We start from the raw sequence: 111,993 nt of genomic DNA, 5'->3' as shown, positions 1-111,993 counted from the left end.
TGATGAGATAAAGTTCAGAAATGTCAGGAAATGTGCATCTCTAGTCTTACCGTTCTTGAATTTTGCAGGCTTTAGACCACCCTAGTCTCTGAAGGAACATCATGGTGGCATTCCTCATGTTTGAAAGTATATTCACCTCCTCTATAGATTGTGGTGCAGTTGTTAAAGCATTCTGTAAAGATGGACCATACCCACCATTCCATTCCTTCTTCCACGTAAGTCTCCTTTCATTTATACATGACCATAACCTCCTCACTCTTGCGTTATTTGCTTCTCGTGTCTGAAAGGGAAAAAAATTACCACAGTCAATCACTTACTGTAAAGAGTTTTCAGTGTCAAAAAGTTGATGTGGTTACTTCTCACTAGCCAAGATAGCAATATTGCTGCAGTTCGAAATGAACTCATTAATAAAAAGCACTTTTGGCAACATCATTCTGAAGGAGAGTGTCAATGACAAATGGGTTTTCCCTGATATAGAATATGAGTGTCATCTCATGATGTATACCGCATCTGCTATACAGGTGTGTTTAAATAAATTACAATGTCAAAAAGTTTATTTATTCTGTAGTTAAAAATAATATTACATTTTTATATATATTACTCATTGTACAGATTAATGCACAAATACAAATAATTTTGGAGAAGCCATATTCCTAATTTCCTACCTATTTCCTGCATTATTTTTTTTAAATCATTATGTAATATTTGATGGTGTTTTTTTTAATGTTTTCATTATATGGAAGCTATAATGATAAAAAAAAAAAAAGTATAGGCCTGTATTTTAAAAAAAAATGTTTCACTCTGTTTGTAATGATAACGTATCAATAATTTTCACATTTATGAAATAAATTAAAATGTTTTATTATTATTATTATTATTATTATTGACTATAGCTATGAACCTTTATATCAATTTTGTGAGACGTTTATTTCAGATTTACAAGTAAATATCAAAACTATAACATGCATATTTTATTTATATGGACCTTATATACAGTTCATATACTCGATCAACCATAATATAACAAATTGGTGGTGGTCATTATGATCCCAAAGGCGACCTAAAAGGTTCGACACTCAGTTTGCCCATTAGGTGTCACTGTTTAGCTTTAAGGGCTGCGGGGGGGGGAAGGATGGGGAAAAGAGCGTGTAAAACGCAAATTCTAAAGAACACAGAAAGCTCCCACCACCAAAAGAGAGGAATACGTCACTATTATCTGTCCATAGTTACCTTGGCCTACCTGTGAGCTGCAGCCGCACTGGTTTAAAAAAACAAAAAAAATGTAAACAGGGTTCATTGAAAATAAGCCAATCATATCACAGTTGGGCAGTGCAGATTTCATCCATTGGAAGCGAGTCTTGTCAATCACAGCAGAAGAGCCCAGTAAATCCGCGATGAGTCCTTTTGGATGGCTGCAACACAGACATGACCAAAAACATGCATCTTGCAAGTGAATCTGGTAAGTAAATAGCTTTTATTTATTTTGTTATAACGAGGTGTCCTGAGTTGACCTACTGCAGGTGCACTTGCACGATGCGCACTTTTTCTTCCAGTGTGACGCAAGACCGCAAACTGCACTGATGTAAATCTGATAGAACATCAAACAGTGTTCTGTGTGCATTTAACAGTAAATATAGCGCAATATTTCTGAAGTTAATCGGCAGCTGTGCGATCAAAAATGATTGTCAAATGATGCTAACGTTGTTAAGGGAACCGCATGTGCTCCTGTTTATTGCAAGGTGACATCAACCTCATGGGATTATGATGTAAACAGTAGAGAGGCATTTTCTCAGTGTTAAAAGTTGTCCATTGCTGATTAAAAAAATTAATAAATTGAACAAAAACGGGGAATGACAGGAAACACAGTCAAGTAAGTGTCATTTTGTTAATGTTGTACTTTCAATGTGGTGCTAACACAAAGAAGAGAAAGGACATATTGCAGGCTTTATGATTTTACCTCTTTAGCAAACAGGACTGACTTTGAGCTTATATATATTTTTCATTGTCTACAATTCAGAATTTTATATAATTCACAGCTAATGATATATAATAGTCTAAAAATGGCTGTCCGCAAAAGTCACCAGTCTCTATGTGTTTCACGTATTTAGTCAACTGTATTTCTTTGTACTATTTAACAGCATCAGAACGGGTCATAGGATGAGCAGCCAAATCCAGCTGCAAATGGGCCGTCCCCTGCAAAAACTGTGGTGATCAACACGTTGCCCACCATGGAGGGAAGACACACAGTTTTGCTTCTGTATGTCCCCATCCGTGAGCTCAGCAACATCAGCCTATATTTCCCTAAGCGGCCTGTCCCAAGCTTCAAGTATAAGACCCGCACCCCTCCTTCAGCCCGGACTAGTAATGACCATGACTGTGGAAAGGAGGATCTCGCTGTGTCCAAACAAAGAGGCCAGTCTTCCAACTCCTCGGGCAAAGCCTTCCAATACCAGCGGGCAACAAAGGCAGAGCTCTGCTTGCTGGCTGCGGAGCACCACCAATTGCTGGCAGATCTCTTATCACTCTGCAGGGATTGTGCCAATAAAGTCAAGATGGGTAACCAGGACGGGAAAATGCAGGATTACATCGAGGGGTCAGAGGTTGACCATGGTAGCAGCAACTTTAGTTCTCTTGAGCAAGCGGCAACAAAGAGCAGAAAGATGAAGATGAAGGGAGGCAAGAAGCTGGATAGTGCAAAGTATTCCCCGCGCAGTCAGATAAAGACAGACATTTCAAATGGAACTCCACCCTTTGATCTGCCTGCTAGGAATAGTTTAACCACAGTCTCTACAACGGAGGAGATTCCAGGTACGTCATCGTCCATCCACGAGTCTCACAGTTCTTTTGTGAATGCAGTAAAAACTTTTCTCCTGCCCTTGGAGGAACCCTTCCAGATCACCCGAGAGGGCTGGGACTTAATGGACGACAACCGGAGGTTTGATTCAGACGTCGATTTCTGCAATGACTTCTCAGAGAATGACAGCGAGCAGGGTTTCGAATCGGCTTCTTGCAGCCTGATGGGAGGCCTGACTCGAAGGGAAAGTGGGAGTAACCTTCGGCCTGTCAAGAAGTTCCTAGCAGAAACTAACCAGAGGGAAAATGGAGTGCGTTTGGTCGTTAAAGTGCAGGATTTAGAGGGGAAAGTGCAACGCGTCACTCATACAAGCCAAGATGGGTCAAGTTCTTCTGATTCTTGCCCAGCAAATACCAGCAAATACACAAAGGAGTATGGACAGTCAAGAGAATCAAGTAGAGACTCTCATGTTAGGGTCAATCAAGAAAAGACTTACAAGCTAGCTGAGGGGCTACGGTTGCCTCTTTCCCATCCCCATGAACTCCTACCCTCAACTAAACCTCACACTAAGACCCCAACTTCGCCTTCTCTCGCTGGCGTCTTCAACACATCCTTCCCTGCCTCCAACAGTCTCCAGAGCATGTCGCCAGCCCCGTCCCCAAGCCCGAAGCTCAACCATCGCTTGGTGCTGCTCTCAGATAAAGACGTCGACCACGATCGAGACAGCTCCAGCAACACGGACGAACCCAAGCTCTTCGCCGAGGTCACTGACAAGAATGGCAACAGGCGAACTGTCACGCATTTGGATTTGAACCTCAGCAGACGGCCGAGCAACTCGGGAAAGTGGAATTCTTCCGGCAACTCCACAACCACAGGTGAGCAATTAGGAATACCCGCTTGGAACGTACAAAATCTTATTCTTAAATCTTGATGTTGGCATTTGTTGTTTAATCATTGCTAGGACTTCATTCGTCGCTAATCTGTTTAGGTAGTTGATGTCAAACTTTGGTTCTCGAGTGCTGCATGTTTTAGATTTTTTTCTCCTCCAACACACCTGATTAAAATGATGAGGGAGGGGTCACCAACTTCGGTCTTCAAGGGCCTCTACCCTGCATATTTTAGATGTTTCTCTCCATCTACACAACTAATTCAAATGATCACTTTATTAGCGAGTTAAACAGAAGCCTGATAACATTTATAATCATTTGAATCAGGTGTGTTGGAAGATGTTTTTCCCTTCCAACACACCTAATCCAAATGATCACTTTATTAGCGAGTTTTACAGAAGCCTTATAACAATTGGTGTGTTGGAAGGGAGAAACATCTACAACATACAGAATAGGGGTTTTCAAGGATCGGAGTTGATGACCCCTGTTATAGATGTTGCCCTCCTGCAATACACCTGATTCAAATTATCAGCTCATCAGCAAGCTCTGGAAAAACTTGATAGTGATCCTGATCATTTGAATCAGGTGAGTTGGGGGAGGGAAACATCCAAAAAAAAATGCAGTTTGGGGACTTTTGTAGACAGGAATTGGTGAGCCCTGTTTTAAATGTTTCCCTCTTCCAACACACTTGATCTAAATGATCAGCTAATCATCAAGTTATGCAGGAGCCTGAAAACGATTCTGATTATTTGAATCAGGTATGTTGGAAAAGGGAAACATTTAAAACATGATCAGCAAGCTCTGCAAGAGACTGATATCCTGATCATTTGAATCAGGTGTGTTGGAGGGGGGGAAACATCTTAAGCATACAGAATAGGGCCCCTCAAAGATCAGAGTTGATTACCCCTCCTGCAATACACTTGATTCAAATGATCAGCTCATCAGCAAGTTCTAGATAAGCCCGATAGTGATCATGATCATTTGGATCAGGTGTGTTGGAGGAGTGAAACATTTAACACATGCAGGATAGGGGCCCTTGTGGACCGGAGATGGTGACCCCTGTTTTAAATGTTTCCCTCTTCCAACACAACTGATTCCTATGATCAACTCATCAGCAAGCTCTGCAGGAGCCCGATAAAGATCCTGATCATTTGAATAAGTTGTGTTGGAGGAGGGAAACATCTAAAAGATGGTAGGATAGGGACCCTCGTAGACGTGAGTTGGTGACCCCTGTTTTAGATGATTCCCTTTTCCAAAACAGCTAATTCAAATGATCAGCTCATCAGCAAGATTTACCGAAGCCTGATAATGATCCTGATAATTTGAATTAGGTGTGTTGGAGGAGGGAAACATAAAAAAAAAAATGCAGGACCTGATCGAGGACCTGACTTTTATACCTGTGTTATAACTGCTTCTCATTTGTAGTCAGAGATTTTTACTTTGTCACTTCAGTTTTTTATCCATAATTTGTTTTGGTCTCAGTTAGTCCAGGATGTGCCAGTGGTGTGTTTTCTTGTTTCAACAATGACGTGTGACATCCAATACAAATTAAAAATTACCCAGCAGAGTTGCACAAAGAGCAAGTTGGCTCTGAGAATAATTTGGTAGATGATCCCTTTTTAACTCTCTAAGCACTGCAGCCAAGTCGGAGATTAGTGTCTCTGATCAAAGGCTCGAACTTGACGCAAACCTCGACCCGGCCGCTGTTCTTATGAGCACTGTGTTAACTGAAGCGTTGCCAATTTGCTGCCGGAGGCTTCTACTCACAACCCCCACCCTGCCTCAACAACTAAGAGGAAACTGACAAAGGGTCACCAGCAGGTATGAAAAAAGGATTAGAATGCCCTTCATTTGTGAATCTTTTATTGGACAGACCCGTCAGTGTCAGTGTTTGGAATTGTATTCTAGCACTCACATACAGCACCTACCAGAACTTGCATTAAATAAGAAAATAAACTCTAAAAACCTTGTTTGCGTGGTATATTCCAATTGTGAGCAGCAAAAAAAAACATGTTGACACATTTTCACCTTAAAACGTAATGTAGATATTTGTTTTGTTTTTGTTTGTTTCAACCAATAAAAATGTGAACTGATAAACTTTAGAGCAGACAAAAGATGAACAAGCAAAATTGATTTTGCCGTACATTATATATCAAAACACTAGCTAGAGTACGATATGGGAGTTTATGACCTGTAGGTTTAGTCAAAGCTATCCTTTTTACTTTCACTTATCTTGCCAGACTAACCTGCAATCAGCGTCCCTTTCTCTTTTTAATACCAACTTAGTACCTTACATATTTATTGTCTGACAAGCATCTTTGTAATCAGATTACCCCGCCCGTACGTTCCAGCAAGGTCATATGAATCTGAGGAGTGCAAGAGCTCCTTGTATTTCCAAGCTGTCATTCAGCATAATGTGTGCTGCCTTGCTACATTGTTAGGCCACTGAGAACAAGGGTCACCTTTGCCAACACAAGATATGGTTGTTCCCTTTTTTTTTTGTATGTCTCTTGCTGTTGCAGAGAAATGCAGCTCAAAAATGATGTCTTTGTAAGCCATGCAGCATCTTGGTACAGTATATCTTCATTAAATTGTCTGTGCCTGAGTTGGTAGGCTGTCAATCCCAATAAAGGCACTCCTTAATATTCTTCCATTCTCTGCTTCCCATTTGCCACCATAATTGTATTCCAAATGAATAACGGTTTGTGTGAGCTGTAGGGTTATTCTGCTTTTCTTATTTGGTTCTCAGAGTAGCACAGCTCTTTTCTCTGACGTTCCAATACTCTTAAACAGAGCAATCAGTCAATCTTTCAAAGCAAATGCGCGGTGAAACTGCAGTGACGGTTGCAAGGCCAGCTCAATGATTTATAATAAGCCCTGCATTTCTCATGATTTATACAAAAGTTTATGATCCTCCATCCTGGCTAAAAGCGGCGGAGGAGAGCGGAAGCTGCCACATGCTCTTAACATGCCATATGGCCTACTTGCGTGACTATGAGTGATTATGTTATGGATTTTGTTGGACAAAATAGGGCAGCATTGGCGAAGCTGTTCAAGGGTCTTATTTAAAAATGAGAAAGGCCATTTACAATAATCTGCCAACAATATGCTTGGTATTGCTGCACCATCACACCGTTTCGTTTGTGATAGCGTTATTTTGAATTTTCTTTACCTAATTGCGCTATTACTATACAAGGGCCCAAATAATTGGAATACAGCTATAATAATAAACTTACTGTATTGTTAAATAATTAAAACCTTTCTGACAGTGTTTTTTTGTGGAAAACACTACTTCACCTTTATATTTTTATGCAGGATCGTGAGTGATCGGCGGTAACAATGAATACACAGAGACTAATATACTGTGCTAGAATAATTGTGCCTTTTATTCCCCGCAAACAGCAATCAACACCTGTACTGTGCTAGAATAATTGTACCTTTTATTCCCCGCAAACAGCAATAAACACACCTCACTTTGCTAGAATAATGGTGCCTTTTATTCCCCGCAAACAGCAATCAACACACTTCAACGCTAAGCAGCATAATATGATCATCATCAGCGCTTACTTTGACACTAGACCGGAGAGCCGACGGTCCGGGTAGAACGAGCTGCAAAACGGCTGGGCAATCGTACGTATTCCACAGCTGACTCTACCCACACCGTGTACCGCTCCGTCTTTTATTCGTTAGCAAAAAGTTGTGAGCGTGAGAAACCGGGCTGGCCAAGCCCTCTCCCAGGCACCCTCGAAAACATGTTTGCGAAGCAAGGAGGACTGTAGTATAAACAAGGCATTCACTCGCAGGCTGATTCCGCCCTTTATTTACAAATTGTTGGGCACCTGGATTCGTACAACAGTTCAGGACAACAACATATCCTTATATAAGAGGTTACATGAGGACATATCAAACCATGGTTTATTTTCCCTTCAAGTGTCAACAGTGTTTTTATGCAGATCTTATTTTGTATCATATTAAGTTACTTACTTATACATATAGGCATATGACGTAAATTTAAAGGATGGAGAATTCTCTATATTTGTATTATTGGGACCCGAATATTATTATTCTAATTATTAATAACATTATTATTGATGTGAATTATTCATACACTGTCATAGTTTTGGAATGGAATCAGGCACTCCAATTTCTCAGATTTTTCGGGGTGGCGTGGGGACGCTACATCCCAGATGCACTGAGCGAGCGATCACTGCCTTTTGAAGAGTCAATTCACCCTTAGCATTTGATTCAGTTTGCAGTATCCATAAAGTATCCCATGACCACTAAAGAAGAAGAATAATGACCCGTCAGAGTGACAAGTGGGTTAATCCATCATCCTTGACGATGCCACCCTGTCAAGATCTGACATTGGAAGCTTCCTGAGCCGTGCAAAACGTAGACAGACTTTATTGAGAGTATTACACGGCAACACCCCCACGGTGTGGCAGCTGCTCAGTTTTGTTACTTCATTGACATCTATCACCTACAGGTGTGCGCTGAAGAAACACCTGCGCGGCAAAATAAACTGACCTTGCCAAAGAGCATGGGGATTCAGTTTTAGTGTAAATGTGTCATCTGAGAACGCCCTCCCATCTGCACTGTGTTGCCACTTACTGACATTATGAGTCTGTCTCGGCAGGGAGGCAGATTAAATAACAATAATCTTACATCACCGCACCCCCTTCCCCCACGGGGTTGCTCAAAATACTGTATGCATGTGCTAAATGAAGTCTTATAAATAACCTATCACATACAAAAATAATTTAAATAATGATTTGAGGTGTGCATAATGAACCTACAGAGTTTCCAAAGCATACAGAAGCGGTCAATCACGTCAAAGCCAGACTGCAGTGTTTGGGTGAAGGAATTAAGATTACACCACAATGTGACCAGATGGAGGCAGTATAGGCACATTTATGCATATTTAAATAGGTTTTGCATTTTCTAGATATTTTATATGTTTAGCCATCTCTCTTTGATTTTTACTTATCTAAGTAGTCTGTGGTACTTTCAAATGATCAAGAGCTTTGTAGAGGACAGTTGGAGTCTGTATTTGGAACCGTCCCAGAACACATTCAGCAGTCTTCACTGCGGGACCATGCAGCATTTTTATAATGAAATGTTATTCATGTATTCTTACTTTTTCGTTCTCTGCTGTACAAGTGCTGCTGGTCAAAATGGCAGATTGCAGTGGGCAGTTTGAAGTGTTTTCCATTATCCAGCAAAGCTTGGCTGTGTTGTGCATGTGTGAGATTTTGGGGTAGCAGCAGGGGGAGCCATGACTGAATTTAAGGCATTTGGCCGAGGTTCAAATCCCAGGATTCTATTCAAAGGGGTTACCAATCTCTTAAAAGCAAGGGATGGGCGACTGCAGTCACACTGCAGTGCCCACAGTTAATTTCAATGAAACTTGATACAAAATGAGGTTGTAAGAAGGTTTCAAGAACAGGATGTGGTATTATTTTCCTATAGAAATATGAGGCTTTGCCTTTTTGTTCTATGTTTTGTCCCTTTTTGTCATCTCTCATTTCCTGCACATACCCACAACTAGTGCTCTTCTTTCTTTTTTTGCATGAATGACACCCAAGTGCCACTTTGTGTGTTCTGACACTATTCTTCTGTCGTTGATGTGGTTTGACACGAGTGTCCCTAACACACAAGGATGCCTCTGCAGGTGCCAGTTACCAGTTTGCCACTGAGCTGTTCATGCAAAAAGTACTACGTTTGGAATGGCATTGTAAAATCTCAAATCATGTAATCTTACGGACATTCATTGAGCCATAGCGCCATCTAGTGTTGACCTAATAATACATTAATTTTAAAAACCGACTGTTTATGTCAAAAGTATGCAAAAAAATATGTTGTATCGCATAAACATAGATATATATATATATATTAGAGATGTGAATTGCCTAGTACCTGGCGATTCGATTCATATCACGATTCATAGGTCACGATTCGATTCAATACAGATTAATCCAGATACAAATCTATAAATTGATTATTGCGATTTTTTTAAACTCAAATTTAGAAAATACGAATCAGTAAACTTGCACATGTATCCTGTAAGATTTGTATGAAAATGTATTTATTTATCTGAAACTTCAGACTTATAACTGAAGCCACTGCATTTAACAAACGGGTTGCAGTCTGTTTCATGTTTGAACAGCACTGAAATAAAACATTAAGGCTTTAATGTTCCATTAATATAACATTCTTCCATGCTTAATGTGTGAATCCTAACCCTAAGTAAGACGTTTTGTTGAATATTTCCATTAAAAAAATGATGTTTAAAAATCGATTCGGCCGCATATTGAATCGATTCGAGAATTGCGTGCTGTAATATCGCGATATATTGCTGAATTGATTTTTTCTAACACCCCTAATTTATACATCTCAGATCACTCTGTCTTTCGGCGTCGCTCGACAGATTTCACAACTCGCCAAGATGCTCGTTTGCTCACGCAAAATAAGAATTGGTGGTAGGCTTGTGAAATGTGGTCTCTGAGCCACCATAATGTGCGTGGTCCTGCATGCTTTTAATGGTACTCTTTGACCACTAGATGGCACTAAGGACTACACATTGGGTCTTTAAAACTAAATCCTCCTGCTTCATGTGTATTTTTTTCTCTCGACAGGAGAGGGCAGGCTAGGTGAATTTACACTAGGTTTGCAAGGCAGGCACACAAATAGTTGCAGTTTCATTACTTTTTTGCCCCCAGTTAAAATTATATTCGCTTAAGGCAGAGGTGGGCATCGAGGGCCGCAGTCCTGCAGGTTTTGCGTGTTGCCCTTCTCCAACACAGCGGATATATGATCAGCTCATCAGCAAGCTCTGCATAAGCCTGATAACGATCCTGTTGATTGGAATCAGCTTGTGTTGGAAGTGAGAAACCTCCAAAACCTGCAGGACTCCGGTCCTCGAGGACCGAGATTGCCCACGTCTGGCTTAAGGTGTTTTGTTGATTGTCCATATTTGAATCACTATAGCTTGCTGCTGGTGTGGCCTGTAGGAAGAGAGGTGACTGAGTGCAGATAAAAATAGCTTCATGCCCTGAGGCTTGCAGAAAAACAGGACTCACCATTGCTCCATGTTTGACGCTAAAAGATTCCGACGCCTACTTTCAAGCCAATTGTATTATCCACACAGGCTACACACCGCAAGCACAACTTCAGTTGAGTAGCTATTCAGCAACTCTGCATAACACACTGCTAATTATGCTGAGGTTGCGTCTGTGTTTGTGTATCCCCTCCACTAGAGGACTCCCTCCTGCGTCATGATGATATTTGGATGCTGGATGCTGATGACCCCCAGGAGCCCTTGTCCCGTGTTCCACGCCCCGATCACCTGGATTTCCTACGCATTACACCCCCTGAGGATGACATCATTGGGGATACACCTTATTATCCCAAGCTGGAGTGCACGGTGAGGGCCCCCTAAGCTTGAACAGCACAGACATTCGCTGCATTACCATGGCCTCTTTCCCAATCACATGATTAGAAATTCTTGAAATGGATTAAAGGGGTCATGGATTCTAATCTGCAGAAAGATCCTAAGACAAAACTGACTCAGATAATTCCTTGTTCTGAGACGTAACAATAAAATCACAGCTTCAGTTATTACTGGCTAAACCAGTGTGTCCAAACTACGGCCTGGGGGCCATTTGCCGCCCATCCACTTTCACTTTTTTAGTAGTCCGCGTCACATAGGAAAGATAATATTTTACATGACTCACAATGCTATTCAAAAAAAAGAAAAGTAGAGCAGTATTAGAAGTGTAGATGTCTCAAAAGTGGTTGGTGTGAGTGATGGGGACGACCACATTTGTTAATAATAAAGCTTTACAGCTAAAATAGTATTTGAATATCTGTAAAAAATAAAGATAATACCGTTTCAGAAACAAAAATGCTTTCCTCCCCTTTCTGCTTAGTGTCAAGGTCCAATTACATAAAAATTGTAAAAATGCTGTTCGAGCAGGCCTCTGAGGGGATTTAGTGTGTGTGTGTGTGTGGGGGGGGGGGGGGGCGGTTATAGAATACCACTGTGATTACGTAACAAAATCCATCAGAAGCCCATATTACATGTGAGGCTTTTTTCATATAAATGTCCTGAAAGGCAACAATAAATAATACAAATTCTTATATTATTATTATTGAAGTATATATTACTTATTTAATTTGATTTGTATATGAGGAAAATGTGAAAATGGCAATGGTGTGGAGAAATAGTGATAGCGTTATGCAGCTTAACTTTGTGGAAAAAAGAAAGACATGTTTTGACACAGCAACATTAGTGCGATAGCTTAATTTTCATTCACACAATTACACTGCACACGTGAAAACATTCTTGCGTTGCACATTCTTCCATGGGAACAGATTAGGGGTTTTAATCAAGCAGATTCAAAAGGCAATGACCTTTTGTTGCTTAGAGCAACAAGAGGAATGCAAGTTCTCCCTGAAACTAGGAAAACAACCAGCGCAATTTGGAGCTGGTCAGAATCATAAATAAGATGAAAATAATGTGTTTTAAAATGTTGTTACAACTGATTATAGTTCAGAATGAGTCATACTTTAATACTTAGTACTCAACTGTACTGTTAATCACACCACGTTTATCAGTGTTAGCATGCTAGCTATCATTGTCACTGTATCAGGGTTAGCATGCTAGCTAACACTGTCTATCCACTCAAGCTAAACCTCACAGGCTCTTCATTCAATTACTGGACTTGTTTGCTTCTCCAGTTGGCCACACACCGCCCTTCTATGTTTACAACTTTACCACGCTGCCATTTTCTGAACGTGAGGTAATCAGACACCTGTGGCTGGTGGTACCGGTTCCCTCCCAGAAAGGGAGGGACCTGGAGGAAGGCGTCCACAGACTGGGTAGACCAGTGAGACACTTTTTTTCCCCGCAACCTGTCACAACAGTCGAGTGGACTTTTCCTTCTCGCTAAGACAGATTGCTAAAGACAGACGAGAACCAAAAGGAAAAAAAGCTCAGTCATGGACCACAGACTTCATGGCAGCACTAAGAGAAGGATAATCCACATCATCAACATGGAAAATGCAGCTCGCCTTGTGGGAATAGTAGGAATTGCTTTGTGAAAGTTGAACTCTCCTCTGCTCTCCCATCAAGATTACAACAGGATATAAATCCAGATAGTGACTTAACACGGGAAACTTTCTCATAGAACTTTTTCTACTAGACACAACTAGTAGTAGTCTTTCTTTGACCCAATGAATGCCGTTTATATTGAAGCTGTTTCTGTGTTACACATACAGTAGCATTGTTATTGGTGCCCTCTTGGAGAAGGTAAGAGGAGATTTGTCCATACAAAGACCTTTTTGTTTCCTGCCAATGTTTCAGGTGGAATAGGAGCAGCTTTAAGACTCGCAGCTTGGACACGTTGCCAAAGCCGCCACATATTTTGTTTTTTCTTTCACCCCATGCCAGCGTGACGTTTGAATGAGAATGGACAATTCAAGTAATCTCTCTGATACACAAGGAACAAAGTCCAATACTACTTTGTTGAATGTCTTTAACAATCTTCTCACGAGGGAGAGGTCAGCGTCAGACGTGCAGCCCGCTGTGCTGACGTCTTTTAAGGAACTGTCAGATGTTGAAGAATGTCAAACTCTTCAAAGAGAAAATGTGCTCAGGGAGAGTGCAGATCTGTCTCTGGGGGATGTAACTGCTTTTTGTTACAGAGAACAAGATGTTGACAAATGGGAAACTCGCAAGGATTCTGGTAGTCCTCTTAAAGAAGAGTTGTCACACTCGGTGGAGCAAGATACAGTTACGGTAACCAGAGTGGAAACTTATAGTGACTCTGAAAATGAAGAGGAGGGGGCGGGGCCTAAAAGCAGGAGCCTGTCAAAGAAGCTGGTAATTGTCAGGAAGTCCACCCTACCCGAGGACAGCAAGGATTTAATGCACGGTAGTGATGGAGATGTACCTGGAGATGCTAATATGGAAGGGATCCATGTTCCACAGTTTCGAACACACGGGTTCAAGATCTCAGCTTCAGAGTCGTTTCTATCTGAGGACAGGTCCAGCGACTTTTGGACTGACCCTATCTTTCCAGGTTCCAGAGAGAACACATCTACTTTGCTTAACAGAGTAGAAGCATCAAGCACAGGAGACGATGGAAGCAAACAGACAAAAGAGAGTGACTACTATGAAGAAATTGATTGTTCTCTGCCCGTTCCCTCCATTAATCCAAGTCGTAGTACAGAGGTATCCCCAACTTTACAGAAAACTGAAACATGTGGGCAAAACTACAAAGAACCACTCTCTAGACAAGTGATCCCCTTTCCAAGTCTTGAGGAGCAATCAGACAGTGTGGAAAATAAACCAATATCGCTCTCATCTGGTCATCTCCAACCAAGCGGCAAACTCTCACCCCAGCATTCAATTTCTTCAAAGACTCCAGATGGGTCCTCGTCCATCTCACCCGAGTCCAAGGACACATCACTCTCTTCATCCCATTCTTTTCAGATGCCCGCTCTGTTTAGTGGTCTACGGGTGCTGAAGAAAGGAGCAGTAGGGGATGAGAGAGAAACTGTGTCAGAGATCAAGCAGAGTGAGAAAGATGCTGACCTGGCATTACTCAGTCTAAAGAAAACGGTGAATAAAACCAAACTCCTACCTGAGCAGAAGACATCCACTCCAACCAAAAAACATCTCGAACCTAAACCTCTCTCAGAAAGTCTCAGAAACCTTGATAAGTACAATGAGGCCAAAACTGAAGGGCAAGAAATTGATCCAGCGGCTAACAAAAGTAAGGAATCTGAGTCTGGAGATGAAATGGGAGGAGAGAAACCCCCAGAACCAGAAATCAGGAAAACCTCTGACATGGCGTATGATACTTTTCGGAGTATTTTCGGCCCTAAATCTGTCAAAAAGGACAAAAGTGAACCTGTGGATCTGGAAGCGGTGAGAAAGAAGATCAAGAGTGACAAAGAAAGTCTACGATCGATTTTCGAGAGAAGTTCCAAAATTCCCAGTAGGGAACTGAAAGTTCCTACGGAAGCTAACGTATGTCATCACCTCCCTCCATTGGTTTATTCACACAACACATATGTTGACTATAAAAAAAAAAAATACTGCAGCAATTTTTCCAGGAATATGTTAACATCATTGTATTTGTTCTGCCGTAACAGACGGAGGCCACGTCACCTGCGGACAGTGAGGACCGGACTCCGGGTCGTCTGCAGGCTGTTTGGCCACCACCCAAATCCAAAGATGAGGAAGAAAAGATCGGGCTCAAGTACACAGAAGCAGGTAAGAACCAGACACTGTCTTACCTGTATTTACCTCTCTACCTGTGATCTGAGAGAATCCCCAATACTGCATTTGATAACATTCCCATTCACACCATTTCATTTCATTTAGTCAGTTTAGACAGTGTCTGAATGACTATTACATGTGCAACCTTACACTCATTGTAAAGCTTTCGATGTAGATCATATATATTTTAAAAGAAAACTTGACGTAATGTTTTATTTAGGGCACCACATTGCCACCTGCGACTGGTTGTTTAAGTTGCAGAACTGGTTCTTCCAGACCCAACCCTCTAGAATTTTATCACTTGTTTTATCAAACAGCTGCAAGTCTTGTAGAGCCAGAAATTCAACTTTCTTCATGCTCAATTAGTCATTCTGCAACCATGCAAACACACGAAAAATCAGGATTAATATATTCGTTGCGTCATCAAAATATATAGTCCAGGTGAATTGTGCTGTGCTTGCTTTCAGAGCACCAAGCTGCCCTCCTGCAGCTCAAGAGGGAATGCAAGGAAGACTTGGAGCGAATGCATGTAAGTTATGTCACTGTGACAAAACACCTTCAACGCTTTGTGAATATACTATAAGCAGTGAGACACTATGGAGTGATACTGTTCAGAAACATTTATGTACTAAATCACTGGAAATATACTCACCTGCAGTTAACTATTATGGACACAAGATGGCGCCAAGTAAGCATGAAATGTTTGAGAAATGAGTACTGGTACCCACCCACTTTGGTGGTCACCTTGCTACTGTCAGGTTATGATTCTCTCTCTCTCTCTCTCACTCTCTCTCTCTCTCTCTTTCTCTCTCTCTCTCTCTCTCTCTCTCTCTGTATATAAATAAATAAAATAGCTAGGAATTGGTGAAAACCCATCACATTCTCATAAATTTGCACTCTTGCAAAGTAAAAAGCCCCAAGAACAGCAAGCAGATGTGAACTTTGAAAAAATATTTAGTTTAATAAACACTTCATAGATTTAAGTCAACAGCAGCTGTAAATAACTAAGAAATGCACATTTAAAATGTAATTTAAAACCGGATTCATAATGGAAGTAGGGGAGGTATATTGAAAAAGAGAACAGAAAGAAGAGATATAGAGTAAAAAAAAGTATGATCAGTTGTTTAATACAGGTTGTTGCGCTGTGAAGTTACTGGCATCATGAAATTTTGCTGGTGGGAACACTTAAACACCATTGATTTTTTATTTTATTTTTTTTAAATAAAAGATTGAAATATATTTTGGTATGTTAATGACATTAATAAAAATGAAGGATTTTATTTAAAACCTAAATAAAAGACACACAAAGAACCAACTGTCAATTACAAACAGTAGACTAACCAGAATTTTGTAATATTATTATCATCTAATTATGTTGCTCCTTTGCATAAAGTTAGACCGTTATGATTTGACTAATTGGCAATTTTCTTGTTCAAAATCTGACCTCGGTAAGGTTTTCTCAGTCTGACTGTTTAAAGCTTTTACCCTCCTTAATAGACTGATGCAGAGACTGAGAAATGTGTACCAAAGTCGGCCCACAACAAAGGGTGGGAACGTGCCTCATGCTGTTTCCAAGCGAAACAAGTTAATAAGGAACATGTGTAAGGTTCATTGCCCAACAATTTCCTTGTTGTTCCCAATCAATACTTTGCTTTGGCTGTTTCTTTTTTTATTGTTTGAAACATCAACCGTAAAGTGGGTTGCTCGATTTTCTCTGAGCAAGTTATTTATCACCCTATGATGCACACAAAAGATCAAAAATGATGATTAAAAAAATAACATGTTATAAGCAGTTTTATGAAACAATCAATTTACATCCTTAGAACATTCATTTCACACATAAAATGACTATAATATCAATTATTGTGCTTTCACAGTCAGATTTTGAGCTTGAGATCTTCCAAATTCGAGGCGAGCATGCTGTTTCAATATCAAACCTTGAAGGCGTCATTGCCAAGATGCAAAAAGACAAGGCCTATAATGTGGAGCGCGAGACCCGGGACGTGGCTGTGTCGACTGCAGATGACCCAACAACCAAAACCTGCCGAACTGTTGGGATCCAGACAGACAGAGAGACGTTCATCAAGAGCCCAGAGGGTGAGGCGGGCGTTGTCGTTCAAGCAGCGAGCCAGAACGTGCCAAAAAGACTTAACTTGGACTCTATCGGACTCAATCTGGGGCTTAAAACAGCTTCAGAGTCTTGTGGATCAGCCCCGCCGCCGCCACCCCTGCCAGGCCCCTCAGGACCACCACCACCACCACCACCACCTCCGCTGCCAGGCAATATGGGAGCCCCGCCGCCGCCACCACCTTTACCCGCCGGGGGTGGCCCTCCACCACCCCCACCTCCTCTCCCTCCTGGTTTACCTGGAGCTGGACCTCCACCTCCTCCCCCTCCTCCAGGCAGCAACCCCCCACCACCTCCAGCCATGGGGGGGTTTAGTTTCAGTAAGCTGTTTGAAAAGCCCCCTCGGAAGCAGGCGATTGAACCCGCCTGCCCCATGAAGCCTCTATACTGGACCAGGATTCAAATATATGACGATAAGTATGTGTAACCTATTAATGTATTTAGAGGGGGAGTCAAGTCAAAAGTTTTCTTTGCAGTAATATCTAGGGGTGTCAAAATTAGTGTGTTCATTTTGAGTTAATTTAAAGTTTCTTTAACACCACTAAGTTTTTTAATGGACGATTAATGACTGCCCCTTACTTGGAAAGCCTGTACTGGGGAAATTCCAATCGCAAGGCAGTTGACTCGTCCACGTCAAAATTTAGCAGTAATGCATTTTATAATAATGCATATATTTGTGCAGGCTGGGGTCAAGTATTTTACAATGTTAAAAATGTTAAAGACTAGATAGCTCTTAATAGGAAAAGAAAAATGCACTGAGCTGTCACCAACGTCTTACAAATGCAATTATGCCGTCTAGTGGCAGAAAAACGACCTCAACACAAATCAATATAACACTCGTTTTTTACAGTACAGGATATCTTTTTATTTTTATGAATTATTATGAAATTACCGTATCAATGACTAAAAGATGCAGCCATTATTTCTATTAATTAAACTTTTTTTCTACTTTTATGTTAACAAGAGAAACCTTTTTTTCTGCATTTGATTGTACAAGAACAGATATAAAATTGCCGTGAGTTAACTATTGAAGTCATGCGATTAATTACGATTAAAAATTATAATCACCGGACACCCCTAATAATATGTTCTATGCACCTCTACTAATCTAAACACAGTATTCTGATTAATGTTCCCTCCATCCATTATCTGAACCGTTCTGTTTTTGGAATATGAATTAAATAGCAAAATCCACACATCTCAAGGGGCAGCCATTTTGCCACTTGCTGTCGACCGGAAATGACATCACAGTTGCTCTTGGCTAAGGTAACGACCAATCACAGCTCAGCTTGGGAACATCACATGATCAAACTCAGTAAACAATTGAGCTGTGACTGGTTGTGTTACCTTACCTGAGCCCTGAGCAACTGTGATGTCATTTTCGGCGCACATAGAACATTTTATTGTAAACAACATTTTTGACTTGACTTCCCTGCATTGATTATTTTTATTTTTTTCACTGAGTCATAATCCAGCGCTTTGTTTTATTATTTAACTTTATTTGTACTAATGACGCCATGAAACATCACACGACTTTAAATTCCAATATAGTTGAATGAACTTATATTTAACTTGGTCAAGTGAGTCTGCCCAGCACTAAGAGTTGTTGGCCTCAGCACCATTCCCTTGCACTCCACAGACTGTATTTGTAAGTGGATTATCCAGCCCATTTACTGTGGTTGTGGTTGCTGCCTCATGAGTGCCAGGCGTTCAACTTTATGACCTTGTATTTCCATGGCTGGTTTAGTTGGGGGAAGCTGAGTTTTGGTCCGTGCATTCTTGCCGAACCAGGCACCACAGCAGCAGCTATAAATTTAGCCCTAAAGGCTCGAGTTAAGGGGTATTAAATGGCTTTAACTATAACTGGATCAGCTGTGTGATCTTTGTTAATGGTGTGATGCTCTGAAGAGTGTGGGGTTTGAAATGTTGCCAGGTCCCCAAATGTGAACCAAAGCTCAGATCTTAGCTGGCAGCTTACACAATCTACAACCGGTATTGGAGTTGCCTTTGGAATTTACGGATTTTATAGGACTCAGTCGCACTTTGGTTTGTTGTTTGGCTATTTTTTCTTTAGCACTATTATTTTCAAATGATAATTGACAAAAGAGAGTTAAGTGTTAGGATGAAATAGGTGTGGTGGGATAGGTGGTTCATCTTGTTACCTCTCTGCAAGTCAGAATATTTAACACGTTTGCTCGAAATAGGGATGTTCAATAACACTTTAATTTCATCTGTTTAGAGTAAAATTTACTGTGTAGTCACGATACCGACACCAAGTACCGATACCACTTTCGATACATAACCCCCCCCCCCTCAAAAAAAATAAAATAATGCCAGCTAATTTTAAAGAAAGAACTATATATTCCAATATAGCAATCTTCCTTACAATTGCATGAAATTAGCGGCAATTTTCTATTTTGCTCATTTATAGGTCCTGATTGTAAAATAGCCGCAAGAGATACTGGTATCATTACTAAATTGTCCGAAGTGTCGGAATTGTGTGGGATTAGCAAGGCAGCGAATTCTTTTGAATGTTATTCAGTTCCAGTGTTTTGTGAGAGCAGCCAAATGGGCCAATCTTCACTTCCCTAATTCTCCTTTTATTCTCTTGTTTGGGGTTCTCTCTTGGATTGGCTGACAAAATTCTTTTCAGTAACACATCCTGGAAAAATGAGGTATGCCTCACTGAAAGCAGTCTAAATGCTGAGAGATTTTGAGATGAGAGTCAGCAACCAGTGGCAATCTCATATCACCACAGTCTGCAAGTCAAATCCTTCAAGACGGCAACATTCGCCGCCGCAGAATAGTGTTTAGACTACTTCCAGCATTTAGGACTAGAGAATAAAATGTCAACAAACATGACCTCAACCCAACTTAGCACTTATTGGATCCGCTTGAGTGTCTTGTTTGTGTTATCGTGAACCACTTTTGCTGACTAGCGACTTTTTCTGGTTGAGGAGGGGAATGGTGTCCCACAGCATTGTTGTGACCAAGTTTCTGTCCAGCATGAGTAGGCAATTGTGTATGAGTTCTTCCACACATTTGTTAAAAGAATTTGGCACCATTATGAGCCGTGTCATGAAGATATACAGTATTTCAAACCAAAACTACAAACTTTAAGTTTTCCCCAGACCAGACGACCATCTTTGTAGGCCAGCATGTCTACAATGACATCCAACAGTGTTTGATTTGTTAAAGAGGTGCCGGATTGTATGTCAGAATCCAGGAGGATTACTTCTAGGTAGGAACATGTGTAGTTTGGATTTGAAACTTTTGTGACACCAGTTCTGACGCTTTTCTGACACATCCCATATACACATAAATGCATGCTCCTCACAACTGGGCGTTGTTTAAATGGGATTGGCGTTCCAGTGCTTTAAAATGTAATGGTAAGAAGAATTGTTACCCTGAAATATAATAATAATAATATTATTAATACTAATATTAATATTAATATTAATACTAATATTAATATTAATATTAATATTAATATTAATATTAATATTAATATTAATATTAATATTAATATTAATATTAATAATAATAATATTAATATTAATATTAATATTAATAATAATAATAATAATAATAGATGTTATTTGTAACACACTTTACATTTATAAAATAAATTGCACATCACAGGCAATAAAAGCAATGGAAATGTTAATAATAATAATAATAATAATAGATGTTATTTATAACACACTTTACATTTATAAAATAATTTGCACATCACAGGCAACAATAAAAGCAATGGAAGTGTTAATAATAATAATAATAATAATAATAAATGTTATTTGTAACACACTTTACATTTATAAAATAATTTGCACATCACAGGCAACAATAAAAGCAATGGAAGTGTTAATAATAATAATTTAAAAAATAATAATAATAATAATACATTTTATTTGTAACACACTTTAAATTTATAATATAATTTGCACATCACAGGCAACAATAAAAGCAATGGAAGTGTTAATAATAGTAATAATAATAATAATAATAACAACAACAATAATAACAACAACAACAATAATAATAATTAGCCAGGGGAAACTTTTGTAAAAAGGAAGGTTTTGAGTCCTTTTTTAAAAGCTTCTACCATCTGTGGCTCTCTGAGTTGGTCTGGTGGAGCATTTCATATAATATACTAAATAAAAAAACAATTCAAACGTCTTATTTTATGTTTAGTTAAACTTTAACCTGCTGGACCATATACACAGGCTGATAGATAAGAGCTGAACTACAATGCAATGTCTGTTAAGTCATTTTTGGACCCACACGTATTGTCTCTTGCTTTGATTACCATAATTTAGGAGGGCTAGCAGACGAGTGATGTGTTGGTAACAGCAGAGTGTTAAACATCCTCTTGACTTTAAACAGCTCATGTTCTTGTTTCTACATCTGTTTGTTTTTATTATCCATGTTACTCAGCAACTTCTCAGTACATTCGAGTTCATTTGTTGGAAATGTTCCATCAGGACACAAACAAGCTTGCATCAATGTTTGGTTGTATTTATCACCTAAGGCATAAGCGGCGCTTTTTAAGGGACAGAGAGCAATTTGGTTTAGAATGTTTTCATCCGTGTTTTTGTTCTGACAGTGGAAATGAAAATATTGAAAAGTGGATATGTTCAGTAAACATCTGTAATCTAATCTTCCCCAAATACAACGTACAATTCCTGCTTGGATCTGAGCCTTCATCTAATTGATGCAAATGTTCTGCGCTTTGTTTTGTTCTTTAGCAACAACACTTTGTGGGGCTCTCTAGAGGAGCCAGACATCATTGATCCGAAAGAGTTTGAAGATCTTTTCTCCAAGGCCACGCCTCAGCCACTGAAGAAACCACTTTCAGACACGTATGAGAAGAAAGTCAAAACAAAGAAGGTAGTATCTTCTTACTTTGTATTTTTCATTCCAGGAGAATTAATGTATCTTGCTCAGTGCAGCAGCATCGATGTGTTGTTGTAGTTTTTTTTTTTTTTTTTTGCTTGCTCTCTTATCTTGCTTTGCTTAAACAAGGCCCTTGTCCTCTGTCACCTTTGGTCATAAAAGAAAGATAGTAATAACACAACGTGAAACCGAGAAAAAAAATGGCCCTCTTCCAGACTGCTGTTTGCATGTGTTAGGTATAGCATTGGGCAAACACACAATTCATGTTTATGAGTTCACTCCTTTGTTTATTCATTGCGGAAGATTATAAAATACAATGTTACGTTTTCCCTATGGGACAAGGTTCTGAATGAAAACTAGAAAATTACATGTACCTCTTGCTCCATGTTTATGGCATAACCTCTGAAGCTGAATAAAATATGTTCCCAGGCACTTCCCATAGGTAATAATAGAAACAGAAAAAAATCCAGCTCAAACAGCCACCGTCATAAAAAACTTTTATTAACTATACAGGCAATGTCAGTGTCTCTCAAATGCATGTAGCATAGTCTTTTTATTTTAAAAAAAAAAAAAAAAGTCTGCTTAATGAATTGTTAGTCTCTGTATCATTATGCACAGTTAACATTAAATATAGTACTTAAATATAGGAAACAAAAACATGTACTTAAACAATGATTCAATTATAATCTATTGCAAATACATGCACAGTGTAAGCATTTTTTTAAAAGCCTACATAAATATTTAAAAGCAGTTTTTCAAGATTCTATCTAAATCTACATAGAAAATATACTGCAATGGATTAAAAAAAAAAACCATTAATTTAGTGATTCTTTCACATAGCACTAAAGGCACCCCTCGTTTCTCTAGTATACCACACTTTGAGAATCACTGCATTAAAGGCAAAGTCCAGTCCCAAAAAATTCTTTACAGTTCTATGTACCTCCACGAGTCTAAACGCAGTATTCTGATTAGTGTATGAATTAAGCTGCAAAGTCCACTTGTATTTATCCGTGTCAGGGGATGGACATTTTGCCACGAGCTGTCGACGGAAAATGACATCACAGTTGCGCACGGCTCAGGTATTAACCAATTTATGACTCACCTGTATTCTGGGTATTGGCATGTGATGTTTGCAAGCTGAGCCGTGATTGGTTGATACTGTAATGTTACTTGAACTGTGATGTCATTTTCAGCAAGTAGTCAAAATGGCCGCCCCCTGGGATGGCTAAAAACGGATGAATTTTGCTGCTGTACTTAAACTGCACTAGTGGGCTCATATAGGAGATATTATTATAAAAATAATTTTTAACTTAAATTTTCTACTTAGTTAACTGAGGTCTAAGCTGACAATTGATTTTGTGTAAGATGGATTGGTGGGTGACTGTTCTTTGAGTGCAATTAGAGATATCTCCACAAACATTTGATGGAATTTTAAATTGTACCATCAACTTAAGAGGTTCCACTGTATTCACCCTTCAACTAACCACATAATGCGTTCAACATCTTGTCAGATGTTGCACTTCTGAACATCTGCTGCAGCCATTGCCCTTGTCAGCATGTCGGCCCCCTCGTGGTCCTGACTGTGGCGTCCGAGCAGACTCTCCCCTCTAAATCTATACACATCCTTTATTCTGATCAATTTGTCAAGGCTCCACATGGGTCCACAGGGCCACAATGTGTGTGCGGCCGTTGCGTATGTGTGTGTGTGTGTGTCCTTGGTCTCCATCCTCAAATCAGCCCATTCAGTCTGGTCACTCTTAAAGTGGCAAAAGCATTTGATCCAACAAAGGCAGCCGCAAGCAGACACAAACGCTTCCAACTGTCTCCTGTCGGGGCTGACATCAGCTTGGATGAAGTCTGACCCGACTCATGGAAACTTTGCTGGCACACCAATCTAAAAGCTTTCTGTGAAAAAATAACACATTAACTTTAAGAGGACCCATGATTCTCATTTTCGACTTCATATTTTTTCTTGTCTTCCAACTTGAGCTTCGATGACTCGCATTTCACTTCATTTAATGGTACTGGCTTTAAACATTGCGCATCCTTTTCTGGCTGTGCTGAAAAATCCAGAAAAACCTGTCAAGATGTTACATTTTTAGGAAAAAAACAACATCCCAGTAGTTGACAGAAATGGCATACTATTTTATGATATGATATATATGATATCTTTTTGCTTGAATTTCTTTGCGGAATGTCAAAACAAGCTCCCAGAGCTGCTGTTTGGATGTGAACTGCCTCCCTCTTGCAAAGGATTAGCCAAGAATGTCTTGTAAAATGAAATATTACGATTCTGGATATGGACAAGTACCGATATCAGGTATCGGGCCGATACCAGGCCTTATTCCAAGGTATCGGCACTCACAAAGTTAGCTGATACTGGTATCAACCACCCTCATGTGGCTGTTTTACAATCAAGAAATAGACATTAAAAGTTAGCAGAATAGAAAATTGCCATTAATTTCCTGCAATTTTAAGGAAAAATGCTATATTGGGTAGGGATCTTCGATAACATTTTTTCAGACCGATACCAAGTACTGATACCACTAGTACTTATGATGTATATAATTTAAAAACAATTACGGATAATTCATACGAAAGACCTCTACATTCCAATATAGCATTTTCCCTTGTATGACATTAATGGCAATTTTCTCATTTCTAGTTCCTGATCATAAAACGGTCAGAAAAGCAGAGATATGTCTTTAAAATTAAGTGTAATTGTTTTTTGGGGGGAAATTGTATGTATCATAAAGTACTAGTGGTATCGGTACTTGGTAGCAGTAACTACTCAAGATTTGAATACCGTACTTGTACTGATTTCAGACTGAAAATGTTAATTGGGTTAATTGAAAATGAATTGGGCAAATTGTGGCGCATGTGTGATGATAGCATGTCTTTGGGCGTTTTTATGCACTTGCTCCAAAAGTGTTGCCAGATCACATTATCCCCACAGCCCAGGGCCTCGATACAGTCAAGGAGATGAGTGGGAGGGACTGGAATGTATTCGTACATTATGCATATCATCCACTTCCCTGATCTTCAACAACTCCACACACCAGAAGTTGGCCATTTGTGTGTAGCTGATGCCTCCATGAGTGATAATCTTTATCATGTGTGCCACAGGAAAAAAAAAAAATCAATGCTCTTGTTTATTCTGGAACCTTTTTCTGTGTGCTGATTAGCATATCAAAGCGGACGGGACTGTGTGTAATTGCAGGCATGTGGCTTCACTCCACTGGCAACGCACCTTTAGGATTTGGAAAGCGGGCGAGCAAACAGTTTGCATGTCAGTGCGGTCTTGATTGAATGATGACAAAAGAGGGCAGAGCTCGCCAAATCGGTCCCCCAAAAAAAGTCAAACAAAACGGCAGTTTTCTTCACCCTTGTAAATCAAACTTGTATCAACTTTATGGATGGCGGCTCTCCTTACACAAAAGAGCAGCTTTTAAGTGCTTCGTGGGAATGAGTTATGCGCAGTCATGGTGCGTTTATTGAAGACATATTTGCGAGTGGGTGTATGATGGACGCCAGCGTGTGAGGCTGGGGTTTGTTGAGTTGATCAAGGTGGTTATTGATGAGACGCGTGTTAGTGCTGCCTGGGCGATAACAGACAAATCATCATGCAGCGCTGCTCAGCCATGTAAATTGTAACTGCTTGATTCTTCCCACTGTCAGTAACGTCAGCCACCTGCTTCTTCTCTCACTTTCTTCCTCGAGCATTACCTCTGCCAAGGAAGGATTGTCTCTTTCACCTGATGATATCAAGCAGGGAACTTATCTGCAGATTGATGCCATAATGGATGCCATTTGTGTCAGTTCTAAGGGCTCTATTTACATTACAGCACCAGTCTAGTGCAAAGCTAGCATGGGTGGAGTTTTCTTTCTTTGGGTATTTTCCTAGACTTTGCGCTGGTAGAATTGGGCCTAATGGCATGTTTGCGTCATTAGGGATTGTCTCACGCTGTTGTCATATTTATGAATGAAATACAACGACATCAACCATACTTGTACATGTCCACGCAGTGCTGAATGTGTCTCCCTGCGCCACTAGTTAGACCTGGTTTTACCGAGTCTAAAATCTCATCTAGAGCCCTAAGTGTGTAGATCGACTCTATTGATTCTTGTTTTGTCTTTAATTGACATTCTTGAACTATAAAATGCTTATAAAGAGAAGAACATGGAATAAATTATCATTTACTTTTGCTTTTGCTTTTTTTTAAATATAATGTCTGATCGGATCAGGTTGTAATTATTTTGTTGTGCTCATTTAGGATCTCACTCAGCTAAAAGGAGGTAACAAAATAATAATAAGCACATTTAAATTAGCTCGCTTATTGATTTCACATGGTGACAAAATCCTTAGCCGGGGTCTTGTTTCATTTTAATAGCTCTTTTGCCTTCTCCAACTTATTTGGCTTTTCTGCACCATGCCACCAGACCCCCACCCCCTCCCTTCAAGATAAACAGTTCCACTTTGTTCCACAGGAGGGAGACATTTGCTATTGATGTCTACCTGTCTCAGCATCAGCATCGCGACTCTTATAGCATTATCCCCTGGCCTAGCGTCTATGAATGAGACCAAACATCCAGCATCACTTGTCTTTTCTCATTAACTTAACTGTTTGGGCTAATTGGCAAGTTTCTGCAGCCACAGTGAGAGGGAACGGCTCCTGGGCCGCTTTAAGTGTGGCCCGTCCAAAGTGGTTAATTAGAGGTGTTGAGGAAAGCCTGGTACTCAGCCGTCCCGTGTCCCCAGAGTGGGAGATCCCCAGTGATCCAGGTAATAGAGCTGGAAGCAGCATGGCACCCACTAACGCTCTGTAATGCAATACCCACTTCTAAGGCTTCTGCTCGCCAGCTCCCACTGGACGGCCCGGTAGCCGACAACACCATAATACCTAATGAAGAAGCCTGACACATTAACTTTTAGAGCATGGCCTTACCTTGCCAAAACTTTCTTTGGCTTTACGGCTAATTCACTCATAAGTAATTGTGACCATGTGTAGGCACAAATAAAAATCCTGTGAATTTATAGTTTGTTATAAAAATTTAAAAAAAAAGCCTGCTCGAGACTGTCCTTTTATGGTGCCACTTTGTACTTTCACTGTGGCTTGATTTTTATTTATTTTTTGACATCTCGCGTGTTCTCTGGTGATGGTGCTTTTCTTGTTTTGGGCCGATGTCATTTTAATGTCTTTCTATGCATGTGCATGTGCGTGCACTGGATTTCCCAGCTGGTCGTGTCACAATGATAAGTCGTGGCAAATGTCATTTTGTTGGGTCCATGCCGATGATTCGCAGACACTTAGACCAAGTTAGGCTCTCTGTCTTACTCATCATCCATCAAGTGGCGCACGCTCCGCAGACTTTTTAGTCATTGATTGCTCTTTGAAACATTGTTTTGCTTTATATTTGGAATATTCAATACCACTTTTTTCAGACTCAATAGTTTAGTTGTTTTTAATACTAAACAATACCACATAAAAAATTAAATGGTTATGTGGTACACTTTATGCAAAATAAAATTGTATTTAATTAATCGATACTATAATTTATTCTAAAAATATTCAATAGTATTTTTCCTTAAAATTGAATGAAATCAATGGCAAATCTGTTCTTCTAATTTCTAATTCCTGATCGTAAAATGGCCACAATACCTTGAAATAAGATTGAGTATTGGCCCGATACCGATACCTGGTATTGGTTCTTCTCGACCAGCCCTATTTTATATCTACAGCTGTTATGTTGCCCCATACTGTAAATAGGCTTTACACCAATCTGATATATATACACAATCTGTTATTTTGCATCTTATGCTAAATCTGTGATTGGCTGTAATGTCTTATTTTGCCAATTGATTGATCAATGACATCGCTGATCGGCTCTGTAAAATAAGATATTGTATATTACATTTAATGTTTATCTGCATTTTTTGAAATCCCCCCCCCCCACACACACACTTTTCAATTGCCATCAATTATATGTGGGGTTTCCACTATTCATGGGCTGGGCCAATCATTAACCCATGTGAATGACGGGTGTCGATGGTAGAGTAAAAATAAAATATTAAAAAATCGACATTTTCTTCAGTTAACGTTTGTTTTTTTCTAACTCATTGGTTATTGATCGGATGAAAAATCCTGATTGTGTAAAGCCTACTAATTAAATTGTCAATATCCTGTTATCCGAAAGAAATATAACCAGAACAATGTTGCACATCACACACAAAAGTTCTCCATTCTGTCTAACAATAGCAAGGAATCTTGGTTTCTCTCCAGATAATCAAGTTGCTGGATGGGAAGCGTTCACAAGCTGTCGGCATCCTTATATCAAGCCTGCATCTGGAAATGAAAGACATTCAGCAAGGTGAAACACATTTCCTGCTATCAGCATGTCTATAATCATTTTTAATGCCTCCAGCAATGAGAATAAATCGGGAAGGGCTGTTGATGAAATGCAGATGAAGTATTTTTAGAAATAATCTGGGAGCTCAGCAGCAGAGAATAATTTCCTACATTTTTGACAGTTTCTAATTTGTAACGAGAGACCCGTTTTAGTATTTGTTTCCCTTTCAAGTGGAATGTGGATGATTTTTCCAGTTTCCATGATGGGAAAGAAAATGCCTCGATTTGTCAAAATGCGAGACAGCACCACTTGGCATGGAAGCAGATATCCCAGTCTAACTAAGATCCCTTCTTCACTGTTTATAATCAGAAAGCCGTCTGCCTCAATTGACAAAATGCACGCTTGGACCGCGTGCTTAGTGGCTCGTTTGTGGAAAATGCAGGCGTGCATGTAAACACATACTGTAAAATAATGCGTCCAGGACAGCGTTAGATGGGCCGGGAATGGGTCCTGTCCTGTCCTGGGATTGTGGCGGAGAGTGCTTGCCGCCTGCTAGTCTGAGCACGCGGCCAGCAGATCTGTTTATTGTAGCCAGTGACGGTTTCCACAAGCCTAATGGGACTGACACCCCGCTAATGATCTAAGCATGAACAAAACCACCTTCAACAGTTAGCAGTAACTGAGCTACCACATACTGTAGAACACAAGCAAAGAAAGCCAATGAAATCAGGTTGGTCTGCCCTTTGGACCTCTTTCCCCCGATTCCTGACTCCCTTAAATGTCCCTGTTATTTGCTAAAAAGTAGCACTCACATCTTACTTGCACCTATTTTGTTGTCCTTTAATGGCAGGCAAGGCTAGATGTTTCCGGTCGTAGTTTTTACGTCAAATTTTGCGCCTCATTTTTTTGTGCCTCATTTAAACACATTGAATAGCAAAACTGAGAGAACTGTCAAAAGAAAGTAGAACAACCACCAAGACGGGCCTGAAAAGCTTCCTTGGGCTTACATCGTCTACCACGGGTAGTCTGAAATTTAGGGAAGCCTTGTAGCCTACTACGCTTCTGAAAATAAAATCCTTCGAAGGAAACCTGATTCACCGATCTCTAGTCTGTTTCTGAAAACATTACGAACACGCGGAAAACATAAGGATCGTTTTCCAACACCTACTACTTACAAAGAAGCGACTTGCTAGCAACAGCGTCTGCTAGCTACTAGTGCAACTATACACGCTCCTAAATCAGTGGTAGCAAATAAGCTAGTGTCATAATCTCAAAATGATGATAAGAATAGACGGAGAAGCCATGCTAAATGCTGAGCTAGCCTAAGATTGACAAGGCTAGTACCTTTAAAACCACAATTAAGTGGTTGGATTGTAATAAGCGCAACTTTGAACAGTAAAATCTCAGGAAAATTAATAAGTGTTGTATACTCTAGAGTAAAATTCATACTCGCTAAACTGAGCCGGAACTGGAAATGAATATAATTTAGCTTCGCTTCAAGACAAGAAAATGACGTTTGCTGCTGTAAACAATGTGAATTTAAGAAATAAAAACTGTTAGTTCTATTAAAAAAAAGGGGAAAAAAGAAAAACAATTGTTCATTCATTATATTGTCAGATTTTTATTGTTTAATAAATCCCTTGCTCCAGTTCCCCAGGATTAAACTGCAACAAAAAAAGCTCCCTAAATTTTTTAAAAGACTGCTCCGCAAACAAAGAAAAATGTATTCGAGCTTTGGGAGTTGACAATTTGAAGCGTTCCTTTTCATCAATTCTCAAAATAAGAGGCAACGTGCACTTCACTCAAGCAGTTTATTTGTCATCCCCAGTTAAAGTTCATTGTAAAACTGACACATAAAACTCAAGAGATTTAAACGTGTTATATTCAAACAGCTAAACGTTCAACCAAACCACACAGTTTTGTCTAACAAAGTTACTGCTAAGTGAAATGTCGTAGAAAAGCTAGCAGGAATTAGCATATATGTTATAGTAATTAACATAAACAATAATGCAGCAGGGGCACCCATCAGAGTGACTGGGGGACCTCAAGGGCCACCACGGTTCAAGAGCAAAAGGAGGGGCCCCCCACGCAACACCTCAGCCGCCCTACATACACACACACACACACTCCTCCTCACCTAAGCCGATGAGTGAAAAGTGGAAGGAGAGGGTGTGAGTTGGTTGGCAGGCAAGCTTTGATCTGTCGCCGTGGAGAGATATCCGGCTCCCCTCGGATCAGAGCGTTGCCGTGCACACTGGAGCAGGCCCCCCTTTGGTGTGTGATTGACGGCTGCATGGCTGAGGGACTGAATAATCCACTCTAATAAGATGTAGGAAATGGACCTCCAGCGCTCTTTCTCAACCAGACATGGGGACCACATTGACAGCTTCACTGCAGCTGGGAACCAGAATGCCGCGTATTACCTTGTTAGTTCGTGATTGAAAAGAGGAGGTCTGTGTAGTGTTAATGGAGAAGCTTTCGGACTAACATTTTCCAGTCTGTGTTCAAGCCTGGGGTGTTTTTATTATGAAAAAAAAAAAATCAAATTCCTGTTTCTCTTCCAATGGCGCTGTTGACAGCAGAAATCAGACACGATTCATTAAAAAAAATATATTAAAAAAACAACGGAATTAAATTGATTAGATCACCAGATTTGCTGTAATTCTTTTTCCTGGTAACGTCACGTGACGCGGCTGTCGCTACTTGTTGCTAAGCAGGCAGAGAAGAGCAATCATTTCTGCCAAATTGGAATGATGGATGGATGGATGTCGATGGTAGATGGAAGAATAGAAAGTGATAGATAGCTGGAAAGATGGATGGATGGTAGATGGAAGGATGGAAAGTGATGGATGGATGGAAGGATGAAAAGTGATAGCTGGAAAGATGGGTAGATGGATAGATGGATGAATGGATGGACAGACAGACGGATGGATGTATGATAGCTAGATAGCTGGAAAGATGGATGGATGGACGGACAGACAGACGGATGGACGGATGATAGTTAGATGGATGGCTGGATGGACAGACGGATGGATGGATGATAGCTAGATAGCTGGAAAGATGGACAGAAGGATGGATGGATGGATGGATAGAAAGATGGCTGGATGATAGATAGATAGATAGATAGATAGATAGATAGATAGATAGATAGATAGATAGATAAAAATACAATTTCTTTAATTATTTTTATTAAGAGTATTGTACATATTATCAAAGCATTGCATATATATTTTGACACATTGAAAACAGTACATAGTTTAGCAGTATCAATTTCTCTATGCTATTATATTGATATTGATATGATACAACATCCACCAACTAACATATATTCAAGTTGAAGATTCGCTACGGATCGAAATTGTGGCGTGTTGTGAATAAGTCAAATGATGATTGATTGACTTTAGAATTTGACTTGGAAGCAACTGTTGTTGGCTCACACCAGCAGGCAGACGTGTCAGATGATCCAGCGGGGGATCCCTGTGACCCTCCTCCAACACGAAGCCATAAACCTGTGACACCTCTCAGACACAGAGCAGGAGTTATTTTCCCTTTCAGCGCTGTCGTCTATATTTACGGGAAAGACACATGAAGAAGATGAAGCGAAACTTGTTCTAGGAAAATAGCCGTGTGGGCATAACATCACTCAATTGGAGGGGGGAGGGGATTAATCATGGATCATTTATTAATCCGAATTGACTGGATGTCATATATCATTACATAGTTTGCTACAAATAAGCATTTAATTTGAAATTTCCATTACTGGTGAATAAAACAAGCTCTGGTTGATGCACTGGCAAAGCTTAAAAGGCAGAAAGCTTCGGCCAAGACTTATTCGACTCACTGTTTATAATTAATACTGCGTTTACTGTTTCAGCTGTTCTCACTGTGGATAACTCTGTGGTGGATTTGGAAACCATTGAGGCTTTATATGAAAATGTAAGTACATCGATTCAAGTTTTTAAAAAGAGGTGAAGTCATCGTAAAACTTTAATAACTTATGTGTTTCTATTGTTGCCAATAAGGTTTTGCAAGGTTTATTAACTTGTAGACGATTCTGCATTTGTCGACCTACTGCAAGATGATGTGTTTTTTCACCACAGAGAGCTACTGCGGAGGAATTGGGCAAGATCGCCAAACATTATCAGACTTCCAAAGAGGATGAAGTCAAACTGCTGGACAAACCTGAACAGTAAGATGACGCCTTACAAATGTGCTGACATTTTCCGTGTATTGAATGTCTATCAGGATTTTGGGTTGAATTTTTAGGGTTTAACGGTTATTCCATCCATTTCAGTGAGTGTCACTTATGTGCAAATCGTGGGCCAGGCCGGTCTTAGTCCCATGCACAAAATAAACAAATTGTTTAAATAGATATATTGGGTCATCTTCTGATTAAATCTGTGATTAGTTATCTTTTTTTTATTTTATTAAATGATCGGCCCCAAAATCTTAAATTCTGCCATATTTTACTGAGCACCCAGGACAGACAGATGCATACCATTTATTTATGGTTCTAAAGTCATTATTACCGTTTTCCTCTTTGTCATCAATTAAACCCTCATGTGCGTGGAAAAAAAGCTAAAATATAAGAATTAAAGAAAAATACATCTTTCACAAATGCTGAGGTATGTGAGAACTGTCAGTGAGAATGTTGCGTTGTCTTGAGCTCAAACCAGATATAGTGAAGTATTTATTGGGGCTAATTTCAACTTCTACAAGTGTTCAAGAGCACTCGATTATAGAGCGATACCTTGATTTACTGTAACATTGACCCGACTTATGAGACACGAAACATCGCTTGGACAATTTGCTTGCTTCGACCTGCAAGTCTGACGAAAATGTCCAAATCGAGCATTACGGTAAAATCAAGCATTACGGTAAAATGGATTTTTTTTTGTGTGTGTGCAAGGGTGCGTATACGGATGTCACCTCTGCAGTTTTATGTCGTCAAGGTTAAGTAGTTCGGGCCAGTTAATGAGGCCTGGATCCAGTGGTGCCGCTGAGCCTGGCCTTCCTATTTCCATGTTTGACCAGAGCTGTCACTATGGCTGCCTGAGTCATCCCTACTCAGTGTCAGCGGGCCCTAATCACACAGGATGTTACATCTCCGCTCCCCTCCGACACGCCGCTGTTTACATAAGTCGTCCCGCGTCGGGCCCGGGCCAACTTTGATCTGTCCCTGGATGCCGCTCGCTCTTTTCTCCCCGCCAACCCCGCGGCCCATTCGAGGCCAGCCAAGCGACACCACCCATGACTATCGCCTGCCAGGGTGCACCAGCACTGACTCAGCCGGACCTGCGCAGGGAAGCGTGGCCTGCCAAGGACCCGGAATAGTCCTTCCTGTTAGACGTTTTGTTTAATTCTGTCATAACACATCACACCCCCATTCTCCTCCTCCCCTTGTGTTTTCCAGGTTCCTGTATGAGCTCGCCCAGATTCCCAACTTTGCAGGCCGAGCCCACTGCATCATCTTCCAGTCAGTTTTTCTGGAAAGCATGTCCTCCATCCGCCGTAAAGTTGAGATTTTAACCAGTGTATGCAAAGTAAGAACACCGCTACATTAACTCATTCACTGCCTTAAATTCATTAAAAAAAAAAAAAAATTAGGGGAAAGAGGCGATAACATTTTAAAATTGTAATTAATCGCATGACTTCGCTAGTTAACTCACGTTTAATCACAAATTATATATCGGTTCTATTTGTACAATTGTTTTAGGTTTTCATACTCTTGTTAACAAAAGTAGGGAAAAAATGTTAAACTTATAGAAATATTAAAAATGTATTTTTGACGTTTATAGCCGTCAATGGCAGTGCATGAATTTAAAAATAATAATTGAAAATTCGGGGCGTCAGGCGATTAAAGTTTTTTTTAACGTTTATAGGCGTCAATGGCAGTGAATGAATTAAAGCATCATTATTCATAAGTCAACCATAAACATTTCTTCACAATAATGTTATATGTGACCTTCCTAGTCTAAATATGACATTCTGATTAATATTACATTTGTGGAATATGAGTTATGAAGCAAAATCCAGCCATTTTTATCCATCTGAATGGGCGGCCATTTTGCCACTTGCTGTCGGCTGAAGATGACGTCAATGTTGCTCAAGGCTCAGGCAACGACCATTCACAGCTCACCTGTTTTCTGAAGGTGAGCTGTGGTTAGTTGTTACCTGACACCTGAGCAACATTGACGTCATCTTCAGTTGACAGCAAGTGGCAAAATGGCCGCCCCCTGAGATGGAAAAAACGGCTGGATTTTGTTGCTTAACTCAAATTCCACGAACACAATATCAACCAGAATACCATAATTAGACTAGTGGGGTTGCATAGAACATATTATTGTCAATAAAAAAAAGTTTTGGGTTGGACTTCCCCTTTAAAGCTTTCTGTTATAAAATTGTGTGTGTGTTTGTCAGGAACTGCTGGAGGCCAAAAATGTGCGTGAGGTGATGGGTCTCGTTCTGGCCTTTGGGAATTATATGAATGGAGGGAACAGGACAAGAGGTCAGGCTGATGGCTTTACTCTCGAGATCCTCCCCAAATTGAAGGACGTCAAGAGCAGGGTAACGGTCTACCGATTCAACACTCAAAACGCATGAGTGTTTTTGCCAACTTTTTTTTTCTGTTTTCAGGACAATCACATCAGTCTGGTGGATTATGTGGTTTTGTACTACCTACGAAATATTGATAGCGTGAGTTGCCTACAATTAAACTAGCCTATTCATAAAATGCATGAATTTAATAATTGTCTTGTTGTTTCAGCATGCTGGTACAGACAAGAGTGTGTACCCTTTGCTGGAACCACAACAGTTATTCCAGGCTGCACAGGTCAAATTGGAAGATTTAGCCAAGGACATCAAGAAGCTGAAAAAAGATTTGACAGGTATGTTTATCTTATTATTGACACAATATTTAGGGACTTAAACTTAAATAACAGAATTAAAATAATTGTGGTGTCACACTGGTTTGTAATAAGGAGAATGAAATTTCTGTTAGTGTGACAGTAATTTGTGAATTATGTATACTTTCTATTTTAAGTGTTTGAAGTAAAATGTGTCAGAATTTTTTGTTATTTGTTTTGTATTATAACACAAAAGCTAAAAATATTTTAAAAAAAATACAGATTTGTCCAAATTTAAGTTTTAGGCTCAGATCAAAAATGTGAAATTGAGAAACTGACCGCAGGGCCAAGATTCATTCATATTTAATTGGTTGACATGACCAGGAAGTACGGCAACAAGCATTTGTAAACATACGTTAGCTCGTTAGCTGCCTGTCACTAATACACACACACACACACACACACACAGGACACAATAAAGCTTCAAATATTCCTGTCCTTGAGGATATTAATTCGGCTGATGGATCACACAAGATCTCCACTTGGCCGTATGTTTGTGTAGCGTGTAGTGAATTGATTTATTCAATGATTAGAGTGCTCAATTCACACTGATGTCATATTTATGAATGAAATACGATGACATCCGCCACATATATCAGTGGAGTGCAGAATCTGTCTACCTGCGTGCGGATCAAATTACCAAAATTGCGTTTACACCACCAACGCCACAACTTAGACCTGGTTTCACCTAGTCTAAAGTCTAGACTATTAATTTTGACCATAGGTCTTCCTTTAGCGTGACAGCGGATGGCTACGTTTAAGGTAGCACAGGTAAACATAATTACATGCATTAATGTAGAGCATTTAATAAATGTTTGCGTGTGACATTTAGATTATTTGTTCAAGTCAAAATATTGGGGTCATTTTTTTTTCCCATTTTAAATTATGCAAGTAATTAACTGATTAGAAAAAGAGGCGGATGAGCATGTACAGTGGATCAAAAAATGTTGAATACGTCCTCATAACATTAAATGCCAAAAGAATGAACACATAACAGGTGCTCTTCAAATTTGGTGGGCAAAATAATGTTGATTAAAAAAGCCTTTTTTGTTAAGCGATTAATCGTGATTAATCAAAATTCTAAAATGTGATTAATCTGATTAAAAAAGGTAATCGTTTGACAGCTCTAAAGTTTTTTAGCATCAATGCTGATCCTGCATCGACTGCATTTGGATTTCCCTCTGGATGAAAAAAGTATCTGTATATACAACAAAGTTTTCATTTTGAATGTAGCCTGCTTGTGTATGCAGTGGCGTCAGTGTTGCAGTCAACTTTCTAGCCAGTCAGTCTTGGCCAGCCAGGGCCACGTCGAGGTTAAAGGCGATGCCCCCGTGCGCCCCCTGATGTCTGTGGTTATTTAAATCAACCAATAATACGGCATATGAAAGCAATTACATTTGCTCTCAGTTCTCCCCTTGGTTTTTTTAGATCGCTGTTAAAGCACTCTCCTCTCTGACCTGGGGGAAAAATACAAAGAGTCTCCTGAAGTAGCCAGACCCACCTCAAGCTGTCACTCATTTATGAGGCAAAATGGAAGACCTGAAGACAATAAATGGCAACACAAGAGCGCTCGTATTTGATCTGTCGCGGCGCAGTCTGGCACAGTAGTCCTCCGGGGTTTAAGTATCACAGGGCCAGCGTTGGATGGTGGACTTTTGCTGAGCCCCACCTATGACTCCCACCAGCTATTATCCTGTGCAGCCGCCGGGAATAAATATTTATGCCCGCCTGTTATAAACTCGCCTAAAGAAAGCTGGTCTTAATTACAACGCTAACACATTGTAGACAGTGTGAAAGACTCGCACCCATTTTGAGATGAGACTTTCTCAAGCTCCTCACCTGATCCCGAGGTAGCGACTGTGGTGTCTTTACTCTCTGACCTAGGGTTAAAGGTCAGGAGACTTGGTGTTAGAACATCTCTTCCGGTGTAGCCCGCCCTCTTTCAAATTGCTGTTGACAGTTTGCATCAGTGGGAGATTGTCTCTTGTTTTAGATTTAATAACTTTGTTGGATTTAAATGTGCACAGTGTAAATGAGTAGATTAAGCCCAAAGGATTGAAATCTACTGTAGGCCCAAATGTATACATGAATATTTATATGACGTAATTGATTATGGGCACCACAGTGTTGAGTGGTGGGCATGCCTGACTCATAATTCTGAAGCTTGGAGTTCGAATCTCGAATCTCAAAACATATTATGTACGAAGACTTTATTTACCCAAGGTGCTAACGAAGCCGCGTCAATTTACGGAAAGATTTTCCTTTTTAATTGTGTGAATGCTGAAACCCATGAAATCCACATTCATCCTAAATGACAGCTTTCAGTATTTTTTAATGACAGCTTTCAGTATTCAGTATTTCAAGGTTTTTAACAAGTCAACTTTAGCCCACTGGTTAGTGCAGATGACCAATGTGTGGAAGACCAAACTTAGTATTTCGGTTTGAACGTATGTTAGTCCAAGTTCCATTTCATATAATAATCATTGTCCAATTATTTAACATCCTTATATTCAATGTCATTTTTTTTTTCAATATCATTCCATATTTTCAATGACAACATTCACTCATTCAATAAATAAATTCTATAGCCCAGTGGTTAAAGCAGGTGACAGGGGTTCAAATCCCAACTCAGACTATTTGCAGTTCAAGTTCTGTTTTATTTCATATCATTCAATTATATTCAAAAAGCATTCCACACATTCTACATGCATTCAAATAAAGTATCAGCTTTCAGCATTCACATACAATTTCTCCAGACATTGCACACAGTTTAAAATAGCTTAGTTTAACCTGAAGGACCCCTCGCCCTACACTGGCCAACAGCAGAACCTATGGTGTTTTTTTTTCCGCATTTGATATCATTTTAAATCCATCGGAGTCATCCATCCATGTCATGTTTGTTGTAGCAGCTATTAAGATCAATGATTTACACTTACCCAATTTCGATTTGTTGCACATTGAACAAAAAACGGCAGTTCTTTTGCTACTCGGGGGAGTTTAGTGTTTCACAGAAAGCCTGACCCGCAGTTAGGCATTCATCGCTGTGCCAAATCAGACAGTGTCCTGATTTTAAATGGGCCCTTAATGTCAGTTTTAGACATGGTCTTTAGTCTGAAGTCCATTTTACAATGGAGGCTGCTCTGGGAACACCATGTGTAAAGTCTCATACAAAATCTTGTTGATGTCGAGCCCTACATAACCAACAATGCAGTTAATGAAAGACACTAATAATGAAATTAGAGCTACAAATGGGGCACACAAAAAAATCATTCATTGTGTGTTAAATATTGTAATAAATGGATAGTTGTTAGATTATTGTACATTCTGCGGTATAAATCTATTTTCGGTTGACATGTCTGAAACCATACAATCTACTCAACAGCTCATCAATGGTGTATGTGTTTCTTTTTTTTCTTTTTTTCTGGAGAGTTCATTCGGTAATTTTACCGATTTGACATGTCGTCATCATTGCTCTTTTTTTTCTTCTTGTTTTTTTGTGTGTGCGTGAGAGTGTGTGTGTATTCATTAGTTCACCTAAAACCTATTTTAAAAAATCCCATACCGTTCACCTAAACCGAACACTTCCAGCCAGTCGTGAGGCCGTCAGGAGACCCGAGGAAGGACCAAAGAAAAGAAAGGAAAGTGAAATCCAGTCCAGTGTATGTGTTTCTGTTGTACTTTCATTTTTTTATTTACTGCCGCACAGCCACGCTCATCTTACTTCATTTTACACAATAGCTGTTGGACACGCTTCCGCAGAGCTTTTGCAGATTGCGTGAAACATTTGTAAGTGCTACTTAAGCACTACGGGGTATCTGACTAGTGTTTATCTCTTGTGTGTGGGCTCCTGCTTGGATGCGCTTGCAAATCGCCGCTGGCTCAGGAAAGGCTCAAATTCTCTTGGGGGTTTGTTGATTTAACACAGCCTATAAAACACACGCTAACATTCGTCACCAAACTGGCTCTGTAAACGACTGAAGCATACCAGCATTTTTTCCCCCCCAATATATCTAGATGGCGACTAACTTGGCTGCCGAAGATGCTGAGTCTACCTTTAAAGATCGGTGCTGGCTCCTATCATGACCCAGACTGTCTGTCTGACCATCACCACTAGAGACAGTTACCGATTAGTAAAAAAAAAAATAAAAAAAAATCTATGGTCAGCTAAGAATTGATCTTAACACACAGTCTCATTAATAATAATCATTTATGTGAATGTTCTTGTAAAACCTCTAGCTGATTGTGGAATCTCATCAATTGAATGTCATTTAAGGTTATATTTCCATCTAGTTTAAGCTGTTCACATGAGCTATTATAGTTGCAGTGTAACAAATACAGTAAGCCTTGAAACAGCCAGTTATTTCATGGATAGTTTTGGGTTATATTTCATCTGAAAGCTTAAAATTGAGTTCCACTTTGTACTACAGTATAGGGCTAATATTTACTTTACGCCCAGGAGTCAGGTAGGTATGTAGCTAGGTAGCTACAGTATAGCTATGTACTGTGGCTAGGTTTGTCATAGGTAATGGGGCAGTCTGATTCATGTCATGTGGCCATAATGTGTATGTTGTATTTATATTATTCACTAAGAAAATGAATATATTACTTGGGTAATAATACTGTCGTGAGTCGTGACACCTTAATACCGTACAGTAGCTATCTATTGATTGAGCTAGCTAGCTAGCTCTATAATATGTATTGTATGTACAATATTGATATTGCTTTGCTTTTCCGTTTATACTGTATACAAATTGCAAAACGAAATTTCAGGAAGCCACAAACCACTAAAATAATAGCATTTAAAAAAAAAACATCCTCAAGCTTTTCTTTGTTTTCCATGCTTTCTTCTGTAATCTATTGACAATTCTGTGCTTAAATCACAAGACAAAATGGCGGCCTACTCTGTGAAATGACCCTCTCCCTGTACTTTGGATCGTTGTAATTTGATTTGTGTGTATTTTATTCATTTTTCATAATGTGATCAAATGTTTTTTGACTACTATAACAATCTGCCTGGTTTGTATGCTAGTCACAGACAAAGGCAATACCATACGCCATTTGTTTTCACCGTGGAAAGGAAGCAAATACATTGTGTTGAATTGTGGAAATATCAGAAATGCCCGGATGTTCGGAATTGTCAATAACGACATAAATAAGGTGAAAGTACATAACGTCTTAATCAAAGAAACGCTGTTATTAGGAATTGAGGTTTCATGAATGAAGCCGTGCTTTTTTCAGAAAAGTTGTTTTCTTTATAGATTATGTGGCCTTGCGGCCTTCACTCTTGTGGCATTTCTGTCTGGAGCACGTTTTGAGCAGAACCGCTTCTAAATTGCACTCTTTTGGCTTTAATGGGTCTTTTGGAGTTGGGGTATTTCTGCAGAGGAAATGCGGTTTGTCGAAACCGGATATTTTGCTTGTTCTGTTTGTGGGGATTTTTATGTTGTCGTAAGTGTTGGCTCTTGCGGATCTAGGAAGTGAATCTCATTCTGGCTGCTCGTTGTTAAAGCAGACATTTCCTCTGTGATTCCTTCAGACAACTAATAAATAAAAGATGTAATAGAGGGATTTTACTGAGCTGCAGGTGCAAACGTTGGAAAGAGACAATGCAGAGGTTTTAATGCTCTTATTTGTTGCATAACAATTGAGCTATTTGGTCATAAGAAATGGAGGCATTTATTGCAGCCATTAATGACTTACAGGTTGGAACATTATGCCAGAGTTCTCTCATCCGGCATCTGTGTGTATCGCATCCCAGACTTACTTTTGACAGGAAGTGGGAAAGGTATCGGTTGGAACATGCTCAGTCACGGCTGTTTCCTGCAAGCGCGTGCGAGTCACGTCATTTGGCGCGGCGGCCAAAACCCATCAGGAAACAGAACGCACGCACATGCACAGTCACCTCTGACGGAACCATGCCGCAATTTTCACCTTCAGCACATTTGTCGATCGCTTTTTTTCTCTCACTTAACCGCTTATGTAGCATTACGTTATTTGTTTAATGTCTTTAATTTAATTTTATTTTTTTTTGGAGATGACTTAATGTCTTTAATTTTAGACCCCCGCTGTGTTATATCCTTAATCCCTTCCAATGGACTATAACCCACGGAGGAGGCGGGACATCCGACTTTCACCCCTCAATTTTGTTTCCGTTTCCGGTTTGCGACGTGCGGCGTCCCAGTACTTGCGCTTCCGCCTTTGTGCTCCTCGGTTGCGGGTTCCCGTCGACGGGTGCGAGGCTTGTCTCAGTGTCCGAAGCATTTCAGATAGCCGAGACGCCCTCCCGCCGATGAGCGGGAGCGTGCGGTTGTGGGTCGCAGGGGTGGGGGTGCGAGTGTTGGAACGCGGCCAGCAGTGGCCGGAAACGGCGCTGATGTGTAAAACCCGGAAGTCGGAAGTCGGTGGCATCTACCCCATAGCAAATAATGTATCCTTTCTCTCCCTCTCCCTCAGCTTGCGAGCGAGATGTACGGAAGGTTTGCGTTGACTCGGCAGAAGAACACCTCCAGCCATTCAAAGGCAGGATGGAGGGCTTTGTCTCCACTGGTAAGTCAACCGGACATTTTATAAAAACATTTTCTAAATGTAGCAAATTGTGTCTAGCCTACCACTAAATGCAGTGTTGCTGTGATTGTTGCGCTTATGTCACTGATTTTCGATACAATTCTATTCCTTTTGTGATGATATATAATTATAATATAATAAATATTATTAGATTGTGAGTATGGTTGTTCGTCTCTGTGTGCCCTGCGATTGGCTGGCAACCAGTTCAGGGTGTACCCCGCCTACTGCCCGAAGCCAGCTGGGATAGGCTCCAGCACCCCCGCGACCCTAGTGAGGAAAAGCGGTCAAGAAAATGGATGGATGGATGGATGGATAAATATTATTAGATTCGTTTGAGTTCTCACGGAGCTTTGTTAGGATCGGTGGTGTTGTTACTATAGAATTTTTAAAAGCCTTCTAAGCCTCCACTGCAAAAAGGACAGTAGAAATTTTAAGAAAAAATACAGTAAAATAAGAAAATTATTACTTCAAATAAGCAAAATTATCTACCAACAGAACAAAAACATCTTACTTAAATTTACCTGTAAGATTTAGAAAAGTAAGAAAATAATACTAGCCCCATATCAACCACAGCGGTCTTGAAAGAAGTATTTCTAGACTAAAAACAAGTAATATTGATTTTTTTTTTTAAGCTGTAATATATAGAACTATTTTCTTAAAATACATATGTATTCTTTACAGTTGGCCAACTTAGCCTGAGTGTCAAGCAGGGAGGTAACAGATTCTGTCTTTGGTATGACCCAGCCAGGGATTGAACCCACAACCTCCCCGTCTGAGGGCAGACACTCTACCACTAAACCACTTAGCTGCTACTACATCTACCGTAAAGAGGAAAAATTAGCTTTTTTTCACACTTGTATTATTCCCATTTATTTATTTATTTATGTATTTAAAAAAATAATAATTTTTTACTAAATTATATAAAATAAGAAAATTCAACTTTATGAAACCCCAGTTTAAGGCCTTTGGTGTTGGTTAGTCATCTTAAAATGTGGAAAATGTTGCCAAGATTGCATCATCAAATAAGATAATTAAGTAATAGGTATCTTTAAATAAGCAGAATGATCTTGTCTGACAATAACTTGTCAAAAGCAAAATAAACAAATTTAGGTTCAATTTAAGAATATATATCTTACTTAAGATTTCAGTTTTTGCAGTGTGAAGTTGCCGCCGACATGACAAAAATACATCTGGACATCAAGTTTCTCCGCGTAAACCCCCTTTTTACACCACAAGCTGTTGCCCGTGTCTCGGGATGTGGGGGCGTGCGGCTTGTAATCATCTTTTGTGATGATTCTATGACTTCAAACAACAAATCGAAGCAAAACATTTGCACATCAAACAACGGCCCGAGACTGTTAAATTGTGAGTCATCAGAGCGTGATTGGATGTGTCACGCAGGTAAACGCAGGCAAGCCGAGCGAGCACACGTGCATGTGTTTGACACATTGTAGAAATTGGATCATATCCACAAGACGCACGTGTACATGTGTTGTGGTCAACCCTGGTCCTCGGCTCGAGTATAGTCGAACAGATAGAGTGTGTAGTGAAAGTGGTGTTCCCGGGGAGCGCTGACCTGTAACCCGGCCTGTGGAGAAACTCGCGGCGGGGCCTGCAGGTGAACCCAAACGCCCTTCGCTCTCACTCTTAAATTTCCCCGTATGATCTCGGCCTGTTTCAACGGCGGATCCCTCCCAAATCCAGCCATCCGTGCTTTTTACACGCTGTTCTCCTCTTGTCTCACTGCGTCTTTGCCCCTCTTTGGAGCCGCTTCAGACAAGAGTTCATGTTTAACAGCACGCAATTAAACACAACAGATTTAAATGGAATCAGAGAACAAAATATGTGGCTCCATTCTTTTCTGATGTCATCCCTGCTTACAGCTCAAATTGCTTTATGCTGTGATCGATAGACAACATCCTCGTTTTTAGTTTAAAAAAAATTGTGCAATGGTTCGGCGATCACTTTCACAGAAAATATCAATCGATGTCGGGAATTGTATTGTGAAAATGTGGAGAATGGGAATAGTTCCCAAGATGTCCTGAAAACAGAATAGTTTGAAGATAGATTGGTTTAAAGTGGTCGAAAAATGTGGAAGAAAGAGGTGAAAGTGTCAAACATCTCTTCAATTGGGGAATTTTATTGTAACTATGTAGCCATTTTGGGAATATGCAAAAATAGTCCCCAAGATGTACAGAATTTTCCTAGCAAATTGTGCACATCACCCGAGACCGTTGAGTCATTTCTTTTCTCATTTCCGAAATCTTGAATATTTCAGCCTGATTTCCTTTGGAGAGAATTGCATTTTAGTTTAAAGGAGATCTATTATAAATGTGACTTTCTTAATGATCTGCCTACTCATCGAGTGTGAAATGATTTCTTTTTCTCCTTCCTTAAAATGTAACATTCAGAGTCGGGGATCAAAATGGCAGTGTCTTACTGTATTTACATTAGACCAGGTGTCAGCAGCCTTTATGATCAAAAGAGCCATTTTAGGTCAAATAAAAAAACAAAAATGTAGCATCACACATGTAGAGATTTATTTTCTTCTGCCTTTTGTTTTTGGATATATTTTTTTACATTTTTTTTTTTAATCGAACTTTGTTTTTCATACATTTTTAGACTTTTCGGCTTTTCTGGCAAATTTCTGACATTTTGGGCTATTTTATAGACATATAGTAATTTTCTGCCCTTTTTTTAAAACATTTTTTCTGCCTTTTTAGCTATCAACTTTTTTTTTGACATTCTATAGCTACTTTTTAAATGTTTTCTTTTCTGCTTTTTTTTTTTAATAAATAATTTTTTTACTTTTTTGGGCATTTCTTTTGTTTTTGGACATTTTCTTTTCTGGTTTTTGTATTCAATTCTTTGACATTTTTGGCAAAATTATGGACATTTTATGGTAATTTTCTGCTTTTACACTTTTCAAATTTTTTGATAATTTTTAAAACATTTTCATCTCTCTTTTTCTGACAACTTAAAATTTTGACTTAATTATTATTTTTTTTCTAAATCATTAGTTTAAATAATATTTAATGTAAAAAAACATGCCCACAAAAAAATATTCATTTGTTTTTAGAGATCCACAGGAGAGCAACCAAAGAGCCGCAGGTTGCAGACGCCTGCATTAGACAGATACTAAAATTTGTCATTCTTGATAGTCGGGCTATTTTGACCAAACTTAACCAAATTAAGATGCCAGTTTTAAATTGCAGATGAAATCGCATATTACTGTATGTCTTCTTCAAAATGCATCTCTGTCTTGCTGTGTTCTTATCATTCACAGCTTTCCTTTAAAAAAAAAAATAATAATAATAATAATCAGCTGTGGTCGAACTTTAATGATCGCCCTTTTGATTCCCATTTTTAATGGGAACTCTTTGAAACCTCTGGGGAGATTTGGACGGACATAGTCTCGTGTTGAATACCGGCAATGGCTAATTGAAAACAAGTTCCCGCTTTTAATCACATCTTGCTGGCTCTGCGGGGAGGTGTAAATGTCTCATCACAGCCCTTAAGCTATGTTGTCAGTGAGTCACTCAACATTTTGATTTGCATAACATTTGTAGGGAAGCGGAAACATTTTAATCCATAAATGAGACAGAAAAGATGCCCCTTATGTCCTCAGCATCCCCCTCCAAATACCTTTTCTTTGTTATCTGAACACCAGGTAGCAGTGCTTTAGTAGAGTGTGTGAGGGTTTTAAAGCCCAAATTTATTGTCCCTCTCAGCATGCACGTCTCATAACTTTCTAGTTAGCGACTACTGGTTTCATGTTTACACGTAGGGAGCACAGAAAGAGACACTTCTCGCGCGCTCTCTCTCGGCTCCAGTGCCACCTCTACACAGCCGCAGCGCAGGAGTACCTCAGGCGCCAGCCTGACCCCCACTGTGACTAACGGCATTGGTCGCGGCCCCTCTCCCCATAACCCAGACATGGTCAGCCCCTCCCGTCATTAGGGCACAGTGGCCCACATACATGTAAAAAAGGAATAAAGTGGAAGGGGTGGATGGTCGGTGTGTGAAGCTTACTTTTTCCCAAAAGACCCCCAAACCGGTCTTTGAACAATTTTTGGGAGACTTCCCCCTCTTAAATCTCCAAGGAGGAAAGGTCCCCCATCATTGTAAAAGGGATGAATCTGGAAAAATGCAATAAATCTGAGATCACAGGCACTCTCTGGCCCGAGATAAATTCTTGCACCTCGGCCTTGCTCCCCGCACACATCTGCCTTGCATTTAGACACTTTTACACGGCGAGAGTCCACAGGAGCCTCTCTGTTCAACCCTGATTGAGCCCACTTGGAGTCAACACGCACGCCTCCACTTAACGGAGCGCCGCTCCACGCCCTAACACCCGCCGTCACACACTCACGCTCTCGTGCGTCAACACATGGTGGCATGTCCAATTTCACAATGTACACTCTTTCGGCCCATTGTTCTTCTTCTACTGCTGTCGCTTGACTAATTCCATGATGAGTAATGAACACAGTGCCCTCTTCTGGACTCTACTCGTGTGGCTGTCAGTCAAAATATTTAAATATCTCCATACTTTGGAAAAAAAAACTAAAAAAGAACAAGCAAATTTCCACTGAGACACATACTGCATTATCATTTATTTTGTTTTGTTTGTTTTGCATAAAACAGTAGGAAAAAAATATTTTTGATGGATTTGGTTGTGAATTAAATAAATAATAAATAAAAAATTGAAATCTGAATTTTGTGGCGGGAAAAACCCCCCCGCAGGTTTTATTTGACAGCCTAAAGAACCGTCACCTGCATCATGAATTTATGAACGTCTTACGCTGATATTTTCTGCCTCTTTTTCAGCTCAAAAAGAGCATTCTGCAGAAGAGGACAGCTTCAATGCTGCACAGAAAAGGTAGGAGACCAACTTTGGCACTAGAGACTAAATGGAATATTAATTAAGGCCCGATCGATATGCATTATTTTGATGCCGATATCGATTTTTGTCAGAAAAAAATACAGATTAACGATTAATCTGCCAATTATTTAAAAATATATAAAATATAGAATAAGAATAAACTAAAATAATAGCAAGTGAAAAAACAGCAAGAACAAATATTGACTGTTCCTGTGCATTTTGGCCTCTTGGTGGCAGTGTGGTGCTGTGCATCCATGGCATACACACTTAAATTGAGTACAGAAGAAAGTCGTGATTGAATTCTATTAAAATAACTCATTTTTCACACATTGGGAAGAATTTGTGCCCTTGTGTAGCGTTATCTCACCTGTGTGTATGTGTTCCCACAGCATTTGTGTGTAGATATTCGTTATTTGAAGGAAAAAACAGTCCCTAAGTGCTATGCTAACTTCCGGTTAGCATTCGAATAGGATCCTCCCCTTGCTTTTAGCATTAGCGCTAGGCTACTGATGTTTTAAAAATTAAGCATTGTTTTGTATTTAAATATACAGTGGATGTAATTCTTAACGTTGTGTGTTTAGTTTTACAAATAACTCCAACTGAGGTGTCATTAAACAACTTAAAGGACGCTTGAGGACAACAGAATAACCAGAATAATATACGCTACACACTTGCGAGTTGCTAATGCTACACAAGCAAAATGGTGCATTCAGGGTACTTTCACAGCGTCGGAAACTTCGGTTTTCTTTAATAACATTTTATTTATGTAAGACATTTTCTTCCTTCCTGTATTCTTTTTGTCAGGTTTGCTCCAAGCTGAAGTTAGTAGTGGATTCTGATTTATTGTCGTAAGACACGCCTACGATGCCAAACTCCTGTTCAGGAATGATGGAGTATCTAGAATATTTCACTGCAATAATTGATCTAAAGGGCCCCGCGTCTGTCTGCCCTTTTGCTTTTAATGAAGTTTTCCTTTAATTTCATCAAAAGAGGGGTGCTGCTTGCCTGGCGTTAGCTAGCGCGAGCACAAAGTGAGACGTGGAGGGCTGGGTGGGGGTTTTCGCTCAGGTTCCCATAGAGCCACCTCATAAAAATGACACGCTGTTGATGAATATGGGCGTCAGCGGGCTCACTGGGCCCTGGGTGGGCTTTAACATCTGTGCTGGATGAGGGATGGTCACTCAAACGCACAAGAGCAGCAGCGGCGGCAGTGCTAACATTATGGCATGGTGTTAATAAAGCAAATAGACAACCAATCCTTGCTGCTACCCGATACCTCCGCCTTGCCGGGAGGCTGGGAGTTGAGACGCCAGCAAGTAGGAATGAAGAGTCTCGCCGCATGCGCACGCTATTTTTGTTGACATCTTCACATACTAGCTACGTGAACAAATGCTCATTTTTGGATTATGTGTTGTCAGACCAAATGCAAGCTGAGCATTTCTATTGTTTTCATTTAAATCATTCAATCAATCTTTATTTATATAGCACTTTTCAAACAATAACAAATGCTACTCAAAGTGCTTTACATGATTTAAAAACAAATCCCCAGCCCACCACGATACAGGCCCAATAAAAAAAATCAAATAAAAAAGATATGAAGAGCGCCCCGTTGGGTTTTTTGCTTTTTAGTTTTGGGTCATTCCGTGTCAATTCACACAAACCAGTCAATCGCACTGCACATATAAACAAAGAAGTGTTCACATTCACACTAATAGACAATTTAGAGGAGGTTATATCAAACTAATATTTTGTCACGAGCCACATTATAGTTCTAGTTTTCTCGCAGAAGACCATTATTACTGTAAAACCATACAAATGTTTAATCTCCTCATATTATAGACACACTATAACTGATCATGTAAAGGATAATACTGTAGTTTGTTCTACTATTATTTTCAAATTTTGGTAGAGATTTTAGTATCAATCATGGAAATTGCTGCACAAGATTTGCTTCCGCTGGCCACATAAAATTAATTGGTGGGCTGGATCCTGGCCCCCGTGCCTTGAGTTTGACACCTGTGATTTAGAGTTTTTTAATGAATCTAGCGTTCATATTTTTTGGAATATGGGAGAAAGATGGAGTACTTGGAGAAAAGAGAAAACAACACGCAAAGTCCACACAGGATTCCATGAGTTTAGATTTGATCCCAGAACATTTTGACTGCGGGGCATACATGCTAACCATTAGGTCATCTATAATTTAATAATACTGTTTAAGTCATGAGCATCAGTGGTTTGCGCATTCTGAAGATCAGGGTTCAACTCTCGGCTTCAGCCCCCCCTTGGACCATAAACAAATTTTAAATGTGTTACAATGCAATGTTATCATTGAATTAAGTGCTCATTCCATTTTTGATTGTTTCACATGCTGTATTACATGATGTCATAATATCATAATTTGCCTTCACCATGCTCAGCGTCCTTTGGTACGCAATCTGTCAGCACCACTCATTTGTGGTTGCGCTCATTCTTTCTGGTCTACATGGCTTCCCTTGTATTAACTTGTCAAGCGCACCCTCACATGCAACAGTTTATTTCTCGCATCGTTTTACTGGGGAAACAAAGGAATGTAGTTGTGTCTGGCCGAATATTTCCCGATTGGCTTTTGTAATGAGTCTTTTTTTTTTTATATACAGCTGACAATGAGCAATTCTGCAGTAAAGCCTCGCACGGCAACATCATCATCCTCATCCGTGTGAAAAGCAGGACACTTACATGTGCTTGCCCGCTTACACTTGATTTTGTTTATATTTTGTAGGTACGCGCACATGTGCGAGCGCGTTTCCATCTGTTTCCAATGAACTTTTGTCTATCTGCTTGTTGCATGAGCTCCGGAGAGTGCAAGGGAAAAGAAACTGTTGCTTGATTTGTGCACGCTTTGACACCGTTGACCCGGGGTCAGCCGAGGACCAGATCGACTCGGGTCGTCGCGCCAGAGCAAGCCGGCAAGCTGGAACGGACGGCGTGTCTGCCGGCTTAGTCTAAACAGAGCCGTTCTTTTGTCTCCTTGGGATGATCTACAGTTCTCTTTTTTTGGAGCATCCCAACAAAATGACGCAAAGCTTCGGGAATGGGAAGCCGGGATCGGGCAGAAGTCCATTTTCCTCCCCCAGATGGGCGACATATTGCACCATATTCCATCCGGGGGTCTGAATCTCTGCGGATGTCCGTGTGGGATCGGGGAGCGTCTCTTCAATCTTGACCTCTCGGACAGGCCCAGCTAGAATGTCTTTTATGTTCGGGTCAGAGAAGTGTGTGCTGCTGGGTGTCCCGCCAAGAATTCCGATTTGCTTACAATTGGATTAGACCGAGAGGCGGACCTACAACAGTCTATCCCGGAAAAATTATTCTTGAGTGGGTTGCACTCCCCCGTGCTTGTTCACGTCTGGAATTGTCTGCCAGTAAAATATGTTAGCGCCGTGCGGCGCTTTGTGCATGTAGCTGCAGTAGCCCGTTCTTGGCTATCTTGTGCTCCCGCAGGCTGCGAGGGTCAATGTGATAATGGAGCCACCGCTACTGGTTCTCCCCTGTGGCCCAGCAGACTGGAACCTCTGTTTCCAGTTCCTCGCCTCTGTCACATATGATTTTTAGCCTTTTGTTTTTCATCTTTTGCAAAGAAAGACGGCTGCAACTATCAAATATTTCGGTATTCGGAACACCCACTGAAAATTAGCATTAGCAATCCTATAATTGGGTATAGATTAAAAAAAAAAATTAAAAAATTCTTGGAGTACAGAATACAAAAAAAACATACTTCCACCAAGTTTTCATTTTTAGATCAATTTAAACTGTGCCGACACTATTTTCAACTGTAGTGACGCCAGAACAACAATAACAACTTTGCTGTCAAATAGCACATTTGTGTTTGGTTTGTTAAAGTGATAAGTAGGAATGGCAAGTGTGTGGTGCTGTTGGCTTCAAAGTATGCAGTCATTTACGTCTTTTAAAGTCCCTTTGACGAGTAATATGATGTCTCTCGCTGTTAGCCGCTCAGCGTTCCTAACTGCTAGGCGCTATACGGCTCCGGGCGCTGTTAGCCGCTAGCGCTGTTAGCCGCTAGGTACTGCGATCCGCTAGCACCGGCAGCCACTGATCTGTATATATGCTGCATTCGAGGACGGTCGGAAATCGGATGCATCTGAATTGTTTTTTCCCAGTTCCGACCTAAAAGCGTTCGAGGCGAAAGTAAGCAACCAAAATGGCGGATAGTGATAAATAGTTTTTTATTTTGGTCCTCAAAACTCATTATGAACTCCAGCAAACTTACCTTCTCGCAATTTTGCTTCATTTATTGTTTTTATCTGATTTCATAAACATTACATACAGTTTACCGTATAATTTCATGCAGGGTGACGGCGGCATACTGTCACGTACGTAAAGTTATGTCAAATACACTTGAATAATATGTTTTTGGCCAGACGTATTGTCACAACAGACAAATAATCCATTAAACAACAAATTCTCTTGTCGACATGCTCAATGCTTCTTACTCCGACAGGTTCCGGGACATGGTGAGCTACTTTGGGTTGAAACCAAAATCAGGAGATAAAGATGTGGCCCCAAGTCACGTATTTATGCTCTGGTACGAGTTCTGCAATGACTTCAAGAACGCTTGGGTTCGCCACAACAAGAGCATCTCCAAGGAGAGGTGAGCTGCGTCACTCAGAGCTATTTCAAAGATGGTTCAAGTATGTACATTTTATTATTTATTTATTTTAGCAGAATTAAACAAAACTCCAGAAAATTTTTTTAAAAAAGAATTAACATTTCATTATGTACAATAAGCCACATAATAGCACAAATGGATTAAAAAAGGCAAAAGAGCAATTGTCATTTACACTCGTAATAACAAAATAAGTTCTACGTCGGAAGAAGAAAACTTGTAGAAAAAAGAAAATAAAAAAAGCAGGTTGAAACAGAATACCGTAAAGTGTGTGTCATGATCACGAGAAAAGATGTGAATAATCCGTTCACGTTCAACTCGAGCGGTTATTATTTTTGCGGTCAAAAAGCCTTTCTCAGAATTGTTTTTATTTTATACTTTGAGGTATCATAAAAGTAAAAAAAGATATATGTCAAAATCTCTGTTTTCTGTTTTTATGTATATTTTCAACATATTATTGTGGGTCTTAAAAATCAGTCCAAAAGTCTGGACGTGAATTATTATTATTTTTTTTATTGTGCTTGTGGTTTATACTAATGTAAAACTGCACAGCATTTTACTGAGTTAGTTTGTAGTCCAACTTTCAATTAAAATTCCGATCACCCTAGTAGTGATTCTTGTCACATTTGGACAGTTGCTTAACAACTTGTCAAATTAGCGCAGATTGTGCACGGGTGACGTGCGGATGCTGGGATGCAATTAGAGCGGCGAGGGAGGCCATCAAAGAGGAGGCGGACCCAAGCCCTGAATTTATGACGTTTCCTCTGACCTGAGGAGTCTTTTTTTGGGGGGGGGGGGGGGGGCATTCCATCAACTCTCCTGTCGGCCGACTGTCTTTACTAGCGAGCAACAGAAGCCCACTGGCCGTTAAAGGCCGGGCATTATGGGAGAATTGATCAACGCTGTAATGAAGCTGGAAACTTTATTTAAAAAACTTTGGGCGCGCTCGTAAAAGCCAAGTGTTTTTTTAAAGGCTGCCTCGTTATCTCATCAAACCCGGCAGTCTTTGAGGGCTTTCGCTGGGCGCAAGCTGGAGATGAGCGCTTATGTGAGGAAACGGTCTTCATTGGTTGAATAATGTAGTAAAATTTTAACCCACATTTTTGTGGTTAAGTAATGCATTTCGCGATATGATATTTAGTATGTATTTGGGGTGTGAATTGCTTCGGACCTGGCGATTCGATCCGTATCACGATTCACGGGTCACCATCCGGTTAATCCCGATACAAATCTATAAGTCGATTTTTGCCTCTTTTTTTTTACTCCACTTTAGAAAATACTAATCAGTAAACTTGTACATTGTAAGATTTGTATGAAAATGTATTTATCTGAAATTTCAGGCTTATAACTACAAGCCACTGTATTTAACAATCTGTCTCGTAAAATATTAAGGCTTAATGTTCCATTAAAACATTCTTCCATGCTTAAAGTGTGAACCCTAACTCTAAAGTAAGACATTTTGTTGAATATTTCCATCAGAAATTAATGTTTAAACATCGATTCGGCCTCATATTAAATCGATACGAGAATTGCCCGCTGTAATAACGCGATATATCTCCGAACCGTTTTTACACCCCTAGTAGGTATTTTTATCTTTTAGTGTCTTCTGTAAATGGGCACATATATAATGTACAGTCGAAACTGGGATTCGAACCCTCAACCCCTTGGTAACAGGAAAATGCACTTTACCAACTGCGGAACCACAGCATTATCAAACACCTGAGAATGATGATGAGGTCTATTTAAGGGAGTAGAATGCTGACTTAGAAAGTTGAACATCAGTCCCATTGAAAATGAATGGGAGATTTCATTTTATTTTTTTTAAATATATTAAACGTTAAATTGTGCGAAAACTGTTCTTGAGTGGAATGAGAAAAATATAAGCCAAGTTGGCATGCATTTTTGGAGCGTGTTGACGTTGGAACGGTGTAAATCGGATGTATTATGTGGGAGTTGAATCAGGACAAAAAGGTGAGGAGACGGGGAAAAAAAAAAAAGAATCGGAATAACTTATCGAAAGCATTCATACAATTAAGCAGCAATTGTGTACACAAAAAAAACATGTTCTTTTTGCCACCTGCTGACTTATTAATTTCCGAAGAGCCAGTCAGCTTTCCCTTATACTTTTTTGACAGTTAAGAATGTTGTCAATCATGTGATTTTCAGCTGATTGTATTGGAACACCCCAAAAATAGCATTTGTTCAATTATTAGCAATGCATGCTAATAATTGAACAAATGCTAGCCTTTTTTTTTCTTAGGTTATCTTTGGCTGTCTTTACATTTGTTTTTGATAATCTGCAAAAAAAAAATTGAAGGGGTAAATACTTTTTCATAGCACTTTAGCAATTTCCAGCAAATTGTCATTTGACTTTGTCCGTACCAGGGAGATCTTGTTGCTGGATAAACAAACTCAGCTGTGCTAGCTTAGGAGAGTGACGCTAACATCCGTATGAATCCAAACTCCAAATATCTTTCTCAATGCGCTGTGCAGTTATCAGTAGACTTTGAAAGCAGGTAACTGACAATAAACGACGCTCTTGAATATTTTCATGAAGGTTGAAGGAAGCTCAAGAAAACATCAAGAAGATCACAGATGAGAAGCGAGTAGAAACTAAGAAGATCAACGCCAACAGTCTGGTAAGTTTTCCACATCCAGAATTGAGTGTGTATTTGTGGTTCGAGAGAGTGTGCGTGTGCGTGTGTGTGCTTCACAGAAAGAAAGGCTGCGGCAAAAGGAGTCAAGTGTGTCGTCCAGTTGAGCGACCTGAACCCGAGCGCCGCAGCGCAGCGCTACCTTTTTTTGTGTCCGCAATCTGCTGCGAGGTTGCACGGCTGACACCAGAACAAGTGATGAGAGTCCAAAAGGTCAAAGGTGGATGTCATTCATCCAGCGTGGCGCGACCTCTTGGTGGGCCAGCTCGCCAAAGGTCTCAACGGGTCACTTGATGGTTCTGCTGACAAATCCCCGAGAATGGATTTGGTTCCTGGTCTGTGCTGACAATGGCTTCAAGCTTGTTTGAAACGATGCCCCGCCCCTTCCCGTTGTCCGCCATATTAGGCTTGGCCGTACATGAACTCACCTCAGCTGCTCATCCCTCACTTGCACATTGTGTGACACTTTTGAAGCACTTTTCTTGCAATGGCTAGTTTTAATGTCGAAAACTATATTCGCTCCTCATTGACGAAAAGGTCTATTTATGTAAGGAAGGAATTTATTTGAATGTACGGAGACATCATCACTTAAGGGTGACGTAGGATCTAATTGAGTGAGAAGCGTTTATTTTAGCATGCACGTTGTTTTTTGGGATCGCTTTGACAATGCAGGGTTGGCAATAATTAAGCCCAAAGAAGCCATGATCGTCGTAATACCTCAGAGAGACCTCCATTATATTACATATTATAAAGAAAGACGCATGTCTGGTGACCCTTTTTTTTACCCTCCACCCGTGCCAATTCTTTTGTATGAAAATCCAAAAAATATTGCAAAACTGGAACAACATAAGAAGGTGAGCTCTGTCATTTTATGGAATTGTTTTAAATTTCAGAAATAAAATTCCTGGATGCTGACACAACCAGAAGCTCTCTCGCTCTCTCTCTCTCTCTCTCTTGATTTACTGCTGCCAATATTTTTAAGATGCTACCAAGAACATGATATTAATGCAAAAAACGTGTTGCCGTTTAATAACTGAGTAAGAATGAGGTCATCTAATCTGGCTTCATTTTTTTTTCGACATGAACATTTCCTGGAAGGTTCTTCAAATAAACGATTAGGGTTGTAAACATGTGGAACTTGTTAGGTTATTGGAAGTTGCTTTAAGACAGCTCTGTTTGTAGGAATGTGCGGCTATCAAAATGGAAAATCTTACTTGATTTGTTGTGCCGTTAATGTATTTGCTCTACATCTCGCTTTTAACACTTTACATAATATGTGAAGTCGTGGTGGAAAAATATTCAGTGTGTTTTTTTTTATTATGTATGTCAGTCTAACAAAACAATGGTTGAAACTTCTTTTTTTTTTTTTACTTGAAACACACCAGATTAAGAATTGTAAGAAAATATGCCTTTCCAAAGATCATTTCACTCATAATTTAATATCTATGTGTGAATTAATATTTGTATTATTGTAGTTGTATTGTTTGGTTCAGCTTATTTAGCTGCATCGTGTTCATTTTTACAAAGACAATTATAAAATCGCTATCCTTTATAAAAATGATATTTAAAAGCTGTATCTGTGATTTTAATGTGTAAATCATTCAATACTTTTGCTTATAATCACATGTTAAAATTCAAGTCGTGCACAATATTCCAGAATCCATTTATTTTCTATTTGTAGGGATAACTTAATGAGTACACCAAACATCCTTTTACATGTAACAGCTACATATTTCATCTTCATTCTTCACTGTACATGTACTGTATTGTATATGTCACAAAGGCATCCAGCTAACCGAAACGCTACATTTTCACATTAAGATTAACTTAAAACAACTTGAAATAAAAATAAAAAAAATGTAATCACATTTTCCATTTACAAACGCTGCTGTTCATTCTCCCAATTCCACACGGTGGAAACATAAAAAAAAATGAGCTTAACAATGTCTGAGTGGTTTCTTAAATAAGGCAAGGTGAGGAAGTCGTGCATAAAACGTGCGCGTTAGCGTGCAGCCAAGTGCCTCCATTCCAGACGTCTTCAAACTGGGAAGGGAAAAATATCCTTTGAGTGAAAGAAAATTGAGGAAGATTGCGTGCAACTTTCTCCAAACAGGAGATAAAAGCATGTGGCTTCCCCTCTTTCCTCTCAACAAGAAAGCATGACAACATGAAGATATATGAGGTGCCTTATAGGCTAAAAATAGCCTTTACCTCTCTCACATATACATGAGTAAAATCTCACACACTAACACCTCTTGCACTCACCCCAAAAACTCACATTAAAACCATACACCAAGATTAAAAATGTTTTTACACTTTTAAGGTCCTGCATGAAAACTCTCATGCACAAAAAACTCACACACATAAAAAAAAACATCATTAAAACATCACCCAAAAAATCTCACTCTCACTAAAAAAAATAACACTCGCCATATACTCTCACAATCACCACAAATCTCACACTACAAAAAAATCTCACACTCGTGAAAAAAACTAAAATTCACACACCAAAAAAATTCTCACACATAAGAGCTCTCAAAAAAAACATCACAGTACTCATACACACAAAAAAAACTTATTATAAAAACCTCACACTCGCCCAAAAAAATCTTACTCCCATGAAAAAAAAAATCACACCATGTACTCTCACATTTACCCCCCAAAAAACTTCACACTAAAGGCAAAATGTCACTCGTCAAAAAAAAGCCACTAATTCACACACAAAAAACTCTCACTAAAACAAACTCACACTCACCTAAATAAATTATAAAAAAAAAACTCATTCCTCTCACACTCATTAAAGGACCTCTCACACCTGCCCCAAATCTCTTGCCTTCACCAAAAACTCACAAACAGCCAAAAACTCACAACAGCTGTTGAGCTGACCAATAAACACACATAAAAAACTCATTCATATAAAACCCTCTTACCAAAAACAATCTCACACTCAACAAAATAACTCTTACTAAAAACTTATGCACTCCTAAATATTTTTTTTAACTCATACCCCCCCCCTCCCCCCAAAAAAAGAAAAAACCTCACACCTCTCTTACTCACAAAAAAAAAAGACTCTCGCTCAATAAATTACTTCTCGCAAGTGGCCCAAAAACTCACAACACACTCACCAAAAATACTACTTTCACAAAAACTTAAGTTCAACAACAGAACCCCCCCCCAAAAAAAAAAAACACTCCGAAAAGAACCTCTTACATTCACAAAATAGTTTTGTTGTTTTGTTTTTTTCCCTGTCTTTTAGATGAGTGTGAGAGAGGTTTTGGGGCGTATGTGTGAGAGGTTAATGTTATTTTTGGGCCAATACTACACCTCATAAAGAAACGTAGATCATGGTTATGGTTGACTTGAGTGCAGGCTAGTCCAGGTCTATGGATATACAGCGACACTGTTTAACGCGCTGGATGCGTTTCTTCTTGGTGGGCGGCTGCAGGTCCGGACAGTTCAAAGTAAAAGTCATGGTGGTAAAGCGCTTGGGTTTGCAGAAGGAGCACGATTGGAAGGCGCCCTCCTCCCTGCGGATGTGTCTGGGGATGTAGAAGGAGTTGCACTGTCCGTAGCAGAAGCGGTTGATGATGGTGCGGCTGACGCAGCCCTCCTCGTGGATGGTCTGCTTGAGGGGCTGCGTCTTGCACCAGTCCCGTTTCAAATACTGACGCTCGGTCACGTGTAAAGCCTCCTGGCTAGACTCCAGAACCTCGTCGGCCGGGGAGGACGAGGCGTGCCCCTGGCGGGACCCGGAGCCGGCCTGCGGAGGTCGAGGGTGCCGCTCCGACTCGTTGGGGCTGCTTTTGTCGGGATGAGGAATGGCGCCCTGGGAGCCTCGGTTTCTTTTGGACTCCCCCGGAGACGACAGCAGGCCGAGGATGAACAGCAGGCTGCACATGATACGCGTCGACTTCGCCATCCTGAATAATTGAGACAACCATGCGTCGTTTGGTGTTTGGACAGAATTACGCGCAAGTGTCGAAAGTGTATACGCAGCGTAAAAATGCCTTTTGTAACCACGCGTCGTTTGGTGTTTGGACAGAATTACGCACAAGTGTCGAAAGTGTATACGCAGCGTAAAAATGCCTTTTGTGGTAAAATTGCAGTATGGGAACGGCATATGTTGTAAATCACTTGAAATGTATTAAAATATTAGCACATTGAGAAAAAAAATAGCATTAGTTACTATAGCAATTGTCATCTGCCATAATGACAAATTCACCTCAATGCGATGATGTTTGGATCCTGTCAGTCGTCAGTTGCACCTTCCGTGGGCAGGCACCCACTCTCACTGTCGACTGTACACTGTGGGGACGGTGGCAGGATGGGAAACTAAAAAGTCATCCATAGACTTGAGGGGGGGGCGCGGGGTTTAATAGAAATTGCTCCAGCGCCGTACTGTCTCCCCTTTAAATGTCTGCCAGCTGAGATTCGAACACTTCCCTCCACCTTATTGGCTAACAACGATATGGAGAAAATCTAAACTTATCCGCCCCCTTAAACACTCACATGGACCAACGAGGGCAGGACAATTGAATGCATCACAGGGACCGTGGGACAAGTAGGAGAGGACACTTGAACGCACCACGGGGAGCAAGTACGCATCACAAGGACGAAGGAAACTAGACAGGCACCAAGTGGGTAGGAGTACACTTGCTTCCACCGTCAGTCACACGAAAGCAAAATCATGTTCAAGGTTAAAAAAATGAAAAAAGTGTCTATTTCAGGGGTCACCAACGTGGTGCCCCCACCCCCCCGGGCAAACGTAGCCCCTAAGAACCACATGAGAGGCTCACGGGACTGTTCTAAAAAGAGCTTATAGTGATGCATGAGCCAATTGTGATTTGCTAGGAAGTTTGTAGAAATAATTTGAAAATGTAAATACTGGCAGAAATTTATAGAAATAAAGTGTTGCATAGACTATTGATACGTTTCAGAATTATTGGGAGAAATCACTAACATGCACAGCGTCTCCACAACCGTGTTAAAGTTAATTTGAGCTTATTTATTCATAGCTGTCGATGTACTTAATCAAGATAAGCAACCAAAAAAACACAACTTGTTAAGATTAAGTGATAATTTGCTAAAATGGCTACTTTTTAACTATATAACTAAAAAAAAAAAAAAAAAAAAAAAAAGATTGATCATGCCTGTTTAAGAGCCTTTTACCAGCAACATTGTTTTATACCCGATAACAGAATTTGGCAACATACATTCAAATACATGGACACTTTTAAATTAAGTACATAAAACAATATAAAAAAATATATTGATGTATGAGTCAAATTTATTTGCAGACAACTCAGAAACGGCTATGCAACACCCCCTAGTGGCTGCTAAGATATTGCCCTCTGTGCAACAGGATGACCAACACCGCTGACAATTTTATTTATTTTTAGGAATACCTTTTTAGTTTATTTGTAGTCATGGGTGTTTTGCTGCTTGCCGAATTTTCTGTTTTCAACAAAACTAATCTGCTATATATATATTTTTTTTACTATCAGAAAGAGCACTTCTTCTGGTATGTTACAAAAATAAGAAAGCAATACAAAAGAACACATTAGCAAATAGCATCTGTAAACAGTAAAACCTATAGAATGCATAAATAAAAGTAAAGGCAGCTTACGATTTCTTGTCATTCGACCAATCAAGAAAAAAAAAAATCATTCACCAACATTACAATTTCAAACCTACGCGAACTACTGTAAGGCAAAGGCACATTTCTTGAGAAATTCAATTCAAGCCAGCTACAAATAAATTAAATCCCACATCAATGAGGCTCAAATCAAGTGTAATTGACGCTGGCAATGATTACAAATCAACAGGCTTGGTAGCTGGCAGCAATCGTGGTTGGTTGAGAGGGTTCCTGGGTGAACCTCGGTAATGTTGCGCCTCGTTCTCTGCCAGCTTCTGCGAAACAACCTTCTGCGATGATGCCGCTGCCTCCCGGATGGACGAGCCCACGTGAGCCCTCATTAGGCTCTTGTTGGTCACGTCGCCAAGAGCGCAAGTCTTGCTTTTAGCCGCCAATGTGCTTGACTTTTTGGGTGGGACGGGGGGTCGTTTCTTAACAGGCCGTGCGCCGTGCTGAACTTCTCCCTCGGGCGGCTGAAGTTGCGGGTGCGGGGACAGGCCGCTCTCCAGGCTCAGCGCTCTCACGCCTTTGACGCCTCGAGCGTCGCTCAGGTCCGAGGGTCTTCTGCTCTCTCCGAGCAGAGAGTTGATCCTGCGGACTGTTTGGCGAACGGGTGTGCGCTGGAACTTCAGCGGCGACCTGACATGTTTGGCCTTGGCGCCTCTGGGGGATTTAAGGGTGAGCTTGTTGAAATGTTGAATGTGGTCTGCCACGCGGGGATGCTGGCACCGCGGGGCTTGCGGCAGCTGGTGTTGAATTTGGATGTCAGGCGGAGAAGACACATCCTCGTCCGCCGGCTCGTGGCGTGGCGTGTAGAGGGCGGACCGCAGTCCTGGCGAGACACCCAGCCGAAAGTGCGCTGGACTTTGCATGTCCAGAGCGTCAATCAGCCTGCTGCAGTGAAGCGACTCGGACGAGTCGTCATTCTCACCCATCGCTGAGCTATCGTGGCCAACGGCATCGGTGCAAAATGAACCCTGAGCGGCACTCACTGGACTACAACTCCCAGCAGGATCTAAAACTAGACTATCAATATGCAAAGGTGATAAAGCAGCGGCGTCAAATGTAACATTTAGCTCACGATGAGTTGGGAACTTGAATGTGTCGACTGTGGGGGTCTTTGGCAGAGGGAGCGTACTTTCTGCCCACTCTGTTTTCGACTCGAGGGTGTTGTGTGCGTGCGCTATCGTTTGGCTCAAGGTTTTGGAAATGGAGGATCCGCTTTTTAGGCTCTCCGCACTGGAAGCACAGCACAGCTTTTTGGACAGGACGAACCCAGCCTGAGGTTTGGACACGACAATGGCGGGCTCGGACATGAAATGGCTGTTCAGACACACACTCGTGGGCGTATCCGGGAAGGAACCTCCGCTAAAGAGCTTTGCTTTTCCAGGGGTCACGCCGCTCCATGAGGTGTGGTGGGTACCGGGTTCACACTGGGGGGTCAGCAAGTTGTCCTCAGACTTGCTTATGAACTTTGAAGCTGTTGAGGTGGGACAGTAGCAGGAATTTGTTCAGCAAAAGAATAAAAGAGGAAGTCAACACAAACATTTTCTTTACAATAAATATGTTGTATTACCAGACTAAATATGGCATTCTGATTAATATTGTGCTAGTGGAATAATAGTTAAGCAGCAACATCCACCCATTTTGATCCATCTCAGGTGTCGACTGACATCACAGCTGCTCAGGTAACGACAGGCGATCCGTGATTGGTCGCTGCCTGAGCAACTATGATGTCATTTTCAGTTGACAGCAAGTGGCAAAATGGCCGCCCCCTGAGATTGCTGCTTAACTAATATTCCACAAATGCAATATTAAATCAGAAGACCGTATTTAGGCTAGTGAGGCTAGAACATATTAATTTATTGTCAAGATTTTTTTTTTTTTTGCTTTCCACTTTAAAGTAACACTAAGGAACTTTTCAAACACTGCCACACATAAAACTACAAATGTGCTGACTGCTTTATGGCATACGACACGTCCCCCTTTACCCATTCGTTACAAAGACGGAAGTCAATTTGAATGTCGACGCGCGAAAAAAACAAAGCAATGCGCTTGTCCTCATGGGAAATGTGGTTTTCCTTCAGGCATAACATCACGCCTTTTGTCCATATGGCAGCACCATAATCAACATAAACTGAAAGTTCCTTTGTGTTGCTCCCCCCCCCCCCTTTTAAAATAAGCAATGCAGAATAAACGAGCATCCTCAGTACTTACCGTTGGGCTGTGCATTTGTGGGCCGAAGCGACGGCTTGAACGAGGTCTCTTTGGTGAAACAAAAACTGGCGGTGCTCTCCTGGGTGGCGAGTCGCCAACCTATAGACTCAGATCCCTACACCAGCAAGCAGCATGGAATGAGAAATGGAAGATGAAATAGATGTCAGAGGACTTTTAGGATTAGTACAAAGTGTTAAATGAACCCACAAGTGCTACCCAGAATGCAACAGCATTCGTTGTTAAATGAATGGCTTTTAGGGTTAGTTCTTCAGAGGATGAGAGAAATCACTCAGAAGAAACGAGATATTGCCTTTGGTGGTCAGCAACTTTTATTAAGTCAAAATTTCGATTACATTTAACTATAAAACATCTGTTGATCATTGACCACTCACTCAAACTATCAAAATGATTGCTCTGTTTATACAAGCGTTATACGTGGCATGTGCAGTATAACCGTGTTGTGCTTAGAGTAGTAAAAATGATTGGGAATTGGGCATCAAAAATATAGTTTAGCTTTGTACCATACCCTACCCCAAATTTAAAAGTCTGAAAACAAGAAGAAGACTCTTGCATGCATTTATCAAGTTTAAAATTATTAAATGTAAACGAGTGGCCCAAAAGTGCAACAGTTGACCCCATGTGTAAACATGAATTGAATTCAAAAATAATTTCTTGAAGGAGTCGAAGACGACACAATTGTCCATCGGTTGACATCTATCGGACAGGCGCACTTACGGCGTCTTTGTGGCTCCTCCCAAAACTGAACCGCTGGCGCAGAGACTTGCGCTGTGCTTCTTTTTTGTCCACTTTGGGAGAAAAGCAGCCAGCTCGTCCAGATTCAACTCTTGAATGGGATATAAATCAATACAATGTGTAAGATCAGCCAAGAAAATAACTTTTTTTTTTTCTGGGGTTCATTGACTCACCAGCTTTACATTCACATACATTTGCACTGGCTACATCTTTTGTTTATTAAAATATACTCATTATGATCCCTTATGGGAAAAATAAGAGTTGGATGTAGAATTCTGCCTTCCCAAAGATTTATATTACTTCCTATGGAACAAGTGACCAGGGTCAAAAATGCCATTAAAAAGTATAGAGCCCTTGTAATTGCATCTCATTGTTTTGTGTGGTTCTACATCAGAGGTCACCGACCTTTGCTGTCAAAAGAGCCATTTTAGGCCAAATAAATAACACAAAAATCTGCCTAGAGCCGTAAAACATTTGAATATTGTGATGAAGAAAACAGTGAATTAGTGTTAGTCTAACGCCCAAATTTACACTGACTGTGGAACGGCTGCGGCTCTGCGGAAGGATTGCGCGAGCGTTCTATTTTTTCCGGACGCCGCATGCGGATTTTCATGAAGCTGAAGAAGTTGCACGCGCCGGACAGGAAGTCGAGCATCGGCATCAAGGTAGAGCCGGTATATTTCAAAATAAAAGCATTTGCAAACTCATTTACAGTGTTAACTACATAGCATGACAAGCTCAGAATAAATTGAACATGACAGCATACAGCTTACGCAACGCATGAGGACTTAATTGCAGTCCCTGCGGCGGCCGTAGGGAAAACGCACCGCGTATGTTCCGCAGTCAGTGTGAATTGGGCGTAATGTAGTGAGGGTGCAAGAGCTAATTAGAGCTGCACCCTAACAGAAAAATATGCAGCATTCAACACTGTACTTTGAGATTCATTTCCATCTTTTTGTTTTTGGACATTTTACGGCAATTTTTTTCCCCCTGCCTTTTTTACTATCTATCAATTTTCTGACATTTTTGGCAATTTTGCTGGCATTTTAATGGTAATTATCGTAATTTCTTTTTTTTTACATTTATGGCTACTTTTTGAACATTTTCTTTCCTGCCTTTTCTTAAATCAATTTTCTGACTTTTTGGGCGATTTGTGGGGATTTTATGGTATTTGGGGGGAGATTTTTTCTTTTGTTTTTGAACATTTGATAGTTACTTGCAAATATTTTCTTTAATACCTTTTTTAAATAAATGTCCAGACTTTTTTTTTTTTTTTTCACTGACATTTTATGGTGATTTTCTGCTTTTCCTCTTTGCACATTTTACGGTAATTTTTTAGGTCACTTAGGTCATTTAGGTCGTCTCTCTTTATCTAACAACTTAAAAATTTGGATTCTGATATTTGGGGGATATTAAATGTTTAATTGTATCTAAATCATTAATCAATTAAAATAATATTTTATCTAAAAATAAATGTTAATTAATTAATAATAATAAATATTAATAATCTATTATTATTTTTAGAGGTACAAAGGGAGCCACAGGAAAGAGACTAAAGAGCCACCCACATATGGATTGCAGACCCCTGTTCGACATGACCATATGGCCAATGTGTGAACAATGGCAGATAAAGGCTAGCTGGGAGAGTACCTGCTAACTACATGTCTGCCGCTCAGTCGTCTGCTCTTTCTCCTTGCTGAAGTGGCCGCCTGCCTTTGACACTTCCCGGCAGAGGGCAGAGTACTTTGAGATGAATCCAACACCCCTGACGCACTGCAAGCTTCATATAGAATAGAGAAAACGCTCTTGAAACAAAGCGCACGGCAGAATGTTGTGCTAGCCTTTGGAGCGCAATCCAAAATACCTGATCCAGGGGTGGAGGTGCCACTGAACAAAGAACTGGGCAACAGTTCTATCCCAAGATTCTTCTTGACCGATCGACGTTTCTTGTTTGAGAATCCAAAAGAATAACCGGAATCTAACGGAAGCTTTCGCTTGGTGGATGGTGTCGCAATCACGGGCGTGATGGACGAAAAGACTAAAAACAAAAGAAAACACACAAAAAAGGTTTATCCACTTGAGGGACTTCAGCTAAACAGAGTGAAAACAAATTCACGTCTTACCTCCAAGACTGTGTCTGTGTCTCGGCCACATCCCTGAGTTTTGGTCAAGCTCCCGAAGCTCACTGAACACAGGGGACAGAATTGCTGGCTCACAGTGCATCGTGTCTGAAACCTTCTCTTCAAGAAACTGCGGCAGCACACCTGCAGCCGAAGAGAACGTTGTGAGTGCTAAACCAGACTGAGGCGGAGAGGAACAGCGTCTCAGGTGTGTGACGTGGTACCAAAGTTGTGGGCGTGCTCGATGAAGCAGTGAACAACTGCCGTCTGCAATCGGATGCGCTTTTCTGTGTTGGCGTTCATCTTCTCTGTACCTTCTCCACAGTGGAGGAGATTGGGAGCCAAGATAACAGACAAGTTTGCACTGTCCATTTTATTCTCTGCACTCCTGGAATCAAATAGTCAGCAGAGATTAATACAATGAAAAGGGGAGGAAAAAACATACACAACTGTGATTTGTGTTTCCATTCGTTTTTGTTACAAAGCATTTAATTCTACAGTCACTAATGAAACATTTGATGAAAAAAAATCAAAAATATGTTTTTTATATATCTAAATAATATGAAGGCCTATAATTTTTTACCATTCAACAACTCTGTCCTTAAATTTTTTTTAAAAAAATAAATAGATTAATTGATTGAGTTAAAGCTCTGTGTCACATCACATCAACATAAAAAAAAAAATGCAAGCACCTCATGGAGACATTTTGGAGGAAGTCAAAGAAGTGGCGCAGAACCCCGAGGCTCCTGTCAGGCAGGACGCAAGAAAGCAGCATGGTGGCGGCGGTGCGCTCTTCCTCGGTGGCAAGCTGCTGGGCCTTGAGGAAGGCCTCCTGCAGCTCGGTGGGTAGCACAGGTTCGGGCAGCTCCCGGAAGAACTGCTTCACCAGGCTGGCCACGTCGCACGGAAGCGCAGAAGGCAGGCAATCCTCGCCCAAATCGACTTTAGTCTGGAAACATACAACAACATTTAGTGTCGGAAAGCCTTTTCAAGGAGTCAAGGTCACGCAGTGAGAGCAAAGTCACCAATCAATTACCCGTAGGGCTTTGAGGCGAACAACTGAGCCCGATTTTCTGAAAAGGCCTTCTGTGTTGACGTGCGCCTGCAACATCATGCATGCATCCACTAGAAAGCTAGGAGAACACAGATTGTCAGGTAGCCAGGATACAATACAGCAAAACCTCAAAAATTAAACAACTTGACTTGAGCCACCACTCGAAAACATTTACAGAGCCTGCACTGTATTGCTGTGATTAATAAGTGTAAAAGGAATCCTCACGTCACAGCGCAGTTCCATTCCCAATGACACCAGTTTATCCAATCTAATCAATGTGGGTTTGTGTTTTTTTATTATTATATATATTATTCTGATTAAACTACAAAGTGTACATCTCTTGGGGCCTTTAAAAGATCTTACCGTGGCACACTCCCCCGCGCCATGTCATAATACGGTAAACTCTCCAATGGTACTCCAAAGACTTTTGTCTGGGGGAAACATAAAAAAAAAAAGATTAGAATAAGAGAAGCTCACATTTTGAATCAGAAATGTTACCTATGTCATTGCATTCTGAGATTCTCAATTGAAACATGTCAAAAATACACACTCAATTAAACTCAATATAGATGTATTAATGTAGGTTATTTATTTCAGTGCTACATTCTGTTATAGATGTTTCTAATTTTGGGAGATTTTACATCTCCATCTTCTTGTATTAGAATCTTGTCCAGGTAGTCTACAATAAGCATTATTTGCATTAGACATGATTCTATGGAGCTTATCCAAATGGGGAAGTAAAACGTCATTTAAAATAGCAAGAACCTTGTGACTCCTAAAAGCAATTTAAAAAAGAACAAAGTTTGTCTTAAAATATCTTCTCTTTCTTTTAATGCCGTTGTGTTCTGTCACAATTTCCATTTCAGGTTTATGAGAAATTAGCATTAGCGTCTTTTTTGAGCTGGCTTGTGAGGGGGGGAAAACGCATGTGTGTGGTCTCAAAACAACCAAAGCTTCTGACAAGAGTCTGATCTAAGTAACAGCTAAAACGTAAAAATAAAATAATTTATACATCATCATTTATAACTCACCGAGTTGGTTGCTGCGGACTTACAACTGGCTTTGTTTTTGTTCCAGTTCTTTGTCTTGATCCCATACGCTGTGCGAATGTGTTGCACAGCCACCAGGCGAACCACATTTCTCTCTTCGACCATCATTTTAACCTCCTACCTTGCTAAACTACACACTAAAAAGTAAAAACAACGTTCAACTTCTCAACCAAAAAAAAGCGAGGAAACTCCTTTGCGTTCGGTAGCTTTCGTTTTTCTCTATTCAAACTGTCGCGAAGTCATCATTACGTGTACTTAACACGGAAAAACAGAAACTCACGTTAAGCGAACATGAAGAGCAACAGCTAAAAAAAACTAACAAGGTTTCTCAGTCCCAAAATACCTTTTGCAACTAGTCGAGGAGCTTTCAATGAAGAGACACCAAAATGTAGTCACTTTAGCCAACGTTAGCCAGCCACAGAGGAAAAAACATACACGTCGCAAACAAACAAAAAAAAAACACTCGTATTATTCAATTCGGAACCTAATTAAGATCTCTCAAACGGCGACCACTTTGTATCGTACCGATTCCATTGATTAACTTTCCGACTACATTGCCTATGTAGCCATTTTGTCAACTTCGGCGGAAAGAAAACGGCTTCCCTGACTGTTTCCGCAGTACATTCAAACTACAGCGCTGTCTTCTTTTTGCGCTCCCATTGGTTGGAAAATGTTTGAATGCCATTTACTGGTGCGCTTGATTTCTATGTTAAGGGCGGCTTTCATGGGTGGAGCGATCTTTTTCACACTCTTTCTTAATACCAATTTACCACTTTTGTTACTTCATCTTTATCCACTTGCCTTGCGTGATCCAGCACCTTACAGAATACACGAGCTACTTTTCTATAGCTCGATCATCCATCCATCCTCAGAACTATTTATCTCAAATGCATAAGACATTTTAAAGAACTAAAAAATAAAAAAAGATATTCCCCATTCATGTTGTTGAGTACAAGAATGATTCATGGTGAATGTGTTCTATCTTTTGACAGCCTAAAACGACAAGTTTTTTTTTGTTCTTTTTTTTTTTTGGAGTATTATAGGTGTTGAAGCAGTATTTTCAATGTTTACCAGTGCTTGTTTTACAAGTATATGTAGTCCTATTTAAATACAGGATGTAAGTACTTTTGCCAAAGTGGGGTTGCTGGATGTTTGGAAGCCCCCTGCTTCCAGAAGGTTTTAGTGCCATCTGAAATGATTATATGTTGTGTCTTGGGTTTCTTCATTTTTTTATTATTATTATTATTATTAGTTAGATATTTTATTTGGGGGGACGGGGGTCTTGTGTTAACTGGAGAATGTTGATTTTGAAGTGTTTTTATGAGAGTGTAGCATTTTGTGTGTCCTCTCTTTGAAAAAGTACTACAGTACATTACAGTAAATAAAATGCACATTACAGTACTGTGCTCGCATACACTCCAGTTGGTGGCGGTAATGCAACCTCAAGCCAGTATGTCAACCGCAATTAAAAGGAAAGGAAGAAAGCAAGGGTCATACTTCCGGGGTTGAGTTGTTTGGTTTGGTCGTTGTCTCGTGGTACCTATCAATTTAAATCCTAATGTTAATTTTGGAATCATTTAATTCCATTCGATACAAACCGTTCGTGTTTTCTCTACGTTAAGTGATGCAGTATGGCAGCAACCGCGGGTGTTGTCAGTCGACATATCCTCGCGGCGTTAAGGGCACACACTAGGAGAACTATTGCCATAAGAGACAGCCGGCGGGTGTCTACGGCCCTGACATCAAACCTCGGCGACAACACACAACTGGACCGCAGGGCTCCGGCTTGGGACAAGGGATCAGGAAACAACCGCACCCACTCCCGCCTGCTTCAGTCGTTGTCCGTGGGCTTGGGATTCTGCGCTTCTGTCGCGCTTCTGGACTGTCGAGAGGACGACGGACCCGCAACAGAGCCCAAATCACGCGGGGTACTTGAACGTATCCTGCCGTCAGCTGAGTGCGCTTCTCCTTTTAAACCTGACACTCCTCGGTATAAATACAACTTTTTAGCAGATGTCGTGGAAAAGTCCTCTCCGGCGGTCGTCTTCATCGAAATCCTGGGAAGGTGAGGTGGCAGGTTGTGGCTGACATTGTTTTGTGTGTGAGTCATTGATAAATATTATACAGTTTTTTTGTTTGTTTTTTAATAGACATCCATTTTCCGATACGAATGTGACAGTTTCCAACGGCTCAGGTTTCATTATCAGCAGTGACGGCTTGATTGTGACCAATGCTCACGTGGTGGCCAACAAGCGAGGGGTCCGCGTCAAGCTCACTAATGGAGATATATACGATGCCACAGTGCAAAATGTCGATCAGGCGGCGGACATCGCTACCATCAAAATCTCTGCAAAGGTGAGCAAAAAAGAGGCAGAGTTAGGTGAACATGCCTCCGATGCACAGTCATGCAAAGTAAAGATTGACATATAAAACTGAGAAAATGTTATGTTCCTTAGATTTTTCATATTTCTATTTTACATGACAGATTTTTTAATTAGCCTGAAATGTATGTTTTTAAATTGAGAACCAGTCTGCAAATTTTGCATATTGTATTTCTGATTTTGTCCACAAGGTGGCACGGTTGGACTTTAAAAGTTACATGAACTGTATTACGTATTGAAACTGCAGGATTTGTGTCAAACAATAAGATTGCAGTGGTTTTAAACTAAAGCAATCAGGATGGGAAGTGGAGACGTTCAGCATGAATTGAAGTAGTTTCACATAAAATATGGCGATATTTATTTATTTTTAGGGATTTCTGCCATTTTTATTTATAAAACCTTCATTTCCAGGGGTTCATAATTACTTGGATGAAGTGACATAATTGTAAATATAAACATACATTTTCATGTTTGGCAGTGTTAATTCTCTTATATGGTTGTGACACATCGCATAAATGTAATTTTGACCTTTGTCGCGCTCTTATCTCACTGGCTAACTTATTCTCGACTTTGGGTTATGGTGTCCACCTAACTCTACATTTTTGAGGGTTTTATGTTTGCAACACAGGCTTAATTTGGCCCCCCTCACCCTTCCCCCACAGAATCCTCTACCTACTCTGCCGCTTGGCTCTTCGGCTGATGTCCGTCAAGGAGAGTTTGTGGTGGCCATGGGAAGCCCGTTTGCGTTACAGAACACAATCACATCAGGAATCGTCAGCTCAGTCCAGAGGCGCAGTAAGGAGCTCGGCATGTTGAACCGCAACATGGAGTACATCCAGACCGATGCAACGATCAATGTGAGTGTGAGCTACGGAATATTTGTGTTTTACTACTAAATGGGTCTTAAGATGTTTGTTTTTGCAGTTTGGCAATTCCGGAGGTCCTCTCATCAACCTGGTGAGTTAGCTCTACTGTCAAAATCACATTTTGATTCACATACATGAATTCAAGCAGGAGTCAGTTGAACTTATTTTGGTGACATGATTGTCACCTGTATTTATCTCTTTTAATATGCATTTTTCCTCAGGATGGTGAGGTCATCGGGATAAACACTATTAAAGTCAGTCCAGGCATCTCCTTCGCTATACCGTCTGATCGCGTGAAAACTTTCCTTGATCAAGCCGCCCAAAGAAAAAGTATAAACATGTTTTTCTTTCCTCGTGCTTCCTGTACAGGAAGTGAGTTAATTGAAAAGGCTAAAACACTGACACACCCTGTTGTTCCGATATGAATTGAAGGTTCCTCGTTTGGCGGGTCCGAAACAAAGCGGCGGTACATTGGCGTCATGATGCTAACGCTGACCCCGAGGTCAGCTTTTAAAGTGCAAGGACAAAACAATAAAAAAAAAAAATCTGGTTGAACTGTCACCTGAAACCTTTTTTTGTGTTGTTCTATGTGCCTTAGCATCATTGCTGAGTTGAAGCTGAGAGCGCCAACTTTCCCAAATGTGACACATGGAATTCTGATCCACAAAGTGATCATGGGCTCCCCAGCATACAGGTAAGCAGATAGTGATAAACGGGATCACAATCAGTGGCGGACCAAAAAATACCAAAAAAAAAAAAAAGAACTTTTCCATTGTTAATACTAATACTAATAATATAATCTAAAGGCCCTGGGTAAATTAGATTGACATGGCAAAACAGAGGCTGAAATCTGATTGGACAAAAAAAAATGTGTGTTGGAATATAGCTTGTCAACTATTACTCATCATTCACACTCTTTGTCAGATCCGGCATGTTGCCAGAAGATATTGTGCTGGAGATCAACGGCGTGAAGGTGAACACCACAGAGGAGGTCTACAAGGCTGTGCGCGATGGCGAGAATTTAACTGTGGTGGTGCAGAGAGGGAAAAAGCAGCTTCAACTGCAAATGACTCCTGAATACACGGAGTGAAAAGCTACAACACATCTGCTCACCTTTTGACCTGCCAAGCAATTGAATCATGTAGAATCATGTACATGAGTAAAACTGTGAAAGCTGTTCAGTCACCATGGCTGCCTGGCATTAAATCACCATTATTATATTGTTTGTATCTCTGGAGTGGCTGCCCAACCAACAAGTTTGAAATTACACGTCAAGTCTTTTTGTGAGCTGACCTTATATGAGAATGTTTTCAGGTATTTTCTAGTGTCAGTATTCCATTTTATAAAACCTAGTTGTTGCAGCTACTACATTTGTTGATCCCAGACATTCACTCGCCTCCATTTCTTGTTCGGAGCCTTCTGACAAATTATTGACACGCATGAAACGGTAATTATAAGAGCCATTTAATGTTAGACAGTAACAAGAAGCGTGGTAGCTATGACTGATTAGTTGATCAGTTACACAGACTACAATTAACTGAGCGGTGTTGGACAAATCACCAATGGCGCCATGATCACATTAGTAAAATGCAACATGTCAGATCCCCCTTATTTCTGTTTTAAGTGTCAAAAAAAACCATTCATGGTTGACAGAGGAAAAAGCAACGTGAAGCAAAGCAAACCGGGTTACGTATTTCGTTTGACAGAGTTGAACGTGACAAGCCATAGCGAGTGAATTTTGCTGGTATACAGTACATATAACACACAGAGCAAAGTAATAAAGTGACGAATCAATTGGACTGCTACACAATTAAATGTATTCAAACACTAAAAAGACACGACAGTGAATGAATAAATGGAGCCAACGTTCAAAACACTAGGTTTAAACATGTTCATACTTGCGGACTACAGATGTTAAGATGTACACGTATGGGAGCAAAAAATGAAACTCTTCAAATCCCATTTAAACTAGATTTTAAAAGGCTTAATATATATTGCTGGTAATAGTTTTCTTTTTAAGAAAATATAAATTGTGCGACTGAAGCTTACAATACACTGCTGGCAGTTGCGCCAGATTCTTGGTGACCTGCTGGCAAAGGTCATCTGAGAGGCGCCATGTGCTGAGAGACTCCCAGGAGGAGCGAAATGGAAAAACAAAACAAAAAAAAGAATCAACAAACTGGAACCATGTGATGTTGGAACCCCTCGTTGTGACCCCGATGCTGCTACGGCGTTTGTCACAGTGGAATGCTACGGACTTCACGTAATGTGCGCAAACAGCAGCCAAACTCGAGTTGGACGTATTCAGATACATAAATAAGAGGACGTCGGGGCGCGGGAAGGAAAATGAGAAGGAGAAACTGGTGTCCAGTCAAGTCCCAACAGCGGACTCAGTTGACGTGGTCCAAGGCGCGCAGAAGCTCCTCCCCCTGCAGCAGATACTGGCGTCCCTGTAAGGGGGCGTTGACCTCGCAGTCGTAGCGGGTGAGCTGCGGCAGGTTGAAGAGGGACCTGGTGGCCTCCGATGTGCTGCCCAACAGGCAACTCGCCAAATCTAAGACGACAACAGGCCCGCGGCTCATTAAGAATGCAACAAAAAGGCATCAGCGGAGCAATCCGCGAAAGGCCTCGTCAAGTCACCTGAAGGCAGCAGAAGAACAGTTTGGGTTGTGCCCAACTCAACCTTCAGTTTCTTCCCTTCTTTCACATTTTCCTTCGGCAAAGTTTCCTAGAAAAACATGACTGTTAATCTGGATGTCAAACCGGATGTCATTTTACGGATGTTTCACTTACCTGGCCAGCCATCGCTCGTAGGTCATCCAGTTTTCTTTTGCGCTGTGCATTAAGCGCCGCCAGGGTGCGAAGGGACACCTCTTTGTCCAACTGTGGCGTTCTGCCCAACAAACATGATGAACATACATCGTGCAAAAAACAGGTAGAGAACATGTTGCGCAACCTTTACCTCTTAATGAGGATGGGGGAAGCGGCGGGAACGGATTCAGGTGATGCCGGGGACGAGGTGCCGCTGCTTGTCGTGCTGAAGGGCAGGCCGAGATAATTGTGGAGATCCTGCGCGACGCGGACAGGCGAGCTCTCCAGGGATTTGACGGATCCACAAGACGGCGGCTGTTCGGGGCTCACACTGCGCAGCTGGAAGTCGTCATCCATGGGGATGTAGGGAGCCAACATCTCCAGGTCCAAGTCCTCCATTGCCTTTCAGGAAGAGGAGCATGCAATCATTTGTGTGCGTTGGTTTTCAAGATCAATCATGAATTACCTGTGTGCTAAAGGGGGTCTTGGGTTGTGTATCAATAGCAAACAGCTTCTCCACCAAGTCCAGTTTAAAGTCGGAGATGTCCGGGTCCATGGTTAAGCAAAAGTCAGGAGGAGGAGGCACCTACAGAAGGAAATAGGGAAGTAGGTAAAAGCACAATTCTACTTGGCTAGAAAGTTTATACAATGTACTCAACTAAAAGGCCATGCAGTTAAACATTTTAGTACTATTAACTCATTCACTGCCATTGACGTCCAAAATTAATTTTAACTTTTTCTATTAGTTTGACATCTTTTTCCACTTTTGTTAACAAGAGTATGCAAACCTAGAATTTTTTTTATTGTAAATTTAGAACAGGTAACAGAACAGATATAAAATTTGTGATTAATTACGATAAAAATAATAATAATTACCCGACGCCCCTAGTTTTTAATAATCTTTTTTTTTTTTTGATCGCATGACTTCAATAGTTAATTCCCGATTAATCACAAATTTTATATCTGTTCTAAATCTACAATAAAAAAATCCTAGGTTTTCATACTCTTGTTAACAAAAGTGGGAAAAAAATGTAACTAATAAAAATCGTTCAAATGAATTTTTGACGTCTATAGCCGTCAATGGCAGTGAATGAGTTCAAATGAATGTGCACTAAACCAATTTTGAATACGCTTTCGTTGTCTTTACCTCGGCTGTGCTGTTGCTGGTTGCCGACGTAGCCACGGGTCCGGCGTAGTCGTCACTTTTCCCATTCGCGGCGTTGACGTCGACACCGAGGGGCTCGCTGGGCGGCAGAGGAGAAAGAGGCAGTGCCAGCTTTTCACAGGCGGCAGGAAGCATCACGTCATTATAGAGAGGCACGTCTTTCAGCAGGTGGATGTCGGAATCTGTGGTAGGGGAGAAGCTCGGCGTTAGCAAACAAGTCATCCGGGCAAAGTGTGCGCGAGGTCACAAACCGGGGCAGCTGAAGTCCAGGGAGATGATGGTGTCTCCGGCTGCTGGCGCCAGCAGAGTCAAGGCCTCGGGTTCTTCCTTCAGCCGATCGTACAGGCTGCTCACTGGCTTTGGCTCAAGCGTTTGTGTGAATAGCTTGATCACATCCAGCTCTGGGGCCTTCTCCTCCTCTTCGTCCTCCTCCAGCACGGTTGTGGACTTCTCTAAAGGGCAGCTCTGCACGACCACCTTTTCTTCATCCTGCTGCTCCTTCTTCACAGGCTTCACATCTTCCGTCTGCTCCAGAGACAAGATCAGTTTTTCCTCCTGGATGCCACTATAGAAGAGGGAGACAAAGTCACAGTTGTTCTGGGGGGAAAAAATCAATTTTCACAAGACAAAAATAAAATAAAAACAGTATGTTTGTTCAATCATTAACATTGCATCATCAAAGTGAGCTAGAAGCCATTTTTAAAACTTCAGATTGCTCAATAATTTGTCGAAATAGTACACACACATGTCGACTGACCCATAGATACTCTCATACTGTTCCATGGAACCTATGCTCAATTAAAACTGCCAAATTTGTGGTTTGAGGAATGCTCCCTAAAATGCCACAAGATGGCGCCAAAGCTAAGTGAAAACTAGTGATTAGCAGGATATTTGTTGAATTGATATATTATCTTGTTTACCTTATGGTAATGGACCCGCACATGTCCAGTACATTTTTTCCCTTAATCAAAAAACCTGTAAGGATGTTCCTTAAGAAGAGTTTGACTCTTTTTTTTTTACCACCCACAAACTTACTAAAAATAGAATATTTCATTATAAGTGAAGGTGATTTATTTCCTCATCAATGAATTATTGTGACTTTCGGAGCTATTTAGTACCTGAGAACAAAGTTGACACAGACCACACATTGTGGCTGAGAGTTCTTGTTATTGTAGATGACAGTTGCTTGTGTCTCCACCCACACAAAACCTCCTCTCTTAGCCAGCATCCGGTATTGGCCTGTGCTGACCTGGCCCTTTGCAAACACTGAGACAAACACAAACACAAGCACGTTTATGATACGCCGCTGGCCAAACCACTGCAGCAGTTCTAGTTCATTTGCAACATTATGCAAACTCCATTCAAGGTTTGCATGTGGTCTTAAGCAGTGAAGCTTACAGTTGTGATGAGTCTTGGTGAGGTGGTCCGAGTCCAACGCGTGATAGTACTCGTACACAGAACGATCCAACAGGTCCTCTGGATCATATCCCATAAGCTCAGTGATCCTGTAGGAGCACAAAAAATGGTCAGCATGTACTGTGCCCTCAAATAGGAAGTCAAAAATAAAAAAAATTGTTTTAGCCATAGTGAGTACTCTATGACTACATTGGGGGTGACAGCAAAGAGGACTATGACGCAGAATTAGAGCTGGGCAATAATTCAATATCAATATATATTGGGATAGGCACGTTATCAATATCAATATAAAATACATTTAATAAAATGTTTGATCGTCAGAGGCTACTTTATGGCATTAGATTTGTGCCACAATTGCAAGCACCTTAAGAGGAAATTTGGAGTGCACAAGAAGCGTTCTTGAGTCTGGTTCATTCACTCGTCAAGCCGAAGTAGAAGCTTTCGAACCAACCAAGAAATAGTTTGCACATGTACTTTGTTTACTTAACTTTTTTCGATGAAAAATCAATTAAAGCATAGGTCAAATTCTTTTGTGTTTCTCCCTCTGCTTTATTTAATTTGACCTTTAATCATTTATTGTTTTTATTTTTGACCTTGAATCAATTTATACTGTTTTTCTTATTTTAAAAAATATTTTTTTAAATCAATAATTATTGATAGACTGATATTAAATACTTACATTGTGATACATTTTTTCAGCCATATCACCAAACCTTTCTGAGCACATTATGTTCAAAAATATGTTTATTTAATCTTTAGTTTTAAATTTACTTTTTCCTAGTCAAGGAAGGAAGTCAACCTTAAACCTGACCTCACTAGTCTAAACTTGACATTCTTAATAATATTACATTTGTGGAATATGAGTTAAACAGCAAAATCCAGCCATTTTTATCCATCTCAGGGGCGGCCATTTTGCCACTTACTATCGACTGAAAACGTCACAGTTGCTCAGGGCTGAGGCACCGACCAATCACAGCTCACCTGTTTTCTGAAGCGGAGCTGTGATTGGTCGCTACTTGAGACCTGAGCAACTGTGATGTCATTTTCACTCGACAGCAAGTGGCAAAATTGGCGACTTCTGATAAAAACGGAAGGGGAGGGGGTGTATTTTTGCTGCTTAACTCGTATTCCACTAACGCAATATTACCAGAATACCGTATTTAGACTTGTGGGGCTGCATATTATTGACAATTTTTTTTTTTTTAGGTTGACTTCCCCTTTAAATATTCGATTTAAAAATAAAACTACTCAATTTAGCTTCTTTGCTCCAGGTCCTTATTTTAAATGATAATAATAAAAAAATATATATCGATAGCAACTGATCTAAAATGCCCGTGATGCACTTTTCAGCCATATCGCGCCCAGCCCACCGCTGGGTCACGTGTGCTCACCTCTCGTCGCAATATGTGAACCTCATATCCATTGTGTGGCGGCTGAGAAACGTTTTGGCATCCAGAGGGACTTCGATGTTGGAAGGGTGTGGAATAGGATCACAGATCAGCACCAGATAAGGAAGCGGTGGCTCCTTGTGGTCCTTGGCGGTCTCCTCGTTGAGGCCGCTGTGTAAACGCACGTGTCCAGAGCAGTGAAGCACCTGTAGACGATTACAGTTGTGTTTTACTTTTAGACTCAAACGACGGTATGTCCCATCTTTATTTAAAAATGTAACGTTTGCCAATGGATATTGTACGTTTGCTGAGAATAAAAAAAAAAAAAAGGTTTTTCTTTAAAGTATTGAAATCATGTCCACCAGTTCATTAGTTCATTGGTCAAACACTCAAGTCAAAAATTTGAATTTTGCTTTGGATATGGAATTGTCATGATTTAAATATGTAATTGTGCTGTTAATGTCTTTCGCATGGGTTTGAGTCTAATGGCCATCTAATGGCCTATCAGATGTCGATATCTGTGCACATACACAATTATAGACCGATTATTTTGGATTAAAAGGAAGTTTGCTGCCTAATGGTCACTTTGCTTGGCAATGGGTTATTGGGTTACCAAGTGATGAAGACACTCGCCAACATGCACTTGATATCATTATCAAGGTTTCAGTCCAGCTTTTATGATGACCAAGACCTTCCATTACCTTCCATGTAGCAGACTTGACATTGACCGTACGGCCTCGGCTAGTGAGCGTGCACTTCATTCGAAGGAAGAAGCTGCGCTCTGTGTTTGGTTCCTTTGCCTTTTTGGAGCCTGAAATTGAAGCAAAAAGCAAAAGTTCATTCAAAAGATGGATCTTTCAATTTCTTTAAACTTTTCCATGAGTGATTAGAATTTAAAGGGTCCATAAGTGTAATATAATGTTTTTCTCCTTCTGTACCGCAAAGGAAAGTTCACATTGACTTGTCGTTGTGAGTTAAGATGATTAAACGCTGCGTACCTGTTCTGTGGACCAGCATTTCCCTCAGCTCGTCCTGGTCACAGGGGTGTGTGAAATCAAACACGCTTTGCCCAGTCAGGTCAAACTACACAAGTCAGAGACAGAATGGAGGACATTTCACATCAGCATTTTATGCGCGGTTAACCTGAGAACCTCTAAAGCATCAGTAAAAATGTGCCCATCATTGTTTCTAAGGGGGAAAAAAATACAATTCAATGCTGACAATTTTCATTCAGACTTACCTGTGCCAGGCCAAGGCACTTGTTAACATTCTCAGAGAGATAAATCATATCGCCATCTTCCGACAGCACCATTAGAAAGCCCTCCAGAGCTTTTAAGTAGGAGCCGTTCAGCTGTGTGTCCAATTCGCTCTCCTCCTCTGCCTTTGGCTCATCTGGAGGGACAAAAAAAAAGAAGCAAAGAATGAAATGAAAGCAGTGCCAAGGGTTTTGTCACATCTAAATGTGCATGATGTTCAAGGAAGCATGTGATATGATAGTTTATAATATGAATTGCTGTGTAATTTGGTTAATTTGTTAAGGGGATTTTGGGATATTAGCGCTCCCATATCTACTCTTGATGAGGGTGGCGGGAAACATTTTCTTGCCCCATCTGAAACATTTGAAAGCAGCGACTGACCTGTGCCGAGCAGTTTTCTCATGCGCAGGTAGCTGATGGTGAGCCTCATGACAGAAGCCTTGTCGAGGCTGGAGCTGACGCTCTGAGGCAATGGCAGCTGCTCGGAAAGCTCGAAAAACACCTCCGACTCCTTCCCGCGCCGGCATCGCGCCGCATCTCTCGACTTCTCCTTCCTTCTTTCTGAGCTCACCCTGCGGGAGACGGGTGGGGGTTAGTCATTGTGGTAACATAATGCCTCAAGAAAGACCATCTGTTCATAGAGCAGATTTTGAGAAGAAGAAGAAATAAATAAAATAAAAAGCTCTTGAAGCATAATACAAACCTTGATCAGATTACAATTCACTTTCACATAATCAAATAACTGGCTGGGGACACATCACTTTCTCACAAGCTATTTATTTTACCCCCATTCTTTTTAACTCAATCCAGAGCGCTATGTCGGAGTCAAAATGAATCAATTAATTGACAGCTTTCACTTTGGAAAAGAATGATGATAATGTTTGCCTATTTTCAGACATGTTAAGGACTAAAGCAACAACAGTCCGAATCATAAACAATTTATATTTGTACATTTTCTGCAGTCCATGAGAAATACTTTCCTGTTTTTGTTTTTAATAAAGGTATAAAAAATGTAAAACATGTTTTTTATCCAGTTGCTCGATTACCGGTAATCAAAAAATAGACGGATTGAATATCAAAGTAGTTGAAGGCATACGCCAAAAATGTGTCTGCAAACGGGTGCTTCTTATTATTTCTGGCAAGTCAAAGCTGAGGTTACTTCTAAAAATCTCTCTGTGTGATGGAACAGTAATGACACGGGACTAAAATGTGAACTTAAAAGGGTAAAATGCTTTGACAGTCCAAAATGTCCGGATCAAAAGTGGCTGATGATAATATATCAATTTAGCAATATGTGAATTGCGGATGTTATTTGGCTAACTAAAGGCTGCCACCTTCAGAACACCACCAGCTGAATAATTCATCAGTCTGAGTGGAGTCATATTCTCCACATTGTTGATTTCCCAAGCACCTTCCTTTAGCAATCAATACCATTGAGAAATATTTACGCAGTCTCACATGGTGCCGTCGTAATGTTGTGACATTTTTCGGCCACCTCTGCAGTGCGTTTTATATCAATGTCACATTTGAACAAAATTGGAGCTAGCACTCCAATTTTGACTTCATTCATAAACAAGGATTCATCAGCAACACTATAAGAATTAATTAAGCTAGCGAGGTATACAAATGCATAGAATAAACTAGAATTAGAATCTTTCAATTCTAACGTCACATGCATCTATCTCGCTTTGTAGTTATTCAATGGTGCACATTGCACAATGAAACCAAACAGTATTTTAAGCACTTTTTTTTTAGGCACACACACTGCCAAGTTTTTAAACAATGTCCGCATGATTTTAATACAGAAAGCGCCACACCAGCAGTTGTATTACAAGAGGAGTGTGACGTTGGCCAGACGTCAGCATATGGCGCAATACTTCAAAGTTGTTTGCCAACCATCAAATGACAAAATACATCTGGAGCCTGCCCCCAATGCAGTGGAATACGTTGCACGGTCTTTCACTCTGCCGGCCAGAGATGATGCAACTTTGAGGACTTACATACGTATCTGTAACCACAGGGATAATATCCATAATAAGGATTGTGAGGCTAAAGATACTAAGTCCAGGAAGTAGGTTAGACTGCTAACATTAGCCGCTAGCTCTAGCCATGTAGCTGCTGACTGGATAATTATTTAAATTTAGAATGCTTTATTGATTTCACACTCACAGTTGAATTAATATGATGCCGACACTCGGTAGTTTTGCTCTGGAAAGGACTCAAGTCAGTTTAAATGTTATGGGAAATTGTGTTTCAAAATCCAAAGGAATCAGAGACCAACCATCAAAACAGATAGCACATGAAAATTACATAGCTAAAAATCATCTGTATTCCTCAGATTGACAGGTACAACATTTTCAAAACACATAAAGCAAAAGGAAGGATTTTTTTCCCCCCAAAGTACAATCTTCCATCCAATTACAAATTTGTGTTACTCAACATTCTAAACTGCAAGATGATGCCATCAGCTTTTTTTGTCTTACTAAGAAACACAAATGCATAACCATGCTTATTTTAATCCAGACACACTGCTTTCCCTCTATATTAAATAGCACATGAAAAAAAATAGTCCCCAGCAGAAACGAACACATTCCCAGGCAAAAGGCCAATGTTACATAACAGTACTCGTGCACATGAGTTCATGCATTACCAACAGTCCTCTGCAGTTTGACGCTAGAAAACACATACATACTGTATACATATTGGGGTATTTTGTTTTAAGGGAATGATACATTTCACTTGAGATATCAACATCAGTTAGTAAACTAAATCTGACAGTAAACACTGCTAATATATTATAAGATCGCATGTTTTGAAGCATCATGACTAGGAGCTCTGTGAGAAAACCAGAAGATGGCTGAAAATGTCAGGCCAATGACCCCATCGGTGATGACTGATGATGTCATTATCCAATAAACATTTGACTTGACTAAAAAGAGACATCTCATCGTGGTCAGGATCATTGTTGACAAGAATTTAAAAAAATAAATAAATAGCCGACCTAATTGCAGCCTGAGAGGAAAAAACAAAAAAACTAAGAGGATTGACTCCAAGAAAGAAAGAGAAAAATAGTGCAGCAACTGCCAGTTCGCTAAACAGGGTGCAAACATTCCGCTTGCTCAGTGTTCTGTTCCTCTAGTGCTCCTCTTTTTTTAGGGTGCTGATTCAAAAAAACAAATAAATAAATAGACAATTAGGCGGAGAACGGCAACGGATCCTCGAGTAAGTTATTTTAAATTTCAATACAGATAAAACAGATTTTTTTTTCCCATTTAGAAAATATTTAAGTTGATTCGGGACTACTTAATTAATGCCTAAAACAAATAGTGAATGTGGATTTTGAGAGAGTCTTAGCTCCACAGCACGCTGTCCCAGGCCCACTAACAGCCGTTCCCAGCATCCTATGTGGCGGCCATGTTGGCAGGGGGGACATTCTAATCAAAGGCAATGCATGGACATTGAAAACAAGTTGCAACTTGCTCATTTCTCAAGCGATTCTCATGAAGTTTACTTTTTTTGTCATAACCAAAGTGTGTGCTATCAATATATACCACTTTGAAAAAAATATATAATTTTTGGAAGAAAATGGGCCATCCTGGCTACATAGTGGCTTTACCTTTTTTTTTCTATTACATCTGATAAGAAGCAGATCAGTAAACCTTAGTGAATGTAAAACCAAAGACAGTAGATGGCTTTGAATATGGTAATCCTATTTGCTATGGGTACTTTGAAGAATTTTAGGGGGGCAAAAGCAAGGTGGCACGATGATGAACTTCCTTTTATGGCACGAGTATACAGAATCCACAAACAGATCAATGGCAATGAAAGCTCATTAGGACCGGCAGGCATTTGTTGAAGACACAGCAGACTGAGTTGGTTTTGTAGACCCAAAGACAACCCTTGGTAGATTGTGTAGTTCAAAGAAGCCGACAAAGCCCAGACTTCAGCTGCTTCTTCACCACAACGGACCGATGCAGAGTCCGCATTACTGCAGACGCTGCACCGATCCGCCTGTCGATCTCCCGCTCCAACCTACCCTCACCTGTGAACAAGACCCCAAGATACTTGAACTCCTCCCCCTGATGCAGGATCTGTTCTGCCGGAGGTGGGTGTTGAAACTCTTTCTGACAAGGAATTCTGCCAGACATTCCCAGTAGACCCTCACAATATGTTTGGGTCTGCCAGGTCGGACCAGCATCTTACCACGCCATCGAAGCCAACACACCACCAGATGGTGATCAGTTGACAGCTCCGCCCCTCTCTTCACCCGAGTGTCCAACACATGCGGCCGCAAATCCGATGACACGACTACAAAGTTGATCATTGAATTGCGGCCTAGGGTGTCCTGGTGCCAAGTGCACATATGGACACCCTTGTGTTTGAACACGGTGTTCGTTATGGACAGTCCGTGACGAACACAGAAGTCCAATAACAAAACGCCGCTCAAGTTCTGATCGGGAAGGCCGTTCCTGTGTGGTTGGCAAAATAATGATTGAATATTGTCACAATTCTAACACCGCAGTTATGTTGTTCAGAAGTTGTGTAATGTCTGATTTTCCCAGAGGCCTTAATGGCAACCATCTTATTATGAATGCTAGAATAATGAAAATGCTCCTAATAAAACAGAAGAAACAGTACTTGAATACCTAAACTCAACTTGGACTGCAACACACATTTGGCAACTGCTTCTGACGTCAATCCTAAGTGATTAAGAGATGAGGCAGAAATAATACCGCAAAGTAGCACTGACTGTTCAACATAACTTGCATCAAACCTGATTACAAAGCAAACAACCACCAAAAGTTCGCAATCCCTGTTCAAATGCCATATTTGGTGGGTGGGAGGGAGAGAGAGAGAGAGAGAGAGAGAGAGAGAGAGAGAGAGAGAGAGAGAGAGAGAGAGAGAGAGAAAGTTTCTCCATCATTAATGTTACCTATAACCTGTACAATTTAATTGAAACAAATCTTTTAGAGATGGGGTAAAAACAAACTGCGATATAATGTGGTTGGACAAGTGTGCACACCCCCTGAAACTGGGATGTGGCTGTGTTACAAATTAACCAAACACATCCAAGCTCCTGTTAAACTGGAGTCAGCCCATATACTACCATTTAAAGTGCCTCCGATTAAGCACAAATAGAGTTTCCGCTGTTTTAGTAAGCTTTCCTGACATTTAAAAATATACAGTATATATTTCAAGCAGACGCCTGCAGTTTTTTTTTTGCCAACATTGGCTGGTATTTGGAACTGTTCATAATTCCTTTCAAGCTTCAATCTTGACTAAGGTCCAATTCCAGCCAAATAAAAAACAGCCTGTGTTATAAGGGCTCTAGACGGTGACCAATATGCTCGCAAATGTGGTCAACTTGTCAAGTGTGTGCTTCTTGGAAAAATGTCATCTATTCGCACTAGACTCGAGCGAGTAAATGTTTTAACGCGCCCACTGGTCTCATTGAAAGACAGACAGAAAGACATTGAAAGTCTTTTACTTACTTACATACTTATGAGCTGGCCCCTGAAACTTGATTAAAAATAATGGTCACATAAAACCCAAGCCTTTTTTTCCCCCGTGTCTTTTAAAATGACTATTTTTATTACTTTTTTTGTCATACACTGCCTGTTGGAGACAAATTTGTAACAGTAAAAGTCCAAGTGTCGAGAAAGTTCATTTTCTAAACAAACTAGTTTAAAGGTCAGTTCCCAAATTTTTAAATGAACTACTTCAGTTCATAATTACAAATTTTTAACTAAGTTCTATCCATCCATTTTCCGAACCGTTTTTCCACATGAGCATGCTGTAGCCTATCCCAGCTGACAATGGGCAGGACGCGGGGTACACCCTGAACTGGTTCATGGATAAAAAAAAATTAACTAGTTCATAGTTGTTGTTTTTTTAAACAATATGTTGCTGCGAGTCATTACTGTCAAAATGTTGGCATTTCTCAACTTGTCACCGATTCAGTCCACTCTAGTGACACCTGCAAATGTTACCCTACATCTCATGAGGAAAAACTTGTTTCTTAAATTATTTTTTTTTAAATGAGAAATAAAAGAACAGGACTGTAGTTTTAATGTCCACGCACAAAATAAACCAAGCTGAAGTTAGAAATGAGATGTCACACACTAACTAAACCCCCATGCCGCCTTCAAACGATCGTAAAACGACAACCAACCTGCGACTTCCTGCGCTCCTCGCAAAATTCAAAGGGAAATTACTCCAATGTCAAATGCCCAACTCAAACTACAGCATACGACTTTTTTGTTGTTCACGACGGTTGGTCACTCTGTCAGATTACCAGATACATGTTTGCTGTCTTGGACCAGGCGAGTTCCCACACTACACATCTGACACCACCAACCAGACCCTGCACGGACATCGTGTGCTGCTGCCAAGAAAAAAAACGGCAGCGGGGAGAGTTTGTGGCCAATCAGGACCGTGGGACACCAATGCAGGTCCATGTCGGAGCTGTCTGGAGGAACAGCAAGGGCATGTTGCGCACTACCTGCTCGCCAGTCAGTACATTGTAAAGCGGAACACAAGAGCAAAATGTAAACATTTGCAGGGACGGGTCACGGATGGAGCGGCGGGATAACGTGAAGTGTGCATCAGTGCCCACAGAAATGAACACAACTTGCAACTTGGCCTTTTCTACTCTTATGCAATAAGATGTGACTACAAAAATGTCATGAAAAGTTTAGAGAACTTTCGTTGGGGTTGATCTTGAATGTGATTGGTTGATTCTGAACACAGCCACATCCCTGGTTAGAAGACAGTGTGCAGACTTGAGCCACATTATCTTAGTAGTTACATATTATTTAAGATAACATTATTTCACTTTTTTAAAATTGAGTTCTACATGTTAAATATCATTATAATAGCGGTAAAAAAAAGTTTTTAAATAAATAACCTTGGTCTCATTTTTGAATAGTCCAAAAACATGGCATTTGAACAATGGTGGTAGACTTTTTATAGCCACTGTAGTTAGCAAAATACACATAGGATTATCAGTCGAGTAATTCGACCTGTAATGTGCCAAATTTCTATTTGGCAGCAAAAATACAAGATAAAGCCAATGGGGATTGGGCTATAACTTGGATGTTTTTAAAGGGACAAAATAAAAAAAACGGTATAGGCAACATTTATGTAGACGCCAGTCACTTTACTACAGCGAGTTCTTATTCTTGTGTTGATTGATGTCAGTAGGACAGAATAAAAATAAATAAAAATAAATAAATAAATAAATAAAGAGTAGCTACAAAGAAGCAATTGACAGATTGATTATTATAACAAAGTATCTGCTTAGTTTCAGGTCTGTTTTCAAATAATTACACTGCTGACGCCTGCCATCACTTAACTTACTCCATTGTCACTACAGTTAAAGTGTTTACATTTAGCCACTGACACAGTAATAACCCAGAGCGACCCTATGTTGTTACCAGACGACTACTTATACATATTTAACTAGAACCACACCGAAACAGTGCTCGCAAGCGATAAGGGCCAGCAATCGCTACGTCAAACCAGGACAGGACAGCAGTCACAAAAACTCGCACAGACCACACAAAAAACGTTTTAAAAAATAATAATTGCTAATCAAAACGACGTGTTTAATTAGACAAAACAACAATCTAACCGGGACACAAAGGCGAGTCGGAAGCTGGCTAAATAAACATCGCGACGCTAGCCAGCTAAGTTAGCCATTAGCTATCAAATATATGATGTCGCTGGAAACGCAGTAAGAGTAACATAAAATACCTTGCAATTCAGTCCATAACGTGGTACAAATTGTGTTGTTCAAACCCCCAGGCACTATTTTGACACGTATCCGTGTAGCGTAAGCTAGCGCCAACATTACCTTTTCTTTTCAGGTACAATTCCTGTGTCCATTTCAGGACCGAAGCACCAGAGTTGTGTCGCCCGATCCGTATCAAGCTGTCTCCGTCGCCGTCGACGAATAATGCCAAACACCAGCTGATTCTCGCCGATCTGGGTTCCTAGCTCGTTAAGTGCTCTTCGTGTGAGTTAGCGGCGTGTGTGTATTTTGCGACGAAACAAGTCTTCTTTCCGCTTAATGGCAGGCCATTCTTATGTCCACAATTGGCAGCGTTGCCACGCTGGAAAACTGAAAACTGGATGAACTACACAAGGGCAGGATTACTCACCCCCCGAGGCCGCGGGGACGCGCAATCACATGATCAACCCCTCGTGGACGCGCCCACAATATTGTACTGTATTCCATTGTATAATTGTATAATTCATCGATGGCAGTGCGGTGCTCTCTCCCACCGATACGAGTCACCAACACGAGGGTCATTCAGGAGCCGAATGACATTTTCTGTCCCATCCATGAAATAAAAAAATAATCAATGTACAAAATACAGAGACATGTACTTAATTGCTGTGTAAATTAACAGTTCTGAGAAAACTGTAGTTGTCTTAACAGTGATTCCCAAATATTGAATTAAAATACTATACTAAGTGCAGCTCTTGCCACTCAACTCCCACTAAAATTGCTTTTTTCTGTGTCTGCCTATATTGATATTTGATAACCAAATTAATAGCAGTAAAACGGAAAAACAAGTTTTAAACAATTGTATTTGGCATGATTTTGTTGATACTTGGTAATGGACAATTCCGAACATACGGGCATTTCTGATATTTCCACAATACAACTCAAAGCAACGCTTCCTTAACACTGTGGAAACAAATGGGGTATTGTACTGCATAATGCATTATTTTTGTTTGTGACTATCATACAAACCAGACAGATTGTTATAGTAGTAAAACGACCATTAATCACATTTTGAAATCAAAATACTCAGATTCTAACGATCCGAAGTCTAATGCTTTTCAATGAGCGGAGAGCTTCCTTTCACTAAGACCATCATTTTGACTTGTGACGGAACTTTGGAATTGTCCATGGTTAAAAAAGAAAATGTTTTCTTTTATCACAGATGCATTTTAAATAGCTAGAATAAAGCTCAGTAAGCCTCACAACATGCACACAATCTTGCCAATAACCTTTTAATCCATTCCAGAGAAAGCGGGGAAAAAAGTGAGTCACATGACTCAGCAGAAATGCGATCATCGAGTTAATTGCTTTGACAGTTTGTCGAGCTAACCTTAAGCTCAACTAAATCCTCTTTTGAACGGTTTATATTTTGGACTGTGTCGCTCCAACCCTGTTAGTTATATCTGAAAGAGGCAGATTTACATTCTTATATATATATAATACAGTACACTCCTGCTTTCCGTGGGACATTTTTGTTTGTTTTTTATATCTTAAAAAAAAATGGAAGACAAGGGGGTATATTTTCAACAAAGAGTGGGGTTTGGCGTTACAAAACAAAAAAATATTTTTTAATATTTAAAAACATATATTGGAAAACAAAATACTGGTGGGTGAATATGTGGGGTCCACTGTAACTCCATTTGTTCTTGGCCAGTAGCAGCTAACACAGCTAATTTGTACTGTTGAGCAAAAAACTCTAATAGCATTGATTTGCAGCCCTGTTACTTTTATTACAGCATTACTCAAATTAAAATATTCAAACACAAATTTCCTAGTTTATTGTTAAGAGTTTATTCAGTAATATTTTTTGAAGCAGTTTTCAAGTTGGAGGCATGCCCCAACCATGAATGGTATTCTTTTGGAATTCAAAACAACAGTCGTAAAGATACCTTGGAGAAAGGCCTGCTTGTCAACAAGACCTTGGGTCCAAACTCCCCAATTAATATTCCATTAATTTGTAAAAAGCTAGTGGAGCTACTTCTACAGTCATTACCCAAGAAGTCCATCTTTTTCCATCAGTTTGGTCACCCCTTGTTTAAACCGTGTTTTTCTAGGATGTTTATCACATCTTGCTTTGTTGCGGACCAGGAAAAGGAAAACAGCCACCCCTACCTGCCCTTTAACCTTGCATCCCCTCTGACAGTAAAGTATGTTCTTACTGTCAGAAAGGGGCAGCAGATTCCCATTGCTGTGCTCCACATATAGTAGGTGTCCAATGACTGCTGTTAAATGTTTAAACACAGCAATCTAAAGACATGAGCTGCATTACAAATGCAACTTAGGTATGCATACCTGTCACTGATCTCAACACGAACGGTTTACCCATTAGAGGTTCCCTGACCATTAGTTTAGTTCTTTAAGATGAGTTAAGTAAATCCATAACAATACATGTGTCTGTTGTCCATAACATACTTGAATCTATACAGAACCTCACAGCCACCATGAGCCACTTCATCCAAAATGTTGACATCAGCAAACCGGGTAGCTCATCTCAGATGATCTTAGGCGGTGAAGATGGTGGATGTGCTGGGCTGGTGTGGTTACACAAAGTCTGCAGTCGAGCCCCAATGGATTACAGCGGGCTAATTATAGCGTACCCCCCCCCCCCCCTTCATTATTGATGTAAGAAGTTCAGCAAACAGCAAAATGATGATTGCAAAGTTTTTCCCAGTGTCTGCTTTTGGGGGCAATGCACATGGGACTGTCTTGATTCAATCAAGCGGCACGCACAGACATGCTGGCAGCCATCAGTTTGTCTCAGTAATGAAATTTGAGACAAGGCTCTTAAATCTCTACATTACCTGAGGAAAGCTGCCAAACTGGGCTGCACTTAATGGCTAAACAAAACGTTAGGCCATTTAATCTTGTGCCTCATTCGGTCAGCGACCATGTGCCCGCCATCATGGACACAACACAAAGCCCTAAATATTAGTAGGCTGTTGAGTCCTTCTGATCAAAGCATTATCTTGGACAAAATTGATTTGAGTCTCGGAAACCAAATGGGGTACTATTATGAAGATTTATAGTTCATTTTTAAAAGGAGTAGATATTGCTGACCATCAGGATTCTGAAATACAGCAGTTAAATTAAACCACCATTATGTGCAAATGATTATTCCGTTATTATATATTGCAGGTGGTGCAAAATGTGCTCACTTGTTAGCCATTTCTCCCCACCGCCGTTGGACAAAGCCACACAATTGCCACATGGCAGGGGGTCGAAGATAAACAAAAGCAGGCTTCCTCCTACAAGCTAACAGGAAGTACAGTTGTGGTCTTAAAAGGGAGGTGAACTCTATATCGGGGCAGGCTCATCATACAGCACTGCAACATTGTTAAGAGTCTACCCTTGAACAAGAAAGAGCCTTTGTTGTTTAAAAGATTGCTTTTCTATTGCTTGTAGCAGAACTTATGCTTTCAAGTGCCATCTAAAACATCATTGATCTCTGTCATGTATTTTTATTTTTGATCAAAAGCGACGGTAATGATGCAGGTTTCCTGTTTATTCTTTACCAGCTCCCATCCAACTCATAATATGATTACCCTGTTTTTGTCTAAGGGTGCGCAGAGAGGTTCTAATGCTTTATCTCTCTCAGACTTGACCATGTGAGTAATGATTCATAATAATTTACAGGTTTGAAGAAGGGGGACATGATGGGTCCCAAACTCTGTCTGGGTGCCAAATAACTTTTTTTTGTTTTTTTGTTTCTCCTTGAGGAAGGAAACCAAGAAAGTCACAGATAGAGCAGAAAATGAATGATTGCAACTGTAAAGCAACAATGTATACAAAATAATTCTGGCAAAAGCCACAAGCATGCATCCTGTATGAGCAAGAGAATGTTATGTCGAAATTTGAAAAAGTTCACAGATTGTAGTCACCAAGAATCACATGAACCTTTACCACAAATGAAATGTTGCATCATCCTCAACATGCGTAGTTTGGATGGGTGACATCAGACTGTGACTGATAAGAGAAAACAATGAACACACATACACTGACTGTCTCAGTCTCCCTTTAACGTCATAGCTTAATGTTTTTATTGAGTACAGAACTTCAATACAATATTTAACTTTTATTTACAGAGTGGGAGTGATTTGGTGGGTATTTTTTCCCCAGAATGGTATTCGTCACAGGAAATACATGCCAATCTGGGAATTGCTGTCCAGTAAAAAAAATAATAAAATAAAATAAAACTATGCCCAATTTGCTGAAGCACAACATTAAGTACCAACAGTAGAAAAAATACATACATACAATTTGGCCCCCTCAAAAAAAGGAAAAAAAAAATATGTACAAGTCCATCACGCCACATTGTAGTCATTTGACAGCGTGTCCATATCTGACTGACCTTGCTCCCTTTCACACTCTCATGTCAGTGGGGAATGTAACAGAGTCGTATCGTTACCACTGAGAATTGTCTCGGCCATAGATCGAGAACGCATGCCCGTTAGTAAATCGGTAAGGTCTTAGTTTTCCAGCATTGCGGGTGAAGTGTATGAAAAGTCTTTAAACTCCTCCTGATTGATAGATGACATGGGGGAGTCATCGATCGGCGTGAGGGTGGGCTCTTCCCTCGTAAAGTCCGGGTCAAAGTTGTTGACGTCTTCTGGCATTTTCTGAGAAAGACAGCAGGATCATTACAAACATTGTATTATGTCTGCTTGGTATTCATGGAGATGGATGCGCGTGAAGGTGGCCTACTATCTTTGGCTTGAAAGGTGGCTCTATGGCTCTATGATTCAGCAACTCCCAGTCAATGTCTCTGAAAAAGGCTTGGCTGGTCACAGCGATTTCTCCGCCCTCTGATGCTACACAACCGAGGCGCCGGAGTGGGTTTTTGGTCAGGAACTGTGGATACATAAATGTATATGAATTTTAAATAAAAAAGTGGCATCCTACAAAAGGATTATAAGCATGTCATAACCACATTCCAAAGACATGCATGGCAGGTTAATTGAACACTCCAAATTGTCCATAGGTGTGATTGTGAGAATGGTTGTTCGTCTCTGTGTGTGCCCTGTGATTGGCTGGCAACCAGTTCAGGGTGTACCCCGCCTACTGCCCAAAGCCAGCTGGAATAGGCTCCAGCACCCCCGCGACCCTTGTGAGGAAAAGCGGTCAAGAAAATGGATGGATGGATGGATAAAGAAAATTGAACATGAAATTGCAATCGTTCCAAGAGAGCATCTCTTCAACTATAGTGCATCTATTTCAGCTGGCCATATAGCAATTTTTAGTAATGGCCGAACTGGAGTCAGTCCAAGATGACATTCAGTAAGTAAGGCCTCCCCTCCCCACTCACAAAAACACACCCCGTTATTTTTTTTCTCCTCACAGCCCACAATGCACCAGCTGAGAAAAGTTCAGCTTGTTTTAACAGTAACCGTCCCAGCTTCCTGGTGTTGTACACAAAGAAACAATAAAACAGTAAATCAGGTCAAGGTTTGACAGCTGCTCAGGGGCGTGGCCAGAAATGAGAGACAACTTTGTTTTGACTTGCCTTCAGCAAGCAAATGTATTTTGCAGAAGGCTGTCTTGGCTGGAGATAAGGTGCACATCTTAAGGCAGACAATGACATTCAGACTAAGCCAACAAAATGAATGAGCCTTTGACTCCCCAGTGACAGCCCCGAGATAAACAGCAAATCGCTAGAAAGATTAATAAGACTTGTCAAATCAGTTGGTTTCAGTGTCCTGAAATAGAGAGCTCCTATGCCCTCTCATGTATCTAGAGAGTAGGGCTACAAGTTGCAACTAAGGATTATGTTAATAATCAATATCATAAAAAGAAAAATATTCGCTTTATTATATACATAAAAAGGATATTATTTCAAATTGACAGTGCAGAAAATGAACAAATTAATTGTGATTCAGCTACAGGTTTGGTCCGTAATGTATCAGAAAACTGGCAAAAATCATTGTTTGTCAAACAGTAAATGCGTATTTGGCCAGTTTTTAATCAAAAAGGGTATCTAAACAAGCCACTGATCAATTTATTTGATAATTGATTATTTGTCAATTAATCATTGCACCACTAATCTAGAAGGTAACTGGGATCTCTCAGCGTGACACCAAACTAAAAGCACAATTAGAAAACGCATTATTAAATGAATATGATACAGGCTGCAGTCCCCTTGAAATTCAGTTCAATAAGGACCAAATGCTGAAATATTCCAATGTTGTGGGGATGACGAATGAGCGACCACCACTGGGTTTACTTGGGTGAACCTAATGTTGTGACCAGATGCTTTGTTTGTAGAGCCATTCGTCAACCTATAGATAATAACCAATGATGGTTGAAAACTAAACATTCATAATAGACATACTCAATTTAATTGTACAAACAGTATGTCTGAAGGAAAGAGAAAAGATTTAGCTAGTCTCATTATCAAAGCGCGAAGTCAAAAAAATGTGTTTAAAAAGCCTCCACCAGTGCCACCATTATGGCCGTTTGAGTGTCAATTCAGTTGGAGACCACAGATGAGATGACAAACTTTTGGCTACGGTACTTGTTGCCGCACCCCCCCCGTCCCCCCGTCTACGTCAGATGTGTACAGTAATGTTTGTGGCCAAACGGTCCATGCCAGCAGAAAGATCAATGCAATTGCTAATTTCAAATATAAATAAATAAATAAGACATATTTAGATTTTGGAATTCATGAAGATGCTGTATTGATATCTACAGTGCATCTTTATGCTTGTCATTAAAATAATTTGCAGTTATTTGAATTGAGTGAGATTATTCAACAAGACAATCTTGTATACATTGGCAGTACTCCTTACAGATCCAATAGAACAACAGGAACTGTTTGAACGAGAAGCTTACGGCGGATCAACTGTCAGTATAAATAAAGCGACACGTTCAAAATCCACTCGTACTTAAAGGACTTTTTATGTAACATGTGACACAAATGAGCTTAGTGTAGTGATTCATCAAACATGTTGGAGTAACAACACGGGTAAGGGAGGCAGCACAGCCAATGAAAGCAGGACATGTCCACGTTGTTGTATTTATAGCCAGTTAGCTGAGACCGGGCAGTGGACCATGCCTTAATATAGTTATGTAAGAGTTGGTTCAAACAGCTGGTTGGCAGAGCGCTTGTGCGCCTGCCCGCTACTCTGCAGTCAGTGTCCCAGACAGTCTGAAGCGTGACACGTAATAAACCAAACAAAGCAGAACAAAGCCCATTTCGATTGCCGCTCAGCAGAGCTACTCAGGAATGTGGCAAATGGATCCTTTTGTTAATGATCACGAGGCCTAATGTCTTTTCCTGTGAAATGCAGAACACAAACCAAGTGAGAAATTGATTTTCTCTACCATTAGTTCAGCGTGGAAAAACTTCTTAGTCCAACAGATGCAATCAGAGCAGATTAATAACGCCTGCCAAGGACAGAAAGTGACTCGCATCCACTTGGAAGTCAATGTGCCTTCTAGAGAACATAAACAGTAAATAAAGACTCACAGCTTTGAGGATATCCACTGACTCGACACTGAGCCACGGGGCATAAGCAATCTCTTCATTGAGAATAGCCTCAAACAGGTCGTCTTCATTTTCAGCCTCAAAGGGCGCGTGGCCCTGCAGCATCTCGTACAGTAGCACCCCGAGCGCCCACCAATCAACAGAGGCCCCATAAACCATCTCCTGAAGGATCTGTGGGGAAAAAAATGCCACGTCAGCAGACAACAATGATCACGGCCAAGGGAGCCTTACATACTGTATATATGGAAACATGGCGGCCTCCATATCTAAAACATAAAAAAAAAAAGAACTCTCCTTTGGAAGGCACTTGGGAAAAAAATCATTTCATTTCATTACACCTGGTCATTTTTTCATGTCAGATCTAATAAAAGTTGCATGTTTCAGGTGATGTTAAAAAATGCACTCCATTTCAGGGTATTAGGCAAGACCTTAATCTCTCATTATGATGGCCAAATGTGCTAACGTAAAGGAAAGTTCTACCAAGTAGATATTAACCACAATACTGTTTAAAATTGGACCCCACCCCAAGGTTAGCTGGCTTTCTTTTAGTCATGAGAGAGTCGCATCTGTGCTGGGAAGGGGGAGGGCCCGGCATGTGACCAGACCAACTCGTAAGTGTTCCAAGAAGCCATCAGCCATGTATACCTAGCTGTCTTTTAAAAACATTCGATAAGTCTGAACTGACCTCAGGGGCAATGTAATCAGGGGTGCCGCAGAAAGTTCTCGCTCCGACGTCTTCAGATATGCCTTCTTTGCACATGCCGAAGTCTGCTAGTTTACAGTGGCCATCCTTGTCAAGGAGAACATTATCCAGTTTCAGATCCCTGAAAGGCAGCAAAAATTGATTGGAAATTGAAAATCACAGTATTTGCTGTGTGACACTATCATCTTCATGCTGGAGACTGATAAATGTGTAAGAGTGGGTGGCTGGAGGCGAGTCAGTGATCAAAATCCAACAGAAATCCAACTAATCAAAATCTGTAGCGGGGTTGCAAAGGGGAAGGGAATGATTATTTGAGGACCGATTGTCTCACCGTCATATGAGGGATGCCTTCATTCAGATGGCCATGTAGGTAAAAAGAGAAAGTAACATTCTATTTACTTATCTGTCGTTGGAGAATGACCAAACAAAAAACTTAAAGCACTATTAGATTTTAAAAAAGCTTGATATACTGTATCAGGATTTTGCTGCACGTAACTTCCTATATGACAATACCTGAAGCTGCAGCAGCCAGTCTGAGAGGGACCTCATATTATGCCCTGATCTTCTTATACTGGCCTAATGTGTGTTATTTTAGTTGTAGCACGCAACCTCTGAGTGTCCTCTGGAGACAACAAGCATGCCATAACATGCACTGATGGCCGACACAGGTCACACTAGCCAGCTAAATATAACTCAGGTTTTACAGTTAGCCCACATGATGCCCTTTTATCATCATGCACTGACATGAAGCACTCAGCATTGCGGACCTCCTGACTGGCAGAGAACACAAGCACCCAAACACACTGGATGAACTCCAGCAAAAAGCAATTGTGGCGGCAATAGTGTCTATGACAGTAATCTTTAAAGTGGAAGTCAACATTCTTGACAATAATATGTTATACGTGACCTCACATGCTTTTGTGACATTCTGATTAATATTACATTTGTATGAAGCAAAATCTTGCTGTTTTTATGCATCTCAGGGGGGGGGGCATTTTCCTACTTGCTGTCGACTGAAGATGACATCAATGTTGCTCAGGTATCAGGTACCAACCAATCACAGCTCAGCTTCAGAAAACAGGTGAGCTGTGATTGGTCGTTACCTAAGACCTGAGCAACATTGATGTCTTCTTCAGTCGACGGGCATTTTATATCAGTTGCTATCGATATATATATATATTTTTTTATTATCATTTAAAATAAGGACCTGGAGCTTTATTTTTAAATAGAATATTTAAAGGGGAAGTTAACGTAAAAAAAAAGAATTTTGGTCAATAATATGCAGCCCCACAAGTCTAAATACGGTATTCTGGTAATATTGCGTTAGTGGAATATGAGTTAAGCAGCAAACCCCCCCCCCCCCCTTTTTATCAGAAGGCGGCAATTTTGCCACTTGCTGTCGAGTGAAAATGGCATCACAGTTGCTCAGGTCTCAAGTAACGACCAATCACAGCTCCGCTTCAGAAGACAGGTGATCTGTGATTGGTCGGTGCCTCAGCCCTGAGCAACTGTGACGTCTTCAGTCGATAGTAAGTGGCAAAATGGCCGCCGCCTAATATGGATAAAAACGGCTGGATTTTGCTGCTTAACTCATATTCCACTAACACAATATCAACCAGAATACCATATTTAGACTAGTGGGGCTGCACAGAACATATTATTGACAAAAAATTAAGATTATTGGTAAACATATACAGTGAGTATGAAAAAAGTAAGTGAGATGTGTTATTCATACCGATAGATGATGTGTTTGCTATGCAGGAACATGAGAGCCGATGTGATCTCCGCCGTGTAGAAACACGCCCGGGGCTCATCAAATTTTCTAGACTTCTGAATGTGGAACATCAGATCCCCGCCGTTTACAAACTCCATCACAAAGAAGAGACGGTCCTGTACATGATGAGGAAATAACATTTATTTGCACACATACACATAAAAATATACACACACTGGCCCTAGAGAAAAGCTCATGTTATCAGACACGAGACTAAGGTCACTTCAAGGGCATGGCTGCGCCTCATATACTTCGCACGTCTCTAATAGATTGCGGTAGAACTAAATGTGGGTTGAAGTTAGTGGAGTGAGGAAAATATTGATCAAATCCATAAATCTTTCTTTTTCATTACAGGTCGCGGTCGGTATGTAATGTAGAAATAAAAGCAAGGGGACAAAAAGACTGCTGGAGGATGTGATTCACAGGACTGCCTGTCAAGCTTCGTCAGCTGGTCGGACAGGCAGCAAAGCGAGTGCACTGCTGAAAACTTTTCACTGGTCTACATTTCTACATTTAATAACGCTTAGGACTAACACAAAAGCATGTTTATAACTGCAATATGTTGAAGACACAGTCCATGTATTTACCATTCAACAGCTACAATAAGTAATGTAGAGTAATATTTTGATGATGTTTAATGTTTATTTTTTATTTTTTTATTGACATGCAGTGATTGTCAGTGATTTGAGGACCACTTGTCGTGTGGACTCCCTCTAGTGGTAAGCAAAATAATCTATTCCCCAAAGTACAGTCCATTAACTTCTTTCAAAGTTTACTTGAACACAAACGTTGACATGACATGGTGAAACAAAAGCCATTTTACAGCACAGTGCTGTTGTGAATGGGTTCAAGGGAAAAGCGTCAGAGTGTGTCTTAATGCTGCTCTATTCTGGGTGAAATAGGTCAGTGGAGGCTCAAACACCTAAAGAAGATAAAGATTGCCAGGCTGGGAAAAAGAGCTGAGTATACAGTCTCCTCACACCCACTTGGACAGGTTGAAAACTGCCGCCACCTGCTGGACAAATGATGTAATGCCATACTGGACTGTGAAAATAAAAAATAAAAAAACAGCTGTAGTGGTGCAATGTTGCAAAAATTAGAACAATAAAAGTCCTTGTACACAGCAGGGTATTTTTAAAACCAAATATGTCCCTATGTAAAAAAAAAAAAAAGAAATCCATCCACACTGCCTCATTTGTTTGAAAAAACACATCCACATAAATGCACACAAAAATGGAGATGTGTTTTTTTAAGCTTTTTAGATGTATGCCAAGCTTCTATGCAGCAGTAGATAGCCAAATACTGCGCGACTCTTGACATCATTTCGACCTTACGTCACACAAGCACGGACTGTCATTGCACACGAGACATTTTTTATTTATTTAAAAATATATACTTTTAAACAGACAATAGTGACTACATCATAAACGGAGCATAGAGGAAAACAAAGAGGATATATACAAAAAAATAAATAAATAAAAAAGCTCCACTTGGCTTTTTTGACTTGAGGTATGTGTGTGAGTGACGTGTGTAGGGCGATGATGTAAAACTCAGTTTACGGCAGTCACACACAAACGAGGATCCGGAGAAATCCGCAAACCTCCACTTTGTGCCAGAGTTTTTGGAAACCTTCGTTTTTCATATAAAAAACAAAAAAATCCCTGGGGACGTGTCGAATCAATCAATGCAGCAATTTTTATGGGCAATGATGTCATTAACCTGAACTACACAAATACCAACAAACGTTGTTTTTTTTGTCTTCCATAATTACTGTGTAATTTAGTCTGGAACTATCTACAATGAAGTTCAGCAATGCAAGTCAGAGATGTCAGGAAACAGGCAGGTGTGTGTCGTGCAATTTCACTGACCAGAGTCTGGAAGCAGCAGTAGAGTTGCGTCAGGTACGGGTGTAAGCTGGCCAGTGACAGCACTCTCTTTTCAGTCAAGGTACACTCCACATCATCGTCCTGCAAGATGATGTCTTTTTTCAACACCTTGACTGCGAAAACCCGATCTCTGTTGTTGAATCTAGCAAGCATCACCTGCAGATGGAACACGCACGCACGTCACGCACGCCATCAAGTCATTATTGTACACATCCACCCTCTCATCTCTTTCCCACCTTTCCGAAACTACCCTTGCCCAGCACTTGAAGAAATGTGAAGTCTGAGATGCCAAATTGAGGGATCTCTGGCTGACGTTTCTCACTCGTCCTCCTTTCAGAGGGAATCTTGGCTTTTTTTGAAACGACCTATAAAAGCAAAGTGAAGAAGAACAACCAGTACGTTGAATAACAACCACAACGAAGCAGTGTTTAAGTTTACTTGACCAGTTTAAAAAATGCTCATACTCTTGGGATATTTGTTTCAAAGAGTTCTCCAGTTTGAAGGCCCATCTCTTCTAGCTTTTTGGCCAGTTCCACAGTGTTGACTCCACAGTTCTGCGCAACGTTGTTTTTGCATCGAATGTGAACATTTAGTTTACAGACTGGAAAGAAATCACAGAAGAGAAAATGACACTATAGTTGAGTGAGAGACTACTGCCTAAATCCTGAATATGGGCATCTTATCTTACCTTTGCAGTGTAGGCCCTGCCGGACAAACCCCCACAGCAGCGATCCACAGTGGTTACAGAAAGTGGGTGACTTGTAGTTGTGCGGGGTGAACTGGTGAGGGACGTTGATACTGAAGCCAGGGCTTACTAACTGCAAAGGTGACACACTGTGATGTTTAAGAGTTGCTTCCGTCGTTCTGCTTTAAAAACACAACTTCTAAATTTTAAACTTTAAAGGGGAAGGCAAGCCAAAAATATGTTGTATGTGGCCCTATTAGTCTAAACTTGGCATTTCAACGAATAATTGGGTTTGTGGGATATGAGTAGCAAAATCCACCCATTTAAGGGGGCGGCCATTTTGCCACTTGCTCTCGACTTAAAAGGATACTTGTCTCATTGACCTATTTTCAACAGTAAGAAGATAAGATTTAATATATAATTAATGTCATTAACTTAATAATTTTTCATGAACAATTAATACCTTTAAAAACAAATTTTGCCATTTGCTGTTAATTGAAGATGACATCAGTGGTGCTGAGGAAACAGATAAATGACCAATCATGGCTCAGTTTGCTGACCAAACGCAGAAAAACAGGTGCGCAGTGATTGGTCGTTACATATTTCCTCAGCACAGGCGATGTCATCTTCTGTCTACAGCTAGTAGAAAATTTCATTTTTAAAAGGTATTAATTGTAAAAAAAAAATAATGACGTTATCATATTAAATCTGGACAAAATATGAACTTTTTACTGCTGAAAATGGCTCAATAAGTCAATTAACCATTTAAAATGACATCATGGTTGCTCGGGGCTCAAGTAACGACCAATCACCTGTTTTCGAAGTTTGGCCATGTGGTAGTTTTGATTGGTCTTTATCTGAGTGAGCACTGATGTCATTTTCAGTCAACAGCAAGTGACAAAATGGCCGCCCCCCTGAGATGGATAAAAACAGGTGGATTTTGCTGCTTAAATCGTATTCCATGAACATTATTATTATTATTATTATTATTATTATTATTAATAATAATAATAATAATAATAATGATAATAATAATAATGATAATAATAATAATAATAATAATAATAATAATAATAATAATAATAATAATAATAATAATGGGGCTGTATAAAGCATATTACTGTAAGGAATTTTTTGGGCAGACTCCCCGTTTAAAATTTACTCAGAGGTAATAAAGTACATTTTGAATAGTTGCAGTAAATGGGGTTTAAATCAGGTGCCAAGGGAGTGATGGTACCTGTGACCCCTTCATGCGGTGACACACAGTGACAACTTGTTGGTGGCAGCGCTTGTGAACAACACATGTACACACTTCAGGGAAAGAGAAACAAAAATAAGTCAAAATCTGAAGCAAAGCTCATCTGTAAAGAGGATAAGAACATAAGGTCACCTTGACACTGGTAGCCCTGTTTTCCAAAAACACCCCTGGAACAAAAAACAATAAAAACAAATGAAGGTTTACGCAGGCAGCGGTGAATTGTGCTTAACCGACATGCTCACCAGATAAACTCTTTACAGTGAAAACAGAAGGTTGGCTGGCGAAGGAAAGTGGACATGAACTTGTGCCCGTTGACCTGGTGGACTTTCCGTCTCACGGCCCCCTGACGCTTCCTGGAAAACGTTTTATGGCGTTTCTCCGGCACAATGGCTTCTTCTGTAAACAAGACAAACACACAATCAATTGACAAACAAGGAGAGAAGTTCATATCACCGCGTGAGCTAAAAATTCATGTGCATCTTTGTTAAGAATGATGCCCTTTTGATACTTACCAAACAAGTCGAGTCACGCTAAAATTCCCATTGTCAAATTTGTGTATACAGTATGTCTCGTCAAGTCTATTATTAAACAGAGCATACTAAGGCAATGATTCCTAACCTGTGCCATAGTAAATTATCCAATTTCACCCATTTGCTCCCCAAATGATCATTTATTAACTATAAATATTTTATATATAATAAATAAATACTATATATAACATATAGTGACAAGCTTTCCACTAGATGGCAGAAGGTACAATTAACCTGTGCATTCATCTGTGTCCAATCAAATTGGACAACAGAAGAGCTTTGCGCATCATCATCATTTTCGTTGTACAGGTATACTTTTTATGAGATTTAAGTTTGGTGGCGTGCTGTGAGATCTTCTTAATAAAACAAGTAAAATATGTGCCTTGTCTGAATTAAGGTTGTAAACACTGTCTTCGGGGAGTGCAGAGTAGCATACTGTAGCAAAATTATGTCAATGAGTGGATTATAATCAATACTTAAGGACTAGCTGCGTATTATTTAGAAAATGCTGATTGATTTTTTTTTGTGTGTGTAAACAACCAAATGAGTCAGTCAAACCATAACATTTTTGTTAGATATAATGTATTGAAGTGACCTTACCATCTATGAAGGATCCATTAAGCTTAATGTGGATGTAAATTTTGCCTTCAGGCTCCAAGTCCTTCTGCACACAGAGATACAAACAATTTGTGTGGAAACAGCAATTCAGAACTAGACCACAACACTTTATCTTTGCACTGAGGCATAGCAAGAAATGTAATGCAAGTAAATAACAAATCAAATCAATGTGTGATGTGTAAGGTATGTTTGAATGTTTCTGAGGACATCAAGAGCATACACTGTAAAAACTAGGTTACGAAAGTGTGATAAATGTTTAGTTGATTCCCTGAAACAGTGTGTGGTTCCTGTAAGTAGATAATGTAATAGGAATTTAAAACCCTTGAGAGAGACAATAAAGCAGGTCAGGCAGGTTGTGCTGGTTGTGGAGGGCTGTTGCTCAGCTGTGAGGGATGTCTCACTAATGCATCAAGCTCCAGGAATACTATACTCACAAACAGAACTATAAGGACTGTGATTTTTCATTTATTTATATGTATGTATATATATACGTATATATATATATATACATATGTATATACACACATATATATGTATATATATATATACGTATATATATATATACATATGTATATACACACATATATATATATATATACGTATATATATATATATATATATATATATATATATACGTATATATATATATACATATATATATATATACATATGTATATACACACATATATATATATATATACGTATATATATATATACATATATACACGTATATATATATATATATACACGTATATATATATATATATACACGTATATATATATATATATATACACGTATATATATATATATATATACACGTATATATATATATATATACACGTATATATATATATATATACACGTATATATATATATATATACACGTATATATATATATATACACGTATATATATATATATACACGTATATATATATATATATACACGTATATATATATATATATACACGTATATATATATATATACACGTATATATATATATACACGTATATATATATATACATATATACACGTATATATATATATACACGTATATATATATATACATATATACACGTATATATATATATACACATATATACACGTATATATATATATACATATATACACGTATATATATATATACATATATACACGTATATATATATATACATATATACACGTATATATATATATACATATATACACGTATATATATATATACATATATACACGTATATATATATATACATATATACACGTATATATATATATACATATATACACGTATATATATATATATACATATATACACGTATATATATATATATACATATATACACGTATATATATATATACATATATACACGTATATATATATATACATATATACACGTATATATATATATATACACGTATATATATATATACATATATACACGTATATATATATATACATATATACACGTATATATATATATACATATATACACGTATATATATATATACATATATACACGTATATATATATATACACGTATATATATATAATAAAAAATAAAATGAAGGCAAATAAGAACCAAAAAAAAGAAAAAGCAGTAAACATTTTCCATTTAACATTATGTCAACTGTCGAAATACTTTTAAGGCTTAGAGAAAACTGAGACATATCACACAAATTTTCTCCACTTTAAAAACACTAACAGTAAGTGTCGTAATAAAATGTCTGTGGCATGCTTTTCCAGTCTCGTGCAAATCAATCACTCCTCGTGCCACCCCGACCCTCAGGCAGCGCTTAAGTGATCCCCCATCATGACAAATTCAAGTTGTATTTCACTCTCCACTGGACACAAATAAAGCCTTCCCAGTCCCATCATCAATAACTTTGGCGAGAAGTTCAGTTTTTGCAGGTGTAAGCTGCTAGCGCTAACAACACTGTGAGCAAATGCTAATAGTCCTGTGGCTGAACTGTGGGAATGTCTTGAAAATGGCTCTGCAGTCCTATACAAGGCTGGCAAATTCAGAATAACTCCTTTATTGATATTTTCTTTGGAAAGTAGTCAGCTCAAAAAAGGCTTACGGTAGAACTTGGTTGTGCAATTTCACACTTGATGGGAAGGGACTTTTTGAGACTCATCTTCAGCATCTATTTTTAAATAATTTGTCGACACTTAAATAACATCTTAACTGGTTTAATTCAACTCTACTGGGAAATTAGCAACAAACCATCAAATACTTCTAGACCTTATAGTTAATGTGTTGGCATTTTTTGCTAGCTGGGCCTTAAGTGGTGTCTCTGTTTGCTTTAAAAAAAGAAAGAAAAGTTACACCCACTCTCTGGAGAATAGTGACACATTCGTTTGCAGTTGAACATTTTTTGCTTAACATCTTAATCAGCATCACAAAGGAGGAAGTTTGGGGCTCTTTTTTTCATAAGAAGCAAAGGGCCGTTTCAGTTGAGTAAGCAGCATTGACCCCATTGAGGTGCCATGAAGCATCAAGTGGGCGGCAATGGAAAAAGTCAGGTCTAAATGTCATGCTGATAACAACTTGAATATGAGCACATATTTTGTTTTCCTGCCCTAAATAGAAGTGCTTCATGTTGTGTGTGCAACATGAGCACATCAATGGGATGCCCTGAAAGGCTAATCATGAAAAAGAATGTATAAGAGGCGAGAAAAGATGGCAGGCGAGGAGAGAGAGATCCGTGTTGTTAAATGCCTGTCTATCATTGTTAGTTAACATTTTCATCTTAAAGGGGAAGTCAACCTAAAAATGTTTTTGACAATATGTTTTGTGTGGCCTCACAGCATTCTGATTAATATTGTGTTTGTGGATTATGAGTTAAGCAGCTAAATCCACCCATTTTTCTACATCTCGGGGCGGCCATTTTGTCACTTGTCGACTGAAAATGACATCACAGTTGCTCAAGACACGTAGGGCTGGGTATCTTTGTGAACCTAGCGATACGATATGAACATCAATATGATAAAATACAATTTTACACAACCGATACAGTACAATAATATACAGTATGGCCTTAACATCTATATACTCAAAGTAGAATGTGTATATTTCTTCAATAACAAAGTTTGCTTAGAGATTGGAACATCATCAGAATAATAAATTGAGAGATGGTGCTTCAAAAATCTTGCTGGCCATTTCTCTCATTAACTTTCCCCAATCAGATGCTTCCTTCGCATGTAAGTCGCTGGCGGTGCTGGGCCCCCTAGTGCCAGGGAGGAGTATTGACACTCAGAACAAGAATATGAATACAGTATTTTTCTTTATGTATCAATATTTTCAGCACACCTCTAGATACGGCTAACTTTTTTTTTTTCTTTTTTAAAGCTACTGAATGTAGAAAATTTAATTTTTAATCGCTACTGCCACCTGCTGACGAAAAATGAAACCGCACATAACGTTCTTCACATACACACCACGCACATTACGCCACATCCGCAGACAGGGCACGGGAAATTCTAACCCGAATCCAGTCTGAAAACTATTGGCCAGCGGCTTGCAGGAGTATCCATTGTGAGCAGCTAAGGTGTTAATCTACTCATTAGAAGGCATTTCAGTCATAAATGGTCAAATAAAAAGCTTATTGTAAAGTTATTTTTTTGGGGAGGGGAAAGTTCCATATTGCCACTTTAATTGATTTAAATTATTATTAAATTATTTATAATGTAATTACAATAATTATTTTTTAATTTTTTGTTTGACTTCTTTAAAAACTAGCTCACTTTTTGTCCTCCTGCATGTATGTGCATTTCCTGAATAAGAAAAAAAACCACATAATGGTTAACCTATGAAAGGTGTTTGAGGTGCAGAGGATGTGCTGTTGGTTTGGTCTCTAGTTTGATGCCTGAAGAAGACTATGACATTAGATTATAGTAAGTGGAACTACCGTATATGAAACTCCAGGCAGTCTTATTTTTGGTCAATACGACACAGCGTTCAAAAAGAGACTCTCCTATCTACACAATAAATATCCTCAAAGAACAGAAGTAAAACAGCTATGAGACTTACATTCAAGAACTTGGTAGTCTCCCTGTACAGGGTGTGCATAAAATCTGGACACACAGTAAAGAGACGGCAATGTGGAGTGAGTGCGCAAAGTTCACGAGAATCTTGCAATGTGCACCCATGTCTTATAAATATTAATGAAAATCGCTGCAGGACACAGATGTGGAAGGCACCATGACTGGGTTTGCTTTGGGTCCCCAAATGACCATATATGCTCCTTATCAGAGGCTTTTAAACTTGAACTCCTGCATTATGTTAGCAATATACAAAGTACTATTTACTGTATCTTCAATGTATTTTACTATTATGCGATCTTTGTGAGGCCGGACAGACTTAATGCATCTTCTTGAATGGTGTTGAAATGTGTTAACTGCTCATAGAGCACTGACACCTCTCCCCTCCCCCACAACCATTGTGGGTTCCAGTAGGTTTGAAGGTGACATTCACAGATCTATCTGTGGTTTATGTGGAGGTGATGAAGAAGGAAGGGATCAGTGCCGACAAAAAAAAATATTTTTTTTTTTTTGCGACACAGGAAAGCATTGGCAAAGCATTACTTTTACACAAATGAAACTCCTCAACTCATTTCAACAGTTTTTTGGCACCAGAATGCCACGTGATGATTGAGATATATATATTTATAAATATTTGTTAATTATTTATTTATTTATTTTTTTACCAAAAAGATAAAAAACAAAAACCTTAAATATATAGTATAGAGAAAGCGAAATGAACTAAATATTCAGGCACATAGCCTCGTTATTCATGTAAATATAATCATAAATCTGTTGGTTTCGCTTTACTTCCAAGTGTAAGGTCATCCACGCTTCTCGTGAGTCATTATCCAATCTATTCCACTTAATCATGTCGAAAACGTTGTTTTCTCTGCGTCGTCGACTGCGACCATGCTTGCAGTTGAAACTACAAGCCAACTACAAGCAGCATTGAGGAAAATAACGTGACGGATGGACTGTAATTAATTACTTATATGATCAGAAATCAATTGATTTCCTTCATTTCAATACTAATGTAGATAGCGAGAGGCCTTGTCATGTTTTGTTATCCAATTCTAATCCATTCCACTTGAAATTCATTATTACTGATAATCCATTGCATGTTTTCCTGTTTGTTTGCTTGTGAATGATGATAATAATATGATTGACAATAATAATCCTCCACCTATGTTGAATTGTAGAAAACAGCTCGATAAGTGTGAAGCGATACCTACTGGAGACCTGAGTGTAGACAGCGAGAGTCTAACAATCTTATAAAACTCAATATGGATTTAATATTATGAATGTGAAACATGTCAGTAAAGGTGCATCATTTAACTTAACTTGAGAGTAATGAACTGAAAGTGGAGATATTTAAAACAAATTTAAAGCAGGCAGCTATAGCACGTCGTACACAAGGAAACTCAGTCTGCTTTACATAATTAAAAGTACAATATTTTAAAACAAAAAAAACTCAAAAGAACTAAAGACACCTACAAAGTACGGAAATAAACGTTTCAATTTTAGAGATGACTAAAATGAATAAATAAAACTCCACCAATACTTTGGGGCTAAAAACTTTGAAATATCTCAGTCATAGGCATGGTGAAAAGCATAGTTTTTAACATTAAAAAAAAAATATATATATATATATATTCACACTTTAATATAACTTCCATATTTAATTTAGAAGTCATTGAGTAATATTTTCCTTCAAGTCACATATGCACCAAAATGTAACATGTGACTTCAGAAGTATTTGGGAGCAAACAGTTACTGTGCTTTGAGCCAAATTCATGTCATTTGCCTCTGTTGATCAGTTAATAATTAAATGAATGTATCTTAATTGAAAATAATAGACTCACTTTATGACAACACAGCTACCTTTTTTTGCATACAGTTTTTCGTACACTGTAGACAATGTGTACATATATTTTTTGGGGTTAATTTTATTTAAAAAAATGCTTCATGTGTTTGTGTACCATATTAAAATACTGACGAAAATAACACCTCAAGTCATGACTGTAACTTTTACACAGTATTGTTTTCCTTTTATACTGTATGTGTCAATCTGTGCATCTCCTAGGGTGGACGAACTTGGTCCTCGAAGGCCGAAGTCCTGCAGGTTTTTGAGGTTTTCCTCTTCCAACACAAGCTGATTGCAATCAACAGGATCGTTTATCATGCTTATGCAGAGCTTGCTGACAAGCTGATCATATATCAGCTGTGTTGGAGAAGGGAAACATCCCAAACCTGCAGGACTCCAGCCTTCGAGGACCAAGTTTGCCCAGCCCAGCCCAGCCATGTTGTTTGCTTGGTTATGGTGAGAAAACAATGGATAAAATTGACATTGCCAGCAAGAATCAAACATATCATTCTAAAGACAAATTAAAATAATAATAATAATAACAACTAACTAAATAATGGGCTGTTCCCTCTAAATTGTGGGCTGGTCTCTTGAGGTAAAATGGAGGAAAAGTTATAATTAAATAGCACCCTGTGCGCCATTGTTAATATGAACCATGAATACAGGACTTAAAGTAAAGGGCTGCAAATTTGATGAGGGGACAAGGAAACTGCTCCCCCAAAAATATCCTCACTAATGACTTATGACCTTGTTTGAGCCTCTAACTATCCCATATGAAATATTCAAATTAGTCTTTTATTTTATATATATATATATATATATATATATATATATGTATACAGCATAGTTAGTCTTTCTATTAGCATAATACTGCTATTATTGTCCATAGGGGACATTAAAAAAATTGAATAAAATATTAACTATATATGAATAGATAGGTCTGATGCCAGTGAACATTTTGAGCGGTTGAAAGTGAAAAAATATTCATAAATGACTAAGTTATCTCACTTCAAAGGAAATGCCTGATTTTGCCAAAATTACAAGAGTTTTGTGCTATTCAGAAAAATGCCATTGTGAAAAACTGGGCATGCATAAGAAAATTATATTGTTATGACTTATGGACTTATTCAAGCCTCTAAATATGTCATATGAAATATTCAAATTAGACCTTTATTTTTTCCTTTATACAGCATAGTTAATTTTGCTGTTAGCATAATACTGCTATTATTGTCCATAGAGGGCATTAAAAACAACTTCTTCTTTTTTAAACTATATATGAATAGATAGGTCTGATGCCAGTGACCATTTTGAGCGGTTGAAAGTGAAAAAAATATTCATAAATGACTAAGTTATCACACTTCAAAGGAAATGCCAGATTTTGGCAAAAATTACAAGAATTTAATCAAACTATAATAACGCCCAGGTGTTAATATGAACCATGAATACAGGACTTAAAGTAAAGGGCTGCAAATTTGACGAGGAGACAAGGAAACTGCTCCCCCAAAAATATCCTCACTAATGCTACGTCTACCCTTCATTTTGTCTGTAAAAAATACATGAATATTAATAGCAATATGCAGCAGGTGATTTTAGGGCATTGTACATGTACTCACCCATCCCTCGAAAGACTCGCCCGTGTTGGCGGTCCTCATGAGGTCCACAAATCGGATGGTGCAGTTCGCCACAAAGTCGTCGTATCCAATGGGGGTGTCGTTGAAGACGGTCAATTCGACGTGTTCTGCGTCCCTTACGGAGAAGTTGAAGTCCTCGTTGTAGGTCGGCGAGTTGGTTTTCTGCTTGGTGTGAGTTTGACCCATTTTGGTGTCGTCCACCTTTAGGACAATGTACGGGTCTATGTTTGCCGGGGCGTTCTTCAGGAAAATCAACGAGTGACGCCGGTATAAATTGGTCGGTTTCAGGTCCACGGCTTCCCCGATTCGGAGCTGGATGTGGCCGTAAAACTTCATGCCTTGCCACTAGAGACGCTTAAAAAGTCACAAGGGAAAAAAATGAAATCAACAGAAGTTATCAAAGGCGGGATCGAGACGAACAAGAGGACGCCACCGCCGTGTTCATGTTGAGTGCACTTGTTGTAGTTCTTCTGCTCGTTTTAACACTTGACATCCGCCTTCCTCTTCCTTCGAGTCTTGAACACAAAAGGAAGCCACAAGAGCCACACACCGACCGGGACTTACAAGTTCCGCATAACTTTGCCAAAGAAACACCTGCCCGGCCTGTGTAGGGTTGCCGAGAACGTGCCATTCTAGTCACGTGGCACGGTGGGGGTGAAACGAGGGATGGAGAAAAAAACTGCCTCACCTGTCCGAAAGTCATACACCGCCATCTAGCGGCTATGGAAGGCAGGATTACTACGGCGACCAAACAGGGGGTGAAACGAGGGATGGAAAAAAAAACTGCCTCACCTGTCCCAAAATCATACACCGCCATCTAGCGGCTATGGAAGGCAGGATTACGACGACGACCAAAACGTCGCGGTACATTTGGTGCAAAACCCACGTCACTGGAAAGCAGCAGAAAAAACACTTGTGACTCCTAGTGGCGACTTCTTTGACTACAAGTTGTCATTTCTACAAGTACAAATCACAACTTTTACAGATACAAATTTACACTTTCAGTACAGGTACAATTTTTTTTTTGTACAGGTACAAATCATGACTCTTACAGGTACAAATTTGTTTTTACAGATACAATTTTTTTTTTACACATACCCATTTTTTTTTTTTACAGGTACAAATTTTTATTACAGATACAATTTTTTTTTTTACAGGTACACATTTTTTTTACAGATACAAATTTAGACTTTTTTTACAAGTTAGTTTTGCACCATATTTACCTCCATATTTAACCAGTGTGTGCGTGTGTTTGTGTGTGTAGTGACTAGTGACGTTTTTTTAGTAGGCCTAAATCTTATTTAACAACAAAAACTACACATAATCTTATATAATATTCATATTTCAACGAACAATATAAAGTACAATTTAGAATGATTTGAAGTTGATGTTTGATTTTTTGTGTGTACTACTGATTACCTCCTTCCACCGTCATCATTTGATGTTAGTTTGGCAAGAGGGGCCATTGTTTACAGTTTCCTTCATTTAAGTGATTTTTAAAACATCATAAATCTCAATTATGGTCCAATCAAACATGCAATATGCAGAAGGTAAACGTCTGTCAAAGTGTACAATTTTGTTTTTAGCCAAATTAGAATAGTTAGGCCCAAGTCTGAGTTTTTGAAAATTGCAGCAAATACAAGGGTGGACGAGTACCTTTACCAAGTACTGGTACTGATATCGGTACTCACCTCTTGTCACCCCATTTTACAATCATGAACTAGAAATGACAAATTAGGGGTATAGAAAATTGTCATTAATTTCATGCATTTAAGGAAAAATTGTATACTGCTATATAAAGGTACTTTAAATTATTGTTTGTTTGTTTTTTGAAGAACTTGTGTTTATCAAAAGTACTAATGCTATTGATACTTGGTATTGGTGACTACACAAAAGTTAAATACTTGTACTGGTTGGTGTCAGTGTGAAAAAAAAAAACTGTGGTATCGAACATCCCTAATTCAAAGCAAATAAAAGTACCTACCTAATGGACTTTATGCCGTTGTGTTAATTATTGAGACTTTTGCTTGCATTTAAGTTTGCTTTGCTTTGTTAATGAAGGATAAGATGGCAAATAGTTTAGGTCGTTTAAAGGTTAGGTTGTTTCCTGCTCAAAGTTCCCTGGGCTAAGTCTGAATTTGATTAAACCACTTACAGTAGCTATATATATCTGCTGCATCTTCCTCTTCCTCTTCCTCTTCAACCGAAACTGAAACTCAACACAATGGTCACAATGTACCATTTAGTTTTTTGTTCAAGAACGGCTTTTAAATTGAACTATTTTTAGACATGTGTTACTCTGTTCTTGTTTCTGTCCTATGTCCTCTCAATTGAAAGTTAGCTCGAAATTCACATAACTGAAGTGTAATTCACTTAATGGGAAATTCCCTCCTTCGCTTTCACATGCAATATTTTCATTGAAATTCTTCCGACTTGAACTCTGGGCCCACTCAGCTAAATGTCGGCAAAAGAGAATCATGTCTCCTTCAGTTGCGCAGCTGTTCTAATTAAAAAAGAAACATGGTGGTACCTTGCACACATCTGTGGAATATTGAGCTTTTTGTCAAATAAAATAAAATGACATCACAGCAGAGATACTTGTATAATGAAATCAGGCTGATTAGAGGATGCCGTCACCAAAACAGAAACCAGGCTTAACACTTCCTCCAGTACGTTACAGGAGCTAACAGAGTTACCTCATGGAACGAAAAGGTAAGAAACAGGCAGTGGAACTGCCTCGGACTCTAGCTTGCAGTTTACTCCATAAACAAATACAGTGCAGCTCAGCTTCTGGCTATGAGAAACTCATTTGAAACAATATGTCATGTGAACGGGACTATCACAACTGCACAAAAGGAAATCAACTGCATGTTTACAAAGCGAGGGGAAAAACAAAACAAGTGGCAATATAAGAATGTGAACCAGGGAACACTGACAAAAAACGATGCCACAAATTTGAGAACAAAGGTATTCCTCACTGATTTTTCTTTACAATTATTTACAATACAATACGACTGAGTGTCACTTGCTGTCGACTGAAAATTATATTACGGTGCCTGGGCCCAACTTAAGAATGTCACATGACCAAACCCACAAAACAGGTGAGTCCTGTGTGCATAATCATTTGAGCGGCAACGCAGGGCGCAGACGTTTTTCTTTTTTTTCTTTTTTTGCTTCTTGCCCATTGCCCATTGATTTGAACATGAAAATGCAAAGTTAGTTATTTAAATGCTGAAATCATTGCCATTATTTTATTATAAAGAATTATCTTCCAAAACTGTCCAGCAGGGGGTAGAAGGTGACCATTGTATTGTTTCTCTCTCTCTCTCTCTCTCTCTCTCTCTCTCTCTCTCTCTCTCTCTCTCTCTCTCTCTCTCTCTCCCCCCCCCCACCCCCCTTGGAGCCGCAGCTGACATTTTTACAGTCCACCTTGATTTATCTGGTCTTTGTTGTACAGACATTCCGCTTTTTCCTCCCTCTGTCTGTCAAACTCCCCTTTTGCCCCGCGTCACACTCGCCTCTCTCCAGCTTCGCTTTCGCTCTCTATACGACCGTGTCAAATGTTGAATTATGCACCCCTGGGAGCGCTCTGTCTGACTCGAGACATCCGACTGGGCACACGGACTCAT

At 39.8% G+C, this 111,993-nt stretch overlaps 6 protein-coding genes across 11 annotated transcripts; 2 read left to right on the top strand and 4 right to left on the bottom strand.

Annotated features, from left to right (window-relative positions):
• Positions 1–1,262: 1,262 nt before the first annotated feature.
• On the top strand, positions 1,263–54,934 carry LOC144042763 (formin-like). Of its 3 annotated transcripts, XM_077555721.1 has the most exons (19): positions 1,263–1,459; positions 2,139–3,669; positions 10,938–11,104; positions 14,842–14,962; positions 15,436–15,497; positions 16,846–17,513; positions 21,845–21,986; positions 28,274–28,361; positions 32,215–32,276; positions 32,441–32,529; positions 33,754–33,883; positions 34,761–34,907; positions 34,977–35,036; positions 35,107–35,227; positions 41,699–41,791; positions 46,637–46,688; positions 51,190–51,339; positions 53,912–53,993; positions 54,071–54,268. In XM_077555721.1, exons 2-19 carry the CDS (start codon positions 2,229–2,231, stop codon positions 54,113–54,115), a joined length of 3,720 nt encoding a protein of 1,239 aa, XP_077411847.1. In that variant the 5' UTR covers positions 1,263–1,459; positions 2,139–2,228; the 3' UTR covers positions 54,116–54,268. The 3 variants fall into 3 exon arrangements, with proteins under 3 accessions (XP_077411847.1, XP_077411837.1, XP_077411854.1); XM_077555711.1 differs by having other exon boundaries at positions 53,912–54,934; XM_077555728.1 differs by lacking the exons at positions 1,263–1,459; positions 2,139–3,669; positions 10,938–11,104 and adding an exon at positions 12,537–14,716.
• A 725-nt stretch (positions 54,935–55,659) lies between these two features.
• On the bottom strand, positions 55,660–58,438 carry LOC144059456 (gremlin-1-like). 2 transcript variants are annotated; one of them, XM_077578582.1, is made up of 3 exons: positions 58,231–58,438; positions 57,333–57,928; positions 55,660–56,051 (listed from the first exon to the last, which is right to left on the bottom strand). In XM_077578582.1, exon 2 carries the CDS (start codon positions 57,925–57,927, stop codon positions 57,379–57,381), a length of 549 nt encoding a protein of 182 aa, XP_077434708.1. In that variant the 5' UTR covers position 57,928; positions 58,231–58,438; the 3' UTR covers positions 55,660–56,051; positions 57,333–57,378. The 2 variants fall into 2 exon arrangements, with proteins under 2 accessions (XP_077434708.1, XP_077434701.1); XM_077578575.1 differs by having other exon boundaries at positions 55,660–57,928.
• Positions 58,439–59,275: 837 nt separating this feature from the next.
• On the bottom strand, positions 59,276–67,478 carry LOC144042754 (rho GTPase-activating protein 11A-like). Of its 2 annotated transcripts, none has more exons than XM_077555696.1 (12): positions 67,362–67,478; positions 66,819–66,973; positions 66,151–66,218; positions 65,770–65,866; positions 65,426–65,682; positions 64,958–65,121; positions 64,737–64,877; positions 64,478–64,651; positions 64,264–64,393; positions 62,596–62,704; positions 61,861–61,975; positions 59,276–61,123 (listed from the first exon to the last, which is right to left on the bottom strand). In XM_077555696.1, the coding sequence occupies exons 2-12, from the start codon at positions 66,942–66,944 to the stop codon at positions 59,820–59,822; spliced, it is 2,685 nt and encodes an 894-aa protein (XP_077411822.1). In that variant the 5' UTR covers positions 66,945–66,973; positions 67,362–67,478; the 3' UTR covers positions 59,276–59,819. The 2 variants fall into 2 exon arrangements, with proteins under 2 accessions (XP_077411822.1, XP_077411813.1); XM_077555687.1 differs by having other exon boundaries at positions 67,180–67,467.
• An 830-nt stretch (positions 67,479–68,308) lies between these two features.
• On the top strand, positions 68,309–71,303 carry LOC144042747 (serine protease HTRA2, mitochondrial-like). Of its 2 annotated transcripts, none has more exons than XM_077555666.1 (8): positions 68,309–68,901; positions 68,987–69,191; positions 69,880–70,074; positions 70,142–70,174; positions 70,305–70,413; positions 70,516–70,585; positions 70,682–70,777; positions 71,008–71,303. In XM_077555666.1, the coding sequence occupies exons 1-8, from the start codon at positions 68,468–68,470 to the stop codon at positions 71,171–71,173; spliced, it is 1,308 nt and encodes a 435-aa protein (XP_077411792.1). In that variant the 5' UTR covers positions 68,309–68,467; the 3' UTR covers positions 71,174–71,303. The 2 variants fall into 2 exon arrangements, with proteins under 2 accessions (XP_077411792.1, XP_077411802.1); XM_077555676.1 differs by having other exon boundaries at positions 68,694–68,901; positions 69,016–69,191.
• Positions 71,304–71,536: 233 nt separating this feature from the next.
• hif1aa (hypoxia inducible factor 1 subunit alpha a) lies at positions 71,537–86,326 on the bottom strand. Its single transcript, XM_077555654.1, has 15 exons — positions 85,975–86,326; positions 78,501–78,691; positions 78,104–78,255; positions 77,862–77,946; positions 77,565–77,674; positions 76,867–77,069; positions 75,458–75,564; positions 75,178–75,325; positions 74,311–74,624; positions 74,042–74,241; positions 73,361–73,480; positions 73,046–73,296; positions 72,877–72,976; positions 72,724–72,811; positions 71,537–72,637 (listed from the first exon to the last, which is right to left on the bottom strand). The coding sequence occupies exons 1-15, from the start codon at positions 86,004–86,006 to the stop codon at positions 72,474–72,476; spliced, it is 2,265 nt and encodes a 754-aa protein (XP_077411780.1). The 5' UTR covers positions 86,007–86,326; the 3' UTR covers positions 71,537–72,473.
• Positions 86,327–89,924: 3,598 nt separating this feature from the next.
• prkcha (protein kinase C, eta, a) lies at positions 89,925–109,014 on the bottom strand. The gene is made up of 14 exons (XM_077555642.1): positions 108,347–109,014; positions 100,828–100,891; positions 99,940–100,093; positions 99,830–99,864; positions 99,677–99,750; positions 98,443–98,572; positions 98,219–98,355; positions 97,991–98,119; positions 97,737–97,910; positions 95,830–95,984; positions 94,077–94,215; positions 93,374–93,562; positions 90,613–90,759; positions 89,925–90,527 (listed from the first exon to the last, which is right to left on the bottom strand). Exons 1-14 carry the CDS (start codon positions 108,698–108,700, stop codon positions 90,378–90,380), a joined length of 2,031 nt encoding a protein of 676 aa, XP_077411768.1. The 5' UTR covers positions 108,701–109,014; the 3' UTR covers positions 89,925–90,377.
• Between the last annotated feature and the right edge of the window lie 2,979 nt (positions 109,015–111,993).

This window comes from Vanacampus margaritifer, chromosome 1, assembly GCF_051991255.1.
Source record: "Vanacampus margaritifer isolate UIUO_Vmar chromosome 1, RoL_Vmar_1.0, whole genome shotgun sequence".
NCBI classification, from domain to species: Eukaryota; Metazoa; Chordata; class Actinopteri; order Syngnathiformes; family Syngnathidae; genus Vanacampus; species Vanacampus margaritifer.
This window is presented reverse-complemented; position numbering and strand designations above follow the sequence as displayed.

Bases quoted from the DNA above. Each gene is read 5' to 3' on its own strand.
- prkcha (XM_077555642.1), bottom strand. From the start codon at position 108,700: ATGAAGTTTTACGGCCACATCCAGCTCCGAATCGGGGAAGCCGTGGAC. The intron at 99,751-99,829 runs GTGACCTTATGT...CTTTCCCTGAAG, and splicing joins ACAGGGCTACCAGTGTCAAG to TGTGTACATGTGTTGTTCAC. The intron at 90,760-93,373 runs GTGAGTCTTTAT...ATGTATCCACAG, and splicing joins CAGTGGATATCCTCAAAGCT to TTCCTGACCAAAAACCCACT.
- hif1aa (XM_077555654.1), bottom strand. From the start codon at position 86,006: ATGGACACAGGAATTGTACCTGAAAAGAAAAG. The intron at 73,481-74,041 runs GTAAAGACAACG...TTCCTTCTGTAG, and splicing joins CCAGCAACAGCACAGCCGAG to GTGCCTCCTCCTCCTGACTT. The intron at 73,297-73,360 runs GTAATTCATGAT...TCTTCCTGAAAG, and splicing joins AGACCCCCTTTAGCACACAG to GCAATGGAGGACTTGGACCT.
- LOC144042763 (XM_077555711.1), top strand. From the start codon at position 2,229: ATGGAGGGAAGACACACAGTTTTGCTTCTGTATGTCCCCATCCGTGAG. The intron at 28,362-32,214 runs GTGAAACACATT...TTACTGTTTCAG, and splicing joins AATGAAAGACATTCAGCAAG to CTGTTCTCACTGTGGATAAC. The intron at 34,908-34,976 runs GTAACGGTCTAC...TTCTGTTTTCAG, and splicing joins TGAAGGACGTCAAGAGCAGG to GACAATCACATCAGTCTGGT.
- LOC144042754 (XM_077555696.1), bottom strand. From the start codon at position 66,944: ATGATGGTCGAAGAGAGAAATGTGGTTCGCCTGGTGGCTGTGCAACAC. The intron at 65,122-65,425 runs GTGCTTGCATTT...ATTTGATTCCAG, and splicing joins CTCCAAAATGTCTCCATGAG to GAGTGCAGAGAATAAAATGG. The intron at 64,394-64,477 runs GTATTTTGGATT...TTCTATATGAAG, and splicing joins CACCTCCACCCCTGGATCAG to CTTGCAGTGCGTCAGGGGTG.
- LOC144059456 (XM_077578575.1), bottom strand. From the start codon at position 57,927: ATGGCGAAGTCGACGCGTATCATGTGCAGCCTGCTGTTCATCCTCGGC.
- LOC144042747 (XM_077555666.1), top strand. From the start codon at position 68,468: ATGGCAGCAACCGCGGGTGTTGTCAGTCGACATATCCTCGCGGCGTTA. The intron at 68,902-68,986 runs GTGAGGTGGCAG...GTTTTTTAATAG, and splicing joins TTCATCGAAATCCTGGGAAG to ACATCCATTTTCCGATACGA. The intron at 70,075-70,141 runs GTGAGTGTGAGC...TTGTTTTTGCAG, and splicing joins AGACCGATGCAACGATCAAT to TTTGGCAATTCCGGAGGTCC.